Consider the following 127218-nt stretch of genomic DNA (forward strand, 5'->3'; position numbering starts at 1 on the left):
AGTGGCCAGTGCCAGGTGCCCCAGAAGGAATGAACAGAACAGGGAATCACCAAGTGATCCATCCCATTGCCTATTCCCAGCTTCTGGCAAACAGAGGCTAGGGACACCATCCCTGCCCATCCTGGCTAATAGCCATTGAGGGACCTATCCTCCATGAACTTATCTAGTTCTTTTTTTAATTAGCTGCCACACCGCCTGGCTTGACGTGGTTTCCATCATATGCAGGGCTTACGGTTTGGTTCAGTGGCTCTTGTCCCCCCCCTGTACAGGTTGTTCCAGCTGTTCTGGCCTGATTGGGGGGCAGTTGCTTCCTTTTTCACACACTCAGCTCAGTAACCTGGAGTTCGCCCTCTTTCCTTCTCATCTAAACCCAGCAGTGGCCCCCTGCTCTTCCACCTATGACTGGGCCAACTGGAGGTGAATTAGGTGCCCTAGTCTTCCTGCCTTTCAACAGGGATTTGTGCTTCTCAAAATCCCACCCCAACCCCAGCTTTAGTAGTCACCAAAGCAAGGATCTATGTTCCATGGAATCAACCAGTACTGAGGTTCTCTAGCCGCCCCTGAGTGGCCTACGGACCTGAGCCAAACTCAGCTGGGCGGCGCTCTCCCCACGGCTGATGGAAATATGGTAAATATGTTATGGAAGCTTACAAGTACCAAACCAAAATGTGTTTGGATTTTCTCCTTTGTTCTCCACCCTGCCCTTTTTCAGTGGCAAAAGCAAGGGAAGGGCAAGAAAGTTGGGGTGGGAGGGAGACTGCAAACCATTCAGTGTCCAAAACTGGAAAACTTTCGTTTTTTGTCAAAAAAAAAATAAAAAAATTTTTTTTCATTTACAAAAATATTCCTGCGGAGTTTTGGCCAAGGCTATGGGCTCTGCTCCAATGGGAGGATTTCTCTGGTGAAGGCACCATGACTTGGAGTCATCACAGCCACATGGTCTAATATCTGGTGCTTTCAGTGTTAAGTCCCGCAGATTCAAAGACAGTAAGAAGGAGAGGTCTAGCCAATCAGAGCCCTGCTTTGCACACCTCTGCAAAGGCAGGAGTATGACACTGACCCACAGGAAGTGGTCTCTGGCCAGCAAGCCCCACGGTGCCTGAGCACTGGTGTTTCACATGGCTTCTGCGAGCCTCTCAGATCAGCCCTTTCTCGCCCACGGCACTTTCCATTTGCTTAGGGGTCAGTGTTTGAGGTGGAGCCAGGCTGCCTGGGCCACCACGTTTCAGCCTGGTTCAAGGCAGGACGTGAGGAAATGGGGCCCCCTTTGGTGCTGCAGAGATTACAGTGACTGATTAGCTCCAGGCTCTCAGCTTCCTGTCCTGGTGGGGTGGGGTAAAAGGCTCAATCTTTGATTCCTCTCCATCAGCGCGACCATGCTGAGGGGGCCCAGTGTTGTCTTTTCCAGCTTCATTTGGCACCTGTGACCTAATAGTCACCATGGGCTCATCCCCAGCTCCTTGATGGGCACTCGGAGGGACGGCTGTGCCCTTGTCTGGCAGTTGCTGGCAGTCGCTCCTCTCGCTGGGTTTAGCCCGCCAGGCAAGGCATGGGGCTGCAGTGAACACAAGCAGTTACTTGGAGCCACGAGTGAGAATCGAGGGAGTTGCTGAGACCAATAGCAAGCAAACCCCCCCTTAGGGGTGCAGCTGTCTAGCCTGCAGGGGGACGACCTTTGGGACTCCCCCCGGAGCTGGAGATGAAGAGAACTTCTCCTCCAGTGGCTGTCGCACCCACTTCACGTTGGGGTGAATTGGGGCTTGGCTCCCTGACGGCAGGAGAGCAGAGCTGAAGTGTAGATCCCCCTCCTGCTCATTTGGGGCTGCACAAGCTTTCGCTAGGCCGTCAGCCTTGAATGGGGAGGTCACGAGCCAGGCTCTCCAGAGAGCGCCCAAGTCCTCCCACCTGCCAAGCATCCAGGGGACTGGCTTCTGGGTTTAGGGTCTGGTGCTTCGTCCTCACACCAGCCCTGTCCCACTGCGGCGAGGGGCTGGCTATGGGAACGAGCTGGGAATACCCGGTGCCTTTAGGCAAGTGGAAGAGCTTTGAGGCTGCTTTTTGCATAGGACACAAGGCCCATGTTTTGTCCCTCTTGCTGGTGCCCTCGCTAGCTTGCTGCGCAAGCTGTTACGTTTCCTGTGTGGTTTCGAAGCATGCTGGCCAGGGGAGGCAGCCATTTCCTCTCCACGCTGGAGCCTCACAAACTGAACAGTCCGAGTTTCACCCCAGTCCCTTGGGGTCTCTCTCTGATTTTCCCTTTCCTTCCCATTTTCTGGGAGACTAAAGCAGCGACTCTGGAAGATGCAGGATGAAGAGGGTTACACGGTATTGAATCTCCGGCCCAAGACGGGAACCGCCAGCCGCCTGTCGGCGGACGGGATCCAAGGTATTGCTCCAAAGTCTCCGCAAGGCTGTCTCAGTAATTCCGGCTTGTGCTTTCAAAGGGGTCTGAGAGAGGATGGATGGGAAGCAGGCAGGGGGCAGCTTCATGTTGCGTTTCAGGCTGTGGCCTGGGATGTGGGAGACCTGGGTTTGAATCTTAGCTCTGCCAAGAACTTCTTGTGTGACCCTGGCGACAAATCCCTTCATTGCTCCGGGCCTCAGTTTCCTCATCTGTGGCCTGGGAATAAAAGCACTGCCCTGCCTCATGGGAGTGGGAGGGTCGGGAGGACAAATACACTAAAGACGGTGAGATGCTTCGATAGTGTGGGAGGTAGTTAAAAAGTGTGTTTTAGCTACTGGGATGTTCATATGGGGTGATGGAGAACAGCAAAGGGGTGTGCAGGGTGTGTGGGATGAGCGTATCAGAGCAGTGCACCCAGAGCCACAGTGCTGGAGCAGGTCCGTGCTAACTCCGGACCGCCATGTGCACGCATGGCGGTTATTGGGCAGCACCTTACTTCTGCACCGTTCCCGCTCTGCTGGTCTCTGCGAGTCACAGCCCCTGCACCCCCATCAGAGTCAGGACCCAGAGAGCTTGGCTGTATTTCCTGCGTAGTTTGTATGCAATTAGAACTCTAGGTGAGCCGATGAGCTGTGTGGGTAGGCTGACCAGACAGCAAGTGTGAAAAATTGGGACGGGGGTGGGGGGGTAATAGGAGCCTATATAAGAAAAAGACCCAAAAATCGGGACTGTCCCTATAAAATCAGGACATCTGGTCACCCTATGTGCGGGGCAGGGATCGCCAACGCCTTTGTGCAGCACCCAGCGCAGCGGGGCCCATCTGGTTCACCTGTAGGTCCTGCCGAAATAACAGTATTTAATAATGTGAATAACCCAGCAGCTGGGGTGGGGGTGTTATTGCTGTCCATGGTTTGGACCCTGAACACGCTGCTGCAATGCAAGCAGGGCTGGGGCAGGCACTGGCTGTATCGATGGTGTATCCGAATGTCCCCAGGCAGAGTCAGCCTTTATAGAAGGGCAACTCTGGATAAAGGCCTGGGGCTATTTCTGGTTTCACCCTGTCCAGGCCCTGGATCATACGGTGACTAAGTGGAGTGAGGTTCTTGCTGGTGGGTCATAGCAAAAGGACGTTGGCGGTGTTTTGAATGCAATTTGGGCCAAGTCTGACATTCTACTGTCATGACCTAGCAGCAGGGCTAAGTGACGAAGGGCAGGATATGCTCATGGTTAATGCACTGGGCTGGGACCCAGGAGATCTGGGTCCAGTTCCCAGTTCTGCACCAGACTCTGTGTGACCGTGACCAAGTCAGTGCATCTCTTCGGGCCTTGGTTCCTTCTGTCAGTAACAGGGAGATTATCATCTGCCCTTTTTCTGTGAACAGTGAGGTCTCAGCTGGAATCTCCAGCCGTTACTGTAATATGGATAACCCCTGCAACGCCACATCCTGTGTCTCTGTCCTGCCAATGACTCTGTAGTGACCTACCTTGGATGCTTAGTGTCCTGTTAGATATCCTCTCGTAAACGTTTCTCACCTCCATTTCCTGTGTTGCTTTGTTCTCTCTCTACCAGCTTTGGCGAGACTTTCAAAGTCAACCAGAGCAGTCAGGCTCCTAATGCCCATGGAAACCCCTGGAGAGTTGGATGCCTGCCTACCTCCCATTTGTGTCTCCAACTCTCCCTTCCCTCGCCCCCCCACAGCCTGATGATCAAAAGCTGTAACTAACTCCCCTTCCAGCTGTGCGTCGGAGAAAGCCAGACTGAAACACCCCATTCCCTGCAGCGTGAGTTCTGTGAACTGGGCTGGCGGTTAGAGTTTGCATGGCGGGCAAAGAGGTAGCTGCTTTGGGGAACCAACTTGGGACACCACAATGGTTCTAGAGGGCAGGTGCTCAGTGATTTCCGCAAATCTAGAGGACTCCTTTAAGTCTCAGATTGGGCAGGGAGGGGAGGGGAAATCGCCAGTTACTTTGAGAAATCTTAGCCAAAATGCCGAGCAAAACTGTCCTGCAGTAGGAGAGCTCCCAAGGAGACAGAAAGAGAAGTAAAAAGCAAGATGTTGTAACTGCACCTTATCATGTTGATCAGCAGAATCTAACTGGTTCCTTCTGCTCCCCTGTTTGTATCCACGTGCTGTGTCTCATCTGAGACTGTAATCGCTTCAGGGCAGGAGCCGTCTGTTTCTAGAACATAAGAGCGGCCACACTGGGTAAGACCAAAAGTTCATCTAGCCCAGTATCCTCTCTTCTGACAGTGGCCAGTGCCAGGTGTCCCAGAGGGAATGAACAGAACAGGTAATCCAAGTGATCCATCCCGTTGCCCATTCCTAGCATCCCTGCCCATCCTGGCTAATAGCCATTGATGGACCTATCCTCCATGAACTTATCTAGTTCTTTTTTGAACCCTGTTACAGTATTGGCCTTCACAACATCCTCTGGCAAGGAGTTCCGCAGGTTGACTGCGTTGTGTGAAAAAAATATGTACAGCGCCTAGCCTGGGGGCGCTGGGACATCTAGAGGCTATGGCCATGCAGACTAAGCTGCAGTGCAAATTAGAAGTGTGGGACCTTCTGGCCCATCTGCTCTTCGGTTCTGCTACGAAGAGAAATGAAGGCCCAACTCACTGTGGAAGCAACCATGTCTCACTCAGCAGATCTGTGTCACCGTGTGTGTCAGTCACATCTACTGAGTGCTGTGCCTAATACTTGGGTTGTGAGCTCCTTGGGCAGGGACCCTCTTTTTGTTCTGTCTGTAGAGCTCCAGGCACAATGGAGACCTGGGGCAGGCTTGAGGCTCCTGGGCATTACAGTGATATACCTAATAAATAATATACAGCTCCTAGCACCGTGGGGCCCTGGAGCATGACTGAGACTCCGAGGTGCTACAGCAGTGTAAATCATTTCCCACTTGGGGAATAGCTAAACAAAATATTAATCTCCGTTCACCCATGCTGCTGCAGTGCCTCATGGGAGATGTAGTTTGGATGCCTCACACCCTCATTTGCTCCTGTGAGCTGGGCTCTCCAGCCGGATTACCCCTCCCATCATGCACCTTGGTCCCTGCTGAGCCAGTCTGGTGCATTGTGGGAGATGTAATCCAGCTGGGGAGCCCAACTCGTACTGGAGAACAGAGGCATGAAGCACCACTGCACATGGGTTGATGTCGAAATAACCAGAAATGAAACGCTCAGTTATAATAATTTGTTTAAACTTTCTGTTCTGTTCAAAACAATTGATATTTTGATTTATTTTGTCCTGTTTCAAGACAGAACCAAAAGTCAGCATGTCAGAATTTCCTGTGGGATGGAAATCCTGATTTTGGATCTGCTGTAGTGACAGGTGAATGTGTCCCCTTCGTTTTTTGGAGGCTTTACTTGAGAGTATTTTTAAAGGCCCTAATTACCAGGTAGTGCTGAGAGCTTGCACCCCAGCAACCAGCCCCCTGTAAGGTATCACCAACTGGGACCTAAAATCCCTAATTAATTTAGGGTATTAACATGTGAAGGCCAAAACTATAACAGGGTTCAAAAAAGAACTAGGTAAGTTCATGGAGAATAGGTCCATCAATGGCTATTAGCCAGGATGGGCAGGGATGGTGTCCCTAGCCTCTGTTTGCCAGAAGCTGGGAATGGGTGATGGGATGGATCACTTGGTTCCCTGTTCTGTTCATTTCCCTCTGGGGCACCTGGAATTGGCCACTGTCGGAAGACAGGATACTGGGCTAGATGGACCTTTGGTCTGACCCAGTAGGGCCGTTCTTATGTTAAGATCTTGGCCCTTGGCTCTGACAGCTGTGACCCACCTCTGCTGAGGAGCCTTTGAGACACGGAGCAGATGCAGATCACTTCATGGCCTCTGTTTCTTTCACCCGTCATGATGGGTCTACGAAGGGTTATGGCCGATGCTTGTCACACAGCCCAGGAGACACTGAAACTGACTTACAAATCTGAATTCACAGATTCTCCTGCGAACCTGCATGGGTATAAAATCACCATCGGCATTTTGGGGGTCTGGAGCGTTGTGGCGCCGCTGGCTGTGATCGCGCTGAGCATTCTGGGTGAGCGTCTAGATCCTGTTTGTTTTGAGGACGCCCTGCAAACTTCCCCATGTCTCAGCAGCTCATCCCAGAGGCTTTTCATAGATTCCAAGGCCAAAAGGGACCATTATCACAATCTAGTCTGAGCTCCTGGATAACACAGGCCAGAGACCTGTCCCCATCATAATTCCTAGTGCAGGTCTCTTAGAAAAAAAATCCAGTCTTGATTTTTAAAATTGTCCGTGATGGAGAATCCACCACGCCCCTGGGCAAATTGTTCCAGTGGTTATTACCCTCGTTTGCATGCTGGCTGTACGGGGTACTGTCGTAATTCCTGTGCTACAGAAGGGCTAAGCTAAGGCCCATAGAGGGGAGGTGATATGCCCATGGCCAAAGCATGAGTCAGCTACAACACCAGAGCACAAGAGTCCTGACACCCAACTTTCCCTGCTCTAACCACCCAACCCCAGAGCCAGGGATAGATTCCACCAGTCCCTGTCCTGGCCCCTCCCAATGAATTACTTTTCTCTCTCTTCTCCCCTTGATTTTTCCCATGATCCACATTCTTTGATGCTCATTTTCCACTCTGTTGTTGCCAGGCAAGAACCCTAACCCCAGGTCTCATGGCTTTTTTCAAGGGTCATCTCATGAAGGACTGACCGGAGCAGCGCCGAATGCCACCGTGAGCCGTAGTGCCCAGCGGAGAGAGAGAAACGGGGCAGAATGCAGCGCCCGTCTGAACCACCTCATGTCACGCCTGAGCCAGGCTCTGTGTGCTCCCATCAACAGCCGCCCCCAGGGTAACCCCAGCACCTTCTCTCTGGGCTCTGGGATTGACAGCTCCGTTTAAAGGCCCCGGAGAGATGCTCCCAGAGCAGTGATTGAGTGACACCTAATGGCTGCCCTGTAGCTGAGTGCAGTGTTATAGCATTAGTGAAAGGGCAGGTGCCAATGGTGTATTATCCTGATCACGTGGAACAGGGTGTGCAAATGCTAATAGCTTCATTGCAGGCAATGAAAAGGTACTGGTCATCCCTGGCGTCATCTCACTGCCTTCAGTGGAGTTCTGCTAACACCCCAAGTTCCCGGCTGAGATCGGGGCCCTGTCATGCCGGGCGCTGCCCAGACGCACAGCGAGAGACAGGCCCTGCCCCAGCTGAGATCAGGGCCCCGTTGGGCCGGGCGCTGCCCAGACACACAGTAAGAGACAGGCCCTTCCCCAGCTGAGATCAAGGCCCCGTTGTGCCAGGCACTGCCCAGACACACAGGGAGAGACAGTCCCTGTCCCAGTTGAGATCAGGGCCCTCTTGTGCCAGGTGCTGCCCAGACACTTAGGGAGAGACAGTCCCTGCCCCAAAGAGCTGGCAATCTACACAGATCAGGCACCCAGTGAAAGGGGGAACTGAGGCCCAGGGACGGGACATGACTTTCCTAAGGTCACCCAGGAACAGAACAAAGGTTTCCTGAGAGCCAGTCTGTCGTCCAAGCTGCTGCACCAGGCAGCCTCTTAATGGAAGCACCTAATTCAGCCATTAATGGTGTCTCCTGTTTGTTTCCTCTAGAGGGCACTGGCTGCAAAATCTGTCCCCTGGACTGGCTGCCACATGGTGCCAAATGCTACTGGTTTTCTACCGAGAGTAAAATCTGGGCCAGGAGCCTTGAGGACTGCTCAGCGAGGAGCGCTCACATGGTGGTGATCCAGGAGCAGGATGAGATGGTAAAGTGAGAAACAGGCAGAGGGGTGGGGGTGTTAATCTTCACCTGGAAAGATGGGGGTGTCAAGGAATATCCATTTTAAGCTGATTTTAAAAATGATAAAATTACCCCAAGGCCACTTTTCACAGTTCCACTTTTCTTTTAAACAAAGACCATACTGTAACCAGCTTTGCCCTATTTGGGAATGTCCTCGCTCACTTGTCTGTCTTGCAGCTGTTCTGTTGGATCATGTCCCTAATTTGTTGCGGAGAAGCCAAATCGATGACTCTGCAAACACTTGTGCATACACTTAGTTTTATCATAGGACTAGTCCCCCCGAAATTCCTGTGCCAGTTTCTGTGGGTTTCCAATCACATTTTCCTATATATTTATTTAAAGTTTCTCTCTCCTGTTGCTGGGGAGAAAAAGCTCTAAACAGCCACAGGAAACGGAATAACTGAGATCTACAGGTTGATACAGTGAACCTGACTATACACCAAGTGCTGTCAAACATAGGCCCCAACTCTGCTGGAGCACCCTCGGGGAAAAATTGGTGGGTGCTCTGCGCCCACTGGCAGCTCCCAGCTCACCTCAGCCTCTGCCCCTGAGTGAGCCGCCATGTCCTGCTTCTCCCCCTCCCTCCCAGCACTTGCGCCGTGAAACACCTGTTTCGCGTGGCAAGTCTGGAAGGGAGGGGGGAGGAAGGGGAATGCAGCACGCTCGGGGGAGGAGGCGGGGCCGGGAGGGGCAGAGTTAGGGCAGGGTTGGAGTAGGGGCAGGGCCGGGGCGCGAACACCCACTGGCGCAGAAGAAAGTTGGTGTCCGTGCTGTCAAATGCCCAAAGGAGACGCACTGAAAAACCCCAAGCTTTGAGTTTGTCAGCTTAGGTGTGACTGAGCCCTGGAAAGAAGAGCAGATGAGCTGGGAATGGCACATTCAGGCTGCACCCAAATGAGACGCCACTTGTGACAGATTGTGCCAGGTGTGGCTTGCGAGGGCTCTGGACTCAGCTCCCCTGCAGCGGGTTGGATGTGCCCAGGGGCTGCATGGATTGGCCCTTTCTTGACTGGAAAGGGAGGAAACCCTCCAAGTGATCGTTTCCCACCCCTAGGGGCCACTGACATGAGCTGACTCAGAGTGGACTGTGTAGATCTTCATACTATGCTTGTCCTGTCTCCCTTCTTCGCTGCTTTGAGCAACGAAATAGTGACCAACTGCTGTCATGGAAAGTATTGTCCTTGGTATCTGTCAGTACCCACTGAGATAAATGGGGAAGGTCACATCCTCTCAGAGCCGTTTCAGACTCTCTGCAAACTCAGGCAGATATTGCTCTCTGGGTTCCGGCAGCTTTACGTTTTCAAGCCTTGGTCTGAAGTCATTACAACTAGAGATGTACTCCACTTTTTTAAGTGAAAGCTGAGACACTGGAGAACTAGAGGGCACTGCAGGAGAGGTGCCAGTGTGCCCATTTTAAGCTTTGAATAGTTGAAATGTTCAGACAGTACATGGGGGGGGCCCCCCTCTGGAAAATACTATCTGAGAATTTAACCTGGTGCTCGGATAGCAATCTAACATCAGGTGCTAGCGTAACCCGCTGGCATTACGTGTCCTGCTCCGTGCTTCATCCACGGAGAATGTGAATCTGTTACAAATCCGCTTGCAAAGCAGCTTGGAGTCACAGCGGGTTCTCATCCCCCAAGTGCCTGTCTCCTACTTACAGAAGTTCCTAGGGGACAGCATTCAAGAGAAGTACCTCGTGTGGACTGGCCTCAGTGCAAACGCACCTGAGAGGAATTGGACCTGGGTGGATGGATCCTTGTTAAATCAGACGCTGTGAGTTGCTTTTCTGGATGGTTGCTGAGTTATGTAAGGGAGGGGGCGGGTGTCCCTTATTATCTGAGGCCAAGACTTTCAGAAGTGACGAGTGATTTTGGGTGCCCAGCTGAGGCAGCTTAAAAGGGCCCAGTTGCCGGTAGGTGCTGAGCACCCTCCCTCTGATAAATAGGGGTCTGATGTTGGGGCCCCAAAATCACACAACCCGTTTTTGAAACTCTAGGGCACAATTTTCCAAAGCATTCAAGTGACTTGGGCACTTAGTGTCATTGACCATGAATGAGATGTAGGCTCCTAAATCACTTGGAAACCATTTGAAGAATCTACACTTTGGCCCTAACTCTTAGGAAGGTTGAGACGCAGCATCCCAAGGAAGAGCTTTGAGTGACCTCTCCCACCCAGCCCCCATTCTCAGTCAGAAGAGATGCTGGAATGGGGAGATCCACCCCGTGAGGACGTCCCAGTGCTCCAGGAGGTTTGTCTTTGTGATTTCCAGATCCTTTGTGCTCCAGTTACAAGTAGCAACAAGGTTTCCCCAACACCAGTCTGGGTCTAGACACACAGAACAGCCCTGCTGTCGGTGACCTGCATTAACAAGATGCCATGAGGGCGACCAATTACTCTTCCGTTGGTCCGACAGGTTCCCCGTGAAAGGATCTGCCGAAGAGAACAGCTGTGGGGTGATCAAAGGGACTCAGATCCAGTCGGAAACCTGCAGCGGGGAATACAGATGGATTTGCCAGAAGGACGCCATCCCGATAGACAGTGGACCAAGCAATCTGTAGCGCCCTGCCAATTTGCAGATACCCATCCGCTTTATATCTATGGACCATTTTTGCAGCTCAGATGGGGCTACAAAATTTGTATCTGCGCAGGGCTGTGGTGGAGCCAGGAAGTAACCACCCCTGATTCTAATGCTCAGCGCTGAGATTTTTAAAGGAACCTTTGTTTTATTTTCTATGAAGTGCTCGGCTGGAACATAGGATCCCAAACCTGCAAAGACTGACATGTGTGCTTCACTTTAATAACCTACATAGCCCTCTTTGCAGGATCCAGCAATGACTCGGGCCCAGACCCTCAAAGCTAGTTAGGTGCCTAGCTCCCAGTAGGAGGTAAGCACTTAAGCACCTCCTTGAAGATCTCTGTTTTTTGCCCCTGCTTCCAAGAGTTTAGAGTGTTTCAAGAACATCACACCTATTGCAAAGAGGCAGTGTGGCCTAGTGGCTAGAGTACTGGAGACCTGGGTTCTCTTCCTGGCTCAGCTAGTGTGACCATCTCTGTTTTGTCTCCCGGCCAGCAGCACAGCAGGGTTGAGGCTGGCTGCTGGCATGTCTCTGCGGAACCCTGGCTGTGGGAGGCTGGGGGAGGGAGGGAGGCGGCTCTGCGTGCTGCCCCCACCCCCAGCACCGTCCCCGCAGCTCATTGGCCAATGGGAGCTGTGTGGGGTGGTGCTTGCGGGCAAGGGCAGTGGACAGAGACACGCTGTCCCCCTCCTCCCAGGGGTGCGCAGAGACGTGCCAGCAGCCGGACGCTTCTGGGAGCAACATGGGGCCACGGCATGCAGGCAGCCTGCCTCAACCCTGCTGTGCCGCCGGCTGGAAGCCGCCTGCGGTAAGCACCTCCTGGCCAGAGCCTGCACCTCGCACCCCTTCCTCCACCCTAACCCCCCTCCCCCAGCTCAGAATCCTCTCCTGCACCCCAAACTCCCTCCCAGATCCCGCATCCCTCCCCTGCTCCTACACCCCTAGCCCCAGTGAGAATCCCCTCCTGCACCCCAAACTCCCTCCCAGATCCCGCATCCCTCCCCTGCTCCTACACCCCAAACTCCCTCCCAGATCCCGCATCCCTCCCCTGCTCCTCCACCCCTACCCCAGGTCAGAATCCCCTCCTGCACCCCAAACTCCCTCCCAGATCCCGCATCCCTCCCCTGCTCCTACACCCCTAGCCCAGGTGGGAATCCCCCCCTGCACCCCAAACTCCCTCCCAGATCCCGCATCCCTCCCCTGCTCCTGCACCCCAAACTCCCTCCCAGATCCCGCATCCCTCCCCTGCTCCTGCACCCCAAACTCCCTCCCAGATCCCGCATCCCTCCCCTGCTCCTGCACCCCAAACTCCCTCCCAGATCCCGCATCCCTCCCCTGCTCCTGCACCCCAAACTCCCTCCCAGATCCCGCATCCCTCCCCTGCTCCTCCACCCCAAACTCCCTCCCAGATCCCGCATCCCTCCCCTGCTCCTCCACCCCAAACTCCCTCCCAGATCCCGCATCCCTCCCCTGCTCCTCCACCCCAAACTCCCTCCCAGATCCCGCATCCCTCCCCTGCTCCTGCACCCCAAACTCCCTCCCAGAAGGAGCCTAATGTAACAGCTGTTCTAAGGCAAGAAGTAGGCTATTTTGAATTAAGACTGAAATATAACCCCCGAACTGCTTTATGTTAACTAACGCTCTGCTCAACTTGCCCTTGAATAGCCTTGAGGCCACAATTGTGATCATTTTGTTTTAAATTGGGAAGAAGACTTGCCTGGGGGCCCCTACAAAATCTAATAGCCCCGGGCCCCCAGGCAAGTTAATCCCGGGGGACGCCAGGGGCCAGTCGGACCCGGGCTGGGGGGGTGGTCCTGGGGCAGCAGCCGGGCCAGAGACACGAGAGTTCGCCTGAGAAGCCGCCGCCGCTCCCGGGAGGGGAGGGGCCAGAGGGAATCAGGCTGATCCCGGCACCTGCCCGGACCGAAGCTGGAGAAGGCGGAATCGCCCCCAGGGCAGGCTGGGAGATGTAGTTCCTGTCTCTTCCGCGAGCGGAAGTGACGTCGGACCGGGGAGGACGAGCCGGGCTCGTGCGGGGCCGTTGGTGCTTCTCCCGAGGCGGAGAAGCGTTTGGGCCGCTCGAGCTCTGGGCATGCGCAGAAGCAGGTGGGCGGAAGTCGCGCGTGCGCAGAGGCAGAGCTCACCGGCTGCTGCGGGAGCGGGCTGAGCGGCGGGGTCTGTGCCGGGGCGACCTTCATTAACCCTCCCGCGCCCGGCCCGCGCCCTGCTCCCGCTGGGGCCGCCCCGGGCCCTGCCCGCCCCGCTGCCGAGCTGCCGCCTCCAGGTACCGGAGCGAGCCCCGGGGGCGGGGCGGTGACGCTGCCCCAGTGTCCGCGGGGACCCGGCCTCGGGCGGCGCCGGGACCTGCTCCCGGGGGGGGCCGCGCCCGGGGGGGCTCGGAGCTGCTGTCCCAGCGGGAGCCCAGCGCCCCCCGGCGGGGTCTGGACGGGGCAGCGGGTTAAGGGGCGAGGCTGGGAGACCCCGACCCCGCGGGGCCGGGCTGGGGGGCCGCTCTCTGCCGGCAACAGGGCCCGGGCAGGCCCGGGAGGGGACGGGGGCAGCGAGCGGCCCCCCCCGGCGGCGGCCCGGCCCCAGGCTGCGGCCAGGAGCTCGTTCCTCCGCGGGGCCGCGTCCTGCCGCACCTGGGAGACGCCTCGGGGCTGCCCAGCCCCAGGGGAGCCGCAGCCAGGCCCTGCCCCGCGCCGCCGGGACCGGGGGGGCTCCTGGGGGGGGGTCGGGGGGGGCCTTGAACGGTCCCTGTGCAGCCTCAGGAAACCCCCGGGGGAGAAGGGGGGGCGGGAGGTGAGTGAATTGGATCCTTTCCCCGCTGGTGCCGCTCACACCCTGATACAAATTCTCTCCAGTTCTTCCCCTTTTCTCAAATGTCAATTTAACATCTCCGGTGTGGGGGATTTTCCCACCCATTTTATCTGCAGCGATTTGTCCGTGTCTAGGTGAGAAATTGTTCCCTGAGTCGGTCCCCAAAACATGGCTGCCCCTGGAGTGGGGATGGGATGAGACGCCTCTTCTCTGCCAGGGTGGGGGAAGCGAGGAGCAAGTGTCCCCCGTGGAGACTGCCCAGACCCCGGTTTCCCAATCCCACTTCCTGGCCCCAAACTGCCAACACAGTTGCCCCCAGCTATCCATTGACCCTCACCTGCCCATCCCCCACTGCTGCCCCCTTCCCTCACCCAGGAAGCCTTCCCGCTCCTCCTCCTCCTATGCCCTCTTATATCGCCTCCTCAAAGGGCTCCTTGCTGCCCTTGTGAATGGAGGCAGACGGGGAACCATCACTTTCTGTTTATGTATTGCACAGTATATAAAATCCAGTCAAACAGGCCCCCTTTTCCAACTAGTTATTTCATAGCAATATAAAATTCCCTCTGATCTTGGTGTTTTTCTCTCATGTTATCAATTACTTAGTTTGTGACACGTATTCTCTGCATATCTCAAAGATTGTTATGAAATAACCTAAACATTTGCCCCACTTGTTCTCTAGTTGTCTATTTCTAATTGAATATGCCCTGAGATTTTCCCTGTCTCTCTAATTATAAAATACTAAGAAAATCTCAGATTTACACTTTTTCCTCAGATTCTTCAACATGGAAATAAAATGTTTGCAAATGTTCCCCATTTTCTCTCTTCATTTTTCAAATATTGATGTGAAATACACTCAGATTTTACCTCCTATCAACAACTGATATAAAATCCCTCTGCTTTTCCACTTTCCTCTCTCTAATTTGCAAAATGGCAAAACGGGAGGAGGGGAGTCCTAGGCAAAGGGCATGGCAGAGGCTCTGGGGGCTGCTATTAAATTTGTGCCCTGAGTCCTTCTCCTAGATGTGGGGGTGAGGGAGTTGGGAAGGGGGTTAGCACTGCTACACAATGACCTCTTCCACATCACTCTGGACTCATCCTTTCTGAAATCTGGTTTCATTGAGACCATTGTTAATCCAGAGTCACTGTATGGAAAGACAAGGAGTGACTCCAGATGAACAGTGGGGCAAATGAGATTAGCAATTCTCCCTGTGAGGAGGTGCTCTCATTAGCTGCTCTCCTCAGAGAGCTGAAGGAGGGAAGGCTGCTCAAAGGCTCTGTTCCTCTTGCCTAAGGATATTGGGGTTCAGCTTCCTGGGTCAGATGCTGCAGCCTCCATGGTGATCCGGGAGACCAGCTTGCTGCTACCCTTGCGGGGCTTCTGTGCTGGGAAGTGACCTTAATTAAAGCTTTTTCTCTGCCAGGCCCAGGTGCTGACTTTCTCTATCTGGTACTAGCCCCTTGGGGCAGATCTGGGCTCTGTTAATACAAATTCTGAGCCACAAACTTCAGGTAACTGAAAGACCTCAGGGAAAGTGCTGGGGACTGGCAAGAAAGTGACTCTGCACAAACAGCCCCTCCTCATTTCTCCTCCCATTAGCAATTGTCAGGAGAAAATCCAGCGGTGGGATTGCAAAGAACCCAGGAATGGGACTTTCCCAGACAGAGAGGCAGGCAGACAGGACAGGGGAAGGAGAGACTGAAAGGGGCAGTGGTAGAAATGAGTGGGAAGAGAGATTTCCAGCTCTAGTTCACCCAGACACATGTGAGAAAACCTGGATTTGTGCAGGAAATGGCCCACCTTGATTATCATGCACATTGTAGGGAGAGTGGTCACTTTGGATGAGCTATTACCAGCAGGATAGTGAGTTTGTGTGTTTGTGTTTTTTGGAGGGGGGTGAGGGGGTGAGAGAACCTGGATTTGTGCAGGAAATGGCCCAACTTGATTATCATGCACATTGTGTAGAGAGTTGTCACTTTGGATGGGCTATTACCAGCAGGAGAGTGAGTTTGTGTGTGGGGGGGTGGAGGGTGAGAAAACCTGGATTTGTGCTGGAAATGGCCCAACTTGATGATCACTTTAGATAAGCTATTACCAGCAGGACAGTGGGGTGGGAGGAGGTATTGTTTCATGTTCTCTGTGTGTATATAAAGTCTGCTGCAGTTTCCACAGTATGCATCCGATGAAGTGAGCTGTAGCTCACGAAAGCTCATGCTCAAATAAATTGATTAGTCTCTAAGGTGCCACAAGTACTCCTTTTCTTTTTGCGAATACAGACTAACACGGCTGTTACTCTGAAACCAGACACATGTTTTGCAGCATCCCTGGGCAGTATCACTTTCCAGTGAACAAGAAAAGGATCAGACAGAGGAAAAGTCAGTTTCTGACTCCATATTCCCCCTGCTCGTTGTGGCTGCCATGGGGTCCATGTCCAAGGGAATCCCCCAGAGTGACTCCTTTCGTTTTGTTCTTTTCTAGCATTGTGTTGAGAGACTTTGTTACGGGGTGGGGGGAGGGAGAAGGGAGGTTAAAAATGTCTCTGTGGGCTTAGCCTGGCAGGAGGGGCCAGGTCTACACTGAAATAAAGAGATCAAGCATTTTTCCAGCATGGCAGAATCTAGGATATCTGTCTGCAGGGAAAGGGCCCTGGGGGAATTCTGATGTGAAATTAACAAAAGCCTGTTCTGAAACCCCCACAATTACGCTTCTCACCCTCCCAGGCTGCAGAACGACGTCCATGTTTCACTCCAGCTCCTCCCATCCTCCCATGGGACCGGGAAGAGAAATGGCTGCAGTGGAGCCAGCTCAGGTAGGGATTATTGGGGAGTTTTGGGTGTGTTCCTTCTGGAGGGAGGGGGACAGCAAATACACCAGAGACAGGAAGGTTTGCGCAGTCTGGTTTGGAGGTTGGTGCAGGACAGGAAATCCACAAGGTGGAGAAAGGGAGGAGGACGGGGGGTGGCAAACCTGCTGGGAGTTATTGAATAAGTGGCCTAGATTCTGGGAACAGACCCATGAGGTTGGGAGGTGGAAATGCTCTCATTTGTTGATCAGAAAATAACCCACCTACATGCGGCTAGGAAAACTAACCAGACTCAAAGTGCGGGAGCCTGACCCGACTAACCAGCGGGTGCCGTGAGATATGAAGGGGGCACCCACCAGTCAGGCTTAGGGGAGATTCCCCTCCCTTCATATCCAGCTCCTCGCATTGAGGAGCATGTTGGACTTCCTACCAGGGAGCTGTCCCTGGACCCTGCTAGGGGCTCCATCTCCTGTATCAGTCTGTGGCTAGTAGGTGTGTGATGGATCTGGTGGGAGAGAAGAGAGGCTCTCTCTTCGTCCTCTCACCCTGGTGGTTCCTGGATGCTCTGAGCGAGGTGCGGGTGGGACTCTGACCGTGATCCACCCAGAGCTTCCATTTGATTGGCTCCTCTCCCACACAAAGAGAGGGGCAGCAGCTACTGAGTGTTGGACTTTTGCTCTCTCAGGGGCCGGTGACCTTCGCGGAGGTGGCTGTGTATTTCACCAGGGAAGAGTGGGCTCTGCTGCACCCTGCTCAGAGAGCTCTCTACAGAGATGTCATGCAGGAGAACTATAAGAATGTGACCTCGCTGGGTAAGGATTCCCGTCCCCTCAGTTCTTGGAAGGGGAAATGAAGAGGTACGGTTCACGCCACCCCCTAATGGCATCTCTGCTCTGTCCTGTTTCAGCATCACCCCAATATGCCAGTAACACACACACACACACGACCAGAGACCTTCCCCTGCTGAAGAACACTTTGGGAACAGAGCACAGGAGCAGTATCGCACAGTGTCAGATATCTCTTTTTGCTCAAGTAAAACTGGGGCTTAGGTCCCGCATAACCAACAGAAGCTTCCTACCCCCGGCCTTCTCGGAAACCCTGAGCCACCTCCACCCGAACCAGAATGTGCTTGGGGTGTAACAAGCAGGCTGCTGGAGTCAGAACTGCTGGTCCAGGGCTACTTATTGCACAGACACTCAGTGCGTCCTTGAATGCTGGCTGGGGGTATCCAGACAGGGGAGCTCCAACAGCAGAACATTGAATCTCACCCAGGATTACAGATGACACAAGTCCTCACTGGTCTGGATTGCACTGCAGCATGTGAAAATGGCTTATGTTGGTAGTGAAACTTCCTGACACATGAAGAGTCTTGCTTCTCCATCCGCACGTGTAATAGCCACAACCCCTCTTCTCTGCAGGCTCTTTGGATTTTTGATTACCTCATTGTCACATGACCCCGATTCTTATTTTTCACATTCTGCTTTTCTAGACTAATTACCATCTGTTGCTCCTGAATTATAGCTTCTAATTTCCCAGTGTTCTCCACACCCAGGGATTTTCCTACTCCCTCCCGTTACACTGGGCTCACTAGATTCCCTAGTACATAAGAGTGGCCACGCTGGGTCAAACCAAAGGTCCATGTAGCCCAGTGTCCTGTCTTTCGAGAGTGGCCATGATTTTATCAACCTCTCTCATATCCCCCTTTCGTCTCTTTTCTAAGCTGAAAAGTCCCCGTCTTTTTCATCTCTCCTCATACGGAAGCTCTTCCATACCCCTAATCATATTTTTGCCTTTTTCTGAACCTCTTCCAATTCCAGTCTATCTTTTTTGAGATGTGGCAACCACATTTGCATGCAGTATTCAAGATGTGGGCGTACTATGGACTTATAGAGAAGCAATATGATATTTTCTGTCTTCTTATCTATCCCTGTCTTAGTGATTCCCAACGTTCTGTTTGCTTTTTGACTGCCTGTGCATCTTGAGTGAACGTTTTCAGAGAACTCTCCACAAGGACTCCAAGATCCCGCTCTTGAGTGGAAACAGCTAATTTAGACCCTATTATTTTCTATGTATCGTTGGGATTATGTTTTCCAATGGGCTGCAATACGTGCTATCCTGACATCTAGTACTGGTGAGCTCCTGCATTCAGTAATATCCCTGCCCTTCCTGTTTCCTTTCTCCACTGAACCCCATCAGCCCATGCTTACTGTTCCCGGCTTCCCCAGGACTGACTCATTGTCTCTGGACTTCTCTGTCAGCAAGAAGCAATGCCAGGGAGACTTGCCCTCTGTCTGGAGTCTTTGATTTCTGGGACAAGGATTTACTTTCTCTGTGTTTTTAGGAGACTCTTTGAAATTGAGTTTCTGTGACATTAACCACAGTACAATCTGGACTGTTGAACAGCTGTTTCCCCTCAGTTCCCCAACCTGCGGTGCCTTTTACACTGCTTTACTGTGAGAACAGTCACTCCTGGGTGGTTAACACACAGTCTCCAGCATGTAACTCGCTCCCAGCTTCACAGTATTGACTGCTGTTAGTCAGTGACTCTCAAATTCCAGTACACCACAGGAGAACCTCAGAAAATTCTCTGGTCCCAGACTTTCCCCCAGAAATGTGCATCTTGCATTGTCCAGCACGCTGCTGAACAATGCAAACTCATACGAAGTCTGTCATTTCATCAGTGGAAAATGACATGCACCAGCCTTGTTATTCCAAATGGAGTTTCCAACACACTTTAATCCAAACACACTGGTTACATAAAACAATAAAACGAAATTGTTCACTACCGAAAAAAAGATTTTAAGTGACTAGAGGTAATGAGGCATAAAAGTCAGAATTGTTTACAAAAGAAATGCAAGATAAAACACAAACTAACATCTAACTTAACAAGCTAAAACGGATTCAAAGCAAATGTTTCTCGCACCATATGCCAAGACAGGCTGGTGGCTGTCCTTTCAGCCAGGACTCCCCTAACCCGCCTCTGCCGCCCAAGTTCAGTTCTTCAGGAGTTGTCATGAACAGAGGGAAGGGGGGGGGGAGAGAGAGAGTCTCAAGCATTTTCCTCACCTCTTTTTATAGTTCAGTCCTTTGTACTAAAAACAACTTCAGTTCTCAGCTGAGTGATGGTGACCGGCTGATGTAGGGTATATTTGTATTTCCAGACTTGTGTAGTGTTTCTGGGTGACACCCCCCAGATACATTGGCGTCAGCACTGCCTAGCCTGTTCGATGGCCCATCCAGGGTCATCAGCTGTACAATGAGCCCATGGAAAGGACCAAGGGGATACACCTATTGAGTCAGCAACTCATGCAGGGGTGCGCCTGTGTACTAAGAACTCCAAGGCTTTTCCATGCCATGTGCTGTGAAACTTGTGTTTGGGGCACAGGAAGTATAAGCCACATGGCAAAAGGCATATAAAGGGTAGCTGCATCATCTCCATTTTGTCTTCAATCCCTCTTCCCACCTCTGGAGCAACTTCTCTACAAACTGAAGCCTTGAACAAAGAACTGAATGACCCATCCAAGCTGTGGATGTGTTCCAGATGGACTTTCAAGCCACTAACTCACCAGTACTGCTAAGAACCTGATATACAGATTTCAGAATGTACCTGACTGCTTTCCCATTTCATTTCTTTCTGTCTTTCTTTTGTTTAAATCTTTAGTTTAGATGCTAAAGGATTGGCTGGCAGCATGGTATTTTGGGTAAGATCCAAACCTATCGTGACCTGGTACTGGTGCTAACCCTTTGGGATCAGAAGAACATTTTGTTTGTGAGCAGAGTTTTTAAATAACCTCTCACTGTAGTGGACCTAGGTGCTGACTGGGAGTCAGAGAACTGGAATGCAATAAAGGGGGCTGTGTGATTTCTTTTTTCAGCTTCTCGGTATCCAGTGTGGGTGAGGAGAAGCAGTTTGTGACTGGTCGGTGAGTTTAACTTCAGTGTTAACCATCCGTTTGGGGAGCATATGGTATCCCTTTTTCAGCCTGCCCTGACCTTTGCATTTTCAGTGAGGGACTGCCCCAGGCACACCGGGTCACACTAAGCACTGAAGTTAAATTAATAGAATGTTTGGTTTTTTTATGATAAAGTCTTATGACATCAACTGAAGTCCTTTGTTTTCTTTCATCTGAGCAGGGTTTCCAGTTTCCAAACCTGATGTGATCTCCCAGCTGGAACAAGGGGAAGAGCCATGGGTCCCAGAAGGAAGAGAGATCCTGAGAGCTCCCTGCACAGGTGAGGAAACATTAAATCAGCTCAGAATCTATAAGTGCCTGAAGGAACCATCTGGGATGCCCTACAAAGTCTTGGGAGGTCTCTCAATTCATTATTGTCTTTAGCAGGGGTCGTATCCTCAGGATAAATATAGCTCATGGCTTCCTATAGATCCTAGCAGACACAAGGCAGAAGTTTCCTCCCTTCCCCCTGTGAATTTGGATGGGATGTGAGGGCTGAATTGATCCCCCTCCTCTCTCCTATTTGGTGGAAGAGTTTGGGGGAGTTCAGGACCTGATTTTTATTTGATCCCTCTCCAGCACTTGTTTTCTTTTGGTGTTCCCCTTTCCATCTCTGTTTGCAGTTTCTGTCTCTATCACAGCAGGTGATGCAATGCTCTGTGAGAAGGAGGAGCAGAATTCTCAGCAGGAAAATGTTGAGCAAGTGGATAAACACAGAGAATTATCGCAAAGATGGAAAACGAATGTGTCCAGGAGTCATGAGCAGGGAAAATCCTTTGCGATTCAACACATACCAGAAAGAGAGCAGGGAAACCAGCCATTGGAGAAAATGGGTAAATTTATTTCCTGTCGAGGAACTCAGCAGGGCCTCAAGAAAACCACATCCCAGCAGGAAATCCTCAGCAGAAAGAGGAAAAATACATGCAGTGAGTGTGGAAAAAGCTTCACCAACAGATCATCCCTTTCTAATCATCAGAGAATCCACACAGGGGAGAGGCCCTACGAATGCTGCGAGTGTGGAAAAAGCTTCATTCAAAGATCAGGCCTTTTTCAGCATCATAGAGTCCACACAGGGGAGAGGCCGTATGAATGCTGTGAGTGTGGGAAAAGCTTCACTTGCAGCTCAGCCCTTTGTAATCATCAGAGAATCCACACAGGGGAGAGGCCTTATGAATGCCATGTGTGTGGAAAATGCTTTAACAGGAGCTCAGACCTTTCTATACATCAGAGAATCCACACAGGGGAGAGGCCCTACGAATGCAGTGAGTGTGGGAAAAGCTTCAGTAAAAGATCAGCCCTTTTTCAGCATCAGAGAATCCACACAGGGGTGAAGCCCTATGAATGCAGTGAGTGTGGGAAAAGCTTCATTCAAAGATCAGGACTTTTTCAGCATCATAGAATCCACACAGGGGAGAGGCCCTATGAATGCTGTGAGTGTGGGAAAAGCTTCCTTTGGAACTCAGCCCTTTCTAATCATCAGAGAATCCACACAGGGGAGAGGCCCTATGAATGCCATGTGTGTGGAAAATGCTTTAACAGGAGCTCAGACCTTTCTATACATCATAGAATCCACACAGGGGAGAGGCCCTATGAATGCTGTGAGTGTGGGAAAACCTTCCTTTGGAACTCAGCCCTTTCTAATCATCAGAGAATCCACACAGGGGAGAGGCCCTATGAATGCAGTGAGTGTGGGAAAAGCTTCATTCAAAGATCACACCTTTTTCACCATCAGAGAATCCACACAGGGGAGAGGCCCTATGAATGCAGTGAGTGTGGGAAAAGCTTCACTGAAAGATCAGCCCTTTTTGAGCACCAGAGAATCCACACAGGGGAGAGGCCCTACAAATGCAGTGAGTGTGGGAAAAGCTTCAGTCAAAGATTAGGCCTTTTTCAGCATCAAAGAATCCACACAGGGGAGAGGCCCTATGAATGCAGTGAGTGTGGGAAAACCTTCATTAGGAGCTCAGCCCTTTCTAATCATCAGAGAATCCACACAGGGGAGAGGCCCTACGAATGCAGTGAATGTGGGAAAAGCTTCATTCGAACAACAGACCTTTTTCACCATCAGAGAATCCACACTGGGGAGAGGCCCTATGAATGCAGTGAGTGTGGGAAAAGCTTCATTAGGAGCTCAGCCCTTTCTAATCATCAGAGAATCCACACAGGGGAGAGGCCCTATGAATGCAGTGAATGTGGGAAAAGCTTCATTCGAACAGCAGACCTTTTTCAGCATCAGAGAATCCACACTGGGGAGAGGCCCTACAAATGCAGTGAGTGTAGGAAAACCTTCACTAGGAGCTCATCCCTTTATAAACATCAGAGAATCCACACAGGGGAAAATCCCTGTCATAAATATAAAGGGAAGGGTAAACACCTTTAAAATCCCTCCTGGTCAGAGGAAAAACCCTTTCACCTGTAAAGGGTTAAGAAGCTAGGATAACCTCGCTGGCACCTGACCAAAATGACCAATGAGGAGACAAGATACTTTCAAAGCTGCAGGGGGGAGAAACAAAGGCTCTCTCTGTCTGTGTGATGCTTTTGCCGGGAACAGAAAAGGAATGGAGTCTTTGAACTTAGTAAGTAAGCTAACTAGATATGCGTTAGATTCTGTTTTGTTGAAATGGCTGATAAAATAAGCTGTGCTGAATGGAATGTAGATTCCTGTTTTTGTGTCTTTTTGTAACTTAAGGTTTTGCCTAGAGGGATTCTCTATGTTTTGAATCTGATTACCCTGTAAGGTATTTACCATCCTTATTTTACAGAGGTGATTCTTTTACTTTTTTCCTTCAATTAAAATTCTTCTTTTAAGAACCTGGTTGCTTTTTCATTGTTCTTAAGATCCAAGGGTTTGGGTCTGTGTTCACCTATGCAAATTGGTGAGGATTTTTATCAAGCCTTCCCCAGGGAAGGGGGGGTAGGGTTTGGGGAGGATTTTGGGGGGAAAGATGTTTCCAAGCAGGCTCTTTCCCTGTATATATTTGTTAGACGCTTGGTGGTGGCAGCAATAAAGTCCAAGGGCAAAAGGTAAACTAGTTTGTACCTTGGGGAAGTTTTAACCTAAGCTGGTAAAAATAAGTTTTGGGTGTTTTCATGCAGGTCCCCACATCTGTACCCTAGAGTTCAGAGTGGGGAAGGAACCTTCACAGGCACTAGGAATGCCGTGAGTGTGGGAAAAGCTTGACTCAAAGATCAGAACTTTCTAATCATCAGAGAATCCACACAGGGGAAAGGCCCTACGAATGCAGTGAGTGTGGGAATACCTTCTCTTGGCACTCAGCCCATGTTAGCCATCAGAGAATCTGCAAGGGAGATCAACACCATAAAAACCTGTAGGGCTATCAATACTTTACTTTTCCTGATTCCTACACAGTAACTTTGAATGCTGTTTGAACTGTTTGCAGCACCGTTATCCATTAGCTTGTCCAGATGAGTGCCCCATTTTTGCCTTTTGCAGTTCGCCCTCTTGAGGTGGACCTATTTGTCCTTTTTATTGTCCCATGAGTAATTTGAGTGTGTGCTTCCTATCAGGAACCAGGGAGCATCACATTTATACCATTCCTCCTATTGCAAAGTTATTGTTAGTCACCAATGATACAGATTGTATCATTGCCAGTTGTTCTCATGTTGCTCTGGGTTTTGCTGAAGAGCAGTTATATTGGCAACTTTTCAAATGATATGTAAATGAAGAGAAGCAGGGGCTTGAAAAAAAAAAGTGTAATTTCAGCCTCTGTGACACTGGAAGGAGACGGGGTGACACTGAGATTTCCTCCTTCCCCATCACTGCAGAACTGTTAGCTTTTGTCTGAGCCATGTAGAGTTTATCTCTGTAACATTCTATCCATCTACCTGGCAAAGTGTCATGTGACGAAGCATTCTCCGTTGTGTGTGCTTGGAGATCATGCTTTGACTTCTTTAATCCTATATCAGAGTCGCTATGATTGGAGATGAAAGTGTCAAAGACCTGGGAGGGAAATTCAAATAGATCCCAAATACAGTGTAATCATTTGGAGTTTAAATCCAAGGTTCCATCTATTGGCAAATCCACTTCTGGCAAAGTGGCTGTGTCTCCCCTCCCTCCCTCCCTCCCCCCATTATTTAGATCCTAGTATACTGAAAATGTTAAAAATAACATAACTGACTCTTGGGACAGCGCTGAGTGAAGTATGTTTGAATGGATCAGAGTAGAATGTGATGGGAGAATCTCTTGTCCTGATTCTGAATAATCAGATGTCAGCTCTCTGGAATTTCACTTGACACTTTCACTGTCATGTATTCTCTCTCTGTGATGTGGGTTTCTGTCTGTCCTGAGGGCTGTTTGCTCACCCAATTGGATATTAGTTCAGTTTGATATGATGGAGCTCAGATCTATTGGAGAATTTCAGACAAATGACCATTTGCTAAAGTGGTCATTCCTCACTTCGGCTTTGCTTTTTCCCCATCCCTCCATGATGACATGGAGAAAGTTCAAGTGCAGTTCTGTCAACATGAGAGAACTCTCCAATTTACTGGACATGCTAACAGAAACAGCAGTGATTTTAAAATCTCCACTCGGAAATAGCGAACAACAGCAGAACCTCATCTAACTGAAGGAAGTACATATGATCACAGTGTAGTTCAATTGTTGAAGTCAATATTGTCTCAGATGATCTGGGGAGAGAATTCCACCATAAGTGATTTTGAACGAGGCAAAATGCCCATGTATTTGGTTCCCAAATCATGTGTAACCCAGGCCCTACAAAAGATCTCTCCTAGTTAGTCCTATGTGATGAGGAATCCTGCCCTTCGTGACACAGATGGTGAGGAAATAGAAGTGGGTTTTTTGTTGAATTTATCCTTTGTATGTGCTAAAATGTGTATAAAATCAGTGTTGGCAATCTAATAGCAGCAGAAAAATAGCTATTTTTGAATAGAATCTCCATGTCTGGTAACTAACGGAGATTCTGATCCAGCCCTGTATCCGGTCCCTTGCCTGAAACTGTGCCACCAAATTTAAGAAAAGCTGGGCATGTTTTGGGGAGCCATTCCTCACTAACACTGTTGATATTTTGAGTGGTTTTGTAAAGGATTCTACCTCAGAGAAGTGTAAATTTACCCTAACCAAGGCCAAGGATTTGGAAAGAACTGGTGTGAAAGGAGTACACACTCAGTTCTTGGTTTCTACTCCAGTAAAGGAAGCTATGGTGGCCAGGAAAATTGTTTGTACAAGCCCACTTACTCGTTTAGTGTCACTGATTACCATTCCAAAGGATACCAGGGTTAGATTGAGAACGATCATCCTTCACCATTTTGATCCAATGCTTCATGGGAATCTCTTCTCTGTGGATCCCACCCTGGCTACCTGATTGGGTACCAAGGACTTTGAGGCGGTGGAAATGATGACAAGCAGCGAGGCAATGAATGTGTCGGGCTCCAGTTTCAGACATCAGGATCCACCCGTGTTGAGTCCTGAGTCGGTGGTTTTGTGCCTGACGCTGTGAGCTGATGCTGGCGCAGCTGCCCAGTGTAGCTGCACTCCTGTAGCACTGCGTTTACAGATGCTCTAAGCCAAGGGGAGAGATCTCTGCTCTGGACTGTATTAGTCCAGCCCCACAAGCGGCGGCGACTGTCTTGGTAGGAGAAACTCTCCTCTTGATGTCGCGCTATCTGCACGGCGGGCTGGGGCTCTGTAAGTACGTTGCTCAGTGGTGTGGACTTTTCACACCCCTGAGCAATATAGTTCGACTCATAGACTTTAAGGTCAGCAGGGACCATTATGATCATGTAGTCTGACCTCCTGCACAACGCAGGCCACAGAATCTCACCCACCCATTCCTGTAATAAACCTCTTACCTATTTCTGAGCTGTTGAAGTCCTCAAATCGTGGTTTAAAGACTTCAAGGTACGGAGAATTCTCCAGCAAGTTATACCGATAAATATCTTTAGTGTAGATCAGACAGTTTTCTCTTGTGTTTTATGCATTTGCATCACTTCTCCTCTACCTCCTCCTACTTTGAAAGATTAAAAAGTGAGAAAAGAGGTATTTTTCCTCATGATGCAAACCTTCCCACAAAGGAGACCTCTTCCACCAACACACATGGCAGAAGATCCTGAGATATATGAACTCCCAGAAGTGGTTGGGACCTACATTGGGACAAACCACAACTTGAGCCAAGGTTCAGTTGTTGGCAATGAGTTTTCTTTTAATCCAAACATATGACAAGAATTTGTAATCTTTGAATATGTTATTGTTACCAATGAAAATGAAATGATAGGTGACGTTATTGGTTAAAGAGTAAGAGACTAATTGTGTGATAATCTGAATGATTTTGGAATACTGAAAGCGGTCTTGTTTTTTTTAGTTGTACAGGAAGTGATAGCCAATCTTGAAAAGTTAATTTGATTTAATTTACCCCCTGTAGTGTAAGAAGTTCTGGTAGAAAACCTTGCTCCAAAGGTTGGGGTGGGAGAATGTGTGTGAGAGAGAATGTATAAGAGAATATTGGCCCAGTATAGATTTTAATTTTTTGTATTTCAAATAGAACTTATTTTGCTTAGCCTCAAAGTCAATTTCTATTAAAAGGAAAACTACTCGAGACAAGTTGTGAAACTTTTTGCCCACTTACACTGTAAGGGTCACTGACTTCCCCACTTCTCTAATTTGCAACAGAGAGGCATCACATCTGTCATAGGACGTGTCCAGCAGGTAGGAAAACCCCCATCGTCAACCATCAATACGAAGGAAAAGGCTGAACTCCATTGCCTTTCATATCAAAAAGCCATCTAAAGCTGGTCTACGCTGAAAAGCTATGTTGACATAGCCCCATCTCTCAAGGGTGTGAAAAATCCACTCCACTGACCTGAGCCCCAGTGTAGACATTGTTAGGTTGTCAGAAGAATACTTCCAGTGTTTGAAGTGTCTAGTTGGCAGCCGGTATCAAGTGGAGTGCTCCAAGGGTTGGTCCTGGGGCCGGTTTTGTTCAATATCTTCATAAATGATCTGGAGGATGGTGTGGATTGCACTCTCAGCAAATTTGCGGATGATACTAAACTGGGAGGAGTGGTAGATACACTGGAGGGGAGGGATAGGATACAGAAGGACCTAGACAAATTGGAGGATTGGGCCAAAAGAAATCTGATGAGGTTCAATAAGGATAAGTGCAGGGTCCTGCACTTAGGACGGAAGAACCCAATGCACAGCTACAGACTAGGGACCGAATGGCTAGGTAGCAGTTCTGCAGAAAAGGACCTAGGGGTGACAGTGGACGAGAAGCTGGATATGAGTCAGCAGTGTGCCCTTGTTGCCAAGAAGGCCAATGGCATTTTGGGATGTATAAGTAGGGGCATAGCGAGCAGATCGAGGGACGTGATCGTTCCCCTCTATTCGACATTGGTGAGGCCTCATCTGGAGTACTGTGTCCAGTTTTGGGCCCCACACTACAAGAAGGATGTGGATAAATTGGAGAGAGTCCAGCGAAGGGCAACAAAAATGATTAGGGGTCTGGAACACATGACTTATGAGGAGAGGCTGAGGGAGCTGGGATTGTTTAGCCTGCAGAAGAGAAGAATGAGGGGGGATTTGATAGCTGCTTTCAACTACCTGAAAGGGGGTTCCAAAGAGGATGGCTCTAGCCTGTTCTCAATGGTAGCAGATGACAGAACGAGGAGTAATGGTCTCAAGTTGCAGTGGGGGAGGTTTAGATTGGATATTAGGAAAAACTTTTTCACTAAGAGGGTGGTGAAACACTGGAATGCGTTACCTAGGGAGGTGGTAGAATCTCCTTCCTTAGAGGTTTTTAAGGTCAGGCTTGACAAAGCCCTGGCTGGGATGATTTAACTGGGAATTGGTCCTGCTTCGAGCAGGGGGTTGGACTAAATGACCTTCTGGGGTCCCTTCCAACCCTGATATTCTATGATTCTAAGTGTAGAGATAGCGTTAGACAGATTGATCTCCTGTGGGAAGCAAGTCATGACATCAATTCCAATTTTGACCCATCTCCCTGTATGTGAGAAAGCTACTAGTATGGAGGGCTGAGCCAGCTGTCTGATCGCCTGTGTCATAAATATAAAGGGAAGGGTAAACCCCTTTGAAATCCCTCCTGGCCAGGGGAAAGCTCCTCTCACCTGTAAAGGGTTAAGAAGCTAAAGGTAACCTCGCTGGCACCTGACCAAAATGACCAATGAGGGGACAAGATACTTTCAAAAGCTGGGAGGAGGGAGAGAAACAAAGGGTCTGTGTCTGTCTGTAGTCGTCTTGGCCAGGGACAGAACAGGAATGGAGTCTTAGAACTTTTAGTAAGTAATCTAGCTAGGTATGTGTTAGATTATGATTTCTTTAAATGGCTGAGAAAAGAATTGTGCTGAATAGAATAACTATTTCTGTCTGTGTATCTTTTTTGTAACTTAAGGTTTTGCCTAGAGGGGTTCTCTATGTTTTTGAATCTAATTACCCTGTAAGATATCTACCATCCTGATTTTACAGGGGGGATTTCTTTATTTCTATTTACTTCTATTTTTTATTAAAAGTCTTCTTGTAAAACACTGAATGCTTTTTCATTGTTCTCAGATCCAAGGGTTTGGGTCTGTGGTCACCTATGCAAATTGGTGAGGCTTTTTATCCAACATTTCCCAGGAAAGGGGGGGTGCAAGTGTTGGGAGGATTGTTCAGTGTTCTTAAGATCCAAGGGTCTGGGTCTGTAGTCACCTAGGCAAATTGGTGAGGCTTTTTACCAAACCTTGTCCAGGAAGTGGGGTGCAAGGTTTTGGGAAGTATTTTGGGGGGAAGGACGCGTCCAAACAGCTCTTCCCCAGTAACCAGTATTAGTTTGGTGGTGGTAGCGGCCAGTCCAAGGTGTAATATTTTGTACCTTGGGGAAGTTTTGACCTAAGCTGGTAAAGATAAGCTTAGGAGGTTTTTCATGCAGGTCCCCACATCTGTACCCTAGAGTTCAGAGTGGGGGAGGAACCGTGACAGCCTGGTTCCTCAACTGTAGCTACAGCTCTTAGTACCCATCAATCCAAAGACTGAGAGAAATGAAGAGTTCCAACCATTGTCATTTTAGTATCTTATTAGTCCTTTCTCTATTTTTTGTGCTGGCCTTTCTGTTCTATCAGAGTGGGACGGTATAGCTCAGTGCATGCGTGACAAAAGGTCATTGGTGCCAATTGGCAAAGGAGTCACTGTTATTTACAAGCAACTCCTGTCTCAGACCTGACAAACTCACCACACTGAATACACTGATTTTATGATATTTATCCAGGAAGCACAGCAGTGAGATCTCTACTGAAAGCTTGTAAATCATTGTCAGGGGATCTTCTGCTGTGGGTCGTTCTCCATCTCTCCTGTTGAAGGTGCTCCAGTTTGGTTAAATCATTGGAACTGGGAATTTGCACCCTGATCTCCCAGGTGGGTGCCCTGACCACCAGCCTGCAGCATCACTCTCCCGGATGCAATTAATGTTTAATGATTTATGCAAAGTGGAACAGTGCCAGCAGGGGCAATTGAGACTGCCCCACCCAGGGCACCCAGCTGGGATGTAGGAGACCTGGGTGCCCATCGCTGCTCCTATCAGATAGAGATGGGTTTTGAAGTAGGGTCTCCCACTTGCTGACTCAGTGCTCAAACCACTGAACTCGGGCATAGAACAAGGGTTCCACCTCCGGTGGAGTTAGGTGAGCAGGGCTGACCAGGCTTAGGAGCCCAACTGACGGCAACCAACAGGAGGCACCTAAGTCCCTTTGTGGCAGAAGGCTTGGGCCACCCCTGTCCTTAGCTGTTCTGACTGGCTGGATTCGGCAGCTCTCCATCCAGCACACTGGCTTTTGTGGATCCAGCCCCTCATAAGAAGGGCACCCAGGGCTCCCGCAGAAAAGCCGTAAGGGTGACAGTCTCTGAGTTCTCTTCACCCACTTCTGCACCCCAATTCCTCACTGAGACACTAACAGGCACAAAGTGATGGTCAGTAGCAGCCTTGGTGCCCAGGGATGTGGTCTCAGAGCTGGGATGTCCAAAGCCCAGCACAGGGTGTGACCAGTGTGAAATGAGCTATTTCAGGACACAGAGAAAACACGCCCCTGTAGCAGTCAGCAAATCATGTCGTAGGTTCCAGAAGCCAAACAAGAGGTGGGGGGTGGGGGTGAGAATCGGATATGGGGCCTTTCCCGTCTTGGGAGTGTTGACTCCAGTTCACTCTCAGGGTTGGGGGACTGGCTGGCCCAGAGGGGCAGGGAATGGATATGGGGCCTTTCTATAGAGAGCGTGCCGGCTCTGATCCGACTCCAGGGAAGGGGGCTGGCTGGCTGGCTGAGGGGTTCAGGAGTGGGATAAGGGGCTTTACCCTACTGGGGCACTGGCTCCAATCTAGCACCAGGATTGCAGGCTAGCTGGCTCATGAAGGTGGGGAACAAGAAAAGTAAAAGTTTAGAATATTACTGGTATCCAGTGTGTTAGTTCTTTTACCCTCATGACCTGGGAAGTAATAGGGAAAGGTGGGAGTTTTTAACATAGTTATATTACACATACATTGCTCTCCTGGTGGTTCTTGCCAGAAAATCTCCTCTAATCCAATGGCACTGCAGCGAGGGGGAGACTCACCAGCACAGTGCCTCCTAGGGAATTAGCTCTCCAGTGTACAGAGCACCTCCTACTGGCCAGTGTCTAGCCTGCCGCTGGCACCTGTGTCCCTGCCGGACCCCGGTGCCCTTTACCATGGGGTGCTGCCCCTGCAGTAGCCCCTTATTCTGAGTTTCCCCGCCCAGGGGTACCCCCAACCCTCTAAACCGACTTTGCCTCAGTGGCTGCTGCCAGTCATCATCTCGCCCCCAGTCACTGGGGCAGACTGCAGTGTAATGGCCACTCATCATCGGCAAGGGGTTAGGACCTGCTGCCTTTGCCTATGCCTGGGCTGCCCCTCTGCAGCCCCAGTACCTTTTCATAGGCCTTCACCAAGGCCTGCAGCCTGGGGGTTTAAAAGGCTGGAGCTCCCCAGCTCCCCTTGCCCTTCCCCAGCACTGCTCCACTTCAGGTACCCTACTCCCCTTCCCACTCACTCCAGGGCTAGAGTGAGACTTCTCCAGCTTCTGGCTCACAGGCCCCTTATCAGGGCCAACTGGGCCCTAATTGAGCTGGCCACAGCTGTGTACCATCCGGAAACATGCCTAAGGGAAAGGTTATTTTCATGTTTTGTCAGCAGAGGAGTTAAGACCCTCATATCTGTAGCTCATACCCAACCCATCTCACTTCTTTCTCTTAGCATAATAGCTAATAACTGGTGCTCAGAACGCCACAGGGCCAGCAGCCGGGGCCCCTCGCAGCTCTGGGGAACTGCTCGGGGTAAGAAGTCGCTGCCCGCCCGCAGCCAGAGCTCCCACCTTGCTTCTAAAAAGGCCGCCTGATGAGGCTGATGCCTACAGCTCGCAGTCTCACAAACCCACGGTGCAGCAGCGACAGGCCCAACTTTGCTGAAAAAGGGGGCATTTCCCGCAGCCTCCTCACATGTCCACCCGACCGGATCGCTTTCTGGAACAGCGGGGCAGGCCCACAGGCGGCGGACGGGGCCTGCCTTGCCCCGCGGACGGCTTTTGAGGCGGCCTCCCGTGGCCTTCTCCCAAAGGATGGACAGAAACCCCGGTGGCCAGAAGGACACAGCAGATGGGCGTCCGGAGAGGGGCTCAGCAGGGACCGGTGGCGGAGAGGTTTCTCCCCACGATCTTAAGGACGGCGAGACACCGGCCCGGAGAGCGCCCTGGGAGAGTGTGTGAAAATGGAAGGTCTGGAAAACAGGGAGCGAGGCGGGAAGGGGCCAACAGCGTCTGTCGCCAAAAGCGGCGCCTCACGCCCTGCCCGCGTCGGTCCCGGCCGCAGCGAGCCCGTCCCGGGGCGGGGCCCTGCCGCAGGCGCCCCGGGGCGGGTTCACCGAGCCGACACCGGTCGGGACGTGCGGCCCTCGGGAGCCCAGCAACAAGCCGCGCGCGCGGAGGGGCGGGGCGGGGCGGGGCGGGGGGGGGAGTCGGGCCCGGGAGCTGAGGCTCCGCCCCCCCCCAGCGAGCAGCCCGGGGACACGAGAGTTCGCCTGAGCAGGCGCCGCTGCTGCCGAGGTGGGGGCGGGTCTGAGAGGCGCCGGCTCAGTGTGGGGCTGGGCGGGGTCTCTGTGGCGGAAGGGGTTGAGGCGCCGGCGGGAGGAGGGAATCAGGATGATCCCGGCACCTGCCCTTACCTGGGCTGGAGAGGGCGGAACCGGCCCCGGGGCAGGCTGGGAGAGGTAGTTCCTGACTCTCCCGCGAGCGGAAGTGACGTCGGACCGGGGAGGACGAGCCGGGCTCGTGCGGGGCCCTTGGCGCCTCTCTCAAGGCGGAGAAGCGTCTGGTGCCGCTCGAGCTCTGGGCATGCGCAGAGGGAGGGGGGCGGGGCGGGGCGGAGCAGGGCGGGAGTCCCGCATTCGCAGAGCTCACCGGCTGCTGCGGGAGCGGGCTGAGCGGCAGGGTCTGTGCCGGGGCGACCTTCATTAACCCCCCCGCGCCCGGCCCGCGCCCTGCTCCCGCTGGGGCCGCCCCGGGCCCTGCCCGCCCCGCTGCCGAGCTGCCGCCTCCAGGTACCGGAGCGAGCCCCGGGGGCGGGGCGGTGACGCTGCCCCAGTGTCCGCGGGGACCCGGCCTCGGGCGGCGCCGGGACCTGCTCCCGGGGGGGGCCGCGCCCGGGGGGGCTCGGAGCTGCTGTCCCAGCGGGAGCCCAGCGCCCCCCGGCGGGGTCTGGACGGGGCAGCGGGTTAAGGGGCGAGGCTGGGAGACCCCGACCCCGCGGGGCCGGGCTGGGGGGCCGCTCTCTGCCGGCAACAGGGCCCGGGCAGGCCCGGGAGGGGACGGGGGCAGCGAGCGGCCCCCCCCGGAGGCGGCCCGGCCCCAGGCTGCGGCCAGGAGCTCGTTCCTCCGCGGGGCCGCGTCCTGCCGCACCTGGGAGACGCCTCGGGGCTCCCCAGCCCCAGGGGAGCCGCAGCCAGGCCCTGCCCCGCGCCGCCGGGACCGGGGGGGCTCCTGGGGGGGGTCCGGGGGGGGCCTTGAACGGTCCCTGTGCAGCCTCAGGAAACCCCCGGGGGAGAAGGGGGGGCGGGAGGTGAGTGAATTGGATCCTTTCCCCGCTGGTGCCGCTCACACCCTGATACAAATTCTCTCCAGTTCTTCCCCTTTTCTCTCTCATTATCTCACACGTGGCTATAAAATCCGGGGTGATTCCCCCCCACACACACTTTCCCCTCAAATGATCAGCTCTCTCCCGATTTCCCCCTGTTCTCGCCATAATTCTCAAATGTCAATTTCAAATCTCTGGTGTGGGGGATTTTCTCACCCATTTTACCTGCAGCGCTTTGTCCGTGTCTAGGTGAGACATTGTTCCCTGAGTCGTGCCCAAAACATGGCTGCCCCTGGAGTGGGGATGGGATGAGACGCCTCTTCTCCGCCAGGGTGGGGGAAGTGAGGAGCAAGTGTCCCCTGTGGAGACTGCCCAGACCCCGGTTTCCCAATCCCACTTGCTGGCCCCAAACTGCCAACACAGTTCTCCCCAGCTGTCCATTGACCCTCACCCAGGAAGCCTTCCAGCTCCTCCTCCTCCTTTGCCCTCTTAAATCGCCGCCTCAAAGGGCTCCTTGCTACCCCTGTGAATGGAGGCAGACGGGGAACCATCACTTTCTGTTTATGTATTGCACAGTATATAAAATCCAGTCAAACAGGTCCCCTTTTCCAACTAGTTATTTCATAGCAATATAAAATTCCCTCTGATCTTGGTGTTTTTCTCTCATGTTATCAATTACTTAGTTTGTGACATGTATTCTTTGCAAATCTCAAAGATTGTTATGAAATAACCTAAACATTTGCCCCACTTGTTCTCTAGTTGTCTATTTCTAATTGAATATGCCCTGAGATTTTCCCTGTCTCTCTAATTATAAAATACTAAGAAAATCTCAGATTTACACTTTTTCCTCAGATTCTTCAACGTGGAAATAAAATGTTTGGAAATTTTCCCCATTTCCACTGTATTCATTTTTCAAATATTGATGTGAAATACACTCAGATTTTACCTCCTATCAACAACTGATATAAAAACCCTCTGCTTTTCCACTTTCCTCTCTCTAATTTGCAAAATGGCAAAACGGGAGGAGGGGCGTCCTAGGCAAAGGGCATGGCAGAGGCTCTGGGGGCTGCTCTTAAATTTGTGCCCCGAGTCCTTCTCCTAGATGTGGGGGTGAGGGAGGTGGGAAGGGGGTTAGCACTGCTACACAATGACCTCTTCCACATCACTCTGGACTCATCCTTTCTGAAATCTGGTTTCATTGAGACCATTGTTAATCCAGAGTCACTGTATGGAAAGACAAGGAGTGACTCCAGATGAACAGTGGGGCAAATGAGATTAGCAATTCTCCCTGTGAGAAGGTGCTCTCATTAGCTGCTCTCCCCAGAGAGCTGAAGGAGGGAAGGCTGCTCAAAGGCTCTGTTCCTCTTGCCTAAGGATATTGGGGTTCAGCTTCCTGGGTCAGATGCTGCAGCCTCCATGGTGATCTGGGAGACCAGCTTGCTGCTACCCTTGCGGGGCTTCTGTGCTGGGAAGTGACCTTAATTAAAGCTTTTTCTCTGCCAGGCCCAGGTGCTGACTTTCTCTATCTGGTACTAGCCCCTTGGGGCAGATCTGGGCTCTGTTAATACAAATTCTGAGCCACAAACTTCAGGTAACTGAAAGACCTCAGGGAAAGTGCTGGGGACTGGCAAGAAAGTGACTCTGCACAAACAGCCCCTCCTCATTTCTCCTCCCATTAGCAATTGTCAGGAGAAAATCCAGCGGTGGGATTGCAAAGAACCCAGGAATGGGACTTTCCCAGCCAGAGAGGCAGGGAGAGAGGACAGGGGAAGGAGAGACTGAAAGGGGCAGTGGTAGAAATGAGTGGGAAGAGAGATTTCCAGCTCTAGTTCACCCGGACACACGTGTTGCAGCATCCCTGGGCAGAATCACTTTCCAGTGAACAAGAAAAGGATCAGACAGAGGAAAAGCCAGTTCCTGACTCCATATTCCCCCTGCTCGGTTGTGGCTGCCGTGGGGTCCATGTCCGAGGAATCCCCTGGAGTGACTCCTTTGCTTCTGCTCTTTTCTAGCATTGTGTTGAGGGACTTTGTTATGGGGTGGGGGGAGGGAGAAGGGAGGTTAAAAATGTCTCTGTGGGCTTAGCCTGGCAGGAGGGGCCAGGTCTACACTGAAATAAAGAGATCAAGCATTTTTCCAGCAGGGCAGAATCTAGGATATCTGTCTGCAGGGAAAGGGCCCTGGGGGAATTCTGATGTGAAATTAACTAAAGCCTGTTCTGAAACCCCCACAATTACGCTTCTCGCCCTCCCAGGCTACAGAACGAAGTCCATGTTTCACTCCAGCTCCTCCCATCCTCCCATGGGACCGGGAAGAGAAATGGCTGCAGTGGAGCCAGCTCAGGTAGGGATTACTGGGGAGTTTTGGGTGGGTTCCTTCTGGAGGGAGGGGGACAGCAAATACACCAGAGACGGGAAGGTTTGCGCAGTCTGGTTTGGAGGTTGGTGCGGGGCAGGAAATCCACAAGGTGGAGAAAGGGAGGAGGACGGGGGGTGGCAAACCTGCTGGGAGTTATTGAATAAGTGGCCTAGATTCTGGGAACAGACCCATGAGGTTGGGAGGTGGAAATGCTCTAATTTGTTGATCAGAAAATAACCCACCTACATGGGGCTAGGAAAACTAACCAGACTCATAGTGCGGGAGCCTGACCCGACTAAGCAGCGGGTGCCATGAGATATGAGTAGGGCACCCACCAGTCAGGCTGAGGGGAGATTCCCCTCCCTTCATATCCAGCTCCTCGCACTGAGGAGCGTGATGGACTTCCTACCAGGGAGCTCTCCCTGGAGCCTGCTGGGGGCTCCATCTCCTGTATCAGTCTGTGGCTAGTAGGTGTGTGATGGATCTGGTGGGAGAGAGGTGGGGCTCTCTCTTCGTCCCCTAACCCTGGTGGTTCCAGGATGCTCTGAGTGAGGTGGGGGTGGGACTCTGACCATGATCCACCCAGAGCTTCCATTTGATTGGCTCCTCTCCCACACAAAGAGAGGGGCAGCAGCTACTGAATGTTGGACTTTTGCTCTTTCAGGGGCCGGTGACCTTTGCGGAGGTGGCTGTGTATTTCACCAGGGAAGAGTGGGCTCTGCTGCACCCTGCTCAGAGAGCTCTCTACAGAGATGTCATGCAGGAGAACTATAAGAATGTGACCTCGCTGGGTAAGGATTCCCGTCCCCTCAGTTCTTGGAAGGGGAAATGAAGAGATACGGTTCACGCCACCCCCCAATGGCATCTCTGCTCTGTCCTGTTTCAGCATCACCCCAATATGCCAGTAACACACACGACCAGAGACCTTCCCCTGCTGAAGAACACTTTGGGAACAGAGCACAGGAGCAGTATCGCACAGTGTCAGATATCTCTTTTTGCTCAAGTAAAACTGGGGCTTAGGTCCAGCATAACCAACAGAAGCTTCCTACCCCCGGCCTTCTCGGAAACCCTGAGCCTACTCCACCCGGACCAGAATGTGCTTGGGGTGTAACAAGCAGGCTGCTGGAGTCAGAGCTGCTGGTCCAGGGCTACTTATCACACAGACACTCAGTGCGTCCTTGAATGCTGGCTGGGGTATCCAGACAGGGGAGCTCCAACAGCAGAACATTGAATCTCACCCAGGATTACAGATGACACAAGTCCTCATTGGTCTGGATTGCACTGCAGCGTGTGAAAATGGCTTATGTTGGTAGTGAAACTTCCTAAGACATGGAGAGTCTTGCTTCTCCATCCGCACGTGTAATAGCCACCACCTCTCTTCTCTGCAGGCTCCTTGGCTTTTTGATTACCTCATTGTCACATGACCCCGATTCTTATTTTTCACATTCTGCTTTTCTAGACTAATTAGCATCTGTTGCTCCTGAATTATAGCTTCTAATTTCCCAGTGTTCTCCACACCCAGGGATTTTCCTACTCCCTCCCGTTACACTGGGCTCACTAGATTCCCTAGTACATAAGAGCGGCCACGCTGGGTCAGACCAAAGTTCCATGTAGCCCAGTGTCCTGTCCTTCGACAGTGGCCATGATTTTATAGACCTCTCTCATATCCCCCTTTCGTCTCTTTTCTAAACTGAAAAGGCCCAGTCTTTTTCATCTCTCCTGTCATAAATATAATGGGAAGGGTAAACCCCTTTGAAATCCTTCCTGGCCAGGGGAAAGCTCTTCTCACCTGTAAAGGGTTAAGAAGCTAAAGGTAACCTCGCTGGCACCTGACCAAAATGACCAATGAGGAGACAAGATACTTTCAAAAGCTGGGAGGAGGGAGAGAAACAAAGGGTCTGTGCGTCTGTCTATATGCTGGTCTTTACCGGGGATAGACCAGGAATGGAGTCTTAGAACTTTTAGTAAGTAATCTAGCTAGGTATGTGTTAGATTATGATTTCTTTAAATGGCTGAGAAAAGAATTGTGCTGAATAGAATAACTATTTCTGTCTGTGTATCTTTTTTGTAACTTAAGGTTTTGCCTAGAGGGGTTCTCTATGTTTTTGAATCTAAATTACAAGCTGGTAAAGATAAGCTTAGGAGGTTTTTCATGGGTACAGATGTGGGGACCTGCATGAAAAACCTCCTAAGCTTATCTTTACCAGCTTAGGTCAAAACTTCCCCAAGGTACAAAATATTCCACCCGTTGTCCTTGGACTGGCCGCTACCACCACCAAACTAATACTGGTTACTGGGGAAGAGCTGTTTGGACGCGTCCTTCCCCCCCAAAATACTTCCCAAAACCTTGCACCCCACTTCCTGGACAAGGTTTGGTAAAAAGCCTCACCAATTTGCCTAGGTGACTACAGACCCAGACCCTTGGATCTTAAGAACAATGAACAATCCTCCCAACACTTGCACCCCCTTTTTCCTGGGAAATGTTGGATAAAAAGCCTCACCAATTTGCATAGGTGACCACAGACCCAAATCCTTGGATCTGAGAACAATGAAAAAGCATTCAGTTTTCTTACAAGAAGACTTTTAATAAAAATAGAAGTAAATAGAAATAAAGAAATCCCCCCTGTAAAATCAGGATGGTTGATATCTTGCAGGGTAATTTAGATTCAAAAACATAGAGAACCCCTCTAGGCAAAACCTTAAGTTACAAAAAAGATACACAGACAGAAATAGTTATTCTATTCAGCACAATTCTTTTCTCAGCCATTTAAAGAAATCATAATCTAACACATACCTAGCTAGATTACTTACTAAAAGTTCTAAGACTCCATTCCTGTTCTGTCCCCGGTAAAGACCAGCATATAGACAGACGCACAGACCCTTTGTTTCTCTCCCTACTCCCAGCTTTTGAAAGTATCTTGTCTCCTCATTGGTCATTTTGGTCAGGTGCCAGCGAGGTTACCTTTAGCTTCTTAACCCTTTACAGGTGAGAGGAGCTTTCCCCTGGCCAGGAAGGATTTCAAAGGGGTTTACCCTTCCCTTTATATTTATGACATCTCCTCATATGGAAGCTCTTCCATACCACTAATCATATTTTTTTCCCTTTTCTGAACCTCTTCCAGTTCCAGTATATCTTTTTTGAGATGTGGCAGCCACATCTGCATGCAGTATTCAAGATGTGGGCGTACCATGGATTTATAGAGAAGCAATATGATATTTTCTGTCGTCTTCCCTATCCCTTTCTGTTTGCTTTTTGACTGCCTTTGCACCTTGAGTGAATGTTTTCAGAGAACTCTCCACAAGGACTCCAAGATCCCGCTCTTGAGTGGAAACAGCTAATTTACACCCTATCATTTTATATGTATAGTTGGGATTATGTTTTCCAATGGGCTGCAATACGTGCTATCCTGACATCTAGTACTGCTGAGCTCCTGCATTCAGTAATATCCCTGCCCTTCCTGTTTCCTTTCTCCACTGAACCCCACCAGCCCATGCTTACTGTTCCCGGCTTCCCCAGGACTGACTCATTGTCTCTGGACTTCTCTGTCAGCAAGAAGCAATGCCAGGGAGACTTGCCCTCTGTCTGGAATCTTCGATTTTTGGGACAAGGATTTACTTTCTCTGTGTTTTTAGGAGACTCTTTGAAACTGAGCGTCTGTGACATTAACCACAGTACAATCTGAACTATTGAACAGCTGTTTCCGCTCATTTCCTCAAGCTGCAGTGCCTTTTACACGGCTTTACTGTGAGAAGAGCCACACCTGGGCGGTTAACACACAGTCTCCAGCATGTAACTCGCTCCCAGCTTCACAGTATTGACTGCTGCTAGTCAGTGACTCTCAAGTTACAGTACACCACAGGAGAACCTCAGAAAATTCTCTGGTCCCAGACTTTCCCCCAGAAATGTGCATCTTGCATTGTCCAGCACGCTGCTGAACAATGCAAACTCATACGAAGTCTGTCATTTCATCAGTGGAAAATGACATACACCAGCCTCGTTATTCCAAATGGAGTTTCCAACACACTTTAATCCAAACACACTGGTTACATAAAACAATAAAACAAAATTAACTACCTAAAAAAAAGGATTTTAAGTGACTACAGGTAATGAGGCCTAAAAGTCAGAATTGTTTACAAAAAAAATACAAGATAAAACAGAAACTAACATCTAACTTAACAAGCTAAAACGGATTCAAAGCAAATGTTTCTCTCTCCATATGCCAAAACAGGCTGGTGGCTGTCCTTTCAGCCAGGACTCCCCTAACCCGCCCCTGCGCCCTAGTTGAGTTCTTCAGGAGTTGTCATGAACAGAGGAAAAGGGGGGAGAGAGAGAGAGTCTCAAGCATTTTCCTCACCTCTTTTTATAGTTCAGTCCTTTGTACTAGAAAGAAATTACGTTCTCAGCTGAGTGATGGTGATAGGCTGTCTGTTGTCGATATGAGTTTCAAGTGGTCCCTTTGAAGGAATGTAAATATCTCCTTTACACCTTCCCACTTCCCGAGAATGGCTATTTGACCAGCTGTTTGCCTTGCAGCCTCTGAGGGAACTGGTCTGTGGGTGTTCCCCAAAATTATAACTTTTCAGTAATATCATACAGTAAAATCTCATAATTTTACTTACAGTGTTGCTCCGCATTTTAACAGGAGGATAATATCACGTAGATTGTGTGATTTCAAATGATATCTCACAAGCCATACTATGTCCCAAATTGATCATAATTTTCCAGAAGAGTGAACAAACAGGTACAGACTGACACAATGTCTGTCTGGATGTGTTCCCAGCCGATATGTGGGTATTTGGCATCTTAAAGGACCTGGGGAGCTGGTCCTGGGAATTCATTGGTTTACTCAGTGTGACACTAAGTGGAATTGTGAGATTCTTTATATTATTATTATTTTATTATACCAATATGAATTTTGGTATTAATAAAATAATTAAAATTGCAATGAATCCTGCTAGATGTGCCATGTAAGCATTTTAACAGGAGGATAATATCCAGTAGATTATGTGATTTCAAATGATATCTCACAAGCCATACTATGTCCCAAATTGATCATAATTTTCTGGAAGAGTGAACATAGGGGTACAGAATGACACAATGTCTCTCTGTGTGTGTTCCCAGCAGATATGTGAGTATATGGCATCTTAAAGGACCGGGGGAGCTGGTCCTGGGGAATTCACTGGTTTACTAAGTGTGACACTATGTGGAATTGTGAGACTCTTTATATTATTAGTATTTTATTAATACCAATATGATAAAATTGCAATGAATCATGCTAGATGTGCCATGTAAGCCGTCAGTGAAAATATTATGATTTTCCAAGTATGATCGTTTTCTTTCTGTTTGTATCACCTTTCTTTTGTGAGATATAGAGATGTAGGGTATATTTGTAGTTCCAGACTTGTGTAGTGTTTCTGGGTGACACCCCCAGACATATTGGCGTCAGCACTGCCTAGCCTGTTCGATGGCCCATCGAGGGTCATCAGCTGTACAATGAGCCCATGGAAAGGACCAAGGGGATACACCTATTGAGTCAGCGAGACATGCAGGGGTGCGCCTGTGTACTGAGAACTCCAAGGCTTTTCCATGCCATCTGCTGTGAAATTTGTGTTTGGGACACACGAAGTACAAACCACATGGCAAAAGCAATATACAGAGGGTAGCTGCATCGTCTCCATTTTCTCTTCAATCCCTCTTCCTACCTCTGGAGCAACTTCTCTACAAACTGAAGCCTTGAACAAAGGACTGAATGACCCATCCAAGCTGTGGATGTGTTCCAGATGGATTTTCAAACCACTAACTCACCAGTACTGCTAAGAACCTGATGTACAGATTTCGGAATGTACCTGACTGCTTTCCCATTTCACTTCTTTCTGTCTTTCTTTTGTTTAAACCTTTAGTTTAGATACTAAAAGATTGGCTGGCAGCATGGTATTTTGGGTAAGATCCAAACCTATCGTAATCTGTACTGATGCTAACCCCTTGGGATCAGAAGAACATTTTGTTTTTGAGCAAAGTTTTTAAATCACCTCTCACTGTAGTGGACCTAGGTGCTGACTGGGACTCAGAGAACTGGAATGCAATAAAGGGGGCTGTGTGATTTCTTTTTTCAGCTTCTCGGTAACCAGTGTGGGTGATGAGAAGCAGTTTGTGACTGGTCGGTGAGTTTAACTTCAGTGTTAACCACCAGTTGGGGGAGCATATGGTATCCCTTTTTCAGCCTGCCCTAACCTTGGCCTTTTCAGTGAGGGACTGCTCCAGGCACACCAGCTCACACTAAGCACTGAAGTTGAAAAAAACAAACATTCTATTAATTTATGACAGAGTCTTATGAAATCAACTAAAGTCCTTTGTTTTGTTTCATCTGAGCAGGGTTTCCAGTTTCCAAACCTGATGTGATCTCCCAGCTGGAACAAGGGGAAGAGCCATGGGTCCCAGAGGAAAGAGAGATCCTGAGAGCTCCCTGTATAGGTGAGGAAACATTAAACCAACTCAGAATCTATAAGGGCCTGAAAGAAACATCTGGGATGCCCTACAAAGTGTTGGGAGGTCTCTCAGTTCATTATTGTCTCTAGCAGGGGACGTATGCTCAGGGTAAATATAGCTCATGGCTTCCTATAGATCCTAGCAGACACCAGGCAGAAGTTTCCTCCCTTCCCCCTGTGAATTTGGATGGGATGTGAAGGCTGAATTGATCCCCCTCCTCTCTCCTATTTGGTGGAAGAGTCTGGGGATGTTCAGTACCTGATTTTTATTTGACCCCTCTCCAGCACTTGTTTTCGTTTGGTTTTCCCCTTTCCATCCCTGTTTGCAGTTTCTATCTCTATCACAGCAGGTGATGCAATGCTCTGTGAGAAGGAGGAGCAGAATTCTCAGCAGGAAAATGTTGAGCAAGTGGATAAACACAGAGAATTATCGCAAAGATGGAAAAGGAATGTGTCCAGGAGTCATGAGCAGGGAAAATCCTTTGCGATTCATCACAGACCAGAAAGAGAACAGGGAAACCACCCATTGGAGAAAATGGGTAAATATATTTCCTGTTGGGGAACTCAGCAGGGCCTCAAGCGAACCAGAACCCAACAGGAAATCCTCAGGAGAAAGATGAAAAATACATGCAGTGAGTGTGGGAAAAGCTTCACTCAAAGATCAGGCCTTTCTGCTCATCAGAGAACCCACACAGGGGAAAGGCCCTACAAATGCAGTGAGTGTGGGAAAAGCTTCATTTTAAAATCAGGCCTTTTTCGGCATTATAGAATCCACAGAGGGGAGAGGCCCTACGAATGCAGTGTGTGTGGGAAAAGCTTCATTCAAAGCTCAGCCCTCTTTCAGCATCAGAGAATCCACACAGGGGAGAGGCCCTACAAATGCAGTGAGTGTGGGAAAAGCTTCATTGAAAAAGCATCCCTTTTTCAGCATCAGAGAATCCACACAGGGGAGAGGCCCTACGAATGCAGTGAGTGTGGGAAAAGCTTCATTCAAAGATCACACCTTTTTGACCATCAGAGAATCCACACCGGGGAGCGGCCCTATCAATGCAGTGAGTGTGGGAAAAGATTTATTCGAAGATCAAGACTTTTTAAGCATCAGAAAATCCACACAAGGGAGAGGCCCTACAAATGGATTGAGTCTGGGAAAAGCTTCACGAACATCTCAGCCCTTTCTGCTCCTCAGAGAATCCACAAAGGGGAGAGGCCCTACAAATGCGGTGAGTGTTGGAAAAGCTTCAATAGCAGCTCAGCGCTTTCTAATCATCAGAGAATCCACACAGGGGAGAGGCCCTTCGAATGCCGTGAGTGTGGGAAAAGCTTCTTTCAAAGATCCCACCTTTTTCACCATAAGAGAATCCACACCGGGGAGACGCCGTATGAAAGCAGTGAGTCTGGGAAAAGCTTCACGAGCAGCTCAGCCCTTTCTTATCGTCAGAGAATCCACACAGGGGAGAGGCCCTACGAATGCCGTGAGTGTGGGAAAACCTTCACTAGCAGCTCAGCCCTTTCTTCTCATCAGAGAATCCACACCGGGGAGAAGCCCTACGAATGCTGTGTGTGTGGGAAATGCTTCACTAGGAGCTCAGACCGTTCTAAACATCAGAGAATCCACACAGGGGAGAGGCCGTATGAATGCAGTGAGTGTGGGAAAAGCTTCACTCAAAGATCAGACCTTTGTTATCATCAGAGAAGCCACACGGGTGAGAGGCCCTACGAATGCAGTGCGTGTGGGAAAACCTTCACTAGGAGCTCATCCCTTTATAAACATCAGAGAATCAACACAGGGGAGAGGCTCTGTCATAAATATAAAGGGAAGGGTAAACACCTTTAAAATCCCTCCTGGCCAGAGGAAAAACCCTTTCACCTGTAAAGGGTTAAGAAGCTAGGATAACCTCGCTGGCACGTGATCAAAATGACCAGTGAGGAAACTGTCTCTGTGATGCTTTTGCCGGGAAGAGAAAAAGAATGAAGTCTTAGAACTTAGTAAGTAATCTAGCTAGATATGCGTTAGATTCTGTTTTGTTGAAATGGCTGATAAAAGAAGTTGTGCTGAATGGAATGTAGATTCCTGTTTTTGTGTCTTTTTGTAACTTAAGGTTTTGCCTAGAGGGATTCTCTATGTTTTGAATCTGATTACCCTGTCAGGTATTTACCATCCTGATTTTACAGATGTGATTCTTCTACTTTTTTTCTTCAATTAAAATTCTTCTTTTAAGAACCTGCTTGCTTTTTCATTGTTCTTAAGTTCCAAGGGTTTGGGTCTGTGTTCACCTATGCAAATTGGTGAGGATTTTTATCAAGCCTTCCCCAGGAAAGGGGGTGTAGGGTTTGGGGAGGATTTTTTGGGGAAAGACGTTTCCAAGCGGGCTCCTTCCCTGTTATATATTTGTTAGACGCTTGGTGGTGGCAGCAATAAAGTCCAAGGGCAAAAGGTAAACTAGTTTGTACCTTGGGGAAGTTTTAACCTAAGCTGGTAAAAACATCTGTACCCTAAAGCTCAAAGTGGGGAAGGAACCTTGACAGGCCCTATGAATGCTGTGAGTGTGGGAAAAGCTTGACTCAAAGATCAGAACTTTATAATCATCAGAGAATCCACACAGGGGAAAGGCCCTACAAATGCAGTGAGTGTGGGAAAACCTTTTCTAGCAGCTCAGTCCTTTCTAGTCATCAGAAAATCCACACAAAGGAGAGGCCCTACGAATGCAGTGAGTGTGGGAATACCTTCTCTTGGCACTCAGCCCATGTTAGCCATCAGAGAATCTGCAAGGGAGATCAACACCATAAAAACCTCTAGGGCTATCAGTACTTCTTTTCTTTAATACTTTCCCTGATTCCTACATAGTAACTTGGAATGCTGTTTGAACTGTTTGCTGCACCGTTATCCCTCAGCTTATCCAGATGAGTGCCCCATTTTTGCCTTTTGCAGTTTGCCCTCTTGAGGTGGACCTATTTGTCCTTTTTATTGTCCCATGAGTAATTTGAGTGTGCGCTTCCTATCAGGAACCAGGGAGCATCACATTTATACCATTCCTCCTATTGCAAAGTTATTGTTAGTCACCAATGATACAGATTGTATCATTGCCAGTTGTTCTCATGTTGCTCTGGGTTTTGCTGAAGAGCAGTTATATTGGGAACTTTTCAAATTATATGTAAATGAAGAGAAACGGGGGCCAGAAAAAAAAAGGATAATTTCAGCCTCTGTGACACTGGAAGGAGATGGGGTGACTCAGAGATTTCCTCCTTCCCCATCATTGCAGAACTGTTAGCTTTTGTCTGAGCCATGTCGAGTTTACCTCTAAAAAGAAAAGGAGTACTTGTGGCACCTTAGAGACTAACCAATTTATTTGAGCATGAGCTTTTGTGAGCTACAGCTCACTTCATCGAATGCATACCGTGGAAACTGCAGCAGACATTATATACACACAGAGATCATGAAACAATACCTCCTCCCACGCCACTGTCCTGCTGGTAATAGCTTATCTAAAGCGATCATCAAGTTGGGCCATTTCCAGCACAAATCCATGTTTTCTCACCCTCCACCCCGCCCCACACAAACTCACTCTCCTGCTGGTAATAGCCCATCCAAAGTGACAACTCTCTTCACAATGTGCATGATAATCAAGGTGGGCCATTTCCTGCACAAATCCAGGTTCTCTCACCCCCCTCCAAAAACCACACACGCAAACTCACTCTCCTGCTGGTAATAGCTTATCCAAAGTGACCACTCTCCCTACAATGTGCATGATAATCAAGGTGGGCCATTTCCAGCACAAATCCAGGTTTTCTCACCCCCCGACCCCCATACACGCACAAACTCACTCTCCTGCTGGTAATAGCTCATCCAAGGTGTGGGCCTTTTCTCTCTGGGCCAGGAAGGAAAGGAGTGTGTAAATGAATTTACCTCTCCCCCCTGCATCCCAGCCAAGGAGCATTCTAGCGTGTCTTTGCTTTACACTGGGTGTCTGTGAAGCTCCTCGAAGTATTTAGGGCTGAATTCTGCGCTCCCCCCAGTTTACAGATTCCCTTGGCTTCTATGGAGTCACTCCTGACTCTCACCAGTGCAAGAGGAGATTCATACCGGTAGCATAGAGCAGGGGTTCTCAAACTTTTCTTTCCGCGGATCACTTGAAAATTGCTGAGGGACTCAGCCGACCACTTAATGATCTTTCCAAAAGTCATTTGTACCATTAGCTAACTATTGTAAAGCTAACCATCTTGCATACATATTATCTGCACACATCGCGCAGTCTTAAGATGCTAAACAGATCTGTGAGTCAACTAGAAATAGTCCTGCTCTCCTTGTAAATATTAATACTGTCCTTTCCAGTATCTGAAAAGATTGTAAGAGGCATTCACTCAGGCTTATACAATTTCTCTGCCATGTCCACTCCAAATTTGATTTATATTTTATACACATAGAAGAGTAACAATAAGTAATAAAGCGACACAAACAGCAAAACAAACCCACATACAAACAAGTGAAAACACTGAGAATACGAAGGGAAGTGAAACATCCAGTGGTTGGTTTGGGGGATTTTAAATGAGTGTTGAGGACCCACGTAGTGGAAGTGCAACAGAGCCCTGGAGAAACAGGCAAAGTTCAAGGTCTCCTGGTTTCACATTGTGCGCGTGTGTCACCAACTCAAAAACCATTTTTACAAGCCCTGGGGCACATTAACACATGGCTTGGAGTTTGCAGACAGATCCCTGCTTCAAAGAGCTTGCAAATAAGGTCTTTATCCTACAAAACACCTGGCAGGACCCCAACCAAATCGAGTGCTGATGGCTACTCAAGAGTCAGTGGAACTACTTTGAGGCTTAAAGCAGGGGTGGGCAAACTTTTTGGGCCGAGGGCCACATCTGGGTGGGGAAATTGTATGCATGGCTGGGGCAGGGGGTTGGGGTGCGGGAGGAAGTGTGGGGTGTGGGAGAGGATTAGGGATGCAGGAACAGACTCGGGGCAAGGGACTGGGGCAGAGGAGGTGTGTGGGGTGTATGAGGGTGCTCAGGGAAGGGGGTTGGGGTGCAGGAGGGATGTGGGTACAGAAGGGGGCTCATAGCAGGGGACTGAGGTGCAGGAGGGAGCTGCAGAATTGCAGGTTGCGGAATGCAGGAGGAGGTTCAGGGCAGGGATGCAGGAGGTGTGCGGACTGCGGGAGGCAACTCAGGGTAGGGAGTTGGGGTGCAGGAGGGGTGCAGCAGGGGGCTCATGGCAGGGGGTTAGGGTGCAGGGTGCAGGAGGGGTTTGGGAAGCGGCCGGAACCGCGTCGCTGAGTGGCCCCTTCTGGGGGGTTGGAGGGGAGGGTGCAGGCCTCCACATGCTGCCCTTGCCATGACCCCAGATACCTCACCTGAAGCTCCCATTGGCCACGGTTCCCCGTTCCCGACCAATGGGAGCTGTGGGGGGCGGTGCCTGGAGGCAAGAGCAACCCATGGAGCTCCCTCCCCCCCCCCCCGCCCCGCCTATCAGCTATTCCCCTGCAGCTGCTGAAGCTCCCAGCAGGCTCCCACCTCACACTGCAGGCAGGTGTGAGGCCTTTTAATTTTCAGGGGAGAGGAAGCTGGGCCAGGGGGGACACGCAGCCTGGTCAAATCAGCTTCTGGGCTGGCTGCGGAGGGGTGGGGCAGATGGGGTGGGCTGCCTTTCGGCAGGGAACTGGGGGAGATGGGCATGCAGTTTCTGGGCTGGCCCCAGGGGGCTGCTGGGGGGAGTATGGGCCAGGGGGTTTCTCAAGGACCGAGCCAGCCATCCTCAGCCCACCCTGGTGTCTCCCCCAGGACCTGTGCTCCCCCTCCAGCCAGGAGAAACCAGCTGCAGACCCCTTTAGTGCTGGGCAGAGGGACAAACAAAAGGACGTGGCTCCTTTAAGAAAAGTTTGCCCTTGTGTCTGATGAGTGAACTTAGGCTGGGGCCAGCAGCTCGCCCCCTTCCCGGGCTCTGTCCAGCCAGTCGGGTGCGCCAGGTGTAGTGTAGTAAATTGCTCTGCATAGAAATGTGCTACTTACCAGGTACCGAGCCGTATATCTGCTGAAGCCGCTGCCCTTCACCCTGCCCTTCTTAGCCGTAAGATTCTGCGGACGGCTTTTGACAGGGGTTAAAAAGTTGCCAAGGGGGTGAATCGGAACAGGGGGGTGGCCAGGGTCTGAGCAGGGGGCGGAAATTGACTGGTCAGGGGGGTCAAGCAGCTGGAGGCAGCATTAGGAGAGGGGCTAAAGGGAAAATCAGGGATGGGGGGAAGGAGCCAGAGTTAAGCCCAGGAGCGAGGCGCTGGCAGAGGGTGTCAGAGGGCAAAACCCGGCCCAGGCAGGGGCACAGGGGGCAGCAGTTACCCCAGTGGGACTGAGACACCAGGGCTTGCAAAATAGTTTCTTCGGGGGGGCGAGAGGCTTTTTTATTTCCCCTCTCCCAGGCAGAACCTCTCAGCATCGGCTTCCCCGGACTGGGTTCTCAAAGGCACAGGCATCCCCCCATGCCTAGTCAATACATCTCCTCTTTGTCTGATCTAACCTACTCAGGCTCTGTCTACACTGCAAATTTCAAAGGGCTGTCGCAGGTGCCAGTGCTCCTGGTAATCCACCTCGACGAGGGGATTAGGTCCGAGCACTGGGAGCCGAGCCTGTCCACACTCGCGCTTTAAAGCACTCAAACATGCTGCTCTCGGCAAGGGGGAGGGGGTGATTTTTCACGCCCCTGAGCCAGCAACTTAGAGCTCTTTAACTTCCCAGTGTAGATAATCCCTGAGACTGAATTCAGGGAAACATGGTACAGATATCCCATAAGACACAAAGAATCCCTTATCACTGTGTCTGAATGCATCGAGTCTCATAGCAGTGTCCCAAGTTGTCTTATCTGCTGCTGGGATTCCCTGAATTTTTCATTCTAATTTTTTCTTCTCATTTTTAGAGCAGATGTTTATTCTGTTCAATCATCTGACTTCCACTCTGACTGAATTTCTGGCCTAGTGTGAAAACTTTGTTTTGAGTCAATCCATCAGTGCTGTAAATATTGGTGGTCAGACCAATAGTCCACCTAATCTAGTATCCTGCCTTGTGACAGTGGCCAATGCCAGGTGCTTCTAAGGGAATGCTCAGATCAGTCAAGCACTCATTGAACCATCCCATTGTCCACTCCCAGCATCTGGCAGTCAAAGGACAGTTTAGGGACATGCAGAGAATGGGCCTGCATCCCTGATTATCTTGGCTAATAGCCAATCGACTTATCCTGAGGGACTGATCGAACTCTGTTCAACCCATTCATAGCTTTTCCTTTCAAAATATAATGAACACACATCTACAACCCCAACATACCTTTACAACCACAAGAATTCTAAAATCATGAGTTAGTCACCCTCGCGTCAAGAAATTTTAAGGAATAAATGATCTTTTTTTGTGCCTCTTTGTTCCTGAGCCTGTAGGGTGCAGTAAGGCAATTCCAATGCCTTGAGCCTGAACACCTGAATGAATCTTAGTCTACCCTCATACTGCCAAACATTTCATACACCTAAGGCCATATCTACAGTTTCAGTGTGGGTTAACTCAAGTTGTCACCATAGAGTCACTACGGTTACTATGTCACTTGTGTGCCGGCCTCCTGGACTCCCTGCCTCAGCAGTCAGGGTACTCACCAGAAGCACTTGTGTAGCTTCAGAGTGAGGTGCACCATGAATAGATATCCCACTGTCCACCCATTGTATTTTGGGAAGCTTTGGTTTGGCAGCGTATGCTGGGTACCAAACAGGTCAGACAGGGGTGGTTGTGGCCATGGGTTCAAACTTCTTATAATGCATTGTTAACCATCCACTAATTTTATATGTATCCCATACATAAACGTATACATAATGTTTACACCTTTTTTTCTAAACCCACTAACCTGCCTGGCCCTCCTCACTGTCTGCCATCTCACACAGAATCATGGAACTTGCATGGCTCTGCACTATCGTCATGAGTGTTTTCACCCAAAGGTGTGTGCTCCTTTAGTATTTGCAGATCAGCCATCATACATGTGGGGTATGACATTATACTCTACATTCTTTATGAAAATAAGCTTATGATATGGATATAACAGAGCTAATATATACCTTATGCAAGATTGATGTGGGGTATTATCGCAAAACTTAAGACCTATTGACTGTGTTTAGCCAACCTGTATGCATGTAATGTTTGTATCTGAGGCTAGAAATATTGAGCATGTCTCTGTATTTAAAATGTGCTCTGTTGGATAAGGCCAGACAACGTTAGCAGCTTATTGAAGGAATGCACAAACACATAAAGATTATCCCAGGAACTGTGCCTCTGAACAATGGGGACTACTTGACCAAGATCAGATACCTCTATACAGTGGGTGCTGTTTGATCCAGGTCACAGCAAAAGAGCCTTACAGAAAGTGGGGGGAAGAAAGAAAAGGTGGACAATGAGAGCCTACAAGAAGAACCGGAAACACCTCAGGTACAAAGACTGAACAGTGAGAAATGATTGACCCAGCAATCTGGATGATGGGAAGACAGACACCTCAGCTCAGCTCAGCATACTGAGAATGAGAAGGATCTGACATTATCAACCAATGAAGAATAATCCAGGTGTGTCTAATATATCTTGTATCCCCATTATGCAGACATAGGCCTTTTTCTCACTGCTAATAAAACTAAGGAAAACAACACAAGTCCTGAAAATATAGGAAATATAGGAATGTTGGCTTGGTTCTTTCTACTCCAAAAAATGTGTTCGGTATCAAGGGTTTGTCTCGTGTATTTTGAGAATGGCGACTAAGCATCTTGTCATGCAGAGAAAGTGTCAATTCAGATTTTGTGGGTAATAAACGTGTAAATAAGGCTGCGATACTGGCCATAAAGCATGGTGGATTTGATTTCAATCAAATTCATTTAAATCACTAGTCATGAAGACTCGATGTAATCATGGTTTTCTAGATAAAAGTGCATTCCTGTTGGTTGTTGTAGCCTTCGTACATATTCTTCACAACTCGGAGTTCGATCCAGTGGTGTGCTATAATTTGTTCTGCTTGTGCAGATACTCTTTCTATTTCAGATCCCTGATGTAAACTAGCCAAACTGCCTGTCTGAACCTGGGCCTGGGTGATTTCAGGCAGTTGGCGAATTGGGTTATTTTTCTTCATGACAGGTTTCAGAGTAACAGCCGTGTTAGTCTGTATTCGCAAAAAGAAAAGGAGTACTTGTGACACCTTAGAGACTAACCAATTTATTAGAGCATAAGCTTTCGTGAGCTACAGCTCACTTCATCAGATGCATATCGTGGAAACTGCAGCAGACTTTATATATACAGAGAGAATATGAACCAATACCTCCTCCCACCCCACTGTCCTGCTGGTAATAGCTTATCTAAAGTGATCATCAGGTGGGCCATTTCCAGCACAAATCCAGGTTTTCTCACCCTCCACCCCCCCACACAAATTCACTCTCCTGCTGGTGATAGCCCATCCAAAGTGACAACTCTTTACACAATGAAGAGCCAGAAGAGTTCCCAGAAGTTACCTACTACAGGACAGGCCTAACAAAGAAAATAACAGAATGCCACTAGCCGTCACCTTCAGCCCCCAACTAAAACCCCTCCAACGCATTATTAAGGATCTACAACCTATCCTAAAGGATGACCCAACACTCTCACAAATCTTGGGAGACAGGCCAGTCCTTGCCTACAGACAGCCCCGCAACCTGAAGCAAATACTCACCAACAACCACATACCACACAACAGAACCACTAACCCAGGAACTTATCCTTGCAACAAAGCCCGTTGCCAATTGTGCCCACATATCTATTCAGAGGACACCATCACAGGGCCTAATAACATCAGCCACACTATCAGAGGCTCGTTCACCTGCACATCCACCAATGTGATATATGCCATCATGTGCCAGCAATGCCCCTCTGCCATGTACATTGGTCAAACTGGACAGTCTCTACGTAAAAGAATAAATGGACACAAATCAGATGTCAAGAATTATAACATTCATAAACCAGTCGGAGAACACTTCAATCTCTCTGGTCACGCAATAACAGACATGAAGGTCGCTATCTTAAAACAAAAAAACTTCAAATCCAGACTCCAGCGAGAAACTGCTGAATTGGAATTCATTTGCAAATTGGATACTATTAATTTAGGCTTAAATAGAGACTTGGAGTGGCTAAGTCATTATGCAGGGTAGCCTGTTTCCTCTTGTTTTTTCCTACCCCCCCCAGATGTTCTGGTTTAACTTGGATTTAAACTTGAAGAGTGGTCAGTTTGGATGAGCTATTATCAGCAGGAGAGTGAGTTTGTGTGTGTATGGGGGTGGGAGGGATGTGAGAAAACCTGGATTTGTGCAGGAAATAGCCCAACTTGATTGTCATGCACATTGTGTAAAGAGTTGTCACTTTGGATGGGCTATCACCAGCAGGAGAGTGAATTTGTGTGGGGGGGTGGAGGGTGAGAAAACCTGGATTTGTGCTGGAAATGGCCCAACTTGATGATCACTTTAGATAAGCTATTACCAGCAGGACAGTGGGGTGGGAGGAGGTATTGGTTCATATTCTCTCTGTATATATAAAGTCTGCTGCAGTTTCCACGGCATGCATCCGATGAAGTGAGCTGTAGCTCAGTGAAAGCTCATGCTCAAATAAATTGGTTAGTCTCTAAGGGGCCACAAGTCCTCCTTTTCTTTTTTCTTCATGAGTTTGCACAGATGTGCCCGACTGACCCATAAAGAAAAGTAAAAGTTTAGAATATTACCGGTATCCAGCGTGTTAGTTCTTTTACCCTCGTGGCCTGGGGGGCAAGAGGGAAAGGTGGGGGGTTTTCACATAGTTATATTACACATACATTGCTCTCCTGCTGCTTCTGGCCAGAAAATCTCCCCCAAGCCAGAGGCCCTGGAGCGAGGGGGAGACTCACCGGCGCAGCGGCTCCAGGGAAGGAGCTCGCCAGGGCACAGAGCACCTCCTCCTGGCCAGGGTCCCTCCTGCCGCAGGCGCCGCGGGCCGAGACCGGGCTCCCCGCCGGCAGCGGCCGCCCCGGGGCGCGATCTCACAGAGCCCGCCCGGCTCGACACCTGCCCCCGGGGCTCGTCCCGACGCGGGGCAGAAGCCGCCCCTCGGCCTGCGGCGCCCCCGGGAGCCCCAGCAACGGGCCGCGGGGGGCGGGTGTGAGAGGCGCCGGGTGGGGGAGGGGCCGGAGGGAATCAGGCTGGTCCCGGCACCTGCCCAAACCGAAGCTGAAGAAGGCGGAAGCGCCCCCGGGGCACGCTGGGAGATGTAGTTCCTGACTCTCTCACTAGCGGAAATGACGCCATATCGGAGAGACCGAGCCGAGCTCGCGCGGAGCCGTTGGCGCCTATTCTAAGGCGGAGAAGCGTTTTGTGTCGCTCGAGCTCTGGGCATGCGCAGATGCAGGTGGGCGGAAGTCGCGCGTGCGCAGAGGCAGAGCTCACCGGCTGCTGCGGGAGCGGGCTGAGCGGCAGGGTCTGTGCCGGGGCGACCTTCATTAACCCCCCCGCGCCCGGCCCGCGCCCTGCTCCCGCTGGGGCCGCCCCGGGCCCTGCCCGCCCCGCTGCCGAGCTGCCGCCTCCAGGTACCGGAGCGAGCCCCGGGGGCGGGGCGGTGACGCTGCCCCAGTGTCCGCGGGGACCCGGCCTCGGGCGGCGCCGGGACCTGCTCCCGGGGGGGGCCGCGCCCGGGGGGGCTCGGAGCTGCTGTCCCAGCGGGAGCCCAGCGCCCCCCGGCGGGGTCTGGACGGGGCAGCGGGTTAAGGGGCGAGGCTGGGAGACCCCGACCCCGCGGGGCCGGGCTGGGGGGCCGCTCTCTGCCGGCAACAGGGCCCGGGCAGGCCCGGGAGGGGACGGGGGCAGCGAGCGGCCCCCCCCGGCGGCGGCCCGGCCCCAGGCTGCGGCCAGGAGCTCGTTCCTCCGCGGGGCCGCGTCCTGCCGCACCTGGGAGACGCCTCGGGGCTGCCCAGCCCCAGGGGAGCCGCAGCCAGGCCCTGCCCCGCGCCGCCGGGACCGGGGGGGCTCCTGGGGGGGGTCCGGGGGGGGCCTTGAACGGTCCCTGTGCAGCGTCAGGAAACCCCCGGGGGAGAAGGGGGGGCGGGAGGTGAGTGAATTGGATCCTTTCCCCGCTGGTGCCGCTCACACCCTGATACAAATTCTCTCCAGTTCTTCCCCTTTTCTCAAATGTCAATTTAACATCTCTGGTGTGGGGGATTTTCTCACCCATTTTACCTGCAGCGCTTTGTCCTTGTTTAGGTGAGAAATTGTTCCCTGAGTCGTGCCCAAAACATGGCTGCCCCTGGAGTGGGGATGGGATGAGAGGCCTCTTCTCCGCCAGGGTGGGGGAAGCGAGGAGCAAGTGCCCCCCGTGGAGACTGCCCAGACCCCGGTTTCCCAATCCCACTTGCTGGCCCCAAACTGCCAACACAGTTGCCCCCAGCTGTCCATTGACCCTCACCCAGGAAGCCTTCCAGCTCCTCCTCCTCCTTTGCCCTCTTAAATCGCCTCCTCAAAGGTCTCCCTGCTGCCCCTGTGAATGGAGGCAGACGGGGAAGCATCATTTTCTGTTTATGTATTGCACAGTATATAAAATCCAGTCAAACAGTCCCCTTTTTCCAACTAGTTATTTCATAGCAATATAAAATTCCCTGTGATCTTGGTGTTTTTTTTTTCATGTTATCAATTATTTACTTTGTGACATGTATTCTTTGCAGATCTCAAAGATTGTTATGAAATACCCTAAACATTTGCCCCACTTTTTATTTAGTTGTCCATTTCTAATTGAATATGCCCTGAGATTTTCCCTGTCTCCCTTAATTATAAAATACGAAGAAAATCTCAGATTTACACCTTTTCTCAGATTCTTCAACATGGAAATAAAATGTTTGAAACTCTTGCCCATTTCCTCTCTATTCATTTTTCAAATATTGATGTGAAATACGCTCAGATTTTACCTCCTATCAACAACTGATATAAAATCCCTCTGATTTTCCACTTTCCTCTCTCTAATTTGCAAAATGGGAGGAGGGGGGTCCCAGGCAAAGGGCTTGGCAGAGGCTCTGGGGACTGCTACTAAATTTGTGTCCCGAATCCTTCTCCTAGATCTGGGGGGTGAGGGAGGTGGGAAGGGGGTTAGCACTGCTACACAGTGACCTCTTCCACAGCACTCTGGACTCATCCTTTCTGAAATCTGGTTTCATTGAGACCATTGTTAATCCAGAGTCACTCCAGATGAACAGTGGGGCAAATGAGATTAGCAATTCTCCCTGTGAGGAGGTGCTCTCATTAGTTGCTCTCCCCAGAGAGCTAAAGGAGGGAAGGCTGCTCAAAGGCTCTGTCCCTCTCTCCTAAGGATATTGGGGTTCAGCTTCCTGGGTCAGACACTGCAGCCTCCATTGTGATCCGGGAGACCAGGTTTAGCAGCTGCTCCTACCCTAGCGGGGCTTCTGTGCTGGGAAGTTACCTTAATTAAAGCTTCTTCTCTGCCCGGCCCAGGTGCTGACTTTCTCCAGCTGGTACCAGCCCCTTGGGGCAGACCTGGGCTCTGTTAATACAAATTCTGAGCCACAAACTTCAGGTAACTGAAGGATCTCAGAGAAAGTGCTGGGGACTGGCAAGAAAGTGACTCTGCACAAACAGCCCCTCCTCATTTCTCCTCCCATTAGCAATTGCCAGGAGAAAATGCAGCCATGGGATTGCGAAGAATCCAGGAATGGGACTTTCCTAGCCAGAGAGGCAGGGAGAGAGGACATTTGAAGGAGAGACTGAAAGCGGCAGTGGTAGAAATGAGTGGGAAGAGAGATTTCCAGCTCTACTCCACCCAGACACATGTGTTGCAGCATCCCTGGGCAGAATCACTTTCCAGTGAACAAGAAAAGGATCAGACAGAGGAAAAGCCAGTTCCTGACTCCATATTCCCCCTGCTCGGTTGTGGCTGCCGTGAGGTCCATGTCCGAGGGAATCCCCCAGAGTGACTCCTTTGGTTTTGCTCTTTTTTAGCAATGTGTTGAGAGACTTTGTTACGGGGTGGGGGGAGGGAGAAGGGAGGTTAAAAATGTCTCTGTGGGCTTAGCCTGGCAGGAGGGGCCAGGTCTACACTGTAATAAAGAGATCAAGCATTTTTCCAGCACGGCAGAATCTAGGATATCTGTCTGCAGGGAAAGGGCCCTGGGGGAATTCTGATGTGAAATTAACTAAAGCCTGTTCGAAACCCCCACAATTACGCTTCTCACCCTCCCAGGCTGCAGAACGATGTCCATCCTCCACCTCAGCTCCTCCCATCCTCCCATCGGACAGGGAAGAGTAATGACTGCAGTGGACTCAGCTCAGGTAGGGATTATTGGGGAGTTTTGGGTGGGTTCCTTCTGGAGGGAGTGGGACAGCAAATACACCAGAGATGGGAAGGTTTGCGCAGTCTGGTTTGGAGGTTGGTCCGGGGCAAGAAATCCACAAGGTGGAGAAAGGGAGGAGGACGGGGGGTGGCAAACGTGCTAGGAGTTATTGAATAAGTGGCCTAGATTCTGGGAACAGACCCATGAGTTGGGAGGTGGAAATGCTCTAATTTGTTGATCAGAAAATAACCCACTTACATGGGGCTAGGAAAACTAACCAGACTCATAGTGCGGGAGCCTGACCCGACTAACCCGCTTGTGCCGTGAGATATGAAGGGGGCACCCACCAGTCAGGCTTAGGGGAGATTCCCCTCCCTTCATATCCAGCTCCTCGCACTGAGGAGCGTGTTGGACTTCCTACCAGGGAGCTCTCCCTGGAGCCTGCTGGGGGCTCCATCTCCTGTATCAGTCTGTGGCTAGTAGGTGTGTGATGGATCTGGTGGGAGAGAGGTGGGGCTCTGTCTTCGTCTCCTCACCCTGGTGGTTCCAGGATGCTCTGAGCGAGGTGGGGGTAGGACTCTGACCGTGATCCACCCAGAGCTTCCATTTGATTCGCTCCTCTCCCACACAAATAGTGGGGCAGCAGCTACTGAGTGTTGGACTTTTGCTCTCTCAGGGGCTGATGACCTTCGCGGAGGTGGCTGTGTATTTCACCAGGGAAGAGTGGGTTCTGCTGCACCCTGCTCAGAGAGCTCTCTACAGAGATGTCATGCAGGAGAACTATAAGAATGTGACCTCGCTGGGTAAGGATTCCCGTCCCCTCAGTTCTTGGAAGGGGAAATGAAGAGATACGGTTCACGCCACCCCCCAATGGCAACTCTGCTCTGTCCTGTTTCAGCATCACCCCAATATGCCAGTAACACACACGACCAGAGACCTTCCCCTGCTGAAGAACACTTTGGGAACAGAGCACAGGAGCAGTATCGCACAGTTTCAGATATCTCTTTTTGCTCAAGTAAAACTGGGGCTTAGGTCCAGCATAACCAACAGAAGCTTCCTACCCCCGGCCTTCTCGGAAACCCTGAGCCTACTCCACCCGGACCAGAATGTGCTTGGGGTGTAACAAGCAGGCTGCTGGAGTCAGAGCTGCTGGTCCAGGGCTACTTATCACACAGACACCCAATGCGTCCTTGAATGCTGGCTGGGGGTATCCAGACAGGGGAGCTCCAACAGCAGAACATTGAATCTCACCCAGGATTACAGATGACACAAGTCCTCACTGGTCTGGATTGCAATGCAGCGTGTGAAAATGGCTTATGTTGGTAGTGAAACTTCCTGAGACATGGAGAGTCTTGCTTCTCCATCCGCACGTGTGATAGCCACCACCTCTCTTCTCTGCAGGCTCCTTGGATTTTTGATTACCTCATTGTCACATGACCCCGATTTTTATTTTTCACATTCTGCTTTTCTACACTAATTAGCATCTGTTGCTCCTGAATTATAGCTTCTAATTTCCCAGTGTTCTCCACACCCAGGGATTTTCCTACTCCCTCCCGTTACACTGGGCTCACTAGATTCCCTAGTACATAAGAGCATCCACGCTGGGTCAAACCAAAGGTCCATGTAACCCAGTGTCCTGTCTTTCAAGAGTGGCCATGATTTTATAGACCTCTCTCATATCCCCCTTTCGTCTCTTTTCTAAACTGAAAAGGCCTAGTCTTTTTCATCTCTCCTCATACGAAAGCTCTTCCATACCCCTAATCATATTTTTTCCCTTTTCTGAACCTCTTCCAATTCCAGTCTATCTTTTTTGAGATGTGGCAACCACATTTGCATGCTGTATTCAAGATGTGGGCGTACCATGGATTTATAGAGAAGCAATATAATATTTTCTGTCTTCTTATCGATCCCTTTCTTAATGATTCCCAACATTCTGTTTGCTTTTTGACTGCCTCCTTACCTAGAGGGAACGTTTTCAGAGAACTCTCCACAGGGACTCCAAGATCCCGCTCTTGAGTGGAAACAGCTAATTTAGACCCTATCATTTTCTATGTATTATTGGGATTGTGTTTTCCAATGGGCTGCAATACGTGCTATCCTGACATCTAGTACTGCTGAGCTCCTGCATTCAGTAATATCCCTTACCTTTCCCCCAGAAATGTGTATCTTGCATTGTCCAGCACACTGCTGAACAATGCAAACTGATACGAAGTCTGTCATTTTGTCAGTGGAAAATGACATGCACCAGCCTCGTTATTCCAAATGGAGTTTCCAACACACTTTAATACAAACACACTGGTTAGATAAAACAATAAAACCAACTTCTTAACTACCGAAAAAAAAAAGATTTTAAGTGACTACAGGCAATGAGGCCTAAAAGTCAGAATTGTTTACAAAAGAAATGCAAGATAAAACACAAACTAACATCTAACTTAAAAAGCTAAAACGGATTCAAAGCAAATGTTTCTCTCACCATATGTTGAGACAGGCTGGTGGCTGTCCTTTCAGCCAGGACTCCCCTAACCTGCCCCTGCCGCCCAACTTCACTTCTTCAGGAGTTGTCATGAACAGAGGGAAAGGGGGGAGAGAGAGAGAGAGTCTCAAGTATTTTGCTCACCTCTTTTTATAGTTCAGTCCTTTGTACTAGAAACAACTTCAGTTCTCAGCTGAGTGATGGTGACAGGCTCTCTGTTGTAGATATGAGCTTCGAGTGGTCCCTTTCAAGGAATGTAAATGTCTTCTTCACACCTTCCCACTGCCGCAGAATGGCTATTTGACCAGCTGTTTGCCTTGCGGCCTCTGAGGGAACTGGTCTGTGGGTGTTCCCCAAAATTACAACTTTTCAGTAATATCATACAGTAAAATCTCATAACTTTACTTACAGTGTTGCTCCACATTTTAACAGGAGGATAATATTCAGTAGATTATGTGATTTCAAATGATATCTCACAAGCCATACTATGTACCAAATTGATCATAATTTTCCGGAAGAGTGAACATAGGGGTACAGACTGACACAATGTCTGTCTGTGTTTCTTCCCAGCCGATATGTGGGTATTTGGCATCTTAAAGGACCTGGGGAGCTGGTCCTGGGAATTCACTGGTTTACTCAGTGTGACACTATGTGGAATTGTGAGACTCTTTTATTATTATTATTATTACTATATAATTAATACCAATATGATAAAATTGCAATGAATCCTGCTAGATGTGCCATGTAAGCTGTCAGTGAAAATATGATTTTCCAGGTATGATCATTTTGTTTCTCTTTGTATCACCTTTGTATTGTGAGATATAGAGATGTAGGGTATATTTGTATTTCCAGACTTGTGTAGTGTTTCTGGGTGACACCTCCAGACATATTGGCGTCAGCACTGCCTAGCCTGTTCGATGGCCCATCCAGGGTCATCAGCTGTACAATGAGCCCATGGAAAGGACCAAGGGGATACACCTATTCAGTCAGCAAGACATGCAGGGGTGCGCCTGTGTACTGAGAACTCCAAGGCTTTTCCATGCCATGTGCTTTGAAACTTGTGTTTGGGGCACAGGAAGTACAAGCCACATGGCAAAAGGCATATAAACAGGGTAGCTGCATCATCTCCCTTTTGTCTTCAATCCCTCTTCCTACCTCTGGAGCAACTTCTCTACAAACTGAAGCCTTGAACAAAGGACTGAATGACCCATCCAAGCTGTGGCTGTGTTCCAGATGGACTTTCAAGCCACTAACTCACCAGTACTGCTGAGAACCTGATATACAGATTTCAGAATGAACCTGACTACTTTCCCATTTCACTTCTTTCTGTCTTTCTTTTGTTTAAACGTTTAGTTTAGATGCTAAAGGATTGGCTGGCAGCATGGTATTTTGGGTAAGATCCAAACGTATCGTGACCTGGTACTGGTGCTAACCCTTTGGGATCAGAAGAACATTTTGTTTGTGAGCAGAGTTTTTAAATAACCTCTGACTGCAGTGGACCTCCGTGCTGAGTGGGACTCAGAGAACTGGAATGCAATAAAGGGGGCTGTGTGATTTCTTTTTTCAGCTTCTCGGTAACCAGTGTGGGTGAGGAGAAGCAGTTTGTGACTGGTCGGTGAGTTTAACTTCAGTGTTCACCACCAGTTTGGGAATCATATGCTATCCCTTTTTCAGCCTGCCCTGACCTTGGCCTTTTCAGTGAGGGACTGCCCCAGGCACACCAGCTCACACTAAGCACTGAAGTTAATAGAATGTTTTTTAATAGAATGTTTGTTTTTTTTATGACAAAGTCTTGTGACATCAACTGAAGACATTTGTTTTTTTCATCTGAGCAGGGTTTCCAGTTTCCAAACCTGATGTGATCTCCCAGCTGGAACAAGGGGAAGAACCATGGGTCCCAGAGGAAAGAGAGATCCTGAGAGCTCCCTGCACAGGTGAGGAAACATTCAACCAACTCAGAATCTATAAGGGCCTGAAAGAAACCTCTGGGATGCCCTACAAAGTCTTGGGAGGTCTCTCAGTTCATTATTGTCTCTAGCAGGGGACGTATCCTCAGGGTAAATATAGCTCATGGCGTCCTATATATCCTAGCAGACACAAGGCAGAAGTTTCCTCCCTTCCCCCTGTGAATTTGGATGGGATGTGAAGGCTGAATTGATCCCCCTCCTCTCTCCTATTTGGTGGAAGAGTTTGGGGGAGTTGAGTACCTGATTTTTATTTGACCCCTCTCCACCACTTGTTTTCGTTTGGTCTTCCCCTTTCCATCCCTGTTTGAGGTTTCTATCTCTTATCACAGCAGGTGATGCAATGCTTTGTGAGAAAGAGAAGCAGAATTCTCAGCAGGAAAATGTTGAGCAAGTGGATAAACACAGAGAATTATCGCAAAGATGGAAAAGGAATGTGTCCAGGAGTCATGAGCAGGGAAAATCCTTTGCGATTCATCACAGATCAGAAAGAGAACAGGGAAACCAGCCATTGGAGAAAATGGATAAATTTATTTCGTGTCGGGGAACTCAGCAGGGCCTCAAGGAAACCACAACCCAGCAGGAAATCCTCAGGAGAAGGAGGAAAAATACATGCAGTGAGTGTGGGAAAAGCTTCACTCAAAGATCAAGCCTTTCTGACCATCAGAGAATCCACACAGGGGAGAGGCCCTATGAATGCAGTGAGTGTGGGAAAAGCTTCACTCAAAGATCAGGCCTTTCTGAGCATCAGAGAATCCACAAAGGGGAGAGGCTCTATGAATGCAGTGAGTGTGGGAAAAGCTTCATTCAAAGATCAGCACGTTTTCAGCATCAGAGAATCCACACAGGGGAGAGACCCTATGAATGCAGTGAGTGTGGGAAAAGCTTCACTCAAAGATCAGGCCTTTCTGAGCATCAGAGAATCCACAAAGGGGAGAGGCCCTATGCATGCAGTGAGTGTGGGAAAAGCTTCATTCAAAGATCAGCACTTTTTCAGCATCAGAGAATCCACAAAGGGGAGAGACCCTATGAATGCAGTGAGTGTGGGAAAAGCTTCATTCAAAGATCACACCTTTTTGAGCATCAGAGAATCCACACAGGGGAGAGGCCCTATGAATGTAGTGAGTGTGGGAAAAGCTTCATTCAAAGATCACACCTTTTTGACCATCAGAGTATCCACACAGGGGAGAGGCCCTATGAATGCAGTGAGTGTGGGAAAACCTTCACTAGCAGCTTAGCCCTTTCTAAGCATCAGAGAATCCACACAGGGGAAACGCCCTACAAATGCAGTGAGTGTGGGAAAAGCTTTAGTAAAAAATCAGTATTTTTTCAGCATCAGAGAATCCACACAGGGGAGAGACCCTATGAATGCAGTGAGTGTGGGAAAAGCTTCATTCAAAGATCACACCTTTTTTGCCATCAGAGAATCCACACAGGGGAGAGGCCCTATGAATGTAGTGAGTGTGGGAAAAGCTTCATTCAAAGATCACACCTTTTTGAGCATCAGAGAATCCACACAGGGGAGAGACCCTATGAATGCAGTGAGTGTGGGAAAAGCTTCACTAGCAGCTTAGCCCTTTCTAAGCATCAGAGAATCCACACAGGGGAAAGGCCCTATAAATGCAGTGAGTGTGGGAAAAGCTTCATTCAAAGATCAGACCTTTCTAGCCATCAGAGAATCCACACAGGGGAGAGACCCTATGAATGCAGTGGGTGTGGGAAAACCTTCACTAGCAGGTCAGCCCTTTCTAATCATCAGAGAATCCACACAGGGGAGAGGCCTTATGAATGCCGTGAGTGTGGGAAAACCTTCATTTGGAGCTCATCCTTTTCTAGGCATCAGACAATCCACACAGGGGAGAGGCCCTACAAATGCAGTGAGTGTGAGAAAACTTTCAATAAAAGCTCAGGCCTTTCTAATCATCAGAGAATCCACACAGGGGAGAGGCTCTGTCATAAATATAAAGGGAAGGGTAAACACCTTTAAAATGCCTCCCTGCCAGAGGAAAAACCCTTTCACCTGTAAAGGGTTAAGAAGCTAGGATAACCTCGCTGGCACCTGACCACAATGTCTAATGAGGAGACAAGATACTTTCAAAGCTGCAGGGGGGGACACAAACAAAGGCTCTGTCTGTGTCATGCTTTTGCCAGGAACAGAAAGGAATGGAGTGTTAGAACTTAGTAAGTAAGCTAACTAGATATGCTGTAGATTCTGTTTTGTTGAAATGGCTGATAAAATAAGCTGTGCTGAATGGAATGTAGATTCCTGTTTTTGTGTCTTTTTGTAACTTAAGGTTTTGCCTGGAGGGATTCTCTATGTTTTGAATCTGATTACCCTGTAAGGTATTTACCATCCTGATTTTACAGACGTGATTCTTTTACTTTTTTCCTTCAATTAAAATTCTTCTTTTAAGAACCTGCTTGCTTTTTCATTGTTCTTAAGATCCAAGGGTTTGGGTCTGTGTTCACCTTTGCAAATTGGTTAGGATTTTTATCAAGCCTTCCCCAGGGAAGGGGGTGTAGGGTTTGGGGAGGACTTTTGGGGGAAAGACGTTTCCAAGCGGGCTCTTTCCCTGTTATATATTTGTTAAATGCTTGGTGGTGGCAGCAGTAAAGTCCGAGGGCAAAAGGTAAACTAAGTGGTACCTTGGGGAAGTTTTAACCTAAGCTGGTAAAAATAAGCTTCGGGGGTTTTCATGCAGGTCCCCACATCTGTACCCTAGAGTTCAGAGTGGGGAAGGAACCTTGACAGGCCCTAGGAATGCCGTGAGTGTGGGAAAAGCTTGACTCAAAGATCAGAACTTTCTAATCATCAGAGAATCCACACAGGGGAAAGGCCCTACAAATGCAGTGAGTGTGGGAAAACCTTCTCTAGCAGCTCAGACCTTTCTAGTCATCGGAAAATCCACACAAAGGAGAGGCCCTACGAATGCAGTGAGTGTGGGAATACCTTCTCTTGGCACTCAGCCCACATTAGCCATCAGAGAATCTGCAAGGGAGATCAACACCATAAAAACCTCTAGGGCTATCAGTACTTTTTTTCTTTAATACTTCTCCTGATTCCTGCATAGTAACTTGGAATGCTGTTTGAACTGTTTGCTGCACCGTTATCCCTCAGCTTATCCAGATGAGTGCCCCATTTTTGACTTTTGCAGTTCGCCCTCTTGAGGTGCACCTATTTGTCCTTTTTATTGTCCCATGAGTAATTTGAGTGTGCGCTTCCTATCAGGAACCAGGGAGCATCACATTTATACCATTCCTCCTATTGCAAAGTTATTGTTAGTCATCAATGATACAGATTGTATCATTGCCAGTTGTTCTCATGGGTTTTGCTGAAGAGCAGTTATGTTGGGAACTTTTCAAATGATATGTAAAAGAAGAGAAGCAGGGGTCGGAACAAAAAGTGTCATTTCGCACCCCCCCCCTATTATTCAGATCCTAGTATACTGAAAATGTTGAAAATAACATAACTGACTCTTGAGACAGCGCTGAGTGAAGTATGTTTGAATGGATCAGAAGAGAATGTGCTGGGAGAATCTATTGTCCTGATTCTGAATAATCAGATGTCACCTGCTCTGGAATTTCACTTGACACTTGACTGGCTGGCCCAGAGGGGCGGGGAATGGATATGGGGCCTTTCCATAGAGAGCGTGCCGGCTCTGATCCGACCCCAGGGAAGGGGGCTGGCTGGCTGGCTCCGGGGTTCAGAAATGGGATAAGGGGTTTTACCCTACTGGGGCACTGGCTCCAATCTAGCACCAGGGTTGCAGGCTAGCTGGCTCATGAAGGTGGGGAACAAGGTATGGGGCCTTTTCTCTCTGGGCCAGGAAGGAAAGGATAGTGTGAATGAATTTACCTCTTCCCCCTCCATCCCAGCCAAGGAGCATCCTAGCGTGTCTTTGCTTTACACTGGGTGTCTGTGAAGCTCCTCCAAGTATTTAGGGCTGAATTCTGCGCTCCCCCCAGTTTATAGATTCCCTTGGCTTCTATGGAGTCACTCCTGACTCTCACCCAGTGCAAGAGGAGATTCATACCTTTAGCGTAGAGCAGGGGTTCTCAAACTTTTCTTTCCGCAGACCACTTGAAAATTGCTGAGAGTCTCAGGGGACCACTTAATGAGCTTTCCAAAAGTCATTTGTACCATTAGCTAACTATTGTAAAGCTAACCCTCTTGCATACATATTATCTGCACATATCGCGCAGTCTTAAGATGCTAAACAGATCTGTGAGTCAACTAGAAATAGTCATGCTCTCCTTGTAAATATTAATACTGTCCTTTCCGGTATCTGAAAAGATTGTAAGAGGCATTCACTCAGGCTTATACAATTTCTCTGCCATGTCCACTCTAAATTTGACTAATGTTTTACACACATAGAAGAGTAACAATAAGTAATAAAGCGACACAAATGGCAAAAGTTCAAGTTCTCCTGGATTCACATTGTGCGTGTGTGTCACCAACTCAAAAACCATTTTTACAAGCCCTGGGGCACATTAACACATGGCTTGGAGTTTGCAGACAGATCCCTGCTTCAAAGAGCTTGCAAATAAGGTCTTTATCCTTCAAAACACCTGGCAGGACCCCAACCAAATCGAGTGCTGACGGGGACTCAAGAGTCAATAGAAGTATTCTGAGGCTCAAAGCAGGGGTGGGCAAACTTTTTGGGCTGAGGGCCACATCTGGGTGGGGAAATTCTATGTGGGGCAGGGGGCTGGGGTGCGGGAGGAAGTGTGGGGTGTGGGAGAGGATTAGGGATGCAGGAACAGACTCAGGGCAAGGGATTGAGGCAGAGGAGGTGTGTTGGGTGTATGAGGGTGGACAGGGAAAGGGTTTGGAGTGCAGGAGGGGTGCGGCAGCGGGCTTAAGGCAGGGAGTTGGGGGGCAGGAGGGGTTTGGGCTTCGGCCCAGCACCACTTACCTAAAGCGGCTCCGGGGTGGCAGCAGCGCGCACCGGGGTCAGGGCAGGTTCCCTGCCAGCTGGCCCTAGCCTCGCACCGCGCCACTCCGGGCGAGGAGGGGTGGGGAGATGGGGTGGGCAGCCTCTCGGCAGGAGGTTGGGGGGAGATAGGCAGGCAGCTTCTGGGCTGGACCAAGGACCGAGCCAGCCATCCTCAGCCCACCCTGGTGTCTCCCCCAGGACCTGTGCTCCCCCTCCAGCCAGGAGAAACCAGCTGCAGACCCCTTTAGTGCTGGGCAGAGGGACAAACAAAAGGATGTGGCTCCTTTAAGAAAAGTTTGCCCTTGTGCCTGATGAGTGAATTTGGGCTGGGGCCAGCAGCTCGCCCCCTCCTCGAGCTCTGTTCAGCCAGTCGGGTGCTCCAGGTGTAGTGTAGTAAATTGCTCTGCATAGAAATGTGCTACTTACCGGGTACTGAGCCGTATATCTGCTAAAGCCGCTGCCCTTCACCCTGCCCTTCTTAGCCGTAAGATTCTGCGGACGGCTTTTGACAGGGGTTAAAAAGTTGCCAAGGGGGCGAATCGGAAGAGGGGGGTGGCCAGGGTCTGAGCAGCGGACAGAAATTGACTGGTCAGGGGGGTCAAGCAGCTGGAGGCAGCATGAGGAGAGGGGCTAAAGGGAAAATCAGGGATGGGGGGAGGAGGCAGAGTTAAGCCCAGGAGCGAGGCGCTGGCAGAGGGTGTCAGAGGGCAAAACCCGGCACAGGCAGGGGCACAGGGGGCAGCAGTTACCCCAGTGGGACTGAGACACAAGGGCTTGCAAAATAGTTTCTTGGGGAAGCGAGAGGCTTTTTTATTTCCCCTCTCCCAGGCAGAACCTCTCAGCGTCGGCTTCCCAGGACTGGGTTCTCAAAGGCACAGGGCTGGGTTCTCAAAGGCACAGGCATCCCCGTGCCTAGTCAATACATCTCCTCTTTGTCTGATGTAACCTACTGAGGCTCTGTCTACACTGCAAATTTCAAAGGGCTGTCGCGGGTGCCAGTGCTCCTGGGAATCCACCTCGACGAGGGGATTAGGTCTGAGCACTGGGAGCCGAGCCTGTCCACACTAGCGCTTTAAAGCACTCAAACGTGCTGCGCTCCGCGAGGGGGAGGGGGTGATTTTTCACGCCCCTGAGCCAGCAACTTAGAGCTCTTTAACTTGCCAGTGTAGATAATCCCTGAGACTGAATTCAGTGAAACATGGTACAGATATCCCCTCAGACACAAAGAATCCCTTATCACTGTGTCTGAATGCATCGAGTCTCATAGCAGTGTCCCAAATTGTCTAATCTGCTGCTGGGATTCCCTGAATTTTTCATTCTAATTTTTTCTTCTCATTTTTAGAGCAGATGTTTATTCTGTTCAATCATCTGACTTCCACTCTGACTGAATTTCTGACCTAGTGTGAAAACTTTGTTTTGAGTCGATCCACCAGTGCTGTAAATATTGGTGGTCAGACCAATAGTCCACCTAATCTAGTATCCTGCCTTGTGACAGTGGCCAATGCCAGGTGCTTCTAAGGGAATGATCAGACCAGTCAAGGACTCATTGAACCATCCCATTGTCCACTCCCAGCATCTGCCAAAGGACGGTTGAGGGACGTGCAGAGCATGGGCCCGTATCCCTGATTATCTTGGCTAATAGCCAATCGACTTATCCTGAGGGACTGATCAGATTCTTTGCTACTATGTACCTTATGCCAGATGGTGGATGTGGGGTATCAGTGCAAGACTTAAGACGAGTTAAGACCTACTGACTGTGTCTAGCCACCCTGTGTGCCTAGCACAATGGTAAGAAGAGCCAGTAACTGGTGCTCAGAACGCCACAGGGCCAGCAGCTGGGGCCCCTCGCAGCTCTGGGGAACTGCTCGGGGTAAGAAGTCGCTGCCCGCCCGCAGCCAGAGCTCCCACCTTGCTTCTAAAGGAGGCCGTGAAAAGACCAAAGCGGCTCCGGACACTCCGCCCCGGTCCGTCGCGCCGGCCGCGGGCCCGTTTCCGCGCCGCGCCCTGCCGCAGGCGCCGCGGGCCGAGACCGGGCTCCCCGCCGGCAGCGGCCGCCCCGGGGCGCGATCTCACAGAGCCCGCCCGGCTCGACACCTGCCCCCGGGGCTCGTCCCGACGCGGGGCAGAAGCCGCCCCTCGGCCTGCGGCGCCCCCGGGAGCCCCAGCAACGGGCCGCGGGGGGGCGGGTGTGAGAGGCGCCGGGTGGGGGAGGGGCCGGAGAGAATCAGGCTGGTCCCGGCACCTGCCTGACCGAAGCGAGAGAAGGCGGAAGCGCCCCCGGGGCACGCTGGGAGATGTAGTTTCTGACTCTCTCACTAGCGGAAGTGACGCCTTATCGGAGAGACGTTGGCGCCTCTCCCAAAGTGAGGAAGCGTTTTCTGTCGCTCGAGCTCTGGGCATGCGCAAATGCAGGTGGGCGGAAGTCGCGCGTGCGCAGAGGCAGAGCTCACCGGCTGCTGCGGGAGCGGGCTGAGCGGCAGGGTCTGTGCCGGGGCGACCTTCATTAACCCCCCCGCGCCCGGCCCGCGCCCTGCTCCCGCTGGGGCCGCCCCGGGCCCTGCCCGCCCCGCTGCCGAGCTGCCGCCTCCAGGTACCGGAGCGAGCCCCGGGGGCGGGGCGGTGACGCTGCCCCAGTGTCCGCGGGGACCCGGCCTCGGGCGGCGCCGGGACCTGCTCCCGGGGGGCGCCGCGCCCGGGGGGGCTCGGAGCTGTTGTCCCAGCGGGAGCCCAGCGCCCCCCGGCGGGGTCTGGACGGGGCAGCGGGTTAAGGGGCGAGGCTGGGAGACCCCGACCCCGCGGGGCCGGGCTGGGGGGCCGCTCTCTGCCGGCAACAGGGCCCGGGCAGGCCCGGGAGGGGACGGGGGCAGCGAGCGGCCCCCCCCGACGGCGGCCCGGCCCCAGGCTGCGGCCAGGAGCTCGTTCCTCCGCGGGGCCGCGTCCTGCCGCACCTGGGAGACGCCTCGGGGCTGCCCAGCCCCAGGGGAGCCGCAGCCAGGCCCTGCCCCGCGCCGCCGGGACCGGGGGGGCTCCTGGGGGAGGTCCGGGGGGGGCCTTGAACGGTCCCTGTGCAGCGTCAGGAAACCCCCGGGGGAGAAGGGGGGGCGGGAGGTGAGTGAATTGGATCCTTTCCCCGCTGGTGCCGCTCACACCCTGATACAAATTCTCTCCAGTTCTTCCCCTTTTCTCAAATGTCAATTTAACATCTCCGGTGTGGGGCATTTTCCCACCCATTTTATCTGCAGCGATTTGTCCGTGTCTAGGTGAGAAATTGTTCCCTGAGTCGGTCCCCAAAACATGGCTGCCCCTGGAGTGGGGATGGGATCCTCTTCTCTGTCAGGGTGGGGGAAGCGAGGAGCAAGTGCCCCCCGTGGAGACTGCCCAGACCCCGGTTTCCCAATCCCACTTGCTGGCCCCAAACTGCCAACACAATTGCCCCCAGCTATCCGTTGACCCTCACCTGCCCATCCCCCACTGCTGCCCCCTTCCCTCACCCAGGAAGCCTTCCCGCTCCTCCTCCTATGCCCTCTTATATCGCCTCCTCAAAGGGCTCCTTGCTACCCCTGTGAATGATGGCAGACGGGGAACCATCACTTTCTGTTTACGTATTGCACAGTCATATAAAATCCAGTCAAACAGTCCCCTTTTTCCAACTAGCTATTTCATAGCAATATAAAATTCCCTCTGATCTTGGTGTTTTTGTCTCATGTTATCAATTACTTAGTTTGTGACACGTATTCTCTGCATATCTCAAAGATTGTTATGAAATACCCTAAATATTTGTCCCACATTTTCTCTAGTTGTCCATTTCTAATTGAATATGCCTTGAGATTTTCCCTGTCTCTCTAATTATAAAATACGAACAAAATCTCAGATTTACACCTTTTCTCAGATTTTTCAACATGGAAATAAAATGTTTGCAACTGTTGCCCATTTCCTCTCGATTCATTTTTCAAAGATTGATGTGAAATACGCTCCAATTTTACCTCCTATCAACAACTGATATAAAATCCCTCTGATTTTCCACTTTCCTCTCTCTAATCTGCAAAATGGGAGGAGGGGGGTCCCAGGCAAAGGGCATGGAAGAGGCTACGGGGGCTGCTACTAAATTTGTGCCCCGAGTCCTTCTCCTAGATCTGGGGGGTGAGGGAGGTGGGAAGGGGGTTAGCACTGCCATACAGTGACCTCTTCCACAGCACTCTGGACTCATCCTTTCTGAAATCTGGTTTCATTGAGACCACTGTTAATCCAGAGTCACTGTATGGAAGGACAAGGAGTGACTCCAGATGAACAGTGGGGCAAATGAGATTAGCAATTCTCCCTGTGAGGAGGTGCTCTCATTAGTTGCTCTCCCCAGAGAGCTAAAGGAGGGAAGGCTGCTCAAAGGCTCTGTCCCTCTCTCCTAAGGATATTGGGGTTCAGCTTCTTGGGTCAAACGCTGCAGCCTCCATTGTGATTTGGGAGACCAGGTTTAGCAGCTGCTGCTACCCTAGCAGGAATTCTGTGCTGGAAAGTGACCTTAATTAAAGCTTCTTCTCTGCCTGGCCCAGGTGCTGACTTTCTCCAGCTGGTACTAGCCCCTTGGGGCAGACCTGGGCTCTGTTAATACAAATTCTGAGCCACAAACTTCAGGTAACTGAAGGATCTCAGGGAAAGTGCTGGGGACTGGCAAGAAAGTGACTCTGCACAAACAGCCCCTCCTCATTCCTCCTCCCATTAGCAATTGCCAGGAGAAAATCCAGTGGTGGGGTTGCAAAGAACCCAGGAATGGGACTTTCCCAGCCAGAGAGGCAGGGAGAGAGGACAGGGGAAGGAGAGACTGAAAGGGGCAGTGGTAGAAATGAGTGGGAAGAGAGATTTCCAGCTCCAGTCCACCCAAACACATGTGTTGCAGCATCCCTGGGCAGAATCACTTTCCAGTGAACAAGAAAAGGATCAGACAGGGGAAAAGCCAGTTCCTTACTCCATATTCCCCCTGCTCGGTTGTGGCTGCCGTGGGGTCCATGTCCGAGGGAATCCCCTGGAGTGACTCCTTTGGTTCTGCTCTTTTCTAGCATTATGTTCAGAGACTTTGTTACGGGGTGGGGGGAGGGAGAAGGGAGGTTAAAAATGTCTCTGTGGGCTTAGCCTGCCGGGAGGGGCCAGGTCTACACTGAAATAAAGAGATCAAGCATTTTTCCAGCAGGGCAGAATCTAGGATATCTGTCTGCAGGGAAAGGGCCCTGGGGGAATTCTGATGTGAAATTAACTAAAGCCTGTTCTGAAAACCCCACAATTATGCTTCTCACCCTCCCAGGCTGCAGAACGAAGTCCATGTTTCACGCCAGCTCCTCCCATCCTCCCATGGGACGGGGAAGAGAAATTGCTGCAGTGGAGCCAGCTCAGGTAGGTATTACTGGGGAGTTTTGGGTGGGTTCCTTCTGGAGGGAGGGGGACAGCAAATACACCAGAGACGGGAAGGTTTGCGCAGTCTGGTTTGGAGGTTGGTCCAGGGCAGGAAATCCACAAGGTGGAGAACGGGAGGAGGACGGGGGGTGGTAAACCTGCTGGGAGTTATTGAATAAGTGGCCTAGATTCTGGGATCAGACCCATGAGGTTGGGAGGTGGAAATGCTCTAATTTGTTGAACAGAAAATAATCCACCTACATGGGGCTAGGAAAATTAACCAGACTCATAGTGCGGGAGCCTGACCCGACTAACCAGCGGGTGCCGTGCCGGTCAGGCTTAGGGGAGATTCCCCTCCCTTCATATCCAGCTACTCGCACTGAGGAGCGTGTTGGACTTCCTACCAGGGAGCTGTCCCTGGACCCTGCTAGCGACTCCATTTCCTGTATCAGTCTGTGGCTAGTAGGTGTGTGATGGATCTGGTGGGAGAGAGGAGGGACTCCCTCTTCTTTCCCTCACCCTGGTGGTTCCAGGATGCTCTGAGCAAGGTGGGGGTGGGACTCTGACCGTGATCCACCCAGAGCTTCCATTTGATTGGCTCCTCTCCCACACAGATAGTGGGGCAGCAGGTACTGAGTTTTGGACTTTTGCTCTCTCAGGGGCCGGTGACCTTCGCGGAGGTGGCTGTGTATTTCACCAGGGAAGAGTGGGCTCTGCTGCACCCTGCTCAGAGAGCTCTCTACAGAGATGTCATGGAGGAGAACTATAAGAATGTGACCTCACTGGGTAAGGATTCCTGTCCCCTCAGTTCTTGGAAGAGGAAATAAAGAGATACGGTTCACGCCACCCCCCAATGGCATCTCTGCTCTATTCTGTTTCAGCATCACCCCAATATGCCAGTAACACACACACACACGACCAGAGACCTCTTCCCCTGCTGAAGAACACTTTGGGAACAGAGCACAGGAGGACTAAGGCACAGTGTCAGATATCTCTTTTTGCTCAAGTAAAACTGGGGCTTAGGTCCAGCATAACCAACAGAAGCTTCCTACCCCCGGCCTTCTCGGAAACCCTGAGCCTACTCCACCCGAACCAGAATGTGCTTGGGGTGTAACAAGCAGGCTGCTGGAGTCAGAGCTGCTGGTCCAGGGCTACTTATCACACAGACACCCAATGCGTCCTTGAATGCTGGCTGGGGGTATCCAGACAGGGGAGCTCCAACAGCAGAACATTGAATCTCACCCAGGATTACAGATGACACAAGTCCTCACTGGTCTGGATTGCACTGCAGCATGTGAAAATGGCTTATGGTGGTAGTGAAACTTCCTGAGAAATGGAGAGTCTTGCTTCTCCATCCGCACGTGTGATAGCCACCACCTCTCTTCTCTGCAGGCTCCTTGGATTTTTGATTACCTCATTGTCACATGACCCCGATTCTTATTTTTCACATTCTGCTTTTCTACACTAATTAGCATCTGTTGCTCCTGAATTATAGCTTCTAATTTCCCAGTGTTCTCCACACCCAGGGATTTTCCTACTCCCTCCCGTTACACTGGGCTCACTAGATTCCCTAGTACATAAGAGCGGCCACACTGGGTCAGACCAAAGGTCCATGTAGCCCAGGGTCCAGTCTTTCGAGAGTGGCCATGATTTTATAGACCTCTCTCATATCCCCCTTTCGTCTCTTTTCTAAGCTGAAAAGGCCCAGTCTTTTTCATCTCTCCTCATACGGAAGTTCTTCCATACTCCTAATCATATTTTTTCCCTTTTCTGAACCTCTTCCAATTCCAGTCTATCTTTTTTGAGATGTGGCAACCACATTTGCATGCAATATTCAAGATGTGGGCGTACCATGGATTTATAGAGAAGCAATATGATATTTTCTGTCTTCTTATCCATCCCTTTCTTAATGATTCCCAACATTCTGTTTGCTTTTTGACTGCCTCTGCACCTTGAGTGAACGTTTTCAGAGAACTCTCCACAAGCACTCCAAGATCCCACTCTTGAGTGGAAACAGCTAATTTAGACCCTATCATTTTCTATGTATAGTTGGGATTATGTTTTCCAATGGGCTGCAATACGTGCTATCCTGACATCTAGTACTGCTGAGCTCCTGCATTCAGTAATATCCCTACCCTTCCTGTTCCCTTTCTCCACTGAGCCCATGTTTACTGTTCCCGGCTTCCCCAGGACTGACTCATTGTCTCTGGACTTTTCTGTCAGCAAGAAGCAATGCCAGGGAGACTTGCCCTCTGTCTGGAGTCTTCTATTTCTGGAACATGGATTTACTTTCTCTGTTTTCGGAGACTCTTTGATATTGAGTGTCTGTGTCTGTTTTTGGAGACTCTTTGAGTGTCTGTGACGTTAACCACAGTACAATCTGGACTGTTGAACAGCTGTTTCCCCTCAGTTCCCCAAGCTGCGGTGCCTTTTACGCTGCTTTACTGTGAGAACAGCCACTCCTGGGCAGTTAACACGCAGTTTCCAGCATGTAACTCGCTCCCAGCTTCACAGTATTGACTGCTGCTAGTCAGCGACGCTCAAATTACAGTACACCATGGGAGAACCTCAGAAACTTCTCTGCTCCCAGACTTTCCCCTAGGAATGTGCGTCTTGCATTGTACAGCACACGGCTGAACAATGCAAACTCATACGAAGTCTGTCATTTCATCAGTGGAAAATGACATGCACCAGCTTCGTTATTCCAGATGGAATTTCCAACACACTTTAATACAAACACACTGGTTAGATAAAACAATAAAACCAAATTGTTAACTACCGAGAAATAAAGATTTTAAGTGACTACAGGTAATGAGGCCTAAAAGTCAGAATTGTTTACAAAAGAAATGCAAGATAAAACACAAACATCTAACTTAACAAGCTAAAACGGATTCAAAACAAATGTTTCTCTCACCATACGTTGAGACAGGCTGGTGGCTGTCCTTTCAGCCAGGACTCCCCTAACCCGCCCCGACGCCCAAGTTCACTTCTTAAGGAGTTGTCATGAACAGAGGGAAAGGGGGGGGGAGAGAGAGAGTCTCAAGCATTTTTCTCACCTCTTTTTAGAGTTCAGTTCTTTGTACTAGAAACAACTTCAGTTCTCAGCTGAGTGATGGTGACAGGCTGTCTTGTAGATATGAGCTTCGAGTGGTCCCTTTGAAGGAATGTAAATGTCTTCTTCACACCTTCCCACTTCCGGAGAATGGCTATTTGACCAGCTGTTTGCCTTGCTGCCTCTGAGGGAACTGGTCTGTGGGTGTTCCCCAAAATTATAACTTTTCAGTAATATCATACAGTAAAATCTCATAACTTTACTTACAGTGTTGCTCCGCATTTTAACAGGAGGATAATATCACGTAGATTGTGTGATTTCAAATGATATCTCACAAGCCATACTATGTCCCAAATTGATCATAATTTTCCAGAAGAGTGAACAAACAGGTACAGACTGACACAATGTCTGTCTGGATGTGTTCCCAGGGTATTTGGCATCTTAAAGGACCTGGGGAGCTGGTCCTGGGAATTCATTGGTTTACTCAGTGTGACACTAAGTGGAATTGTGAGATTCTTTATATTATTATTATTTTATTATTAATACCAATATGAATTTTGGTATTAATAAAATAATTAAAATTGCAATGAATCCTGCTAGATGTGCCATGTAAGCTGTCAGTGAAAATATGATTTTCCAGGTATGATCATTTTGTTTCTCTTTGTATCACCTTTGTATTGTGAGATATAGAGATGTAGGGTATATTTGTATTTCCAGACTTGTGTAGTGTTTCTGGGTGACACCCCCAGACATATTGGCGTCAGCACTGCCTAGCCTGTTCGATGGCCCATCGAGGGTCATCAGCTCTACAATGAGCCCATGGAAAGGACCAAGGGGATACACCTATTGAGTCAGCAAGACATCCAGGGGTGCGCCTGTGTACTGAGAACTCCAAGGCTTTTCCATGGCATGTGCTGTGACACTTGTGTTTGGGGCACAGGAAGTATAAGCCACATGGCAAAAGGCATATAAAGGGTAGCTGCATCATCTCCCTTTTGTCTTCAATCCCTCTTCCTACCTCTGGAGCAACTTCTCTACAAACTGAAGCCTTGAACAAAGGACTGAATGACCCATCCAAGCTGTGGATGTGTTCCAGATGGACTCTCAAGCCACTAACTCACCAGTACTGCTAAGAACCTGATATATAGATTTCAGAATGAACCTGACTGCTTTCCCATTTCACTTCTTTCTGTCTTTCTTTTGTTTAAATCTTTAGTTTAGATGCTAAAGGCTTGGCTGGCAGCATGGTATTTTGGGTAAGATCCAAACCTATCGTGACCTGGTACTGGTGCTGACCCTTTGGGATCAGAAGGACATTTTGTTTGTGAGCAGAGTTTTTAAATAACCTCTCACTGTAGTGGACCTAGGTGCTGACTGGGAGTCAGAGAACTGGAATGCAATAAAGAGGGCTGTGTGATTTCTTTTTTCAGCTTCTCGGTAACCAGTGTGGGTGATGAGAAGCAGTTTGTGACTGGTCGGTGAGTTTAACTTCACTGTTAACCACCAGTTGGGGGAGCATATGGTATCCCTTTTTCAGCCTGCCCTGACCTTGGCCTTTTCAGTGAGGGACTGCCCCAGGCACACCAGCTCACACTAAGCACTGAAGTTAATAGAATGTTTTTTAATAGAATATTTGTTTTTTTTATGACGAAGTCTTGTGACATCAACTGAAGTCCTTGGTTTTTTTTCATCTGAGCAGGGTTTCCAGTTTCCAAACCTGATGTGATCTCCCAGCTGGAACAAGGGGAAGAGCCATGGGTCTCAGAGGAAAGAGAGATCCTGAGAGCTCCCTGCACAGGTGAGGAAACATTAAACCAACTGAGAATCTATAAGTGCCTGAAGGAAACCTCTGGGATGCCTTACAAAGTGTTGGGAGGTCTCTCAGTTCATTATTGTCTCTAGCAGGGGACGTATCCTCAGGGTAAATATAGCTCATGGCGTCCTATATATCCTAGCAGACACAAGGCAGAAGTTTCCTCCCTTCCCCCTGTGAATTTGGATGGGATGTGAAGGCTGAATTGATCCCCCTCCTCTCTCCTATTTGGTGGAAGAGTTTGGGGGAGTTGAGTACCTGATTTTTATTTGACCCCTCTCCACCACTTGTTTTCGTTTGGTCTTCCCCTTTCCATCCCTGTTTGAGGTTTCTATCTCTTATCACAGCAGGTGATGCAATGCTTTGTGAGAAAGAGAAGCAGAATTCTCAGCAGGAAAATGTTGAGCAAGTGGATAAACACAGAGAATTATCGCAAAGATGGAAAAGGAATGTGTCCAGGAGTCATGAGCAGGGAAAACCCTGTGCTATGCATCACAGACCAGAAAGAGAGCAGGGAAACCAGCCATTGGAGAAAATGGGTGAATTTATTTCCTGTCGGGGAACTCAGCAGGGCCTCAAAGAAACCACAACCCAGCAGGAAATCCTGAGGAGAAAGAGGAAAAATACATGCAGTGAATGTGGGAAAAGCTTCACTCAAAGATCAGCCCTTTTTCAGCATCAGAAAATCCACACCGGGGAGAGGCCCTACGAATGCAGTGAATGTGGGAAAAGCTTCATCAGGAGCTCAGACCGTTCTGTACATCAGAGAATCCACACAGGGGAGAGGCCCTATGAATGCCATGAGTGTGGGAAAAGATTCACTAGGAGCTCAGCCCTTTCTACTCATCAGAGAATCCACACAGGGGAGAGGCCCTACGAATGCAGTGAGTGTGGGAAAAGCTTCACTCAAAGATCAGCCCTTTTTCAGCATCAGAAAATCCACACCGGGGAGAGGCCCTACGAATGCAGTGAGTGTGGGAAAAGCTTCACTCAAAGATCAGCCCTTTTTCAGCATCAGAGAATCCACACAGGGGAGAGGCCCTATGAATGCAGTGAATGTAGAAAAACCTTCATTCAAATATCAGGCCTTTTTTACCATCATAGAATCCACACAGGGGAGAGGCCCTATGAATGCAGTGAGTGTGGGAAAAGCTTCATTCAAAGATCAAGCCTTTTTCAGCATCAGAGAATCCACAGAGGGGAGAGTCCCTACGAATGCAGTTTATGTGGGAAAAGCCTCACGAGCAGCTCAGCCCTTTCTAAACATCAGAGAATGCACACAGGGGAGAGGCCCTTCGAATGCAGTGAGTGTGGGAAAAGCCTCACGAGCAGCTCAGCCCTTTCTAAACATCAGAGAATCCACACAGGGGAGAGGCCCTACGAATGCAGTGAGTGTGGGAAAAGCTTTAGTCAAAGATCAGGCCTTCTTCAGCATCAGAGAATCCACACAGGGGAGAGGCCCTATGAATGCAGTGAGTGTGGGAAAAGCTTCGTTCAAACATCAGGCCTTTTTTACCATCAGAGAATCCACACAGGGGAGAGGCCCTACGAATGCAGTGAGTGTGGGAAAACCTTCATTCAAAGATCAGGACTTTTTCAGCATCAGAGAATCCACACAGGAGAGAGGCCCTACGAATGCAGTGAGTGTGCCAAAAGCTTCACGAGCAGCTCAGGCCTTTCTAAACATCAGAAAATCCACACAAAGGAGAGGCCCTACAAATGCAGTGAGTGTGGGAAAACCTTCTCTTGGCACTCAGCCTATGTTAGCCATCAGAGAATCTGCAACGGAGATCAACACCATAAAAACCTCTAGGGCTATCAATACTTTTCCTGATTCCCACATAGTAGCTTTTAAAGCTGTTTGAACTGTTTGCAGCACGTTATCCCTCAGCTTGTCCAGATGAGTGCCCCATTTTTGCCTTTGCAGTTCGCCCTCTTGAGGTGGACCTATTTGTCCTTTCTCTTGTCCCATGAGTAATTCGAGTGTGCGCTTCCTATCAGGAACCAGGGAGTATCCCATTTATACCATTCCTCTTATTGCAAAGTTATTGTTAGTCACCAATGATACAGATTGTATCTGTCATAAATATAAGGGGAAGGGTAAACATCTTTAAAATCCCTCCTGGCCAGAGGAAAAACCCTTTCACCTGTAAAGGGTTAAGAAGCTAGGATAACCTCGCTGGCACCTGACCAAAATGACCAATAAGGAGACAAGATACTTTCAAAGCTGGAGTGGGGGGAGAAACAAAGGTTCTCTCTGTCTGTGTGATGCTTTTGCCGGGACCAGAAAGGAATGGAGTCTTTGAACTTAGTAAGTAATCTAGCTAGATATGCGTTAGCTTCTGTTTTATTGAAATGGTTGGTAAAATAAGCTGTGCTGAATGGAATGTAGATGCCTGTTTTTATGTCTTTTTGTAACTTAAGGTTTTGCCTAGAGGGATTCTCTGTGTTTTGAATCTGATTACCCTGTCAGGTATTTACCATCCTGATTTTACAGAGGTAATTCTTTTACTTTTTTTCTTCAATTAAAATTCTTCTTTTAAGAACCTGCTTGCTTTTTCATTGTTCTTAAGATCCAAGCGTTTTGGATCTGTGTTCACTTATGCAAATTGGTGAGGATTTTTATCAAGCCTTCCCCAGGAAAGGGGGTGTAGGGTTTGGGGAGCATTTTTGGGGGAAAGATGTTTCCAAGCGAGCTCTTTCCATGTTATATATTTGTTAGACGCTTGGTGGTGGCTGCAATAAAGTCCAAGGGCAGAAGCTAAACTAGTTTGTACCTTGGGGAAGTTTTAACCTAAGCTGGTAAAAATAATTTTTGGGGGTTTTCATGCAGGTCCCCACCTCTGTACCCTAGCGTTCAGAGTGGGGAAGGAACCTTGACAGGCCCTAGCAATGCCGTGAGTGTGGGAAAAGCTTGACTCAAAGATCAGAACTTTCTAATCATCAGAGAATCCACACAGGGGAAAGGCCCTACAAATGCAGTGAGTATGGGAAAACCTTCTCTAGCAGCTCAGCCCTTTCTAGTCATCAGAAAATCCACACAAAGGAGAGGCCCTACGAATGCAGTGAGTGTGGGAATACCTTCTCTTGGCACTCAGCCCATGTTAGCCATCAGACAATCTGCAAGGGAGATCAACACCATAAAAACCTCTAGGGCTGTCAATACTTTTTTTCTTTAATACTTTTCCTGATTCCTATGTAGTAACTTGGAATGCTGTTTGAACTGTTTGCTACACCGTTATCCCTCAGCTTATCCAGATGAGTGCCCCATTTTTTCCTTTTGCAGTTCGCCCTCTTGAGATGAACCTATTTGTCCTTTTTATTGTCCCATGAGGAACCATTTATACCATTCCTCCTATTGCAAAGTTATTGTTAGTCACCAATGATACAGATTGTATCATTGCCAGTTGTTCTCATGTTGCTATGGGTTTTGCTGAAGAGCAGTTATATTGGGAACTTTTCAAATTATATGTAAATGAAGAGAAGCAGGGGCCGGAAAAGCGGTGCATAGGATTTTTCCATCGTAAGTGCAGAACTCTGCACTTGTGCATGTTTAACCTCATTAGATTTCTTTCGGCCCAATATTCCAATTTCTCTAGGTCACTTACCCTCCAGGGCTTGGAGTCTTTACATGCTTTCACAGAGTGAAGAGCACATGTTCCATGATTTCATAGAAGAGTTTTAGGGCTATTTTGAGTCAGGGAACTATGCTATAGTGTGTTTTCCCTGTTTGAATTTGACAGGTGGAGCAACACAGATGCACATTGTGACCCTTCTGTGACGAAGTGGGACTGTTCTTAATGTTTCCTCTGAATTGTGTGGGGGTGCCTCAGTTTCCCCTGTGCAGTTCTTAAGTATCTAGGTGGTGGGATAAGGGTGTATGATCACTGCAGAGCCCTAGAGGGCAGGTGTGTGCAGGGGCCTGGACACAGAGAATAGCCGACACCCTGTTTCCTGGCAACTGATGGCATAGGCCCTTCCCCCCTGCTAGGTGAAAGCTAAAGGGTTGGAGAACAAAGGAATCAGGTGACCTCCTGGCCCACGAAAGGAAGAAAGCCGAGAGGAGGAGGGGCTGGAAGGAGTTTCAGTTTTTGGGGCTGGCTGGGACTTGGAGTGAAGTGCAGACGTGGTTGTCTGGCTCACTGCCCCCCAAAATGGACCCAGCTGAAGAGTCCTGTTCTCTGCACCTGCAAGCTCTTTTTTATACCATGTTCCTGTTGTCTAATAAACCTTCTGTTTTACTGGCTGGCTGAGAGTCACATCTGACTGCGAAGTTGGGGTGCAGGACCCTCTGGCTTCCCCAGGAGCCCCACCTGGGCGGACTCACTGGGGGAAGCGCACAGAGGGGCAGAGGATGCTGAATGTTCCGAGGTCAGACCCAGGAAGGTGGAAGCTGTGTGAGCTGTGTGTCCTGAAGACAGGCTGCTCACAGAAAGGCGACTGCCCCAGAGTCCTGACTGGCTTCATGGGGAGCAGTTCCAGAGCATCGCGCAGGGACTCCGTGACACCTTCTCAGGGAGCTGAGGGCTGTGAGTCTCCTTGTTGCCACCTGCCACTAGGAAGAGGGACTTTTGCATTTGGCAGCTTGGATGTTCATGACTGAACTCACCCAGCCTATCAGCCACTCAAGCACCCTCCTCGGAGCTACAGCAGCCCTGCCAGTTGACAATAGAGGCACCCTAATCCGCGTTCCTTCAATATGTCCCCCTCTGGGTCCAGCCCCGATCACCAGATGATCTGGGATTTCTCTGAATCTCTCCTCCAGAAGCAATGATATACCCCAGGTTATCAGTTTTACTGTTGACCACTGATCCTGTATCACACACAGCACTTGAGTAAAGTTATCGAGCAAATGGAAATGTATTTAACAAGGGAGAGAGATTTAAACAAAACAAATGTGAGTGATGGAAAAACAGTTACAAACACAACAAAATCACCAAATGCAACTTACACTTTTTAATAGTTACCTTTCCTATCTAAGTAGATTCTCACCTCACACTTCAGTCTACTGCAGTGACTGCTAGTCCCTAGGAGCCAGGGCCCTGCCTTTCATGAAGCACCACTGGTCGTTAGGGATCTCCTTGGTGAATGGACCCAGAATGTTTTTCTCCACCCTGTCATAAATGGAATCCGTCTTTTGTCTTTAATCACAGAAAGGACTATCTCCCCATTTTCATATTGTCCTTTTCACTTCCACAAGGTTTTGATGTCTATAGTTCATCTTTGATAGTTTTCCATTAGCTTTTCTGGGTTGATGCAATAGTTGACAATGTAGCAATACATCACATAACTGGTTAGCATGGGGTGGGTGACAATTCCCTCCCACTGGAAAGGGCCATCCCCACCAAGACCGATGATTGGGGTGATTCACTTTCATGAAAATACCATATCGGCATAATTGTCCATGAACTTACATTACTCATTAAATTCTGACTTATACACACCTCTCGCAGTGATTAGGAGTAACAATGATTTACAAAAAGAAAAGGAGTACTTGTGGCACCTTAGAGACTAACCAATTTATTTGAGCAAAGCTTTCATGAGCTACAGCTCACTTCATCGGATGCAGCTGATGAAGTGAGCTGTAGCTCACGAAAGCTTATGCTCAAATAAATTGGTTAGTCTCTAAGGTGCCACAAGTACTCCTTTTCTTTTTTGCGAATACAGACTAACATGGCTGTTACGCTGAAATCAATGATTAACAAGTTTTCAATAGAGATCTCACTGCTATGTTTCCTGGATAAATATCATAAAATCAGTGTATTCGGTGTGGTGAGTTTGTCAGGTCTGAGACGGGAGTTGCTTGTAAATAACAGTGACTCCTTTGCCAATTGGCACCAATGAGCTTTTGTCACGCATGCACTGAGCTATACCGTCCCACTCTGATAGAACAGAAAGGCCAGCACAAAAAATAGAGAAAGGAACAATAAGATACTAAAATGACAATGGTTGGAACTCTCTATTTCTCTCAGTCTTTGGATTGATGGGTACTAGGAGCTGTCGCTACAGTTGAGGGACCAGGCGATCAGACAGCTGGCTCAGTCCTCCATACAAGCAGCTTTCTCACATACAGGGAGATGGGTCAAAATTGGAATTGATGTCCTGACTTGCTTCCCATAGGGGATCAATCTGTCTAACGCTATCTCTATACTTTAAACACTGGAAGTATTCTTCTGACAACCTAACACTGTCTACACTGGGTCTCAGGTCACATTAACTACTTCTCTCAGTGGAGTGGATTTTTCACACCCCTGAGAGATGGGGCTATGGCAACACAGCTTTTCAGCGTAGACCAGCTTTAGATGGCTTTTTGATATGAAAGGCAATGGAGTTCAGCCTTTTCCTTCGTATTGATGGTTGACGATGGCGGTTTTCCTACCTGCTGGAGACGTCCTATGACAGATGTGATGCCTCTCTGTTGCACATTAGAGAAGTGGGGAAGTCAGTGACCCTTACAGTGTAAGTGGGCAAAAAGTTACACAACTTGTCTCAAGTAGTTTTCCTTTTAATAGAAATTGATTTTGAGGCTAAGCAAAATAAGTTCTATTTGAAATACAAAAAATTAAAATCTATACTAGGCCAATATTCTCTTATACATTCTCTCTCACACACATTCTCCCACCCCAACCTTTGGAGCAAGGTTTTCTACCAGAACTTCTTACACTACGGGGGGTAAATTAAATCAAATTAACTTTTCAAGATTAGCCATCACTTCCTGTACAACTAAAAAAAACAAAAAAGAAGACGACTTTCAGTATTCCAAAATCATTACCTGTAGTCACTTAAAATCCTTTTTTTCCATAGTTAACAATTTGGTTTTATTGTTTTATTTAACCAGTGTGTTTGGATTAAAGTGAGTTGGAAACTCCATCTGGAATAACGAGCCTGGTGCATGTCATTTTCCACTGATGAAATGACAGACTTCGTATGAGTTTGCATTGTTCAGCAGTGTGCTGCACAATGCAAGATGCACATTTCTGGGGGAAAGTCTGGTAGCAGAGAAGTTTCTGAGGTTCTCCTGTGGTGTACTGTAACGGGAGCGTCGCTGCCTAGCAGCAGTCAATACTGTGAAGCTGGGAGCGAGTTACATGCTGGAGACTGTGTGTTAACCGCCTAGGAGTGGCTGTTCTCACAGTAAAGCAGTGTAAAAGGCACCGCAGGTTGGGGAACTGAGGAGAAACAGCTATTCAACAGTCCAGATTGTACTGTGGTTAATGTCGCAGACGCTGAATTTCAAAGGGTCTCATAAAAACACAGAGAAAGTAAATCCTTCTCCCAGAAATCGAAGACTCCAGACAGAGGGCAAGTCTCCCTGCCATTGCTTCTTGCCGACAGAGAAGTCCAGAGACAATGAGTCAGTCCTGGAGAAGCCAGGAACAGTAAGCATGGCCTGGTGGGGTTCAGTGGAGAAAGGAAACAGGAAGGATAGGGATATTACTGAATGCAGGAGCTCAGCAGTACTAGATGTGAGGATAGCACGTATTGCAGCCCATTGGAAAACATAATCCCATCTATACATATAAAATGATAGGGTCTAAATTAGCTGTTTCCACTCAAGAGTGGGATCTTGGAGTCCTTGTGGAGAGTTCTCTGAAAACGTTCACTCAAGGTGCAGAGGCAGTCAAAAAGCAAACAGAAAGGGATAGATAAGAAGACAGAAAATAACATATTGCTTCTCTATAAATCCATGGTAAGCCCATAAAAATAAATAAATCCATGATACGCCCACATCTTGAATACCGCATGCAAATGTGGTTGCCACATCTCAAAAAAGATAGACTGGAATTGGAAGAGGTTCAGAAAAGGGAAAAAAATATGATTAGGGGTATGGAAGAGCTTCCGTATGAGGAGAGATGAAAAAGACTGGGCCTTTTCAGCTTAGAAAAGAGACGAAAGGGGGTATGAGAGAGGTCTATAAAATCATGGCCACTCTCGAAAGACAGGACACTGGGCTATATGGACCTCTGGTCTGACCCAGCGTGGCCGCTCTTATGTACTAGGGAATCTAGTGAGCCCAGTGTAACGGGAGGGAGAAGGAAAATCCCTGGGTGTGGAGAACACTGGGAAATTAGAAGCTATAATTCAGGAGCAACGATTCTAATTAGTCTAGAAAAGCAGAATGTGAAAGATAAGAATCGGGGTCATGTGACAATGAGGTAATCAAAAATCCAAGGAGCCTGCAGAGAAGAGAGGTGGTGGCTATCACACATGCGGATGGAGAAGGAAGACTCTCCATGACTCAGCAAGTTTCACTACCAACATAAGCCATTTACACACGTTGCATTGCAATCCAGACCAGTGAGGACTTGTGTCATCTGTAATCCTGGGTGAGATTCAATGTTCTGCTGTTGGAGCTCCCCTGTCTGGATACCCCCAGCCAGCATACAAGGATGCACTGGGTGTTTGTGTGATAAGTAGCCCTGGACCAGCAGCTCTGATTCCAGCAGCCTGTTTGTTACACCCAAGCACATTCTGGTTCGGGTGGAGTAGGCTCAGGGTTTCCGAGAAGGCCGGGGGTAGGAAGCTTCTGTTGGTTATGGTGGACCTAAGCCCCAGTTTTACTTGAGCAGAAAGAGATATCTGACACTGTGCGATACTGCTCCTGTGCTCTGTTCCCAAAGTGTTCTTCAGCAGGGGAAGGTCTCTGGTCGTGTGTGTGTGTTTGTGTGTGTGTGTTACTGGCATATTGCGGTGATGCTGAAACAGGACAGAGCAGAGATGCCATTGGGGGGTGGCGTGAACCGTATCTCTTCATTTCCCCTTACAAGAACTGAGGGGACGGGAATCCTTACCCAGCGAGGTCACATTCTTATAGTTCTCCTGCATGACATCTCTGTAGAGAGCTCTCTGAGCAGGATGCAGCAGAGCCCACTCTTCTTTGGTGAAATACACAGCCACCTCCGTGAAGGTCACCGGCCCCTGAGACAGCAAAAGTCCAACACTCAGTACCTGCTACCCCACTATCTGTGTGGGAGAGGAGCCAATCAAGTGGAAGCTCTGGGTGGATCACGGTCAGAGTCTCCTGGAACCACCAGGGTTAGGGGACGAAGAGAGAGCCCCACCTCTCTCCCACCAGATCCATCACACACCTACTAGCCACAGACTGATACAGGAGATGGAGCCCCTAACAGGGTCCAGGGACAGCTCCCTGGTAGGAAGTCCAACATGCTCTTCAATGTGAGGAGCTGGATATGAAGGGAGGGGAATCTCCCCTAAGCCTGACTGGTGGGTGCCCCCTTCATATCTCATGGCACCCGCTGCTTAGTCGGGTCAGGCTCCCGCACTATGAGTCTGGTTAGGTTTCCTAGCCCCATGTAGGTGGGTTATTTTCTGTTCAACAAATTAGAGCATTTCCACCTCCCAACCTCATGGGTCTGATCCCAGAATCTAGGCCACTTATTCAATAACTCCCAGCAGGTTTGCCACCCCGTGTCCTCCTCCCTTTCTCCACCTTGTGAATTTACTGCCCCAGTCCAACCTCCAAACGAGACTGTGCAAACCTTCCCGTCTCTGGTGTATTTGCTGTCCCCCTCCCTCCAGAAGGAACCCACCCAAAACTCCCCAATAATCCCTACCTGAGCTGGCTCCACTGCAGCCATTTCTCTTCCCCATCCCATGGGAGGATGGGAGGAGCTGAGCTGGAGGATGGACGTCGTTCTGCAGCCTGGGAGGGTGAGAAGCGTAATTGTGGGGGTTTCAGAACAGGCTTTAGTTAATTTCACATCAGAATTCCCCCAGGGGTCTTTCCCTGCAGACAGATATCCTAGATTCTGCCATGCTGGAAAAATGCTTGATCTCTTTATTTCAGTGTAGACCTGGCCCCTCCTGCCAGGCTAAGCCCACAGAGACATTTTAAACCTCCCTTCTCCCTCCCCCCACCCCGTAACAAAGTTATCTAAAGTGATCAAGTTGGGCCACTTCCAGCACAAATCCAGGTTTTCTCACCCTCCGCCCTCCCCCCACACAAACTCACTCTCCTGCTGGTAATAGCCCATCCAAAGTGACCACTCTCTTTAAAATGTGTATGATAATCAAGGTGGATTTGTGCTGGAAATGGCCCAACTTGATGATCACTTTAGATAAGCTATTACCAGCAGGAGAGTGGGGTGGGAGGAGGTATTGTTTCATGGTCTCTGTGTATATAATGTCCTCTGCAGTTTCCACAGTATGCATCCGATGAAGTGAGCTGTAGCTCACGAAAGCTCATGCTCAAATAAATTGGTTAGTCTCTAAGGTGCCACAAGTACTCCTTTTCTTCTATTTTCATGTTCAACAATCTGAGAAAAGGTGTAAATCTGAGATTTTCCCTATCTCTCTTAATTATAAAATACTAAGAAAATCTCAGGGTATATTCAATTAGAAATAGACAACTAAATAAAAAGTGGGGCAAATGTTTAGGGTATTTCATAACAATCTTTGAGATCTGCAGAGAATACGTGTCACAAAGTAAGTAACTGATAACATGAGAAAAAAACACCAAGATCAGAGGGAATTTTATATTGCTATGAAATAACTAGTTGGAAAAGAGGGACTGTTTGACTGGATTTTATATGACTGTGTAATACATAAACAGAAAATGATGCTTCCCCGTCTGCCTTCATTCACAGGGGCAGCAGGGAGACCTTTGAGGAGGCGATTTAAGAGGGCAAAGAAGGAGGAGGAGGAGCGGGAAGGCTTCCTGGGTGAGGGAAGGGGGCAGCAGTGGGGGATGGGCAGGTGAGGGTCAATGGATAGCTGGGGGCAATTGTGTTGGCAGTTTGGGGCCAGCAAGTGGGATTGGGAAACCGGGGTCTGGGCAGTCTCCACGGGGGGCACTTGCTCCTCCCTTCCCCCACCCTGGCGGAGAAGAGGCGTCTCATCCCATCCCCACTCCAGGGGCAGCCATGTTTTGGGGACCGACTCAGGGAACAATTTCTCACCTAGACACGGACAAATCGCTGCAGATAAAATGGGTGGGAAAATGCCCCACACCGGAGATGTTAAATTGACATTTGAGAAAAGGGGAAGAACTGGAGAGAATTTGTATCAGGGTGTGAGCGGCACCAGCGGGGAAAGGATCCAATTCACTCACCTCCCGCCCCCCCTTCTCCCCCGGGGGTTTCCTGAGGCTGCACAGGGACCGTTCAAGGCCCCCCCCGACCCCCCCCCAGGAGCCCCCCCGGTCCCGGCGGCGCGGGGCAGGGCCTGGCTGCGGCTCCCCTGGGGCTGGGCAGCCCCGAGGCGTCTCCCAGGTGCGGCAGGACGCGGCCCCGCGGAGGAACGAGCTCCTGGCCGCAGCCTGGGGCCGGGCCGCCGCCGGGGGGGGCCGCTCGCTGCCCCCGTCCCCTCCCGGGCCTGCCCGGGCCCTGTTGCCGGCAGAGAGCGGCCCCCCAGCCCGGCCCCGCGGGGTCGGGGTCTCCCAGCCTCGCCCCTTAACCCACTGCCCCGTCCAGACCCCGCCGGGGGGCGCTGGGCTCCCGCTGGGACAGCAGCTCCGAGCCCCCCCGGGCGCGGCCCCCCCCGGGAGCAGGTCCCGGCGCCGCCCGAGGCCGGGTCCCCGCGGACACTGGGGCAGCGTCACCGCCCCGCCCCCGGGGCTCGCTCCGGTACCTGGAGGCGGCAGCTCGGCAGCGGGGCGGCCCCGGCCCGGGGCGGCCCCAGCGGGAGCAGGGCGCGGGCCGGGCGCGGGGGGGTTAATGAAGGTCGCCCCGGCACAGACCCTGCCGCTCAGCCCGCTCCCGCAGCAGCCGGTGAGCTCTGCCTCTGCGCACGCGCGACTTCCGCCCACCTGCTTCTGCGCATGCCCAGAGCTCGAGCGACACAAAACGCTTCTCCGCCTTAGAAGAGGCGCCAACGGCTCCGCGCGAGCTCGGCTCGGTCTCTCCGATAAGGCGTCATTTCCGCTAGTGAGAGAGTCAGGAACTACATCTCCCAGCGTGCCCCGGGGGCGCTTCCGCCTTCTTCAGCTTCGGTTTGGGCAGGTGCCGGGACCAGCCTGATTCCCTCCGGCCCCTCCCCCACCCGGCGCCTCTCAGACCCGCCCCCCCGCGGCCCGTTGCTGGGGCTCCCGGGGGCGCCGCAGGCCGAGGGGCGGCTTCTGCCCCGCGTCGGGACGAGCCCCGGGGGCAGGTGTCGAGCCGGGCGGGCTCTGTGAGATCGCGCCCCGGGGCGGCCGCTGCCGGCGGGGAGCCCGGTCTCGGCCCGCGGCGCCTGCGGCAGGAGGGACCCTGGCCAGGAGGAGGTGCTCTGTGCCCTGGCGAGCTCCTTCCCTGGAGCCGCTGCGCCGGTGAGTCTACCCCTCGCTCCAGGGCCTCTGGCTTGGGGGAGATTTTCTGGCCAGAAGCAGCAGGAGAGCAATGTATGTGTAATATAACTATGTGAAAACCCCCCACCTTTCCCTCTTGCCCCCCAGGCCACGAGGGTAAAAGAACTAACACGCTGGATACCGGTAATATTCTAAACTTTTACTTTTCTTTATGGGTCAGTCGGGCACATCTGTGCAAACTCATGAAGAAAAATAACCCAATTCGCCAACCGCCTGAAATCACCCAGGCCCAGGTTCAGACAGGCAGTTTGGCTAGTTTACATCAGGGATCCGAAATAGAAAGAGAATCTGCACAAGCAGAACAAATTATAGCACACCACTGGATCGAACTCCGAGTTGTGAAGAATATGTACGAAGGCTACAACAACCAACAGGAATGCACTTTTATCTAGAAAACCATGATTACATCGAGTCTTCATGACTAGTGATTTAAATGAATTTGACTGAAATCAAATCCACCATGCTTTATGGCCAGTATCGCAGCCTTATTTACACGTTTATTACCCACAAAATCTGAATTGACACTTTCTCTGCATGACAAGATGCTTAGTCGCCATTCTCAAAATACCCATGAGACAAACACTTGATACCGAACACATTTTTTGGAGTAGAGAGAACCAAGCCAACATTCCTATATTTCCTATATTTTCAGGACTTGTGTTGTTTTCCTTAGTTTTATTAGCAGTGAGAAAAAGGCCTATGTCTGCATAATGGGGATACAAGATATATTAGACACACCTGGATTAATCTTCATTGGTTGATAATGTCAGATCCTTCTCATTCTCAGTGAGCTGAGCTGAGCTGAGGTGTCTGTCTTCCCATCATCCAGATTGCTGGGTCAATCATTTCTCACTGTTCAGTCTTTGTACCTGAGGTGTTTCTGGTTCTTCTTGTAGGCTCTCATTGTCCACCTTTTCTTTCTTTTCCCCACTTTCTGGAAGGCTCTTTTGCTGTGATCTGGGTCAAACGGCACCCGCTCTATAGAGGTATCTGATCTTGGTCAAGTAGTCCCCATTGTTCAGAGGCACAGTTCCTGGGATAATCTTTATGTGTTTGTGCTTTCCTTCAGTAAGGCGCTAACATTGTCTGGCCTCATCCAACAGAGCACATTTTAAATACAGAGACATGCTCAATATTTCTAGCCTCAGATACAAACATTACATGCATACAGGTTGGCTAAACACAGTCAATAGGTCTTAAGTTTTGCGATAATACCCCACATCAATCTTGCATAAGGTATATATTAGCTCTGCTATATCCATATCATAAGCATATTTTCATAAAGAATGTAGAGTATAATATCATACCCCACGTGTATGTTTGCTGATCTGCAAATACTAAAGGAGCACACACCTTTGGGTGAAAACGCTCATGACGATAGTGCAGAGCCATGCAAGTTCCATGATTCTGTGTGAGATGGCAGACAGTGAGGAGGGCCAGGCAGGTTAGTGGGTTTAGAAAAAAAGGTGTAAACATTATGTATACGTTTATGTATGGGATACATATAAAATTAGTGGATGGTTAACAATGCATTATAAGAAGTTTGAACCCATGGCCACAACCACCCCTGTCTGACCTGTTTGGTACCCAGCATATGCTGCCAATCCAAAGCTTCCCAAAATACAGTGGTAGACAGTGGGATATCTATTCATGGTGCACCTCACTCTGAAGCTACACAAGTGCTTCTGGTGAGTACCCTGACTGCTGAGGCAGGGAGTCCAGGAGGCCGGCACACAAGTGACATAGTAACCGTAGTGACTCTATGGTGACATAACTTGAGTTAACCCACACTGAAACTGTAGATATGGCCTTAGGTGTATGAAATGTTTGGCAGTATGAGGGTAGACTAAGATTCATTCAGGTGTTCAGGCTCAAGGCATTGGAACTGCCTTACTGCACCCTACAGGCTCAGGAACAAAGAGGCACAAAAAAAGATCATTTATTCCTTAAAATTTCTTGACGCGAGCATGATTAACTCATGATTTTAGAATTCTTGTGGTTGTAAAGGTATGTTGGCATTGTAGATGTGTGTTCATTATATTTTGAAAGGAAAAGCTATCAATGGGTTGAACAAAGAGTCCGATCAGTCCCTCAGGATAAGTCGATTGGCTATTAGCCAAGATAATCAGGGATGCAGGCCCATTCTCTGCATGTCCCTAAACCGTCCTTTGACTGCCAGATGCTGGGAGCAGACAATGGGATGGTTCAATGAGTCCTTGACTGGTCTGATTATTCCGTTAGAAGCACCTGGCATTGGCCACTGTCACAAGACACGATACTAGATTAGGTGGACTATTGGTCTGACCACCAATATTTACAGCACTGGTGGATTGACTCAAAACAAAGTTTTCACACTAGGTCAGAAATTCAGTCAGAGTGGAAGTCAGATGATTGAACAGAATAAACATCTGCTCTAAAAATGAGAAGAAAAAATTAGAATGAAAAATTCAGGGAATCCTAGCAGCAGATAAGACAACTTGGGACACTGCTATGAGACTCGATGCATACAGATACAGTGATAAGGGATTCTTTAAAAAGAAAAGGAGGACTTGTGGCACCTTAGAGACTAACCAATTTATTAGAGCATAAGCTTTCGTGAGCTACAGCCACAAGTCCTCCTTTTCTTTTTGCGAATACAGACTAACACGGCTGTTACTCTGAAACCTGTCATTATGCAAGGCATTCTTTGTTTCTGAGGGGATATCTGTACCATGTTTCACTGAATTCAGTCTCAGGGATTATCTACACTGGCAAGTTAAAGAGCTCTAAGTTGCTGGCTCAGGGGCGTGAAAAATCATCCCCCCCACCCCCGCGGAGCGCAGCACGTTTGAGTGCTTTAAAGCGCTAGTGTGGACAGGCTCGGCTCCCAGTGCTCGGACCTAATCCCCTCGTCGAGGTGGATTCCAGGAGCACTGGCACCCACGACAGCCCTTTGAAATTTGCAGTGTAGACAGAGCCTCAGTAGGTTACATCAGACAAAGAGGAGATGTATTGACTAGGCATGGGGATGCCTGTGCCTTTACGAACCCAGCCCTGTGCCTTTGAGAACCCATTCCTGGGAAGCCGATGCTGAGAGGTTCTGCCTGGGAGAGGGGAAATAAAAAAGCCTCTTGCCCCCCCACCCCCAACAAACTATTTTGCAAGCCCTGGTGTCTCAGTCCCACTGGAGTAACGGCTACCCCCTGTGCCCCTGCCTGTGCCAGGTTTTGCCCTCTGACACCCTCTGCCAGCGCCTCGCTCCTGGGCTTAACTCTGCCTCCTCCCCCCATCCCTGATTTTCCCTTTAGCCCCTCTCCTAATGCTGCCTCCAGCTGCTTGACCCCCCTGACCAGTCAGTTTCCGCCCCCTGCTCAGGCTGGCTCAGGAGGATGGTTGGCTCGGTCCTTGAGTAACCCCCCCGGCCCGTACTCCCCCCCAGCAGGCCCCTGGTGCCAGCCCAGAAGCTGCCTGCCCATCTTCCCCCAGTGCCCTGCAGTGAGGCTGCCCACCCCATCTGCCCCACCCCTGCGCAGCCAACCCAGAAGCTGCCATGACCAGGCTGCGTGTCCCCCTGGCCCAGCTTCCTCTGCCCTGAAAATTAAAAAGCCTCACACCTGCCTGCAGTGGGAGCCTGCTGGGAGCTTCAGCAGCTGCAGGGGAACAACTAATAGGCAGGGCGGCAGGGGGACAGAGGGCTCCGTGGGTTGCTCTTGCCTCCAGGCACCGCCCCCTGCAGCTCCCATTTGTCCCGAACGGGGAACCGTGGCCAATGGGAGCTTCAGGCGAGGTATCTGGAGTTGTGGCAAGGGCAGCATGTGGAGGCCTGTGCCCTCCCCTCCAACCCCCCCCACCAGGGGCCACTCAGGGATGCGGTTCCGGCCGCTTCCCAGAGCAGCGTGGGGCCAGGGCAGGCTGGCAGGGAGCCTGCCCTGGACCCAGTGCGAGCCGCTGCCACCCTTGAGCCACTTTACGTAAGTGGCGCCGTGCCGAAGCCCAAACCCCTCCTGCACCCCAACTCCCTGCCATGAGTTCCCTCCCACAGTCTGCACCCCCCCGCACTCCGCACCCCAACCCCCTGCCCTGAGCCTCCTGCTGCACCCCAACTCCCTGCCCTGAGTTCCCTCCTGCAGTCCGCACCCTTCCTGCACCCCTGTCCTGAGCCCCCTCCTGCATTCCTCACCCCTGCACACCAATCCCCTGCTATGAGCCCCCTGCTGCACCCACACCCCTCCTGCATCCTAACCCCCTGCCCTGAGCTCCCTGCCGCGCCCTTCCTGCATCCCAACCCCCTTCCCTGAGCACCCTCATACACCCCACACACCTCCTCTGCCCCAATCCCTTGCCCCGAGCCTGTTCCTGCACCCCTAATCCTCTCCCACACCCCACACTCCCTCCCCCACCCCAGCCTCCTGCCCCGCATAGAATTTCCCCACCCAGATGTGGCCCTTGGCCCAGAAAGTTTGCCCACCCCTGCTTTAAGCCTCAGAGTACTTCCATTGACTCTTGAGTCGCCATCAGCACTGGATTTGGTTGGTGTCCTGCTAGGTGTTTTGTAGGATAAAGACCTTATTTGTAAGCTCTTTGAAGCAGGGATCTGTCTGCAAACTCCAAGCCATGTGTTAATGTGCCCCAGGGCTTGTAAAGATGGTTATTGAGTTGGTGACACATGCGCACAATGTGAAACCAGGAGAACTTGAACTTTGCCTGTTTCTCCAGGGTTCTGTTGCAGTTGCACCGCGTGGCTCCTAAACACTCATTTAAAATCCCCCAAACCAACCACTGGATGTTTCGCTTCCCTTTGTATTCTCAGTGTTTTCACTTGTTTGTTTGTGGGTTTGTTTTGCTGTTTGTGTCGCTTTATTACTTATTGTTACTCTTCTATGTGTATAAAATATAAATCAAATTTGGAGTGGACATGGCAGAAAAATTGTATAAGCCTGAGTGAATGCCTCTTACAATCTTTTCAGATACCGGAAAGGACAGTATTAATATTTACAAGGAGAGCATGACTATTTCTAGTTGACGCACAGATCTGTTTAGCATCTTAAGACTGCACGATGTGTGCAGATTATATGTATGCAAGAGGGTTAGCTTTACAATAGTTAGCTAATGGTACAAATGACTTTTGGAAAGAACATTAAGTGGTCGGCTGAGTCCCTCAGCAATTTTCAAGTGGTCCGCGGAAAGAAAAGTTTGAAAACCCCTGCTCTACGCTAAAGGTATGAATCTCCTCTTGCACTGGTGAGAGTCAGGAGTGACTCCATAGAAGCCAAGGGAACGTGTAAACTGGGGGGAGAGCAGAATTCAGCCCTAAATACTTCGAGGAGCTTCACAGACACCCAGTGTCAAGCAAAGACACACTAGGATGCTCCTTGGCTGGGTGCAGGGGGGAGAGGTAAATTCATTTACACACTCCTTTCCTTCCTGGCCCAGAGAGAAAAGGCCCCATACCTTGTTCCCCACCTTCATGAGCCAGCTAGTCCGCAACCCTGGTGCTAGATTGGAGCCAGTGCCCCAGTAAGGTAAAGCCCCTTATCCCATTTCTGAACCCCGGAGCCAGCCAGCCAGCCCCCTTCCCTGGGGTCGGATCAGAGCCGGCACGCTCTCTATGGAAAGGCCCCAAATCCATTCCCCGCCCCTCTGGACCAGCCAGTCCCCCAACCCTGAGGGTGAACTGGAGTCAACACTCCCGAGATGGGAAAGGCCCCATATCCAATTAACACCCCCCCCCCACACACACACACACCAACCTCTTGTTTGGCTTCTGGGACCTACAACATGATTCCCTGACTGCCACAGGGGCGTGTTTTCTCTGTGTCCTGAAATAGTTCATTTCATACTGGTCACACCCTGTGCTGGGCTGTGGCCATCCCAGCTCTGAGACCGCATCCCTGGGCACCAAGGCTGCTACTGACCATTGCTTTGTGCCGGTTAGTGTCTCAGTGAGGAACTTGGGTGCAGAAGTGGGTGAAGAGATCTCAGAGACCATCAACCTTAGGGCTTTTCTGGGGGAGCCCTGGGTGCCTTTCTTATGAGGGGCTGGATCCACAAAAGCCAGTGTGCTGGATGGAGAGCTGCCGGAGTCAGCCAGTCGGAACAGCTAAGGACAGGGGTGGCCCAAGCCTTCTGCCACAAAGGGACTTAGGTGCTTCCTGTTGGTTGTCGTCAATTGGGCGCCTAAGCCTGGTCAGCCCTGCTCACCTAACTCCACCAGAGGTGGAACCCTTGTTCTATGCCCGAGTTCAGTGGTTTGAGCACTGAGTCAGCAAGTGGAAGACCTGACTTCAAATCCCATCTCTATCTGATAGGAGCAGCGAGGAGCACCCAGGTCTCCTACATCCCAGTTGGGTGCCCTGGGTGGGGCAGTCTCAATTGCCCCTGCTGGCACTGTTCCACTTTGCATAAATCATTAAACATTAATTTCACCCGGGAGAGTGATGCTGCAGGCTGGTGGTCAGGGCACCCACCTGGGAGATCAGGGTGCAAATTCCCAGTTCCAATGATTTAACCAAACTGGAGCAGCTTCAAGAGGAGAGATGGAGAGCGACCCACAGCAGAAGATCCCCTGACAATGATTTACAAGCTTTCAGTAGAGATCTCACTGCTATGCTTCCTGGATAAATGTCATAAAATCAGTGTATTCGGTGTGGTGAGTTTGTCAGGTCTGAGACAGGAGTTGCTTGTAAATAACAGTGACTCCTTTGCCAATTGGCACCAATGAGCTTTTGTCACGCATGCACTGAGCTATACCGTCCCACTCTGATAGAACAGAAAGGCCAGCACAAAAAATAGAGACAGGAACAATAAGATACTAAAATGACAATGGTTGGAACTCTTCATTTCTCTCAGTTTTTGGATTGATGGGTACTAGGAGCTGTCGCTACAGTTGAGGGACCAGGCGATCAGACAGCTGGCTCAGCCCTCCATACTAGTAGCTTTCTCACATACAGGGAGATGGGTCAAAATTGGAATTGATGTCCTGACTTGCTTCCCATAGGAGATCAATCTGTCTAACGCTATCTCTACACTTCAAACACTGAAAGTATTCTTCTGACAACCTAACACTGTCTACACTGGGGCTCAGGTCACATTAACTACTTCTCTCAGTGGAGTGGATTTTTCACACCCCTGAAAGATGGGACTATGTCAACATAGCTTTTCAGCGTAGACCAGCTTTAGATGGCTTTTTGATACGAAAGGCAATGGAGTTCAGCCTTTTCCTTCGTATTGATGGTTGACGAGGGCGGTTTTCCTACCTGCTGGAGATGTCCTATGACAGATGTGATGCCTCTCTGTTGCACATTAGAGAAGTGGGGAAGTCAGTGACCCTTACAGTGTAAGTGGGCAAAAAGTTACACAACTTGTCTCGAGTAGTTTTCCTTTTAATAGAAATGGACTTTAAGGCTAAGCAAAATAAGTTCTATTTGAAATACAAAAAATTAAAAAATATATTAGGCCAATATTCTCTTATACACTCACTCTCTCACACACATTCTCCCACCCCAACCTTTGGAGCAAGGTTTTCTACCAGAACTTCTTACACTACGGGGGGTAAATTAAATCAAATTAACTTTTCAGGACTACCCATCACTTCCTGTACAACTAAAAAAAAAAACAAGAGGACTTTCAGTATTCCAAAATCATTCAGATTATCACACAATTAGTCTCTTACTCTTTTACAAATTACGTCACCTATAATTTCATTTTCATTAGTAACAATAACATATTCAAAGATCACCAATTCTTGTCGTATGTTGGGATTAAAAGAAAACTCATTCCCAACAACCGAACCTTGGCTCAAGTTGTGGTTTCTCCCAACGTAGGTCCCAACCACTTCTGGGAGTTCATATATCTCAGGATCTTCTGCCATGTGCGTTGGTGGAAGAGGTCTCCTTTGTGGGAAGGTTTGCATCATGAGGAAAAATGCCTCTTTTCTCACCTTTAATCTTTCAAAGTAGGAGGAGGTAGAGGAGAAGTGATGCAAATGCATAAAACACAAGAGAAAACTGTCTGGTCTACACTAAAGATATTTATCGGTATAACTTGTTGGAGGATTCGCTCTACCTTGAAGTCTTTAAATCACGATTTGAGGACTTCAACAGCTCAGAAATAGGTAAGAGGTTTATTACAGGAATGGGTGGGTGAGATTCTGTGGCCTGCGTTGTGCAGGAGGTCAGACTACCTGATCAAAATGGTCCCTGCTGACCTTAAAGTCTATGAGTCGAACTATATTGCTCAGGGGTGTGAAAAGTCCACACCACTGAGCAACGTACTTACAGGGCCCCAGCCCCGCCGTGCAGATAGCGCGACATCAAGAGGAGAGTTTCTCCTGCCAAGACAGTTGCCGCCGCTTGTGGGGCTGGACTAATACAGTCCAGAGCAGAGATCTCTACCCTTGGCTTAGAGCATCTGTAAAGGCAGTCCTACAGCAGTGCAGCTACACTGGGCAGCTGCGCCAGCATCAGCTCTAGGTGCACTCACAGCGTCAGGCACAAAACCACCAACTCAGGACTCAACACAGGTGGATCCTGACGTCTGAAACTGGAGCCCGACACATTCATTGCCTCGCTGCTTGTCATCATTTCCACCGCCTCAAAGTCCTTGGTACCCAATCAGGTAGCCAGGGTGGGATCCATGGAGAAGGGACGTCCCATGAAGCATTGGATCAAAATGGTGAAGGATGATCGTTCTCAATCTAACCCTGGTATCCTTTGGAATGGTAATCAGTGACACTAAACGAGTAAGTGGGCTTGTACAAACAATTTTCCTGGCCACCATAGCTTCCTTTACTGGAGTAGAAATCAAGAACTGAGTGTGTACTCTTTTCACCCCAGTTCTTTCCAAATCCTTTACAAAACCACTCAAAATATCAACAGTGTTAGTGAGGAATGGCTCCCCAAGACATGCCCAGCTTTTCTTTAATTTGGTGGCACAGTTTCAGGCAAGGCCTGGATACAGGGCAGGATCAGAATCTCCGTAAGTTACCAGAGCTGGAGATTCTATTCAAAAATAGCCATTTTTCTGCAGCTATTAGATTGTCAACACTGATTTTATACACATTTTAGCACATACAAAGGATAAATTCAACAAAAAACCCACTTCTATTTCCTCGACATCTGCGTCAGGAAGGGCAGGATTCCTCATCACATAAAATGAACTAGGAGAGATCTTTTGTAGGGCCTGGGTTACACACGATTTGGGAACCAAATACATGGCCATTCTGCCCAGTTCAAAATCACTTATGGTGGAATTCTCTCCCCAGATCATCTGAGACAATATTGACTTCAACAATTGAACTACACAGTGATCATATGTACTTCCTTCAGTTAGATGAGGTTCTGCTGTTGTTTACTATTTCCGAGTGGAAATTTTAAGATCACTGCTGTTTTTTGGTTATGACCAAAGTGGAATGACCGCTTTAGCAAACGGTCATTTGTCTGAAATTCTCCAATAGATCTGAGCGCCATCATATCAAACTGAACTAATATCCAATTGGGTGAGCAAACAGCCCTCAGGACAGATAGAAACCACATCACAGAGAGAGAATACATGACAGTGAAAGTGTCAAGTAAAATTCCAGAGCAGGTGACATCTGATTATTCAGAATCAGGACAAGAGATTCTCCCAGCACATTCTCCTCTGATCCATTCAAACATACTTCCCGCAGCGCTGTCTCAAGAGTCAGTTATTTTCAACATTTTCAGTACACTAGGATCTAAATAATGGGGAGGAGGGTCCGAAATGACACTTTTTTTTTCCAGCCCCTGCTTCTCGTCATTTACATATCATTTGAAAAGTTCCCAATAGAACTGCTCTTCAGCAAAACCCAGAGCAACATGAGAACAACTGGCAATGATACAATCTGTATCATTGGTGACTAACAATAACTTTGCAATAGGAGGAATAGTATAAATGTGTTGCTCCCCGCTTCCTGATAGGAAGCACACACTCAAATTACTCATGGGACAATAAAAAGGACAAATAGGTCCACCTCAAGAGGGCGAACTGCAAAAGGCAAAAACGGGGCACTCATCTGGATAAGCTGAGGGATGACGGTGCAGCAAACAGTTCAAACAGCATTCCAAGTTACTATGCAGGAATCAGGAAAAGTATTAAAGAAAAAAAGTACTGATAGACCTAGAGGTTTTTATGGTGTTGATCTCCCTTGCAGATTCTCTGATGGCTAACACGGGCTGAGTGCCAAGAAAAGGTATTCCCACACTCACTGCATTCGTAGGGCCTCTCCTTTGTGTGAATTCTCTGATGACTAGAAAGGGCTGAGCTGCTAGAGAATCCCCTGTGTGGATTCTCTGATGATTAGAAAGTTCTGATCTTTGAGTCAAGCTTTTCCCACACTCACGGCATTGCTAGGGCCTGTCAAGGTTCCTTCCCTGCTGTGAACTCTACAGTACATATGTGGGGACCTGCATGAAAACCCCAAAGCTTATTTTTACCAGCTTAGGTTAAAACTTCCCCAGCGTACAAACTAGTTTACCTTTTGCCCTTGGACTTTATTGCTGCCACCACCCAGTGTCTAATAAATATATAACAGGGAAAGAGCCCGCTTGGAAACGTCTTTCCCCCAAAAAGGCTCCCCAAACCCTACACCCCCTTTCCTGGGGAAGGCTTGATAAAAATCCTCACCAATTTGCATAGGTGAACACAGACCCAAACCCTTGGATCTTAAGAACAATGAAAAAGCAAGCAGGTTCTTAAAAGAAGAATTTTAATTGAAGGAAAAAAGTAAAAGAATCACCTCTGTAAAATCAGGATGGTAAATACCTTACAGGGTAATCAGGTTGAAAACACAGAGAATCCCTCTACGCAAAACCTTAAGTTACAAAAAGACACAAAAACAGGAATCTACATTCCATTCAGCACAGCTTATTTTATCAGCCATTTCAACAAAACAGAATCTAACGCATATCTAGCTAGATTACTTACTAAGTTCTAAGACTCCATTCCTTTTCTGTTCCCGGCAAAAGCATCACACAGACAGAGAGAACCTTTGTTTCTCCCCCCATGCAGCTTTGAAAGCATCTTTTCTCCTCATTGGTCATTTTGGTCAGGTGCCAGCGAGGTAATTCTAGCTTCTTAATCCTTTACAGCTGAAAGGTCTTTTCCTCCAGCAGGGAGGGATTTTAAAGGTGTTTACCCTTCCCTTTATATTTATTGCAGAGCCTCTCCCGTGTGTGGATTCTCTGATGCTGGAAAAGGTGTGCTCTTTGAGTGAAGCTTTTCCCACACTCACTGCATTCGTAGGGCCTATCCCCTGTGTGGATTCTCTGATGGCGAAAAAGGGCTGATCTCTGAATGAAGCTTTTCCCACACTCACTGCATTCGTAGAGCCTCTCCCCAGTGTGGATTTTCTGATGCTGAAAAAGGGCTGATCTTTGAGTGAAGCATTTCCCACACTCACTGCATTCGTAGGGCCTCTCTCCTGTGTGGATTCTCTGATGCTGAAAAAGGCCTGATCTTTCAATGAATCTTTTCCCACACTCACTGCATTCATAGGGCCTCTCCCCTGTGTGGATTCTCTGATGTTTAGAAAGGCCTGGTCTTCGAATGAAGCTTTTCCCACACTCACTGCATTTGTAGGGCCTCTCCCCTGTGTGGCTTCTCTGATGATTAGAAAGTGCTGAGCTCCAAATGAAGGTTTTCTCACACTTACTGCATTTGTAGGGCCTTTCCTCTGTGTGGATTCTCTGATGAGTAGAAAGGGCTGAGCTCCTAGTGAAGCTTTTCCCACACTCACTGCATTCATAGGGCCTCTCCCCTGTGTGGATTCTCTGATGTACAGAACGGTCTGAGCTCCTGGTGAAGCATTCTCCACACTCACTGCATTCGTAGGGCCTCTCACCTATGTGGATTCTCTGATGATTTGAAAGGACTGATTTTTGAGTGAAGCTTTTTCCACACTCACGGCATTCATAGGGCCTCTCCCCGGTGTGGATTCTCTGATGAGTAGAAAGGGCTGAGCCGCTACTGAAGCTTTTCCTACACTCACGGCATTCATTAGACCTCTCCCCGGTGTGGATTCTCTGATGAGTAGAAAGGGCTGAGCTGAACGTGAAGCTTTTCCCACACTCACTGCATGTATTTTTCCTCCTTCTCCTGAGGATTTCCTGCTGAGTTGTGGTTTCCTTGAGGCCCTGCTGAGTTCCCCGACAGGAAATAAATTTTCCCATTTTCTCCACTGGGTGGTTTCCCTGTTCTCTTTCTGGTCTGTGATGAATCGCAAAGGGTTTTCCCTGCTCATGACTCCTGGACACGCTCCTTTTCCATCTTTGCGATAATTCTCTGTGTTTATCCACTTGTTCAACATTCTCCTGCTGAGAATTCTGCTCCTCTTTCTCACAAAGCATTGTATCACCTGCTGTGATAGAGATAGAAACCTCAAACAGGGATGGAAAGGGGAAGACCAAACGAAAAAAAGTGCTGGAGAGGGGTCAAATAAAAATCAGGTACTCAACTCCCCCAAACTCTTCCACCAAATAGGAGAGAGGAGGGGGATCAATTCAGCCTTCACATCCCATCCAAATTCACAGGGGGAAGGGAGGAAACTTCTGCCTGGTGTCTGCTAGGATCTATAGGAAGCCATGAGCTATATTTACCCTGAGGATATGACCCCTGCTAGAGATAATAATGAATTGAGAGACCTCCCAAGACTTTGTAGGGCATCCCAGATGGTTCCTTCAGGTACTTATAGATTCTGAGTTGATGTAATGTTTCCTCACCTGTGCAGGGAGCTCTCAGGATCTCTCTTTCCTCTGGGACCCATGGCTCTTCCCCTTGTTCCAGCTGGGAGATCACATCAGGTTTGGAAACTGGAAACCCTGCTCAGATGAAAGAAAACAAATGTCTTCAGTTGATGTCACAAGACTTTGTCATAAAAAAAAAAACATTCTATTAAAAAACATTCTATTAACTTCAGTGCTTAGTGTGAGCTGGTGTGCCTGGGGCAGTCCCTCACTGAAAAGGCCAAGGTCAGGGCAGGCTGAAAAAGGGATAGCATATCCTCCCCAAACTGGTGGTTAACACTGAAGTTAAACTCACCGACCAGTCACAAACTGCTTCTCATCACCCACACTGGTTACCGAGAAGCTGAAAAAAGAAATCACACAGCCCTTTTTATTGTATTGCAGTTCTCTGACTCCCAGTCCGCACCTAGGTCCACTGCAGTGAGAGGTTATTTAAAAACTCTGCTCACAAACAAAATATTCTTCTGATCCCAAGGGGTTAGCATCAGTACCAGGTCACGATAGATTTGGATCTTACCCAAAATACCATGCTGCCAGCCAATCCTTTGGCATCTAAACTAAAGGTTTAAAGAAAAGAAAGACAGAAAGAAGCAAAATGGGAAAGCAGTCAGGTACAGTCTGAAATCTATATATCAGGTTCTTAGCAGTATGGTGAGTTAGTGGCTTGAAAGTCCATCTGGAACACAGCCACAGCTTGGATGGGTCATTCAGTCCTTTGTTCAAGGCTTCAGTTTGTAGAGAAGTTGCTCCAGAGGTAGGAAGAGGGATTGAAGACAAAAGGGAGATGATGCAGCTACCCTTTATATGCCTTTTGCCATGTGGCTTATACTTCCTGTGCCCCAAACAAGAGTTTCACAGCACATGGCACGGAAAAGCCTTGGAGTTCTCAGTACACAGGCGCACCCCTGCATGTCTTGCTGACTCAATAGGTGTATCCCCTTGGTCCTTTCCATGGGCTCATTGTACAGCTGATGACCCTGGATGGGCCATCGAACAGGCTACGCAGTGCTGACGCCAGTATGTCTAGGGGTGTCACCCAGAAACACTACACAAGTCTGGAAATACAAATATACCCTACATCTCTATATCTCACAATACAAAGGTGATACAAACAGAAACAAAATCATCATACTTGGAAAATCATAACATTTTCCCTGACAGCTTACATGGCACATCTAGCATGATTCATTGCAATTTTATCATATTGGTATTAATAAAATACTAATAATATAAACAGTCTCACAATTCCACATAGTGTCACACTAAATAAACCAGTGAATTCCCAGGACCAGCTCCCCCGGTCCTTTAAGATGCCAAATGCCCACATATCGGCTGGGAACACATCCAGACAGACACTGTGTCAGTCTGTACCCCTATGTTCACTCTTCTGGAAAATTATGATCAATTTGGGACATAGTATGGCTTGTGAGATATCATGTGAAATCACATAATCTACTTGATGTTATCCTCCTGTTAAAATGTGGAGGAACACTGTGAGTAAAGATATGAGATTTAATGTATGATATTACTGAAAAGTTATAATTTTGGGGAACACCCACAGACCAGTTCCCTCAGAGGCAGCAAGGCAAACAGCTGGTCAAACAGCTATTCTCCGGAAGTGGGAAGGTGTGAAGAAGACATTTACATTCCTTCAAAGAGACCACTTGAAGCTCATATTGACAACAGACAGCCTGTCAGCAACACTCAGCTGAGAACGGAATTTGTTTCTAGTACAAAGGACTGAACTATAAAAAGAGGTGAGGAAAATACTTGAGACTCTCTCTCTCTGCTCCCTTTCTCTCTGTTCATGACAACTCCTGAAGAAGTGTACTTGGGCAGCAGGGGCGGGTTAGGGGAGTCCTGGCTGAAAGGACAGCCACCAGCCTGTCTCAACATATGCTGAGAGAAACATTTGCTTTGAATCCGTTTTAGCTCGTTAAGTTAGATGTTAGTTTGTGTTTTATCTTGCATTTCTTTTGTAAACAATTCTGACTTTTAGGTCTCATTACCTGTAGTCACTTAAAATCTTTTTTTTTTTCAGTAGTTAAGAATTTGGTTTTATTGGTTATCTAACCAGTGTGTTTGGATTAAAGGGGGTTGGAAACTCCATCTGGAATAACGAGGCTGGTGCATGTCATTTTCCACTGATGACAGACTTCGTATGAGTTTGCATTGTTCAGCAGTGTGCTGGACAATGCAAGATGCACATTTCTAGGGGAAAGTCTGGGAGCAGAGAATTTTCTGAGGTTCTCCCGTGGTGTACTGTAATTTGAGCATCGCTGCCTAGCAGCAGTCAATACTGTGAAGCTGGGAGCGAGTTACATGCTGGAGACTGCGTGTTAACTGCCCAGGAGTGGCTGTTCTCACAGTAAAGCAGTGTAAAAGGCACCGCAGGTTGGGGAACTGAGGGGAAACAGCTGTTCAACAGTCCAGATTGTACTGTGGTTAACGTCACAGACACTCAATTTCAAAGAGTCTCCGAAAACAGACACAGACACTCAATATCAAATAGTCTCCGAAAACAGAGAAAGTAAATCCATGTTCCAGAAATAGAAGACTCCAGACAGAGGGCAAGTCTCCCTGGCATTGCTTCTTGCTGACAGAAAAGTCCAGAGACAATGAGTCAGTCCTGGGGAAGCCGGGAACAGTAAACATGGGCTGGTGGGGTTCAGTGGAGAAAGGGAACAGGAAGGGTAAGGATATTACTGAATGCAGGAGCTCAGCAGTACTAGATGTCAGGATAGCACGTATTGCAGCCCATTGGAAAACATAATCCCAACTATACATAGAAAATGATAGGGTCTACATTAGCTGTTTCCACTCAAGAGTGGGATCTTGGAGTCCTTGTGGAGCATTCTCTGAAAACGTTCATTCAAGGTGCAGAGGCAGTCAAAAAGCAAACAGAATGTTGGGAATCATTAAGAAAGGGATGGATAAGAAGACAGAAAATATCATATTGCTTCTCTATAAATCCATGGTTCGCCCACATCTTGAATATTGCATGCAAATGTGGTTGCCACATCTCAAAAAAGATAGACTGGAATTGGAAGAGGTTCAGAAAAGGGAAAAAATATGATTAGGAGTATTGAAGAACTTCCGTATGAGGAGAGATGAAAAAGACTGGGCCTTTTCAGCTTAGAAAAGAGACGAAAGGGGGATATGAGAGAGGTCTATAAAATCATGGCCACTCTCGAAAGACTGGACACTGGGCTACATGGACCTTTGGTCTGACCCAGTGTGGCCGCTCTTATCTACTAGGGAATCTAGTGAGCCCAGTGTCACGGGAGGGAGTAGGAAAATCCCTGGGTGTGGAGAACACTGGGAAATTAGAAGCTATAATTCAGGAGCAAGAGATGCTAATTAGTCTAGAAAAGCAGAATGTGAAAAATAAGAATTGGGGTCATGTGACAATGAGATAATCAAAAATCCAAGGAGCCTGCAGAGAAGAGAGGTGGTGGCTATCACACGTGCGGATGGAGAAGCAAGACTCTCCATTTCTCAGGAAGTTTCACTACCACCATAAGCCATTTTCACACGCTGCAGTGCAATCCAGACCAGTGAGGACTTGTGTCATCTGTAATCCTGGGTGAGATTCAATGTTCTGCTGTTGGAGCTCCCCTGTCTGGATACCCCCAGCCAGCATTCAAGGACGCATTGGGTGTCTGTGTGATAAGTAGCCCTGGACCAGCAGCTCTGACTCCAGCAGCCTGCTTGTTACACCCCAAGCACATTCTGGTTCGGGTGGAGGTGGCTCAGGGTTTCCGAGAAGGCCGGGGATAGGAAGCTTCTGTTGGTTATGCTGGACCTAAGCCCCAGTTTTACTTGAGGAAAAAGAGATATCTGACACTGTGCGATACTGCTCCTGTGCTCTGTTCCCAAAGTGTTCTTCAGCAGGGGAAGGTCTCTGGTCGTGTGTGTGTGTGTTACTGGCATATTGGGGTGATGCTGAAACAGGACAGAGCAGAGATACCATTGGGGGGTGGCGTGAACCGTATCTCTTCATTTCCCCTTCCAAGAACTGAGGGGACAGGAATCCTTACCCAGTGAGGTCACATTCTTATAGTTCTCCTGTATGACATCTCTGTAGAGAGCTCTCTGATCAGGGTGCAGCAGAGCCCACTCTTCCCTGGTGAAATACACAGCCACCTCCGCGAAGGTCACCAGCCCCTGAGACAGCAAAAGTCCAAAACTCAGTACCTGCTGCCCCACTATCTGTGTGGGAGAGGAGCCAATCAAATGGAAGCTCTGGGTGGATCACGGTCAGAGTCCCACCCCCACCTCGCTCAGAGCATCCTGGAACCACCAGGGTGAGGGAAAGAAGAGAGAGTCCCTCCTCTCTCCCACCAGATCCATCACACACCTACTAGCCACAGACTGATGCAGGAAATGGAGTCGCTAGCAGGGTCCAGGGACAGCTCCCTGGTAGGAAGTCCAACACGCTCCTCAGTGCGAGTAGCTGGATATGAAGGGAGGGGAATCTCCCCTAAGCCTGACTGGTGGGTGCCCCCTTCATATCTCATGGCACCCGCTGCTTAGTCGGGTCAGGCTCCCGCACTATGAGTCTGGTTAGGTTTCCTAGTCTCATGTAGGTGGGTTATTTTCTGTTCAACAAATTAGAGCATTTCCACCTCCCAACCTCATGGGTCTGTTCCCAGAATCTAGGCCACTTATTAAATAACTCCCAGCAGGTTTGCCACCCCGTGTCCTCCTCCCTTTCTCCACCTTATGGATTTCCTGCCCCGGACCAACCTCCAAACCAGACTGCGCAAACCTTCCCGTCTCTGGTGTATTTGCTGCCCCCCTCCCTCCAGAAGGAACCCACCCAAAACTCCCCAATAATCCCTACCTGAGCTGGCTCCACTGCAGCCATTTCTCTTCCCTGTCCCATGGGAGGATGGGAGGAGCTGAGGTGGAGGATGGACGTCGTTCTGCAGCCTGGGAGGGTGAGAAGCGTAATTGTGGGGGCTTCAGAACAGGCTTTAGTTAATTTCACATCAGAATTCCCCCAGGGCCCTTTCCTTGCAGACAGATAGCCTAGATTCTGCCATGCTGGAAAAATGCTTGATCTCTTTATTACAGTGTAGACCTGGCCCCTCCTGCCAGGCTAAGCCCACAGAGACATTTTTAACCTCCCTTCTCCCTCCCCTCACCCCATAACAAAGTCTCTGAACACAATGCTAGAAAAGAGCAGAACCAAAGAAGTCACTCTGGGGGATTCCCTCGGACATGGACCTCATGGCAGCCACAACTGAGCAGGGGGAATATGGAGTCAGGAACTGACTTTTCCTCTGTCTGATCGTTTTCTTGTTCACTGGAACAAATGATTCTGCCGAGGGATGCTGCAACACATGTGTCTGGGTGGACTAGAGCTGGAAATCTCTCTTCCCACTCATTTCTAACCACTGGCTCTTTCAGTCTCTCCTTCCCCTGTCCTCTCTCCCTGCCTCTCTGGCTAGGAAAGTCCCATTCCTGGATTCTTTGCAATCCCACGGCTGCATTTTGTCCTGGCAATTGCTAATGGGAGGAGAAATGAGGAGGGGCTGTTTGTGCAGAGTCACTTTCTTGCCAGTCCACAGCACTTTCCCTGAGATCTTTCAGTTACCTGAAGTTTGTGGCTCAGAATTTGTATTAACAGAGCCCATGTCTGCCCCAAGGGGCTAGTACCAGCTGGAGAAAGTCAGCACCTGGGTCGGGCAGAGAAGATGCTTTAATTAAAGTCACTTCCCAGCACAGAAGCCCCGCTAGGGTAGGAGCAGGTGCTAAACCTGGTCTCCCGGTTCACAATGGAGGCTGCAGCGTCTGACCCAGGAAGCTGAACCCCAATATCCTTAGGAGCGAGGGACAGAGCCTTTGAGCAGCCTTACCTCCTTTAGCTCTCTAGTGAAAGCAGCTAATGAGAGCACCTCCTTACAGGGAGACTTGCTAATCTCATTTGCCCCACTGTTCATCTGGAGTCACTCCTTGTCTTTCCATACTCTGGATTAACAATGGTCTCAATGAAACCAGATTTCAGAAAAGATGAGTCCAGAGTGATGTGGAAGAGGTCATTGTGTAGCAGTGCTAACCCCCTTCCCACCTCTCTCACCCCCCAGATCTAGGAGAAGGACTCGGGGCACAAATTTAGTAGCAGTCCCCAGAGCCTCTGCCATGCCCTTTGCCTGGGACCCCCCTCCTCCCATTTTGCAAATTAGAGAGAGGAAAGTGGAAAATCAGAGGGATTTTATATCAGTTGTTGAGAGGAGGTAAAATTGGAGCGTATTTCACATCAATATTTCAAAAATTAATACAGAGGAAATGGGCAACAGTTGCAAACATTTTATTTCCATGTTGAAGAATCTGAGAAAAAGGTGTAAATCTGAGGTTTACTTAGTATTTTATAATTAAGGGAGACAGGGAAAATCTCAGGGCATATTCAATTAGAAATGGACAACTAGAGAAAAAGTGGGGCAAATGTTTAGGGTATTTCATAACAATCTTTGAGATCTGTAGAGAATATGTGTCACAAAGTAATTGATAACATGAGAAAAAAACACCAAGATCAGAGGGAATTTTATATTGCTATGAAATAACTAGTTGGAAAAGAGGGACTGTTTGACTAGATTTTATATGACTGTGCAATACATAAACAGAAAGTGATGGTTCCCCGTCTGCCACCATTCACACTGGCAGCGGGGAGCCATTTCAGGAGGCAATTTAAGAGGGCAAAGGAGGAGGAGGAGCTGGAAGGCTTCCTGGGTGAGGGAAGGGGGCAGCAGTGGGGGGTGGGCAGGTGAGGGTCAATGGATAGCTGGGGGCAACTGTGTTGGCAGTTTGGGGCCAGCAAGTGGGATTGGGAAACCGGGGTCTGGGCAGTCTCCACGGGGGACACTTGCTCCTCGCTTCCCCCACCCTGGCGGAGAAGAGGCGTCTCATCCCATCCCCACTCCAGGGGCAGCCATGTTTTGGGAATCGACTCAGGGAACAATTTCTCACCTAGACACGGACAAATCGCTGCAGATAAAATGGGTGGGAAAATCCCCCACACCGGAGATGTTAAATTGACATTTGAGAAAAGGGGAAGAACTGGAGAGAATTTGTATCACGGTGTGAGAGGCACCAGCAGGGAAAGGATCCAATTCACTCACCTCCCGCCCCCCCTTCTCCCCCGGGGGTTTCCTGACGCTGCACAGGGACCGTTCAAGGCCCCCCCGGATCCCCCTCCAGGAGCCCCCCCGGTCCCGGCGGCGCGGGGCAGGGCCTGGCTGCGGCTCCCCTGGGGCTGGGCAGCCCCGAGGCGTCTCCCAGGTGCGGCAGGACGCGGCCCCGCGGAGGAACGAGCTCCTGGCCGCAGCCTGGGGCCGGGCCGCCGCCGGGGGGGGCCGCTCGCTGCCCCCGTCCCCTCCCGGGCCTGCCCGGGCCCTGTTGCCGGCAGAGAGCGGCCCCCCAGCCCGGCCCCGCGGGGTCGGGGTCTCCCAGCCTCGCCCCTTAACCCGCTGCCCCGTCCAGACCCCGCCGGGGGGCGCTGGGCTCCCGCTGGGACAGCAGCTCCGAGCCCCCCCGGGCGCGGCCCCCCCCGGGAGCAGGTCCCGGCGCCGCCCGAGGCCGGGTCCCCGCGGACACTGGGGCAGCGTCACCGCCCCGCCCCCGGGGCTCGCTCCGGTACCTGGAGGCGGCAGCTCGGCAGCGGGGCGGGCAGGGCCCGGGGCGGCCCCAGCGGGAGCAGGGCGCGGGCCGGGCGCGGGGGGGTTAATGAAGGTCGCCCCGGCACAGACCCTGCCGCTCAGCCCGCTCCCGCAGCAGCCGGTGAGCTCTGCCTCTGCGCACGCGCGACTCCCGCCCGCCTCCATCTGCGCATGCCCAGAGCTAGGGAGGCAGAAAACGTTTCTCCGTCTTGGGAGAGGCGCCAACGGCTTCGCACCAGCGCGGCTCGTCCTCCCCGATCGAACATCACTTCCGCTCGCGGGAGAGTCAGGAACTACATCTCCCAGCGTGCCCCGGGGGCGCTTCCGCCTTCTGCAGCCTCGGTCCGGGCAGGTGCCGGGATCAGCCTGATTCCCTCCGGCCCCTCCCCCAACCCAGCACCTCTCACACCCGCCCCCCTCCCGCGGCTCGTTGCTGGGGCTCCCGGGGGCGCCGCAGGTATCACCACCAAAATTACGCTCAGAACAGTGGTACTCCCCTGTCACCTCATTGCTCTCTCACTTAATTTTTGAGACATTTTCTTCAGCCTTTGTCATCGCTGTGAAAACTGAACTTGTCTCCTGTTGTCTTCATTAGTTTTATGAGCGGTGAGAAAAAGGCCTCTGTCTGCATAATGGGGACACAAGACATGTTAGACACACCTGGATTACTCTTCGTGGGTTGATAATGTCAGATCCTTCTCATTCGCAGTGAGCTGAGCTGAGCTGAGCTGTCTGTCTTCCCATCATCCAGATTGCTGGGTCAATCATTTCTCACCGTGCAGTCTTTGTACCTGAGGTGTTTCCGGCTCTCCTTGTAGGCTCTCATTGTCCACCTTTTCTTTCTTCCCCCCACTTTCTGGAAGGCTCTTTTGCTGTGACCTGGGTCAAGCAGCACCCACTGTATAGAGGTATCTGATCTTGGTCAAGTAGTCCCCATTGTTCAGAGGCACAGTGCCTGGGATAATCTTTACGTGTTTCTGCATTCCTTTAATAAGCCGCTCACATTGTCTGGCCCCATCCAAGAGAGCACATTTTAAATACAGGGACATGCTCAATATTTCTAGCCTCACATACAAACATACAAACATGCATACAGGTTGGCTAAACACAGTCAGTAGGTCTTAAGTTTTGCAACAATACCCTGCATCAACCATCTGGCATAAGGTATATATTAGCAAAGAATTCGATCAGTCCCCCAGGATAAGTAGATTGGCTATTAGCCAAGATAATCAGGGATGCGGGCCCATGCTCTGCACGTCCCTAAACCGTCCTTTGACTGCCAGATGCTGGGAGTGGACAATGGGATGGTTCAATGAGTGCTTGACTGATCTGATCATTCCCTTAGAAGCACCTGGCATTGGCCACTGTCACAAGGCAGGATACTAGATTAGGTGGACTATTGGTCTGACCACCAATATTTACAGCACTGGTGGATTGACTCAAAACAAAGTTTTCACACTAGGCCAGAAATTCAGTCAGAGTGGAAGTCAGATGATTGAACAGAATAAACATCTGCTCTAAAAATGAGAAGAAAAAATTAGAATGAAAAATTCAGGGAATCCCAGCAGCAGATTAGACAACTTGGGACACTGCTATGAGACTCGATGCATTCAGATACAGTGATAAGGGATTCTTTGTTTCTGAGGGGATATCTGTACCATGTTTCACTGAATTCAGTCTCAGGGATTATCTACACTGGCAAGTTAAAGAGCTCTAAGTTGCTGGCTCAGGGGCGTGAAAAATTACCCCCTCCCCCTCACGGAGCGCAGCACGTTTGAGTGCTTTAAAGCGCTAGTGTGGACAGGCTCGGCTCCCAGTGCTCGGACCTAATCCCCTCGTCGAGGTGGATTCCAGGAGCACTGGCACCCGCGACAGCCCTTTGAAATTTGCAGTGTAGACAGAGCCTCAGTAGGTTACATCAGACAAAGAGGAGATGTATTGACTAGGCATGGGGATGCCTGTGCCTTTATGAACTCAGTCCTGTGCCTTTGAGAACCCAGTCCTGGGAAGCCGATGCTGAGAGGTTCTGCCTGGGAGAGGGGAAATAAAAAAGCCTCTCGCCCTCCCCCCCAAAAAACTATTTTGCAAGCCCTGGTGTCTCAGTCCCACTGGGGTAACTGCTTGCCCCTGTGCCCCTGCCTGGGCCGGGTTTTGCCCTCTGACACCCTCTGCCAGCGCCTCGCTCCTGGGCTTAACTCTGCCTCCTCCCCTCCATCCCTGATTTTCCCTTTAGCCCCTCTCCTAATGCTGCCTCCAGCTGCTTGACCCTCTTGACCAGTCAGTTTCCGCCCCCTGTTCAGACCCTGGCCAACCCCATGCACCGATTCGCCCGCTTGGCTACTTTTTAACCCCTGTCAAAAGCCGTCCGCAGAATCTTACGGCTAAGAAGGGCAGGGTGAAGGGCAGCGGCTTCAGCAGATGTACGGCTCAGTACCCGGTAAGTAGCACATATCTGTGCAGAGCAATTTACTACACTACACCTGGCGCACCCGACTGGCTGGACAGAGCCCGGGAAGGGGGCGAGCTGCTGGCCCCAGCCCAAGTTCACTCATCAGACACAAGGGCAAACTTTTCTTAAAGGAGCCACATCCTTTTGTTTGTCCCCCTGCCCAGCACTAAAGGGGTCTGCAGCTGGTTTCTCCTGGCTAGAGGAGGAACACAGATCCTGGGGAGAACCCACGGTGGGCTGAAGATGGCTGGCTCGGTCCTTGAGAAACCCCCTGGCCCATACTCCCCCCAGCAGCTCCCTGGGGCCAGCCCAGAAGCTGCCTGCCTATCTCCCCCCAGCCCCCTGCCGAGAGGCTGCCCACTCCATCTCCCCACCCCTCCTCACCCAGAGCAGTGCGGTGCGAGGCCAGGGCTGTCTCCCTGCCGCTGCCACCCCGGAGCCGCTTTAGGTAAGTGGTGCCGGGCCGAAGCCCAAACCCCTCCTGCACCCCAACCCCCTGCCCTGAGCCCCCTGCTGCACCCTTCCTGCACCCCAACCCCCTTCCCTGAGCACCCTCATACACCCCACACACCTCCTCTGCCCCAATCTCTTGCCCCGAGCCTGTTCCTGCACCCCTAATCCTTTTCCACACCCCACACTTCCTCCTGCACCCCAGCCCCCTGCCCCACATAGAATTTCCCCACCCAGATGTGGCCCTCAGCCCAAAAAGTTTGCCCACCCCTGCTTTGAGCCTCGGAGTACTTCCATTGACTTTTGAGTCCCCATCAGCACTCGATTTGGTTGGGTTCCTGCCAGGTGTTTTGTAGGATAAAAACCTTATTTGTAAGCTCTTTGAAGCAGGGATCTGTCTGCAAACCCCAAGCCATGTGTATATGTGCCCCAGGGCTTGTAAAAATGGTTTTTGAGTTGGTGACACATGCGCACAATGTGAAACCAGGAGACCTTGAACTTTTCCTGTTTCTCCAGGGCTCTGTTGCACTTCCACCGTGTGGGTCCTCAACACTCATTTAAAATCCCCCAAACCAACCACTGGATGTTTCGCTTCCCTTCGTATTCTCAGTGTTGTCACTTGTTTGTTTGTGGGTTTGTTTTGCCGTTTGTGTCGCTTTATTACTTATTGTTACTCTGCTATGTGTGTAAAACATTAGTCAAATTTGGAGTGGACATCACAGAGAAATTGTATAAGCCTGAGTGAATGCCTCTTACAATCTTTGCAGATACTGGAAAGGACAGTATTAATATTTACAAGGAGAGCATGACTATTTCTAGTTGACTCACAGATTTGTTTAGCATCTTAAGACTGCACGATGTGTGCAGATAATATGTATGCAAGAGGGTTAGCTTTACAATAGTTAGCTAATGGTACAAATGACTTTTGGAAAGATCATTAAGTGGTCGGCTGAGTCCCTCAGCAATTTTCAAGTGGTCCGCAGAAAGAAAAGTTTGAGAACCCTTGCTCTACGCTAAAGGTATGAATCTCCTCTCGCACTGGTGAGAGTCAGGAGTGACTCCATAGAAGCCAAGGGAATCTGTAAACTCGGGGGAGAGCAGAATTCAGCCCTAAATACTTCGAGGAGCTTCACAGACACCCAGCGTAAAGCAAAGACATACTAGGATGCTCCTTGGCTGGGATGCAGGGGGAAGAAGTAAATTAATTCACATATCCTTTCCTTCCTGGCCCAGAGAGAAAAGGCCCCATACCTTGTTCCCCACCTTCATGAGCCAGCTAGCCCACAACCCTGGTGCTAGATTGGAGCCAGTGTCCCAGTAGGGTAAAGCCCCTTATCCCATTCCTGTACCCCTGAGCCAGCCAGCCAGCCCCCTTCCCTGGGGTCGGATCAGAGCCGGCACGCTCTCTATGGAAAGGCCCCAAATCCATTCCCCGCCCCTCTGGGCCAGCCAGTCCCCCAACCCTGAGGGTGAATTGGAGTCAACACTCCTGAGACGGGAAAGGCCCCATATCCGATTCCCCCCCCCCGCCACCAACCTTTTGTTTGGCTTCTGGGACCTACAACATGATTCCCTGACTGCTACAGGGGCGTGTTTTCTCTGTGTCCTGAAATAACTCATTTCACAGTGGTCACACCCTGTGCTGGGCTTTGGCCATCCCAGCTCTGAGACCACATCCCTGGGCACCAAGGCTGCTACTGACCATTGCTTTGGGCCGGTTAGTGTCTCAGTGAGGAACTGGGGTGCAGGAGTGGGTGAAGAGAGCTCAGAGACAGTCACCCTAACGAAACCAAGCCAATCTTCACATAAAACCTAACTCTTCATGGGAAGAGGATGCTGGAGAGGAATTGGTGTTTGACATTACCGGGAGAAGTAAGGCTTGCAGCTGAGACTCAGATGGTGTCTAGAAATGATAAAATTGCTACTTCTATTGGCTTTCGCAGGTGAGACAAGGGACCTGCTCGTTCAGGGAGGGGGGTTAAATGCAGAGAAATGGTCAGTTTGTGCAACCCCTTACAGCTTTTTTGGGGGAGCCCTGGGTGCCTTTCTTATGAGGGGCTGGATCCACAAAAGCCAGTGTGCTGGACAGAGAGCTGCTGGAGCCAGCCAGTCAAAACAGCTAAGGACAGGGGTGGCCCAAGCCTTCTGCCACAAAGGGACTTAGGTGCCTCCTGTTGGCTGCCGTCAGTTGGGCACCTAAGCCTGGTCAGCCCTGCCCACCTAACTCCACCGGAGGTGGAACCCTTGTTCTATGCCCGAGTTCAGTGGTTTGAGCACTGAGTCAGCAAGTAGAAGACCTGACTTCAAATCTCATCTCTATCTGATAGGAGCAGCGAGGAGCACCCAGGTCTCCTACATCCCAGTTGGGTGCCCTGGGTGGGGCAGTCTCAATTGCCCCTGCTGGCGCTGTTCCACTTTGCATAAATCATTAAACATTAATTGTGCCCAGGAGAGTGATGCTGCAGGCTGGTGGTCAGGGCACCCACCTGGGAGATCAGGGTATAAATTCCCAGTTCCAATGATTTAACCAAACTTGAGCAGCTTCAACAGGAGCGATGGAGAGCGACCCACAGCAGAAGATCCCCTGACAATGATTTACAAGCTTTCCGTAGAGATCTCACTGCTATGCTTCCTGGATAAATGTCATAAAACCAGTGTATTCGGTGTGGTGAGTTTGTCAGGTCTGAGACAGGAGTTGCTTGTAAACAAGTGACTCCTTTGCCAATTGGCACCAATGAGCTTTTGTCACGCATGCACTGAGCTATACTGTCCCACTCTGATAGAACAGAAAGGCCAGGACAAAAAAATAGAGAAAGCCCTGGCTGGGATGATTTAACTGGGAATTGGTCCTGCTTTGAGCAGGGGGTTGGACTAGATGACCTTCTGGGGTCCCTTCCAACCCTGATATTCTATGATTCTATGAAAGGAACAAGAAGATACTAAAATGACAATGGTCATTCCTTTTCTGGAGTAGAAACCAAGAACTGAGTGTGTACTCTTTTCACCCCAGTTCTTTCCAAATCCTTGGCCTTGGTTAGGGTAAATTTACACTTCTCTGAAGTAGAATCCTTTACGAAACCACTCAAAATATCAATAGTGTTAGTGAGGAATGGCTCCCCAAAACATGCCCAGCTTTTCTTTAATTTGGTGGCACAGTTTCAGGCAAGGGACTGGATACAGGGCAGGATCAGAATCTCCATTACCAGAGCTGGAGATTCTATTCAAAAATAGCCATTTTTCTGCAGCTATTAGATTGCCAACACTGATTTTATACACATTTTAGCACATACAAAGGATGAATTCAACAAAAAACCCACTTCTATTTTTTCAACATCTGTGTCACGAAGGGCAGGATTCCTCATCACATAGGGTTAACTAGGAGAGATCTTTTGTAGGGCCTGGGTTACACATGATTTGGGAACCAAATACATGGGCATTCTGCCTAGTTCAAAACCACTTACGGTGGAATTCTCTCCCCAAATCATCTGAGACAATATTGACTTCAACAATTGAACTACACTGTGATCATATGTACTTCCTTCAGTTAGATGGGGTTCTGCTGTTGAAAAAGTGGAGATTTTAAAATCACTGCTGTTTCTTAGTTAGCATGTCCAGTAAATTGGAGAGTTCTCTCATGTTAACAGAACTGCACTTGAACTTTCTCCATGTCATCATGGAGGGATGGGGGAAAAGGAAAGCTGAAGTGAGGAATGACCACTTTAGCAAACGGTCATTTGTCTGAAATTCTCCAATAGATCTGAGCTCCATCATATCAAACTGAACTAATATCCAATTGGGTGAGCAAACAGCCCTCAGGACAGACAGAAACCACATCAGAGAGAGAGAATACATGACAGTGAAAGTGTCAAGTGAAATTCCAGAGCAGGTGACATCTGATTATTCAGAATCAGGACAAGAGATTCTCCCAGCACATTCTCCTCTGATCCATTCAAACACACTTCACTCAGCGCTGTCTCAAGAGTCAGGTATGTTATTTTCAACATTTTCAGTATACTAGGATCTAAATAAGGGGGGGGTGCGAAATGACACTTTTTGTTCCGGCCCCTGCTTCTCTTCATTTACATATCATTTGAAAAGTTCCCAACATAACTGCTCTTCAGCAAAACCCAGAGCAACATGAGAACAACTGGCAATGACACAATCTGTATCATTGGTGATTAACAATAACTTTGCAATAGGAGGAATGGTAGAAATGTGATGCTCCCCGCTTCCTGATAGGAAGCGCACACTCAAATTACTCATGGGACAATAAAAAGGATAAATTGATCCACCTGCAACTGCGAACTGCAAAAGGCAAAATTGGGGCACTCATCGGGATAAGGTGAGGGATAACGGTGCAGCAAACAGTTCAAACAGCATTCCAAGTTACTATGTAGGAATCAGGAAAAGTATTAAAGAAAAAAAGTACTGATAGCCCTAGAGGTTTTTATGGTGTTGATCTCCCTTGCAGATTGTCTGATGCCTAACATGGACTGAGTGCCAAGAGAAGGTTTTCCCACACTCACTTCATTTGTAGGGCCTTTCCCCTGTGTGCATTCTCTGATGATTAGAAAGTTCTGATCTTTGAGTCAAGCTTTTCCCACACTCACGGCATTCCCAGGGCCTGTCAAGGTTCCTTCCGCACTCTGAACTCTAGGGTACAGATGTGGGGACCTGCATGAAAACCTCCAAAGCTTATTTTTACCAGCTTAGGTTAAAACTTCCCCAAGGTACAAACTAGTTTACCTTTTGCCCTTGGACTTCATTGCTGCCACCACCAAGCATTTAACAAATATATAACAGGGAAAGAGCCCGCTTGGAAACGTCTTTCCCCAAAAAGTCCTCCCCAAACCCTACACCCCATTTCCTGGGGAAGGCTTGATAAAAATCCAACCAATTTGCAAAGGTGAACACAGACCCAAACCCTTGAATCTTAAGAACAATGAAAAAGCAAGCAGGTTCTTAAAAGAAGAATTTTAATTGAAGGAAAAAAGTAAAAGAATCACCTCTGTAAAATCAGGATGGTAAATACCTTACAGGGTAATCAGATTCAACAACAAAACCTTAAGTTACAAAAAAAGACACAAAAACAGGAATCTACATTCCATTCAGCACAGCTTATTTTATCAGCCATTTCACCAAAACAGAATCTAATACATATCTAGTTAGCTTACTTACTAAGTTCAAAGACTCCATTCCTTTTCTCTTCCCGCCGAAACCATCACATAGACAGAGCCTTGGTTTCTTCCCCCCCGCAGCTTTGAAAGTATCTTGTCTCCTCATTGGTCATTTTGGTCAGATGCCAGCGAGGTTATCCTAGCTTCTTAACCCTTTACAGGTTAAAGGGTTTTTCCTCTGGCAGGGAGGCATTTTAAAGGTGTTTACCCTTCCCTTTATATTTATGACAGGGCTTCTCCCCTGTGTGGATTCTCTGATGGTGAAAAAGGCCTGATCTTCGAGTGAAGCTTTTCCCACACTCACTGCATTCGTAGGGCCTTTCCCCTGTGTGGATTCTGTGATGATTAGAAAGGCCTGAGCTCCTAATGAAGCTTTTCCCACACTCACTGCATTCGTAGGGCCTCTCCCCTGTGTGGATTCTGTGATGATCAGCAAGGCCTGATCTTTGAATAAAACTTTTCCCACACTCACTGCATTCGTAGGGCCTCTCCCCGGTGTGGTTTCTCTGATGGAGGAAAAGGTGTGATCTTTGAATGAAGCTTTTCCCACACTCACTGCATTTGTAGGGCCTTTCCCCTGTGTGTATTCTCTGATGATTAGAAAGGGCTGAGCTCCTAATGAAGGTTTTCCCACACTCATGGCATTCATAAGGCCTCTCCCCTGTGGGGATTCTCTGATGATTAGAAAGGGCTGACCTGCTAGTGAAGCTTTTCCCACATTCATTGCATTGATAGGGCCTCTCCCCTGTGTGGATTCTCTGATGAATAGAAAGGGCTGAGCTCGTAATGAAGGTTTTCCCACACTCACTGCATTCATAGGGCCTCTCCCCTGTGTGGATTCTCTGATGATCAACAAGCCCTGATCTTTGAATGAACCTTTTCCCACACTCACTGCATTTGTAGGGCCTCTCTCCTGTGTGGATTCTCTGATGCAGAAAAAGGCCTGAGCTTTTACTGAAGCTTTTCCCACACTCACTGCATTCGTAGGGCCTCTCCCCTGTGTGGATTCTCTGATGACAAGAAAGGGATGAGATCCAAATGAAGGTTTTCCCACACTCACGGCATTCATAAGGCCTCTCCCCTGTGTGGATTCTCTGATGATTAGAAAGGGCTGAGCTGCTAGTGAAGGTTTTCCCACACTCACTGCATTCATAGGGCCTCTCCCCTGTGTGGACACTCTGATGTTGGAAAAGGTGTGATCTTTGAATGAAGCTTTTCCCACACTCACTGCATTTGTAGGGCCTCTCCCCTGTGTGGATTCTCTCATGGTTAGAAAGGGCTGAGCTCCTAATGAAGCTTTTCCCACACTCACTGCATTCGAAGGGCCTCTCCCCTGTGTGGATTCTCTGATGATTAGAAAGGGCTGAGCTGCAAGTGAAGGTTTTCCCACACTCACTGCATTCGAAGGGCCTCTCCCCTGTGTGGATTCTCTGATGATTAGAAAGGGCTGAGCTGCAAGTGAAGGTTTTCCCACACTCACTGCATTCGTAGGGCCTCTCCCCTGTGTGGATTCTCTGATGACAAGAAAGGGATGAGCTCCAAATGAAGGTTTTCCCACACTCACAGCATTGATAAGGCCTCTCCCCTGTGTGGATTCTCTGATGATTAGAAAGGGGTGAGCTGCTCGTGAAGCTTTTCCCACACTCACTGCATTCATAGGGCCTCTTCCCTGAGTGGATTCTCTGATGATTAGAAAGGGCTGAGCTGAACGTGAAGCTTTTCCCACACTCACTGCATGTATTTTTCCTCTTTGTCCTGAGGATTTCCTGCTGGGTTGTGGTTTCCTTGAGGCCCTGCTGAGTTCCCCGACAGGAAATAAATTTACCCATTTTCTCCAATGGCTGGTTTCCCTGCTCTCCTTCTGGTCTGTGATGAATCGCAAAGGATTTTCCCTGCTCATGACTCCTGGACACATTCCTTTTCCATCTTTGCAATAATTCTCTGTGTTTATCCACTTGTTCACCATTTTCCTGATGAGAATTCTGCTCCTCCTTCTCACAGAGCATTGCCTCACCTGCTGTCATAGAGACAGAAACGTCAAACAGGGATGGAAAGGGGAAGACCAAACGAAAACAAGTGGTGGAGAGGGGTCAAATAAAAATCAGGTCCTGAACTCCCCCAAACTCTTCCACCAAATAGGAGAGAGGAGGGGGATCAATTCAGCCTTCACATCCCATCCAAATTCACAGGGGGAAGGGAGGAAACTTCTGCCTGGTGTCTGCTAGGATCGATAGGAAGCCATGAGCTATATTAACCCTGAGGATACGTCCCCTGCTAGAGACAATAATGAACTGAGAGACCTCCCAAGACTTTGTAGGGCATCCCAGATGGTTCCTTCAGGCACTTATAGATTCTGAGTTGGTTTAATGTTTCCTCACCTGTGCAGGGAGCTCTCAGGATCTCTCTTTCCTCTGGGACACATGGCTCTTCCCCTTGTTCCAGCTGGGAGATCACATCAGGTTTGGAAAGTGGAAACTCTGCTCAGAAGAAAGAAAACAAAGGACTTCAGTTGATGTCACAAGACTTTGTCATAAATAAATATTCTATTAATTTTACTTCAGTGCTTAGTGTGAGGTGGTGTGCCTGGGGCAGTCCCTCACTGAAAACACCAAGGTCAGAGCAGGCTGAAAAAGGGATAGCATATGCTCCCCAAACTGGTGGTTAACGCTGAAGTTAAACTCACCGACCAGTCACAAACTGCTTCTCATCACCCACACTGGTTAATGAGAAGCTGAAAAAAGAAATCACGCAGCCCCCTTTATTGCATTCCAGTTCTCTGACTCCCAGTCAGCCCCTAGGTCCATTGCAGTGAGAGGTTAGTTAGTGAGTTAGTGACTTCAAAGTCCATCTGAAACACATCCACACAGCTTGGATGGGTCATTCAGTCCTTTGTTCAAGGCTTCAGTTTGTAGAGAAGTTGCTCCAGAGGTAGGAAGAGGGATTGAAGACAAAAGGGAGATGATGCAGCTACCCTTTATATGCCTTTTGCCATGTGGCTTGTACTTCCTGTGCCCCAAACACAAGTTTCAAAGCACATGGCATGGAAAAGCCTTGGAGTTCTCAGTACACAGGCGCACGTTTGCATGTCTTGCTGACTCAATAGGTGTATCTCCTTGGTTCTTTCCATGGGCTCATTGTACAGCTGATGACCCTGGATGGGCCATCGAACAGGCTAGGCAGTGCTGACGCCAATATGTCTGGGGGTGTCACCCAGAAACACTACACAAGTCTGGAAATACAAATATACCCTACATCTCTATATCTCACAATACAAAGGTGATACAAACAGAAACAAAATCATCATACTTGGAAAATCATAACATTTTCACTGACAGCTTACATGGCACATCTAGCATGACTCATTGCAATTTTATCATATTGGTATTAATAATAAAATAATAATTAATAAAAAAAAGTCTCTCACAATTCCACATAGTGTCACACTTAGTAAACCAGTGAATTCCCAGGACCAGCTCCCCAGGTCCTTTAAGATGCCAAATACCCACATATCGGCTGGGAAGAAACACAGACAGACATTGTGTCAGTCTGTACCCCTATGTTCACTCTTCCGGAAAATTATGATCAATTTGGGACATAGTATGGCTTGTGAGATATCATTTGAAATCATGTAATCTACTGAATATTATCCTCCTGTTAAAATGTGGAGCAACACTGTAAGTAAAGTTATGAGATTTTCCTGTATGATATTTCTAAAAAGTTATAATTTTGGGGAACACCCACAGACCAGTTCCCTCAGAGGCAGCAAGGCAAACAGCTGGTCAAATAGCCATTTTCCGGCAGTGGGAAGGTGTGAAGAAGACATGTACATTCCTTCAAAGGGACCACTTGAAGCTCTTATTGACCACAGACAGCCTGTCACCATCACTCAGCTGAGAACTGAAGTTGTTTCTAGTACAAAGGACTGAACTCTAAAAAGAGGTGAGAAAAATGCTTGAGACTCTCTCTCTCTCCCCCCTTTCCCTCTGTTCATGACAACTCCTGAGGAACTGACCTTGGGTGGCAGGAGCGGGTTATGGGAGTCCTGGCAGAAAGGACAGACACCAGCCTGTCTCAACATATGGTGAGAGAAACATTTGCTTTGAATCCGTTTTAGCTTGTTAAGTTAGATGTTAGTTTGTGTTTTATCTTGCATTTCTTTTGTAAACAATTCTGACTTTTAGGCCTCATTACCTGTAGTCACTTAAAATGTTTTTTTTTCAGTATTTAACAATTTGGTTTTATTGTTTTATCTAACCAGTGTGTTTGGATTAAAGTGTGTTGAAAACTCCATCTGGAATAACGAGGCTGGTGCATGTCATTTTCCACTGATGAAATGACAGACTTTGTATGAATTTGCTTTGTTCAGCAGTGTGCTGGACAGTGCAAGATGCACATTTCTGGGGGAAAGGGCAGGGATATTACTGAATGCAGGAGCTCAGCAGTACTAGATGTCAGGACAGCATGTATTGCAGCCCATTGGAAAACATAATCCCAACAATACATAGAAAATGATAGGGTCTAAATTAGCTGTTTCCACTCAAGAGCGGGATCTTGGAGTCCTTGTGGAGCATTCTCTGAAAACGTTCCCTCTAGGTAAGGAGGCAGTCAAAAAGGAAACAGAATGTTGGGAATCATTAAGAAAGGGATCGATAAGAAGACAGAAAATATCATATTGCTTCTCTATAAATCCATGGTACGCCCAGATCTTGAATACCGCATGCAAATGTGGTTCCACATCTCAAAAAAGAATTGGAAGAGGTTCAGAAAAGGGAAAAAATATGATTAGGGGTATGGAAGAGCTTCCGTATGAGGAGAGAATAAAAAGACTGGGCCTTTTCAGCTTAGAAAAGAGACGAAAGGGGGATATGAGCGATGTGTATAAAATCATGGCCACTCTTGAAAGACAGGACACTGGGCTACATGGACCTTTGGTCTGACCCAGCGTGGCCGCTCTTATGTACTAGGGAATCTAGTGAGCCCAGTGTAACGGGAGGGAGTAGGAAAATCCCTGGGTGTGGAGAACACTGGGAAATTAAAAGCTATAATTCAGGAGCAACAGATGCTAATTAGTTTAGATAAGCAGAATGTGAAAGATAAGAATCAGGGTCATGTGACAATGAGGTAATCAAAAATCCAGTGAACCTGCAGAGAAGAGAGGTTGTGGCTATCACACGTGTGGATGGAGAAGCAAGACTCTCCATGTCTCAGGAAGTTTCACTACCAACATAAGCCATTTTTGCACGCTGCAGTGCAATCCAGACCAGTGAGGATTTGTGTCATCTGAGTGTCTGTGTGATAAGTAACCCTGGACCAGCAGCTTTCACTCCAGCAGCCTGCTTGTTACACCCCAAGCACATTCTGGTCCCCGTGGAGTAGGCTCAGGGTTTCAGAGAAGGCCGGGGCTAGGAAGCTTCTGTTGGTTATGCTGGACCTAAGCCCAGTTTTATTTGAGCAAAAAGAGATATCTGACACTGTGCGTTAGTCCTCCTGTGCTCTGTTCCCAAAGTGTTCTTCAGCAGGGGAAGGTCTCTGGTTGTGTGTGTGTGTGTGTTACTGACATATTGGGGTGATGCTGAAACAGGACAGAGCAGAGATGCCATTGAGGAGTGGCATGAACCGTATCTCTTCGTTTCCCCTTCCAAGAACTGAGGGGACAGGAATCCTTACCCTGCAAGTTCACATTCTTATAGTTCTCCTGCATGACATCTCTGTAGAGAGCTCTCTGAGCAGGGTGCAGCAGAGCCCACTCTTCCCTGGTGAAATACACAGCCACCTCCTCGAAGGTCACCGGACCCTGAGAGAGCAAAAATCCAACACTCAGTACCTGCTGCCCCTCTCTTTGTGTGGGAGACAAGCCAATCAAATGGAAGCTCTGGGTGGATCACGGTCAGAGTCCCACCCCCACCTCGCTCAGAGCATCCTGGAACCACCAGGGATGAAGACAGAGCCCCTACTCTCTCCCACCAGATCCATCACACACCTACTAGCCACAGACTGATACAGGAGATGGAGCCCCCAGCAGAATCCAGGGAGAGCTCCCTGGTAGGAAGTCTAACACGCTCCTCAATGCAAGGAGCTGGATTTGAAGGGAAGGGAATCTCCCCTAAGCCTGACTGGTGGATGCCACCTTCATATCTCATGGCACCCACTGGTTAGTCAGGTCAGGCTGCCGAACTATGAGTCTGGTTAGGTTTCCTAGTCCCATGTAGGTGGGTTATTTTCTGTTCTACAAATTAGAGCATTTCCACCTCCCAATCCCATGGGTCTGGTCCCAGAATCTAGGCCACTTATTCAATAACTCCCAGGAGGTTTGCCACCTCCTGTCCTCCTCCCTTTCGCCACCTTGTGGCTTTCCTGCCCCAGACCAACCTCCAAACCAGACTGCGCAAACCTTCTCGTCTCTGGTGTATTTGCTGTCCCCCTCCCTCCAGAAGGATCCCACCCAAAACTCCCCAATAATCCCTACCTGAGCTGGCTCCACTGCAGCCATTTCTCTTCCCTGTCCCATGGGAGGAGCTGGAGTGAAACATGGATGTCGTTCTGCAGCCTGGGAGGGCGAGAAGTGTAATTGTGGGGGTTTCGAACAGGCTTTAGTTAATTTCACATCAGAATTCCCCCAGGGCCCTTTCCCTGCAGACAGATAGCCTAGATTCTGCCATGCTGGAAAAATGCTTGATCTCTTTATTACAGTGTAGACCTGGCCCCTCCTGCCAGGCTAAGCCCCCAGAGACATTTTTAACCTCCCCTCTCCCTCCCTCCACTCCGTAACAAAGTCTCTGAACACAATGCTAAAAAGAGCAGAACCAAAGGAGTCACTGTGGGGGATTCCCTCAGACATGGACCCCACGGCAGCCACAACCGAGCAGGGGGAATATGGAGTCAGGAACTGGCTTTTCCTCGGTCTGATCCTTTTCTTGTTCACTGGAAAGTGATTCTGCCCAGGGATGTTGCAACACATGTGTCTGGGTGGACTAGAGCTGGAAATCTCTCTTCCCACTCATTTCTACCACTGCCCCTTTCAGTCTCTCCTTCCCCTGTCCTCTCTCCCTGCCTCTCTAGCTGGGAAAGTCCCATTCCTGGGTTCTTTGCAATCCCACCGCTGGATTTTCTCCTGGCAATTGCTAATGGGAGGAGAAATGAGGAGGGGCTGTTTGTGCAGAGTCACTTTCTTGCCAGTCCCCAGCACTTTCCCTTATGTCTTTCAGTTACCTGAAGTTTGTGGCTCAGAATTTGTATTAACAGAGCCCAGGTCTGCCCCAAGGGGCTAGTACCACCTGGAGAAAGTCAGCACCTGGGCCGGGCAGAGAAGAAGCATTAATTAAGGTAACTTCCCAGCACAGAAGCCCCGCTAGGGTTGCAGCAGCTGCTAAACCTGGTCTCCCGGGTCACAATGGAGGCTGCAGCGTCTGACCCAGGAAGCTGAACCCCAATATCCTTAGGAGAGAGGAACAGAGCCTTTGAGCAGCCTTCCCTCTTTTAGCTCTCTGGGGAGAGCAGGTAATGAGAGCACCTTCTCACAGGGAGAATTGCTAATTTCATTTGCCCCACTGTTCATCTGGAGAAACTCCTTGTCATTCCATACAGTGACTCTGGATGAGTCCAGAATGCTGTGGAAGAGGTCACTGTGTAGCAGTGCTAACCCCCTTCCCACCTCCCTCACCCCCCAGATCTAGGAGAAGGACTCGGGGCACAAATTTAGTAGCAGCTCCCAGAGCCTCTGCCATGCCCTTTGCCTGGGACCCCTCTCCTCCCATTTTGCAAATTAGAGAGAGGAAAGTGGAAAAGCAGAGGGATTTTATATCACTCGTTGATAAGAGATAAAATCCGAGTGTATTTCACATCAATCTTTGAAAAATGAATAGAGAGAAAATGGGCAACAGTTGCAAACATTTTATTTCCATGTTGAAGAATCTGAGAAAAAGGTGTAAATCTGAGGTTTACTTAGTATTTTATAATTAAGGGAGACAGGGAAAATCTCAGGGCATATTCAATGAGAAATAGACAACTAGAGAAAAAGTGGGGCAAATGTTTAGGATATTTCATAACAATGTTTGAGATCTGCAAAGAATACGTGTCACAAAGTAATTGATAACATGAGAGAAAAAGACCAAGATCAGAGGGAATTTTATATTGCTATGAAATAACTAGTTGGAAAAGACGGACTGTTTGACTAGATTTTATATGACTGTGCAATACATAAACAGAAAGTGATGGTTCCCCGTCTGCCACCATTCACACGGGCAGCAGGGAGCCATTTCAGGAGGCGATTTAAGAGGGTGGCGGCGGAGGAGAAGCGGGAAGGCTTCCTGGGTGAGGGAAGGGGGCAGCAGTGGGGGCACCTTCTCACCTAGACACGGACAAATCGCTGCAGATAAAATGGGTGGGAAAATCCCCCACACCGGAGATGTTAAATTGACATTTGAGAAAAGGGGAAGAACTGGAGAGAATTTGTATCAGGGTGTGAGAGGCACCAGCAGGGAAAGGATCCAATTCACTCACCTCCCGCCCCCCCTTCTCCCCCGGGGGTTTCCTGAGGCTGCACAGGCACCGTTCAAGGCCCCCCCCGGACCCCCCCAGGAGCCCCCCCGGTCCCGGCGGCGCGGGGCAGGGCCTGGCTGCGGCTCCCCTGGGGCTGGGCAGCCCCGAGGCGTCTCCCAGGTGCGGCAGGACGCGGCCCCGCGGAGGAACGAGCTCCTGGCCGCAGCCTGGGGCCGGGCCGCCGCCGGGGGGGGCCGCTCGCTGCCCCCGTCCCCTCCCGGGCCTGCCCGGGCCCTGTTGCCGGCAGAGAGCGGCCCCCCAGCCCGGCCCCGCGGGGTCGGGGTCTCCCAGCCTCGCCCCTTAACCCGCTGCCCCGTCCAGACCCCGCCGGGGGGCGCTGGGCTCCCGCTGGGACAGCAGCTCCGAGCCCCCCCGGGCGCGGCCCCCCCCGGGAGCAGGTCCCGGCGCCGCCCGAGGCCGGGTCCCCGCGGACACTGGGGCAGCGTCACCGCCCCGCCCCCGGGGCTCGCTCCGGTACCTGGAGGCGGCAGCTCGGCAGCGGGGCGGGCAGGGCCCGGGGCGGCCCCAGCGGGAGCAGGGCGCGGGCCGGGCGCGGGGGGGTTAATGAAGGTCGCCCCGGCACAGACCCTGCCGCTCAGCCCGCTCCCGCAGCAGCCGGTGAGCTCTGCCTCTGCGCAAGCGCGACTTCCGCCCACCTGCATTTCCGCATGCGCAGAGCTGGAGCAGCACAAAGCGCTTCCCCGCCTTGGGAGAGGCGTCCTCCCCGATAAAACGTCACTTCCGCTCGCGGGAGAGTCAGGAACTACATCTCCCAGCAGGCCCCAGGTCGCTTCCGCCTTCTCTCGCTTTGGTCAGGCAGGTGCCGGGACCAGCCTGAGTCCCTCCGGCCCAACCCCCACCCGGCGCCTCTCACACCCGCCCCCGCCCCCCCGCGGCCCGTTGCTGGGGCTCCCGGGGGCGCCGCAGGCCGAGGGGCGGCTTCTGCCCCGCGTCGGGACGTGCCCCGGGGGCAGGTGTCGAGCCGGGCGGGCTCTGTGAGATCGCGCCCCGGGGCGGCCGCTGCCGGCGGGGAGCCCGGTCTCGGCCCGCGGCGCCTGCGGCAGGGCGCGGCGCGGAAACGGGCCCGCGGCCGGCGCGACGGACCGGGGCGGAGTGTCCGGAGCCGCTTTGGTCTTTTCACGGCCTCCTTTAGAAGCAAGGTGGGAGCTCTGGCTGCGGGCGGGCAGCGACTTCTTACCCCGAGCAGTTCCCCAGCGCTGCGAGGGGCCCCGGCTGCTGGCCCTGTGGCGTTCTGAGCACCAGTTACTGGCTCTTCTTACCATTGTGCCTCATAGAGACTTCCGCTCTTGTCACTGTTACACGCGCCCAAGGAGCGAAGAGTTATCACCACCCAAATTACACTCAGGACTGTTTCAGAGTGGCAGCCGGGTTAGTGTCTGTCTTCGCAAAAAGAACAGGGGGACGTGAGGCACCTTAGAGACTGACCACTTTATTTGAGCGTGAGCTTCCGTGAGCTACAGCTCACTTCATCTCATTGCTCTCTCACTTAATTTTTGAGACATTTTCTTCAGCCTTTGTCATCGCTGTGAAAACTGAACTTGTCTCGTGTTGTTTTCAGTAGTTTTATAAGCAGTGAGAAAAAGGCCTCTGTCTGCATAATGGGGACACAAGACATGTTAGACACACCTGGATTACTCTTCGTGGGTT

The 127218-nt window shown here is 49.6% G+C and overlaps 7 protein-coding genes across 10 annotated transcripts; 4 read left to right on the forward strand and 3 right to left on the reverse strand.

The window, feature by feature from the left end:
* Positions 1-11509: 11509 nt before the first annotated feature.
* Positions 11510-23103, forward strand: LOC311531030 (uncharacterized protein; the record flags this gene model as incomplete). The annotated part of the gene is made up of 6 exons (XM_084648088.1): positions 11510-11575; positions 12826-13051; positions 16306-16394; positions 17074-17200; positions 20523-20621; positions 20983-23103. The coding sequence occupies 6 exons, from the start codon at positions 11510-11512 to the stop codon at positions 22719-22721; spliced, it is 2346 nt and encodes a 781-aa protein (XP_084504214.1). The 3' UTR covers positions 22722-23103.
* A 9618-nt stretch (positions 23104-32721) lies between these two features.
* LOC311530749 (uncharacterized protein) lies at positions 32722-44456 on the forward strand. The gene is made up of 5 exons (XM_084647617.1): positions 32722-32907; positions 35695-35783; positions 36463-36589; positions 42172-42270; positions 42632-44456. The coding sequence occupies exons 2-5, from the start codon at positions 35712-35714 to the stop codon at positions 44116-44118; spliced, it is 1785 nt and encodes a 594-aa protein (XP_084503743.1). The 5' UTR covers positions 32722-32907; positions 35695-35711; the 3' UTR covers positions 44119-44456.
* Positions 44457-53681: 9225 nt separating this feature from the next.
* Positions 53682-63463, forward strand: LOC311531031 (uncharacterized protein; the record flags this gene model as incomplete). The annotated part of the gene is made up of 5 exons (XM_084648089.1): positions 53682-53865; positions 56520-56608; positions 57287-57413; positions 60919-61017; positions 61383-63463. The coding sequence occupies 5 exons, from the start codon at positions 53682-53684 to the stop codon at positions 63032-63034; spliced, it is 2151 nt and encodes a 716-aa protein (XP_084504215.1). The 3' UTR covers positions 63035-63463.
* Positions 63464-68390: 4927 nt separating this feature from the next.
* LOC311531032 (uncharacterized protein) lies at positions 68391-78722 on the forward strand (the record flags this gene model as incomplete). Its single annotated transcript, XM_084648090.1, has 5 exons — positions 68391-68574; positions 71278-71366; positions 72026-72152; positions 76118-76216; positions 76582-78722. 5 exons carry the CDS (start codon positions 68391-68393, stop codon positions 78042-78044), a joined length of 1962 nt encoding a protein of 653 aa, XP_084504216.1. The 3' UTR covers positions 78045-78722.
* Positions 78723-83022: 4300 nt separating this feature from the next.
* On the reverse strand, positions 83023-89439 carry LOC311531033 (uncharacterized protein; the record flags this gene model as incomplete). The annotated part of the gene is made up of 4 exons (XM_084648091.1): positions 83023-85150; positions 85807-85895; positions 87821-88113; positions 89405-89439. 4 exons carry the CDS (start codon positions 89437-89439, stop codon positions 84983-84985), a joined length of 585 nt encoding a protein of 194 aa, XP_084504217.1. The 3' UTR covers positions 83023-84982.
* Positions 89440-99272: 9833 nt separating this feature from the next.
* On the reverse strand, positions 99273-109149 carry LOC311530750 (uncharacterized protein). 3 transcript variants are annotated; one of them, XM_084647620.1, is made up of 6 exons: positions 108918-109049; positions 106878-106959; positions 106122-106210; positions 105316-105442; positions 101252-101350; positions 99273-100890 (listed from the first exon to the last, which is right to left on the reverse strand). In XM_084647620.1, exons 2-6 carry the CDS (start codon positions 106915-106917, stop codon positions 99656-99658), a joined length of 1590 nt encoding a protein of 529 aa, XP_084503746.1. In that variant the 5' UTR covers positions 106918-106959; positions 108918-109049; the 3' UTR covers positions 99273-99655. The 3 variants fall into 3 exon arrangements, with proteins under 3 accessions (XP_084503746.1, XP_084503745.1, XP_084503744.1); XM_084647619.1 differs by lacking the exon at positions 106878-106959 and having other exon boundaries at positions 99273-100887; positions 108918-109149; XM_084647618.1 differs by lacking the exon at positions 106878-106959 and having other exon boundaries at positions 108918-109145.
* Positions 109150-116844: 7695 nt separating this feature from the next.
* Positions 116845-126196, reverse strand: LOC311530748 (uncharacterized protein). Of its 2 annotated transcripts, none has more exons than XM_084647616.1 (5): positions 126029-126196; positions 123479-123559; positions 122680-122806; positions 119391-119489; positions 116845-119026 (listed from the first exon to the last, which is right to left on the reverse strand). In XM_084647616.1, exons 2-5 carry the CDS (start codon positions 123518-123520, stop codon positions 117207-117209), a joined length of 2088 nt encoding a protein of 695 aa, XP_084503742.1. In that variant the 5' UTR covers positions 123521-123559; positions 126029-126196; the 3' UTR covers positions 116845-117206. The 2 variants fall into 2 exon arrangements, with proteins under 2 accessions (XP_084503742.1, XP_084503741.1); XM_084647615.1 differs by having other exon boundaries at positions 116845-119029.
* Between the last annotated feature and the right edge of the window lie 1022 nt (positions 126197-127218).

Source organism: Lepidochelys olivacea, assembly GCF_965140295.1.
Source record: "Lepidochelys olivacea isolate rLepOli2 genome assembly, chromosome: 14".
In the NCBI taxonomy this organism is placed as follows: domain Eukaryota; kingdom Metazoa; phylum Chordata; order Testudines; family Cheloniidae; genus Lepidochelys; species Lepidochelys olivacea.

Coding starts and splice junctions, on each gene's coding strand:
- LOC311530749 (XM_084647617.1), top strand. CDS start 35,712: ATGTTTCACTCCAGCTCCTCCCATCCTCCCATGGGACCGGGAAGAGAA. Junction 35,784..36,462: donor CTGCAGTGGAGCCAGCTCAG/GTAGGGATTACT, acceptor TTGCTCTTTCAG/GGGCCGGTGACCTTTGCGGA. Junction 42,271..42,631: donor CCTGAGAGCTCCCTGTATAG/GTGAGGAAACAT, acceptor TCTCTATCACAG/CAGGTGATGCAATGCTCTGT.
- LOC311530750 (XM_084647618.1), bottom strand. CDS start 109,101: ATGGAGGCGGGCGGGAGTCGCGCGTGCGCAGAGGCAGAGCTCACCGGC. Junction 106,211..108,917: donor TGCCGAGCTGCCGCCTCCAG/GTACCGGAGCGA, acceptor TCACCCTCCCAG/GCTGCAGAACGACGTCCATC. Junction 101,351..105,315: donor TAAGAATGTGACCTCACTGG/GTAAGGATTCCT, acceptor TCATCTGAGCAG/GGTTTCCAGTTTCCAAACCT.
- LOC311530748 (XM_084647615.1), bottom strand. CDS start 123,520: ATGGGACAGGGAAGAGAAATGGCTGCAGTGGAGCCAGCTCAG. Junction 119,490..122,679: donor TAAGAATGTGAACTTGCAGG/GTAAGGATTCCT, acceptor TCTTCTGAGCAG/AGTTTCCACTTTCCAAACCT. Junction 119,030..119,390: donor CCTGAGAGCTCCCTGCACAG/GTGAGGAAACAT, acceptor TCTCTATGACAG/CAGGTGAGGCAATGCTCTGT.